This window comes from Cajanus cajan, chromosome 11 (assembly GCF_000230855.2).
Source record: "Cajanus cajan strain Asha chromosome 11, NIPB_CcT2T_4, whole genome shotgun sequence".
Taxonomy (NCBI): domain Eukaryota; kingdom Viridiplantae; phylum Streptophyta; class Magnoliopsida; order Fabales; family Fabaceae; genus Cajanus; species Cajanus cajan.
Window position 1 is genome coordinate 37,061,100 of NC_138527.1, and position 144,179 is coordinate 37,205,278.

The 144,179-nt window shown below is 32.8% G+C and overlaps 9 protein-coding genes, 1 non-coding gene and 3 pseudogenes across 15 annotated transcripts; 1 reads left to right on the plus strand and 12 right to left on the minus strand.

The window, feature by feature from the left end:
- Positions 1-1,185: 1,185 nt before the first annotated feature.
- On the minus strand, positions 1,186-8,472 carry LOC109800657 (protein EARLY-RESPONSIVE TO DEHYDRATION 7, chloroplastic). Its single transcript, XM_020361472.3, has 4 exons — positions 7,343-8,472; positions 6,090-6,256; positions 3,185-3,269; positions 1,186-2,070 (listed from the first exon to the last, which is right to left on the minus strand). Exons 1-4 carry the CDS (start codon positions 8,242-8,244, stop codon positions 1,881-1,883), a joined length of 1,344 nt encoding a protein of 447 aa, XP_020217061.1. The 5' UTR covers positions 8,245-8,472; the 3' UTR covers positions 1,186-1,880.
- A 1,492-nt stretch (positions 8,473-9,964) lies between these two features.
- On the minus strand, positions 9,965-11,794 carry LOC109800656 (UDP-glycosyltransferase 74B1). The gene is made up of 2 exons (XM_020361471.3): positions 11,144-11,794; positions 9,965-10,918 (listed from the first exon to the last, which is right to left on the minus strand). Exons 1-2 carry the CDS (start codon positions 11,792-11,794, stop codon positions 10,196-10,198), a joined length of 1,374 nt encoding a protein of 457 aa, XP_020217060.1. The 3' UTR covers positions 9,965-10,195.
- Positions 11,795-20,939: 9,145 nt separating this feature from the next.
- LOC109800655 (alpha-mannosidase) lies at positions 20,940-31,018 on the minus strand. 3 transcript variants are annotated; one of them, XM_020361466.3, is made up of 29 exons: positions 30,545-31,007; positions 30,380-30,463; positions 30,124-30,212; positions 29,571-29,745; positions 29,249-29,368; positions 29,088-29,171; positions 28,917-28,988; positions 28,723-28,836; positions 28,524-28,624; positions 28,331-28,424; positions 28,043-28,210; positions 27,872-27,961; positions 27,511-27,576; positions 27,381-27,437; positions 27,082-27,301; positions 25,299-25,435; positions 24,626-24,682; positions 24,479-24,535; positions 23,997-24,068; positions 23,471-23,518; positions 23,149-23,268; positions 22,992-23,057; positions 22,653-22,765; positions 22,500-22,584; positions 21,900-22,010; positions 21,723-21,818; positions 21,596-21,643; positions 21,406-21,474; positions 20,940-21,283 (listed from the first exon to the last, which is right to left on the minus strand). In XM_020361466.3, exons 1-29 carry the CDS (start codon positions 30,755-30,757, stop codon positions 21,095-21,097), a joined length of 3,015 nt encoding a protein of 1,004 aa, XP_020217055.1. In that variant the 5' UTR covers positions 30,758-31,007; the 3' UTR covers positions 20,940-21,094. The 3 variants fall into 3 exon arrangements, 2 of the variants coding, with proteins under 2 accessions (XP_020217055.1, XP_082923081.1); XM_083066955.1 differs by lacking the exons at positions 22,500-22,584; positions 22,653-22,765 and having other exon boundaries at positions 30,545-31,013; XR_014430725.1 differs by lacking the exons at positions 20,940-21,283; positions 21,406-21,474; positions 21,596-21,643; positions 22,500-22,584 and having other exon boundaries at positions 21,800-21,818; positions 30,545-31,018.
- A 3,290-nt stretch (positions 31,019-34,308) lies between these two features.
- On the minus strand, positions 34,309-38,811 carry LOC109801642 (26S proteasome non-ATPase regulatory subunit 4 homolog). The gene is made up of 10 exons (XM_020362757.3): positions 38,661-38,811; positions 38,419-38,532; positions 38,035-38,140; positions 37,362-37,476; positions 37,066-37,275; positions 36,642-36,954; positions 36,143-36,266; positions 35,513-35,616; positions 35,335-35,403; positions 34,309-34,678 (listed from the first exon to the last, which is right to left on the minus strand). Exons 1-10 carry the CDS (start codon positions 38,670-38,672, stop codon positions 34,628-34,630), a joined length of 1,218 nt encoding a protein of 405 aa, XP_020218346.1. The 5' UTR covers positions 38,673-38,811; the 3' UTR covers positions 34,309-34,627.
- Positions 38,812-40,485: 1,674 nt separating this feature from the next.
- LOC109801082 (MLO-like protein 4) lies at positions 40,486-46,277 on the minus strand. Of its 4 annotated transcripts, none has more exons than XM_020362068.3 (15): positions 45,215-46,277; positions 45,071-45,128; positions 44,742-44,959; positions 44,434-44,550; positions 44,285-44,345; positions 44,058-44,161; positions 43,501-43,575; positions 43,058-43,143; positions 42,783-42,832; positions 42,160-42,200; positions 41,904-42,074; positions 41,789-41,824; positions 41,529-41,596; positions 41,260-41,320; positions 40,486-40,856 (listed from the first exon to the last, which is right to left on the minus strand). In XM_020362068.3, the coding sequence occupies exons 1-15, from the start codon at positions 45,338-45,340 to the stop codon at positions 40,545-40,547; spliced, it is 1,584 nt and encodes a 527-aa protein (XP_020217657.1). In that variant the 5' UTR covers positions 45,341-46,277; the 3' UTR covers positions 40,486-40,544. The 4 variants fall into 4 exon arrangements, with proteins under 4 accessions (XP_020217657.1, XP_029127568.1, XP_082922574.1 ...); XM_029271735.2 differs by having other exon boundaries at positions 41,200-41,320; XM_083066448.1 differs by having other exon boundaries at positions 40,667-40,856; positions 41,207-41,320.
- Positions 46,278-46,431: 154 nt separating this feature from the next.
- On the minus strand, positions 46,432-47,676 carry LOC109801428 (thiosulfate sulfurtransferase 18). Its single transcript, XM_020362491.3, has 5 exons — positions 47,474-47,676; positions 47,301-47,380; positions 47,131-47,201; positions 46,940-46,993; positions 46,432-46,729 (listed from the first exon to the last, which is right to left on the minus strand). The coding sequence occupies exons 1-5, from the start codon at positions 47,617-47,619 to the stop codon at positions 46,634-46,636; spliced, it is 447 nt and encodes a 148-aa protein (XP_020218080.1). The 5' UTR covers positions 47,620-47,676; the 3' UTR covers positions 46,432-46,633.
- A 9,733-nt stretch (positions 47,677-57,409) lies between these two features.
- Positions 57,410-59,259, minus strand: LOC109800283 (thaumatin-like protein 1). The gene is made up of 3 exons (XM_083066463.1): positions 58,761-59,259; positions 57,905-58,565; positions 57,410-57,812 (listed from the first exon to the last, which is right to left on the minus strand). Exons 1-3 carry the CDS (start codon positions 58,831-58,833, stop codon positions 57,602-57,604), a joined length of 945 nt encoding a protein of 314 aa, XP_082922589.1. The 5' UTR covers positions 58,834-59,259; the 3' UTR covers positions 57,410-57,601.
- A 16,289-nt stretch (positions 59,260-75,548) lies between these two features.
- Positions 75,549-77,585, minus strand: LOC109800087 (pathogenesis-related thaumatin-like protein 3.5). The gene is made up of 3 exons (XM_020360779.3): positions 77,423-77,585; positions 76,611-77,301; positions 75,549-76,296 (listed from the first exon to the last, which is right to left on the minus strand). The coding sequence occupies exons 1-3, from the start codon at positions 77,490-77,492 to the stop codon at positions 76,137-76,139; spliced, it is 921 nt and encodes a 306-aa protein (XP_020216368.2). The 5' UTR covers positions 77,493-77,585; the 3' UTR covers positions 75,549-76,136.
- A 3,523-nt stretch (positions 77,586-81,108) lies between these two features.
- Positions 81,109-81,897, minus strand: LOC145953526 (secreted RxLR effector protein 161 pseudogene; annotated as a pseudogene).
- Positions 81,898-85,463: 3,566 nt separating this feature from the next.
- Positions 85,464-89,053, minus strand: LOC109800089 (ferredoxin--NADP reductase, leaf isozyme, chloroplastic). Its single transcript, XM_020360780.3, has 9 exons — positions 88,893-89,053; positions 88,568-88,802; positions 88,204-88,337; positions 87,824-87,902; positions 86,857-86,948; positions 86,661-86,738; positions 86,220-86,282; positions 85,862-86,096; positions 85,464-85,765 (listed from the first exon to the last, which is right to left on the minus strand). Exons 1-9 carry the CDS (start codon positions 88,995-88,997, stop codon positions 85,698-85,700), a joined length of 1,089 nt encoding a protein of 362 aa, XP_020216369.1. The 5' UTR covers positions 88,998-89,053; the 3' UTR covers positions 85,464-85,697.
- A 14,487-nt stretch (positions 89,054-103,540) lies between these two features.
- On the plus strand, positions 103,541-104,345 carry LOC109800477 (pathogenesis-related thaumatin-like protein 3.5; annotated as a pseudogene).
- A 9,502-nt stretch (positions 104,346-113,847) lies between these two features.
- LOC109800476 (thaumatin-like protein 1 pseudogene) lies at positions 113,848-115,294 on the minus strand (annotated as a pseudogene).
- A 14,209-nt stretch (positions 115,295-129,503) lies between these two features.
- Positions 129,504-129,609, minus strand: LOC114915499 (small nucleolar RNA R71). The gene has a single exon (XR_003803547.1). It is a non-coding gene; the product is annotated as a small nucleolar RNA R71 (small nucleolar RNA).
- Positions 129,610-144,179: the final 14,570 nt, after the last annotated feature.

Consider the following 144,179-nt stretch of genomic DNA (forward strand, 5'->3'; position numbering starts at 1 on the left):
TTTGAGAGCTTGCAATACACATTTGAAATAAAACATCGCTATCCTAACTTAGGTTGGTGCTCCAACGATGCCTTACCCTCCCAATCCCATGCCACCAAATAAAAAATATTAAGCTTATGCAACAGCTCATGATTCCATAAGCCACTACTGAGAAGGTGACAAATGAATCTTGTTAAATGTAAATAAACAATTGAAAGATAAGATATAAAACCAGAAACAATTAAATCCCTTGATTTTGATCTTCAAGGTTAAAATCGTGATTTTTAATATAAAATAGACTATATTAAAAAAAAAATATTCATTACTTTCAATAATGAATATTTCATACCAATATTATAATTATCTAAAATAAAAAAAATATTTTACACTCACATAATATATAATAATAATAATAATAATAATAATAATAATGTTGGCAAAGTTTCAAGTTAATATTAAAAATTTATATCTACTTCAATATCGTTTTTTCAAACAAAACAAACAAACAAACAAATTGTTACTAAAATTAATATCTCAAACATCTCTAATATCCTGATATTAATCCTTTAAACTCGTTATTACCAAATTCATCCACTCAAAAATAATTTACAATCAAAATTATCTTGTTATTAAATTAATCGTCGTGTTGTAATTTAACCTTTAATAAAAAAGAATATACATAACACTTATATTTTCTAAAAGAACAAATAGTGACAATATATATATATATATATATATATATATATATATATATATATATATATAAATAACACATGTAATCTAAAATAACTAATTTAAGATTATCAAAAACAGAATACAGATCATTTTCACTCACCTTTAAACAAAAGAACCTTTTTTATTCATTTACACCCTTTATCTTGCACACGAGTAAAAATTAAGATATTTTATCTCCCTTTATTTTCACCTTTTCATTTTCTATCATTTATTTCCATCCAACTTCACAAAAAAGAAGAAAAAGTTAGGTTGTTGGCCCAATCAAAATCGTCAGCCCGTAGAACTAATGGTTTAACAATTAATATGATCTCATTCCTACCTCCGACGAATGCTGATTCTTAAGTTTATTTAATTTTCACTAAGCCGACCGTATTAGGAAAGAGCCAGTGAGCAGCTAGTGAGTAGCAAGTAAAGAAATAAAGCTCTATATTCCAGAAAATATCATAATACAAGTGTTAAGATGAAATCAAGTTAGGTGAAAATATCTAATTTATATCGCATCTATTATCATTAATCCAAAAGTAATATCTCAAGAAAATTATGTATAACTAACTAAAGTGACAATAAATAGTATACAACCTTATCGGGGCAGCTTTTCCTCCAGCACTGATTTTGCAAAACTTCCAATCGTCCACCCACACATTCAAATTTTCACTGTACCTGAAAGTGGCACAACACTAAACTACCTCGTTCCATAAAGAGTAAAAGTGATATGTGATTACAAACGCACTTCGGAAACAACTGATGCCAACAAAGAACACACTTCATGGAGACCAGAACCACAAGTGAGTTTAATTTCCAACATCCATCACCATTCATTTGTGAACCTCTTGCTGCCCAAGCAATAAGCATGGTTGCTACACACAGGCATATATATATACATAAATACACACATTTGGTTCCTATCATGTTCTCCAATATCTAGATAAGGTCTCACGACCAAACATGGTGGGTTCTCACATGATAAGCGGATTACTCTGACCAATTATGGAAAGACAGGAGGATCCAAATCACACACACTGAAAACGGAAAGGATAACATCAACAAATCATGCGCTGATGTTACCATGCCATTTCCTAGAGAAAAAATGGGTAATGAAAAGCCAAAAGCAGCAGTTTTCGATTGTAGGATGGACAAGACCTAAATAGAAGAACTCCTGGCATAAATTACTTGGATTTTTTACCCTTAAATTCAGAAGCTGCAGCTTTAGCACCAGCTTTGGCAAGGGCGGTAGGTTTAAGAACACTTTTAGGGTTGATAGCCTTCCTAATCTTAAAAGCAGCCCACGCGGTACCCAAAGCATGACCAGCAGCACTAAACCCTTCACTTGTTGCTTCAGCTGCTTGTTCTCCATATCTGTAGATACAGAATGTCAAATTCAATTCTGAACTGTTAAGAAGCGAAATGGCATTCCACTCGTCCTATATTTTATGCTTTAATTCTCAAAGCATGTCATGGAAAATGAACTATAGTTTCCTAAAGGCAATGGTTAAGGGATCAAAATGAAAAGTTTTATAAGTGTAATCACCATTTATTGTTACCAATACATCCTCAACTTGATACTATATATCTCTATCTCTATAGATATAAGAAACAAATAAGAACACAACAATAGTTAATTTAGTTAACTTTAAATTTAATCAATAATGTTATAAATTCAAATTTTACTCTAGAAACACCTGTAGAATTAAAATGGTTTAAATAAGAATTATATTTAATGATACTACCTAATTGAAGGGATAATTTTTTTCATTAACTTAAATTATTAATAGGTCAATAAATATATCCACTTGCATAGAACACGATTGTCTCATTAACAAATTTTACAATAAACTAAGGACATAAAAATAAAATTTGCAATTAATAAATTTTAAAAAAGGTATATGTTTCTTATAATTATAACTAAAAAATGTATCCATTTGTTTCTTACATAGAGGACCAGAGATAGAATCAAATAAAAACAGTGTCCGTAGGGCAATAGTTAGCAAAATCATTCAAATAAATTACAATTTAGTTGACTTGCCCTAACTACTAAAAAAATGAAGTATCGGATGCTTTAGAAGATATTAAATGTTTATACTTCCAAGTTCCAATTTAATAATTATAACTCTCTTACTGGAGTCCGTAGTTTGGATGGCATCATTGGGATTTATATCGTTGTAACTTATGAGATCAAGATCTCCGCATTCTTGGTGATCACACACAGAATAAATTTTAAATTCCAACTCTATGCATGTAGATCTAGAACTCTGGGTATTTGAAGTTGGCATTTTACGGCCAGTGCGAAATTACTTGTGTGCGTGTGCTCCCATAATCTCACCAGTTAATCACGGCAGTAAAGCAAGGGAGCAAAGCAAGAACTTTTAATCACTTGTTTAGGAAAGGCAAATATCATACTATCACCATATTCAATCCCTAATATATAGGTATTTTATACTCTAGACTTGACAATGCATATATCAAGCTTTACCTGTGATCAACAAGCTCGGTTGTGACAGTGGATGATGTGGACATGACATTTTTTCCAGCTACCTCAACAGCATCGCACACTTTACCTATTTACAAGAAATTTGAAACATATAAGATTATGTAAACTTAAAAATTTAAACTTTTCCAGGACAGACTTATCAAGTAATATCTAGCTTGGTAAACGATAAAGAACCAACAAAATCATGATTGGCTACTCTTAACAGTCCAAATATATGAGTTCTTGATCAAATGAATATAAATGACTAAGATTGATTACGGACAAGAATGGAGGGAATAACTTGTTTTCCATTTAAGACGCTTCCAGACTGATCAGTTTGAGAAAACATTTTCTATTTCCATTTCTTGTTTTCATAAATAATTTAAAAAAAGTTACATTTCACTCTAATTCCGATTTACAAATATTAGTACAAAAAACAATAAAACATCATCTTGTTTTCATTATTTCATGTAAAAAAATTTAAAAACAAGAAACAAAGTGAAAACAACATAATATTTTTGTAATTATTTGGGAAAATGAAAACACAATGTTTTCTCAAACCAAACAATTTCATATATTGCGCACATTGAAAGACAAAATCAAACAAACTAATTAAACAAGGCAATTCCAACCCGAAATAACTCTCATATAAGCATGCATCCCATTTTACCAAATCACCATTTTATTTGGCCGAAATTATAGCTATATAACACATGTTTATTGAAAGATGGATAAGATTAGATTCATACATGACATTGATTGTATTGAAACCTGACATAAATTTTATTTATTAATTCCAAATGGAAACATTGTAATGAAAATTTAATATATCCACAAATATCAAATTATTAAATATGCCAAAGTGAATCTGATAGAATACTGGCATCAAAAGCAGCAGGATCAAACTTTATTGAATTGAATGGGCAATAGGAAAAATCTCCCTAAAATACAATACACTGCTCCAGCTATTTTGAGAGGCCAGGATCCACTCCTTACACTGCTTTCTCAATCACAAAAGTCCCCTAAAACAGTTTACAGTTATTCCCATTTATACGAGGTTACTGGTCTACAGCTTATAACCAAAACACACCCTTAATGGGCCTAATAGTTGCAGGCCTAGTCCCTTGCTTTCTTACATGACTAACACTATGGGTTATCAAACAGAATCCCACTATGTTCTCTATCAGAACAAATATCCACTGATGCGTGTAATGCCAAGCCAACTGCAATGCATTACATTTCTATCTATCTAGAAAAGCATACTCGATATGAAAATAGATACTAAAAGAGAGAACACTGGCAGAACATACTAGAGGCAGGCAGGGGGTCCAGCTATCCCCTACCCAAAAATAAAAAAATAAAAACTGATGTATTGAATAATAGTACTAGTATCAGAATAAGCTCTTCAAATCTTTCATTTGAAAAAATGGAAACCCTTATTATTGGATGACCAAGATACTTCCCAAAAATCAAAATTCTTGATCCATGGAGGAACAATATCACCACTTTTGTTCAATAAGATACAAGAGTGGATGATAGACAAATATTCATATCCTCTATTCAGACAAATCAGACACATAACCTGCATAATTGTGTCTCATTCCTCGTACAGAAGCGGAGGCCATAAAGCTGCATGCCAATTTAACTAGCTGACGAATACATGCCAACCTGGGATCTCAGAAAGACCGAGATTAAAAGAGTTGAACTTGTTTCCGTATTTGAATAGGGAATAATCGCCCAAGGTTATTCTTATATTTTGAATTTAGAATCTAATTCAATCCCACAAAATCAACTTAAAAGGTGAGAAGACTACTGTGCAAGCCTTATTAGCACCACTTAAGTCATATTACTAGGCAATGTGGGACTAAACCCCTTCGCACCCAGCATAATTTAGGTGTTAAACGCTGCAATGAAGGCAGATCAAAGAGCCCACGATCGAGCCACCTTACCAACAGTTGTCAAAATCAAATCATGATTCAAATTGTGAATCACATCGTATTACATTTAAACATCATGAAAAAGAGCTTTAAATCTATCATATATACACACTGCTTAATGTTATAATGTTAAACCAGAAATTGACAAAACAACTTAAACCATAAGTCTCATGAAACAAACTCATACGTCACAAATGAGTGCATGAAGCCAATCTTTCAGAAGAATGAAACCAAAGCAATGGAACATCCACATAGAGTGCATACAAATGAGTAAGAGATGGTGTGAAACCCTTGTTTCAAAAGAATAAAAGCAAAGCAGTGGAATAATCAAATAGGAGCCATTCAGTAGCATTCCTTTAGTTTTTTTTTCATTAGACGCTTGAATCATATCTGACTTTTTGATTTCTTGAGAATTGATGTAAGTAAAAAAGTAAAAATAACAAATAGTTGAATCATATAATTCATGCTAATGATATGAAATCACACCGACTCATTCATGCATCACACAATTCAAAGTCAGGCAAAATTCATCAAATGGTACAAACAACTGGCTAATCTAATTGCGCAACTTGAATCACAAAACATAAGATTCTGACATAATCAGTTTCAATTTGCCCGCTCCTAAATTTTCTTCCATGTTCCATGATTCGGAGAAAAGACTTGGTATACTAGTAACTAATGGAGCATTGGCCAAAGGATGGAAAAATAATTGCACCGTTGTATACAAAAGTGCATCTGAAGCCACCATGAAGAAAGCAAAACTAAATTTATCAAAAGAAAAATCTTAAGAAGCTAAAATCTATTCTTTTCTTTTTTTATCCTTTGCTAATTAATAAATATCATATTTTGTTTTTGTCTAAAGAAGACAAAGGGTTATCTACTTCCTTCTTTCTATAAGAAATATATTTCAGATTTGGCTGCCGGTTATAACTAGGAACTCAAACATCTCAGCATTAATATAACTAACATACTGAATCCATCCAATGATGCAAGCAGAACTTCCCCCGGTAGAAGGCTGAAAAATTTCTTTCCGGCTTTTGAGTTTATCACAGAACTGGTGAAAAATCCAGACACTTTCACGACCCCAGAGAGGAAACCATTTGCTACTTTTTCTGTCATTTTAGTAACTCTCTTAACCCTACATATCAAACCAAATGTCCAAATTGTAAATTAAATAGTCACTCGAACTGAAAAACAAAATAGATAACTATAACTTTAAAAAGTAGCAGACTCTAACTTCCTCATCTAATAAACATTGAACATAGACATGACATAGTAATATACCAGGCAAAGGTACGGTAAAAAAAATAAGAAAATTTTATTTAGGTTGATAAATCTTTACAATTTTTTTAGGAGGATATTGCCTTTAAAGACACATAGGCACGTCCCCTAATCATTACCACTGCTAGCGAAAACATTTAACATTTAGCACTATTCTCGAATCATATGACTATGAGTAAATAATGTATAGACTCACATCGTAAATAGTTTTAACAGTTATTCAATCATAATCTGTCGTACATGATAAGTTTGTTGCCTTTTACATTGCATAGAAATTAATCCCATAATACGTTATCATACTTATTTTGGTACATATATATAATATTAACATACTACTTGAAATTTAATTACAAAACCAAGTACTTAAAATAAGATGTCTTAACAAATTAAGTGACATGGCAGATGATACTATAATCAAATTTTGCACTAACTCTAGGTAAAAATATAATTTAATTAGAATACATTGATAGTGTAAAGATGTTTGAGGTCATCCAACCAAATATGGTCATATGTCATATATGATACAATCATAATTGAAAATTGTTAGCTTTGTTAATAATTATTTTAAAAGTTGTATAAATAATATTCTAATTACTAGATGCGTAAATAGCATATGAAAAAAAAGAAAAAAAAAAGTTTACACTGTGATCCAATCACAAACAAACATACATGATAAGTTTGTTAACTTCTACCAGAACTAATTAAATAAATACCAATTATAATTTCTTTTTTTTCTTTTAGAAGACCAATTATAATTTCTAATTAGTTGACCATGTAAAATTTTTTGCATTGATAGTGCAAAAAAATTATATCCTAATAATATTTTTAATCGAACTCTGAAATTTTAAAGGTAAACTATCAATTTCTCAACATGATTAACCCGAAAAGACTTGGGCACAACGACATTAACCAAATAACAAGATTAAAATAGCTGATAACCCACCTTCTAATCCGCTTCAAGGTCTGAGGACTAACCTCAGCATGTGAACCAGGAGCCATCCTCTTCTTCATAATCTGATTCCCCCACTTCAACCTGTCCACAGTCACATCCCCACACCACAATATCCCCTTAACCAATTGTCCAGACCCCGCAGCGATCATCCTCGCCGCAGTTCCACTATAATCCTCTACATTAGGCGCCAGCGTGGTCCAATACGCTGCGCACCGCTCCTCCATCATCTCCTTCTTCTTCCCCGACTCCAAATCCTTCGGCGAAACCTCCCTCGCCACCGACCCATCCAGAGCCTCCCCTTTCTTCTTCGCACTCTCCGAAACCCTCTGCACGGAGAAGCAGCTGCAGCTCTGCAAAACCGCGTCGAGCTCCTTCAGCAGCGCCTCTTGCCCCTTCGACGCGATCGTTAACCCGTAGCTCAGAAGATCCTCTTCGTCCTCATCGGGATCGGAACCCTTGGGGACGCGGAACGAGAAGAAGTAGTGCGAGTCGTCGACTTTGACGGCGGTCTCGTCCTTCGCCAGCGGCCACTGGATCTCGTCGGCGACGCGCGCGTACACCGCGACGGCGTTGTCGCCCTGCCGGAGACGGATGACGGAGAAGTCGCCGCACGCGAGCTCGACGCTGTAGTCCTTGTCGACGAGGTTGAGGATCGCGCCGGGGATCCGGAGGAGGAGCTCCTCCGTGGCCTCCGGCGGCGCGGTGGGGGAAGCGGCGGTGGCGTGGTCGGGGAAGAGGTTTTCGACGAGGTCGTTGTAGTCGACGGAAGGGTAGAGGTTGGGCTGCGAAGAGGGTGGGTGATTGGGGTGGAGGAGGGGCGAGGGAGCATCGGGGTTCGAATTGATTACTTCGGGGTACAGAGAATTTCTCTGATTAGGGTTTTGTGAAGCCATTGGTGAAGGAAGAGTGGTCTGCAATGGAGTGTGGGATTTTTGAGGGCGCGAGAGGGAAAGGGATCGCGCCAATCAACACGTGACGCGTGGCGAAGGGAACAGGTTTTAACTTCCGCGTAAAGATTCCCGCGCGAATACCCGTAAGAACTTAATATTTAAATTACTTTTTCTCTTTCTGATGTTGAGTCAGAGGGTGCTCATCGTAATTCTGAAGATTGAAGATTGAAGAATGAGTTGTTTTGTATTTTTAACTCGCAACGTATTTTTAGAAGGATGAGAGAACACGGACTTGATTGTTTGATCTTGACTGGCAGTCAACTTGGTGTTTGTTTAGGAATAAGTTATGGTCTTTAAGGTGGTTGGGTTCGAGTCCATTTCAAAAGAAAATGGTTTGGATTAATTGAAGTTATGCTATTACGAGAATAATAGTAAAAAAAATGTTTTAAATGGGTGAAAAATGTTGTAAATAAGAAAAAGTTATAATATATATATGAATAAATATTTTTCAAATGTAAAATTTGTATTGATAGTTTTGAAATCCAAGTCAAATGATCTTCTTTTCCTATATTTACTTTATTATTTATTTTATTATATACTAGTGAGATTGAGGTACTTCGTACCTCTATTAAAAATAAAATAAAAATAAAATAATAAAAATATATTAATCTAATTAATATTATGATTAATCTATTAATTTTAAATTCTTAAATTTGATTAAAAAATATTTTTTTTTAAATTTTTTAAAATTAAAAAGATATAATGATAAAAAAAAAAGTAGAGACCAAGGTGGTTAGTGAAAAGGGTATCTTTTTTATATATTAGTATAGATTAAAAATACTAACTCACTCTACCAACTTCATTATCCCTATTTTCCATTATATGATAGATGAATTTTATACATATATTTTTCTTTTCTAAATTATCAATTTAATCTTCTATTTTAATAGAAATATTTAGTCTTTCTATATAAAAATATAATATTTTAATTTTAATATCTATTAATCATTAAATTTTATTTATATAAAAGATTTGTATTTGTATTGATTTTATCAAATTATTGATATTTAATTTATTATTAAACCCATACATATATATATATATATATATATATATATATATATATATATATATATATATATATATATATATATAGCATCATCACCCACAAAAGAAAATATAATAAATCTAATCAACATAGGCATGTCTGAATATAAGCTTGAAGGGGTTACCCTAATCTTTTTTCCTATAGATAAAGTAAATAAGTTATTTTACCATATGATTAACTAGGTATATATTTATACAAAGTTTTATATTTGATAATTAGTTTTAACATTGGAAGATGGTAACAATTGCTTCTTATTTATGCAAAGTTTTTAATGCCACGATTTGTGATTTCACAGATATTTTATAATGGTCATGCTTTGAATTGATACCACTATCTATTTTATAGCACGAGTTACTATAAAGTTTATTATTATTTTTATTATAAGGTTATTTATAGGTTAAATGAATATGTTTCTCTTTTTATTTCTTTTCTTAAAAGGCTAAAAACAATATATTCCACAACCAAATGTAATGAAACTAATTTTCAAAAAATGAAGTATCAGTTAAGGGACAATCCGTCGCACAGATAGAAATCAATATTTTTTATTCTAGAAAGTCATATTTATGAACCGATATAATTTTTAAGTAAAAACTTATAATAAATACACACAATAAATAAGAAAAGAAAGATATTATTATTGGCTAATTAGCTAGAATGAAACTAACAAAAGATGCATACACTTGCATAATTTTTCATATTGAAATAGTTCACACAACTGGACCAATTATACATGCATTCACTAACAAGTAACAAGTAATAACTGATGATGAGAATGGGCCTTAGTATGCATTCAAAATTCCATTCTTAACTGCATTCATCAAAGGATTCACGAAGTGATTGATATGATTATGCACTCATCAAATGATTCACAAAGTCATTGATATGATTATCAGAGCTGCCTCCTTCACTAACTGCTTCCCTAGACAACTTTTTCCATTTATTAGCATTCCTTCTAATCTCTAAGCTTCTCTCACCCTCCATTACAACCTTCAAACTAGTGACAAAGTCTTGCTTCCTTACAATTCCATTCTCATCCTCCTTAGGCCACACTCCCACTTCCCAAACATCCTCCAAAAACTTGGCATTGGACGATTGGTCAGTCCACTGTGGCAAACACACCACAGGAACACCAAGGCTAAGGCTTTCAAGGGTGGAATTAAAGCCACAGTGGGTCACAAAACAACCAATGGCTTGGTGAGTCAGCAATTCAAGTTGGTTGCACCATGACACAATTAGACCCATGTCTTTTACCAAGTCTTTATACCCACCAGGTAATTTACTCAGCTCAGAATCTCTTAAAACCCACAAGAAACTCACCCCACTTTCTTTCAAACCCCAAGCTACCTCTTCTATCTGTTCTGCTTTCACAGATGCCAAGCTTCCGAAAGAAACATACACCACAGACTGAGGGGGCTTTGTTTGTAACCATTTGTTGCATTCTTCATTTAGTGGCTTCCATAGACTTGCTCCATACCCGTTGTCCCCTTTAATCCTCCCATCCAAGTAGCTAGAAGGAATCATTGGTCCTATCATCTTTGCTGGAAAGAGATCGGTTAAGCCTGCCACTGCCTTTTAAAACCAAATCATCACCAACCACATCATAAACTCAATAAATTATACACAGGAAAATACTAAACAGCAAACACAAGAAATGGAAAAATAGTTAAACAACAACGATTTAATCTAGAAACTTTCAAGCTTTAGGTAAATTTCATAATTGGTTCACACTCTAATTAATTATAACTCATAATTTCTGCTTTATGTTCTAATTGTTTGAACTAGGTAAAACTGTACCTCTCCTTCTAAGGCTTCAAAGGTGTTTACAAATACCCAATCAGCTTTGTCCAAGTCAGAGAATTGGCTGAGCTTCATTGCCATGTAAGCAGGGTAGCTTTGTGGGAACTTCAGGAGACTAGGGAGAGCCCGGAAATCCAAGGGAGGAAGACCAGGAACAAGCAGGGGCAAGTCTTCCTTTTTGATAGGGAGTTCAATCAAACCATAGTGTATGCGACAGAATATGCTGCACTCTGCAGCTGAATTTGTAAAGAAAGTTGCACCATAAATGCCATGTTGCTTGGCCACATCAAGAGCCCATGGGAAAAACGCATCATTGACTATGCATGTGACGGGGTGGGGAGTTTGTTGGTACTTTTGTATGAGCTGAGACAAGGTTCTTGACCCGTTTGTTCTGAACGAGGTGAGGAAGAGTTCAACATTGTTGTTGGTTTGGGCGATGCCAGCCTCATCGAAGCCATCGGAGATTGGTTCCACGTTGATGTTTGGTGCGGTGATGGAGTTGACAGTGTAATGGGTGGTCGCAACTGTGGCCTTCACACCTTTTGAGGCTAACCTTTTTGCAAATTGTACAAGAGGGTTAATGTGCCCTTGTGCTGGGTATGGCAGAACAACCACATGGACCTTGTTGCTTTGTCTCTGTTGTGCCATCTCTGTTCTTGTGGGCCTGTGTAAGCCTCCTCCACCTCAAGAATCTAATTTATAGGCAAAAACAAATTTGAGGTGGTTTATTCCTTTATTTCATTCCTAGACTAGATTCACGAAATTGGAAGTTGACTGGTTTTACTCTTACTTCATTCAAGACCAAAAATAAATATAATTCCATAATAAGTGACTGTAAAAGTATAGACTCTTCTAGTCGGCTGGTTTTGAAAACTCTTACTTCATTATTTTATTTTATTTTTCGTTTTCTTTGAAAAGGTAGACTCTTCTAGTAATAAATAGAATATGAGGGAAAAAAATAGCATATTAAAATGGTTTGCATTTTTTTTTTGTACGAGACAGTTAAATTTAAACCATTGTTTTAATTATGAAAAGTTTTCAGAAGGTAAATTGCAAGTCTGCCGAGGACTTTTTTTTTTAGCATGTTCGATCAGTGTTCCAGAAGATACGAAACATGCAACTCAATACATAGGTTCATAGGTTGTTTCAAACAATCACAAGAGTGCAGCAGTATGATACCATCAGAAGGGTGCATTAAAATGACACTATCAGAAATACATCAGAATAACGCCAAAAAAAAAAAAAAGGTGTACCAAATTGAATGACACCAATCAAAATACTACGTTAATACAACATCACCAGCATTTGAATCGGAAGGGTATACATTAGTACGTTGCATCAGAATGGAACTTCAGAATAGTGAAGTCACTTAACAGATCGACTATCACAAAGGCAGTGAAAAAGTTATGTTGACAACTGCAATTATACAGAGCGGAAACGACCCTTCTCCAATAATTAATTTTTCATGCCTTTAAAAGGTGTTAGTCATCCAACCTTATGTAAGCTTTCAAGAGGAGAAAAATTCAAGTGATAAAAGAATACTTTTTTTGGGGTAGTTTACTGAATCTATGAGATTCTAAACACAGAGAAAGTTTCTTAAGTACATGAATCTCTTTGGGGGAGAGAAAACACTTATATATAGATTAGGCAATAGTTGAAGAAAGTGAATTGGAAGTGGGTAAAAAATCAGTTTTTGATGAGTTAGAGAGGAGCAAATAGATAAGAGCTAACGAGAAAGAGAAAGAGGAGTAGAATGTACCGCGTATGTAAGTGAAGGAGCTTGAGGTGTGTGTGATGCGTCACCAGTGGAGAAGTGGCAGAGAAGAGGTTGAGGTGTGTAGCATCTATCATGCATATGACAGTGTCCTTTTCTCTTTTTTTTCTTTCCATTTTTTAAATGGAAACGAAACTTCTGTTGCGTTGTGCGAGAGCTGACCTGACTATTTACTTTTTATTTATATAATTTTATATTTTATTATTTATAATTAAAATATATTTTTATTTTTTAAATTTTATAGTTATATAAATTAATTTTTAAATTGATGGATAATCATAAAATTATTTATATATTGATTTGAATTAATAAAATAAAATATTAAATAGTTTTTAAATTTTTTTAAAAATTTAAAAATTCGATCTATAAAAACTTTAAATTTAATAATTGAATTGTTAAAATTTGATGTAAAACATAAGATATTAAACAAAATAAATCTAAGTCTAGGTATCTAAACTTACTCCTAGATTACTCTAGGATCTCCCTCCTAAACTTATTGTTAAGAGTTAAGTTACTAAAACAACTGTAATTCATAAATTACTTTCGGTGGTGGAAGATAAATATTGTTTAAAGTAGTAAATTTTAAATCCTAAATTTATATTTTTGAAAAAATTGAAAGTTAAACTTTACCATTTTATATTTTCGAATGACTTTGTTACGAGAAACGAAACTGGTGTTGGCAACACGAGAATCAGCCCACTCCTTTGGGTCTTACAACTGCCTCAGTTCTACTTGCAACCTAACTATCTTTTCCAAAACAGTTATCAAGGGCACACCTGAAGATTCAGGCTTACAAATCCCAGGTTTTCATAAACCAAAATTTTCTTTTCAATAAAGCTCCAGTATTCTAAATTATATTTGCATGTGTTAAAAGAAATAACTACGGCATTCTAAAAACTACCAAAGAGATAATTTAGCCAGCCATGGTATAAGAAATACTTACAAATATTACTTATGAGAGGAAAAACAGTACAGACACAAAGAACACACTTAGAGAAACACTCTTAGCACACTCTAGATATTCTTGGATTATTTTTCTCGTCTTGTTCTACAAGTGAACTAAGGGGGTTCTTTTATAGGAAAACTAAATACTAAAAGACAAATCAAAGAACAAAGACACTATTGCCCCTTCAGTCAAGTGGGGTAATTACTACCACACATTTACTCTTTCGCAGGGCGACAGACTCTGAGAAAAGATAAAAATTACAACACGCCTTATCTAAAGTAGATTCTTTTTAGATAAGGGTTTTGTCAAGACAGCTGTCTTTGTATTGATGCTGTCCTTTTGTCTAGGTCTTAGTCTTCTATTTTGAGACTAATATTTCTTCATCTTCTCCGGCATCTTGCATTTCTGATGATCCGGCCATAGACTGTGTGTCTGTGGGTGTTTGTTGTCCAAAACATCCACCATCTTCGTAGATTTCTTTGTGTCTTTTTTCCCTTTGGAAAAATTGCACAAGTTTGTTGTTGTTCTCTGTCGGGAAGGGGATAAAGAACTTTCCGTTTTCTCCAGGGAGGAACAACTTTGTGTTGTGAGACTCTTTAATCAGGTTGAAATCTTCTTCATCAGTGGTTGAGAAGAACCCAAAGGAGATATGTTCACTTAGGACTTATCACTATAGGGATTAGAACTCTAACTAGATCCTTTGTAGGAGCTAAAGCCTTCCTTGTCCTTTTTGATCGAAGGTTTAGGGATAACAATTCTCAGGCCATAATAGGGATAGTTGAAGTTGACCTCAACCAACCTGTTTCCCTTATATACATAGCTCCTAACTTTACAATGAATCTTGCAAATTTTATTCAAAATATAAATCTGGAAGTACAAACTAGAGGTTTTGGAGAAAATTTTGAAGGAAATAATCTCCACTTAGATATAACCTTTATAGGAAGAATAAGTGATCATATATCTCCCAGATATAGGATCAATACAAATCCACTGATTAGTTCTCTAGGATCAAATGGAATACAATTTCTTCCACCACAAATCTTTGAATCTAGAAGAAACCAAGGAATTGAATGGCAAACCCATCTTAATTCCGGATCCACTAGAACTGCTATTACAGCACCACAAACAGCCATCATGACAAACCGAAGAAACAACCTTTCTATTAGGTTTGCAGATTATGATGACATAGTTGAACACAATCCCGAAGAAGAAGAAGAACCGCCTAGAAATTCTTTCATGAATTTATGGACAGGATATTCTTATATTCCGGATTACACCCAAAACAAAGAAGAAAGTTCCTTAGGAAGAAGCCGTCTCTCAAAAGAACTGCTCATTGCAGTAGAAAAATGGGAAAAACAAAAGGAAGTTGTTTCCCAAAGTTATAAAAATGAAATCTCTGACTCTGAAGATGAGGAAGATGATTTTATTTTTAGACAAAAACTTTTCTCACAACTTAGTGAAGAATGTGAGGAAGAACAAATTATCCTCAAAGAAATCGAGGAAGATTTTGATTTAGAAAACTGGTTGGAAAACGATAAAAATTTCAAAAATAAATTAGTTTTTGAAAAAGAAGAAACTAATTCTGTAGTTTCTGAACCAGTTTCCGAAATCCAATCTTACAAAGGTTTAATGGGAGATAGTTACAATGGTAGTAGCGTTACAAACCAAATCCACCATTTTGACTATAGCACCGAAGACTACAATCTAGGATTTATCCCTAGAGAACAAGTAGTTACTCCTACAGATTTCTCCATAGGAGATAACATAAAATCAAAAGGGAAAAGATTGCCTATAGAACCCAATTTCATTATGCCATCTCTTCTCTTGAACATAGGAAGTGTTGACCCCCAACTCTTACCTAATTACATAGAACAGTGGACTTCAGCTGTTATAAGAGACTATAGGATTCATCATGAAAATCATGTTTCCAATAGTCAAGATATGATTGCCTGAGCAGAAACCTATCTTGGAGATATAGCTAGAGCTTGTTGGGAATCATTCAAAAAAAAACTTTTCCTGACCAGGTCAAAACCAATTTGATCGACCCAGGACCAAACATTTACAATTTTTGTAGTGTTATACAAAGAATCTTTACAGCCCAGTCCGTAAACGATGGTAACACAATTAGACAAAGAATTTATTTAGGAAATCTAGAAAGACTTTCCATAAGTTACTTTGGAAAAATAAAAGAATTTACCCAATATTATCTAATGTATGCTTCTATAGCTGGAGGTTTTACAGATAAAAATTTAGGAGAAAAACTTTTCCTAAAACTTCCGGGTAAATTAGGTCAAAAAATTAGAGATAGCTGGAATGATGATCAGGTAGATCCTGTTATGAATAATTTAGCTATTAGAATACAACACATCATGAAAGTAATGGAAGATACCTTCACAAATATCGCCATTAACAAACAGATAAAAATGGCAGACACCGATATCTGCAAGCAGATATACACACCCCAACAATACCACAAAGAGGTTAGAAGAAAGAAACCTCAACAAAGGTATTCTCCTACCCCTAGAATAAACAACTCTAGGAAGAAACAACAAACTCGTAGGTACTCCATTAGGGCATCTAATGCTAGAAAACCCACCTTGAATAAAGACAGACATGTTAGAAAAATTAAAAACAACAAGACATACACCAAGCAATTGGAATGTTTTGCTTGTCACCAGGCTGGTCATTATTCTCGTGACTGTCCTAACAAAGCCAATCTCTTCACTAGAGATGCTGAACCAAAAACTCTGAATTTTCTGAAGAAATTGATAATTCTTATGAGTTGGTTTTAACAAATCTAGATGTTGATTGTTATAACTGTATTAGAATTAATAAGGTTATAACATTTGATAACATATAACAAATTATTGATAGGTTAAATAAATCCAGTATAATAGGAGAAGATCCTACAAAGTATTGGGAAAAAGACCCTGTTATTTGCAAGCTTGATATAATAAATCCTGATCTTATCATCAAAACAAAAGATATTCTTTATGGGAATTTCGAACAAGATGAATGTAGATCCCACATAAAAGCACTTCTAGATCTGAAAGTTATTGTACCCAGTACAAGCCCTCATAGGAGTCCGGCTTTTATAGTAAATAAACACTCCGAACAAAAAAGAGGTAAGACTAGAATGGTATACAACTATAAACGTCTAAATGATAATACTCATATAGATGGTTATACTATACCCTCAAAAGAAGTCTTGATAAATAGAATTCAGAAAGCAAAATGGTTTTCTAAGTTCGACTTAAAATCAGGATTTCATCAAGTCAAGATGCATTCTGACTCTATAAAATGGACTGCATTTTCTTGCTCTGAAGGACTTTTCGAATGGAAAGTCATGCCTTTCGGACTAAAAAAATGCACCACAAATTTTCCAAAGAAAAATGGATAATATTTTTGGAGAATATAAAAGTTTTACTTGTACATATATAGATGATGTACTAGTATTTTCAAAAACAAAAGAAGAACATTTTCTTCACTTGAAACAAGTATTACACCTTTTTGAAAAATTTGGTTTAATTGTTTCAAAATCTAAAATGGAAATATGTAAGACTCATATCTCCTTTTTAGGAACAGAAATTGGGAATGGTAAAATAAAACTCCAACCCCACATCTCACAAAAAATTCTTGCTTTTCCCAATAAAATGGAAGATGTGAAAACTCTCCGAGCATTTTTGGGATTACTTAACTATGCAAGAAATTTTATAAAGGACCTAGGAAAATTTACTGCCCCTTTATATAATAAAACAAGTTTAATCGGACAAAGGAATTTTAATTCTGAAGACATAAAGTTGGTTAAGCAGATAAAAGAAATGGTAAAAACCCTCCCTTCTTTATCATTACCCCTCGATTCAGACTACCTAGTAGTTGAATGTGATGGTTGCGAAATGGGATGGGGTGGTATCCTCAAAAAGAAAAAGAACAAATTTGAAAATATTTCCGAAGAACAAATATGTAGATATGCTTCTGGGAAATATCATACAAAACCACAAATATATTCTACCTCAACAGATTACGAGGTGAATGCTGTCATCAATAGTCTAAAATCTTTTGAACTATTTTTGATAAACAAAAAAGAAATTACCATTAGAACTGACTGTGAAACAATTGTGGCTTATGGTAATTCACAAATAAATTCTGATAAAAAACCGCATAAAAGATGGCTTTTATTCCAAGAGTTTATCTATCATAATGGGGTAAAAATAAATTTTGAACACATAAAAGGAATAAAAAACATTGCTGCTGACATTCTCTCCCGTTTTGCAGGAATGGTAGACAATGAAACCATCTAAGGTTTCATACCCTGGCATGCGACAAAAAATGAAGTTTGGTAACCAAGAGTTGCCAATACTAACAAATGAATTTCTCTACCTTGGTAGAGAAAATACAAATGAAAAATTCAATTGCATAATTGATAACATTTGGAATATCCCCAGATGTACTGAAACAAACGAACAACTAATTTGTTCAATTAAAAAAGGTATTATTTGTGCCCTGTATAAATTTTGTATAACAGACAACCAAGGAGTTCCACTCCTAAACAAAGCCTCTCCGTCAGGAAAAGGATATACATATTTTGTCTTGTTATCTGGCCCCTACAAGGGTGTTTATAAAAATTTTACCGACTTGTGCACTGCCAAGGAAGGTTTACAAAATCCTCGTTACAAAGGCTTTTACTCTCAAGAAGAAGCAGAAAAGGCTTTGGAACTAGACACCATTGATTTGACAAAAATAAAAAAGGCTCTGAATCCAGAACCTGAAATAAATGTCATTCATGCAAGTTTACGAAAACCTCAGCCAAATTCGTTTAAGGAGGCTGTGAGACAAAACCCAAATTCTCCTCAGGAATTGAACCTGAAGAAGTTTTTGGTTCTACAAAAGTTTTTATCAAAAGCACACAGAGATCCTCATTCTGTTACAGGTTTATATGTAGCCGTTAAAAATTACTTCAACCAAAGGTTTGCCTGTATAGAAGAATCTCATATATGCAAGGAAATCAAAAATGGAAGATGCCCTTGCAAAATCAAGTTTTTGTTCAGAAAGGCAAAACTTGATCTAGAAAATTTCAGGCCTGTCATCTTCGAAGACTTGCCTATAAACATTAAAACATTACTGGACTATGGATGTTTGGATTCTGTTCTCATCCATCCTACCGAAAAGTTTGATGGTTTCGACCCTTCAATCAATGAAGCCATTAACTCAATACAAGCAATCTTCATGTGCCACTTTACTGTGAAGATTGTTACCTGTCCAAGTAATTTTTCAACAAATCAGTATCCAACTCATGTAATGAAGCTGCTTACTGAAGGACACAAAGATTATCCAGGAGTTTTATACCATGATGGGTATGAATCATGGGACGTCCAAGGAAATTCACATTATCAGTATTGCCTATACAGAGCTCAAATAATGGGATACAATTGGTTCTTCTCAACCACTGATGAAGAAGATTTCAACCTGATTAAAGAGTCTCACAACACAAAGTTGTTCCTCCCTGGAGAAAACGGAAAGTTCTTTATCCCCTTCCCGACAGAGAACAACAACAAACTTGTGCAATTTTTCCAAAGGGAAAAAAGACACAAAGAAATCTACGAAGATGGTGGATGTTTTGGACAACAAACACCCACAGACACACAGTCTATGGCCGGATCATCAGAAATGCAAGATGCCGGAGAAGATGAAGAAATATTAGTCTCAAAATAGAAGACTAAGACCTAGACAAAAGGACATCATCAATACAAAGACAGCTGTCTTGACAAAACCCTTATCTAAAAAGAATCTACTTTAGATAAGGCGTGTTGTAATTTTTATCTTTTGTCAGAGTCTGTCGCCCTGTGAAAGAGTAAATGTGTGGTAGTAATTACCTCACTTGACTGAAGGGGCAATAGTGTCTTTGTTCTTTGATTTGTCTTTTAGTATTTAGTTTTCCTATAAAAGAACCCCCTTGGTTCACTTGTAGAAAAAGACGAGAAAAATAATCCAAGAATATCTAGAGTGTGCTAAGAGTGTTTCTCTAAGTGTGTTCTTTGTGTCTGTACTGTTTTTCCTCTCATAAGTAATATTTGTAAGTATTTCTTATACCATGGCTGGCTAAATTATCTCTTTGGTAGTTTTTAGAATGTCGTAGTTATTTCTTTTAACACATGCAAATATAATTTAGAATACTGGAGCTTTATTGAAAAGAAAATTTTGGTTTATGAAAACCTGGGATTTGTAAGCCTGAATCTTCAGGTGTGCCCTTGATAACTGTTTTGGAAAAGATAGTTAGGTTGCAGGTAGAACTGAGGTAGTTGTAAGACCCAAAGGAGTGGGCTGAAGTAAGACCTCTAAGTTGCCAGAAGATGCAAGTAAACTATTTTTCCTTATCACAAAATCCACGTTATCTTTTCAAATAAAAGGTCCAGGTTTTTCATTATATTTTATATTGTGTTAAAGATTATAACTCATTGTGTATTTCTAAAAACTATCATACTTATCTCTCTGACTTCCGCTTCAGCATTATCTACTCTGATTTTACCTATTTTGTTTAAAAATCCCTAACTAGGAGGCCCTGCCACCTTTCCTGGAGTATTTTATGATATTTTATTTTCGTAACGGTCATTTACATATAATATCATATAATCTTCCTTTTCCCCATCTTTATATTGCAATTTATTTTTATAACTAATATAGTAGTATAGTTACTATTCCTTTTCCTAGATTATAAATATAAAAAAAAAAAAAAAAAAAAAAAAGGACACTCCTTTTTTTTTATAACAAATTTACACTGGTACCAGTTTTTGCTGGTATAACTGGTGTTGGCAACACGAGAGAATGAGAAACCAGTGAGAGGGATTGAGGGAATGTGAAAGCGTAAGCGGGAAGACACGAATTTCACAGATAGTTCGAGGCAACTCCGCGTTTACCATTTTATCCTTCTCTTTCAAAACCATTATCTCAAATGGAAGATTGCAATTACCAGATAAACAAGTTGGTTACTTGATTTCTTATGATAAAATCTTCAAATTGAGTGCTTGGAGATTATAAAAAAAATGCTAATTAGTGTCTTAGCCGGTGAATAGCGATGGTCAAGGAATTAAAAACAGAATTTCTTAATTAAAAACTGTATCAACATTCAACACATTCTTTTGTGTTACTTTATTGTAATTTGTAATGAAAAGTTATACATATTGATTTGTTTTTTTTTTAAGTGTTCTAAGGATACTAGTTATCAAAACTCTTAGAATTTCAAAAGGAAAGTACGTATTTCCATGGGACCAAGCTCAATTACAAGGTTGACATTGCTGACAGGGCCACCCCTAATTCCTTCAGATTCATGCCCCTTGTCCCCTGCAACATTCCATGTTTTCTTCTTCATTTTTGACTTCTCTTGATTAGCTGATAAACTAACCTCGATCAACTGCTTTATCTGCATAATAAAGCACCAATCGTCCATAACTATTCACACGGATAGTAAAATTTATAAAAACTTGATCCAAATGCAAATGTTTTCTTTAGTGGGGTTGGAGCTAGGGAGAGAGCCTTGTGTACCGTTTTTGTGGCAAACATTTTCTTCAATTCAACTTTGGTCAAAGTTGAAAGGTGAGCATCTTCACCAGACTAATCAAATTGAAAGCATGAAAGAAATTGATGAGTAGATTTTCAGATGAAATAGCCACAACAGCAGAGTCAATACAAAACAAAATATTAAGAGGATAATGATATTACATTATTTTTATACCTCATATAGATGTGCTAAACGGAGAAGCACCATTCCATTATCCAACTCCTGCAAAACTCCCCAAGTTAGATAGAAAGAAAGATAGGTTCAAGTGTGTTATAGCAAGTCTTGCTGTAATTTAGTCTACCTCAAGAGTTATCAGAGCAACATTGAGAGGTAAGCTGTAATTAGGGTCAATTACAGTTCCTCTGGTCACATGAAAGGCCTTCCAATTTCCCATGTTCTGATAAATAAATCCCTTAGAATATGTAATATGTGGAAGATCAATCCCTGAATACATGAAGTAACTGTAGCTAAGTCATACCTCATGTGCAAAAGCCAACAATAGTGGTGAATAAATTTCCTGACCAGTTGTACGGCGCCAACGTGAACCAGCTCCGAGGTTGTGGATGCCCATATAATAATTTCCTCTTACCTTAATACAAAGAACAAAATATTACAGAAAGGGGATAGATATGGGAATTTCATACACTGTATTGTATATATGGAGAACATTGTAAGTTTGATTTGGCTTCCTTTTAATTAGGTACCATTTCCCCAGAACTAGGAGATATAGTATTTTATCTAACAAGCACTTAAAAGCACAAGTTCTTGCACCGTAAATTGTTGCAGAAACCCATGTTTGATTGAACTATACAAGATGTAAGCTTCTGAAATTTCATAATAGCTTTATACTTATATTCACTCTATTTTCTCTATAATTCCGGTCAACATGTACTGATGTACATCTTGGAAAACGGAAGAACATAGTTAATTTACAGTTTTTCTGCGATGGCCAGTGGAAATGAGTGTTTCAATTCATATTTTTAGCTTCAGCCAAAATAATAACATAAAACTAAATTCCTCATTCAATCAATTATTGAATATACGTTTGAATATCAGCTAATTAGAAGGGTTGTCATACTGTTAGTCCTTGACATTGATCATGTTGGCAAACTTGTTCATTAAGAGGTTCTTCTACTCCTCTGCCATCATCATAGAGTGTGCGCCTATGGTAGTAAAAAACAATTACTAGTTTATATACAAAATGAAAATATAATTCAGTTTAGTTTTGTACCTATGAAGCATCAGTTCCACTTGACCATCTTTGATACTACCTCCTCCAGTGGCCCGATCAACTAAGACTGATAATTCAGATTTCTTATCCTTAATATAAATTCCAAGATTGAGCTGAACGGGATAAAATAAGTTAGAAGTGTTTTACATCAATCAAAAAACATTTTCTAAATTCAACAACCTAGAATTAGCATTCCTCTATCTGTAATTCCAATGACTTGTTACCCATTATTGGATGGCAAAGAAAAGTGTAGGTTAGATTTCTTTTCTTCAATTGGATATTGGTTATTAGCAACAAAAGCCAAATTCCCGAAGAAATTAATTGAGTAAAGAAGTTTACTGGATAATAGTTGCCTGCAACTGGTTCATTAACTTGAAGGGGCCAATCATCCCTATGATCTCGAACCTGCAAATTTTTTCTATTAAAGTCATTTATTTTATTTTATGTTTTTTATCCATGGATGACTAAACCGAAGAAAAATGTAGAAAAGACTTACCCGTTTCAAAAAATCTCTTCCATTGGAATCAGTATAAAACTCTTTGTTTGTAACCATATTTGCTGTCATTTGCGTGATCACCTCTTTCCCAATTCCATCCTCTATAGGAATTGGACCAATCTTTAAATTTTTAAATAAAAAAAAAATACTGTCAGAACCTCATTTGTTGTACTTCTTTTTATAACTTCACAATCCATATTAGGCCAATTAACGTACGCGATATTTTATTTAGAAGCTATACCTATATATATATATATATATGTCTGTATGTATAATAAATAAATAAAAAGTGGTTTTCCACAAGGTAGACAACGTAACTTACAGTGTATTCAATCTCAGCATGCTCTTTGTCTTTGTAAACCCTAGTAACCTAAAATTAAACAAACAAGAAACCAATAGGTTATACATGGTTTAAACAAAACCATGTAGAGTACCTCCTTATAAATGGATTTTATGTGCTTTTTATGTTAAACTTTAAAATTTCCCCCACCCAATGCTTTTTATGTGCTTATCTTGAATTTTAAATCCTTTGTTATTCTAATCTTATTGTAATGCTAAGTGAAGACTACAAAAATGATCATCTCGTGATATCCTATAGAATCTAATATGGCTCACTGTTTTATCCACGTGTACACGTCCAATTCATTTTCAATATTTAGTTGCATATATGATTATGTATATCACGTTTTCACTTACTGTACATTAAGAAAAAGGTTTTAAGTTCACCTCCTCTAAACACAGACATGCAACACCCATGATAATGTGTCACAAAATCCGTACTTATATGGCAAGTAAGAATATATAGGTTTTACTAACCTGGCAAGTAAGAATGTATAGGTTTTACTAACCTGGTAAATCCAAGAACTAAACTTCTGATGAACCTCATCAACTAATGGTCCCCGGATTATCTTGACGGGCACCTGTATTATAGCAAACAGATCAAAATGCATCTAAGCAGACAGAATATAAAGGTATCAAGTACGGACATATCTTCTCTTTCAACTTGTTGGTGTTAGACAAGTTTTCAACATCAATATCTTCATGACTCGTATCAGACACTTTTAGTTAGGTGCTTAATTCAAAAATTACTATTTTTGTTGGTTCAAATACTTGAACTTACACCTCACAGATTCCTAGAGATAAACACACACTTGAGGCGTTTCAGCTTAAAATTCAACTTAAGTTCCGTATACTTTATATGTCCAAAATTTGCCTTTTTGTCCATGTAAAAGTCCATACTTTATGCATATAAACTATAAGGAACTTATAAACTACGATAAATAAAACATTGAAATATTGGTGAGTTAACCGATTAGAAGAAGAAACTTACTGATCTGGAAACGATATTTGGAGGAGCTTTAGGCCGAAATATATATGCACCAGAAACCTGGAGAGATACCAAAGTTGATATTGCATCATACTCTGCTGTTTTAATTTGTTACTAGAATGAGTGTGTGTAGAAAACAAAATCACATACCTGACGTTCGTCTGAACTATTATACCATAGATAACTTTGTTTAATTGGTACATCTACCTGGAAAATATTTGAAAAGTAATGAAATTTTTTCACTAAACGCTTCAAAATATATCTTGATAAAACCAATAGTGACAAATATTGAAATGTATTGCTTCCTTAATTTGTAAGTTGAACTAAAGATGATTCTATGCATAAATTTTTTTATATACATAAAATATTGACCTTAAAATAAATATGAATAATATGTGTAATATTAGATTTATCATTTGTGATTTTATACTAAGATTCACATGAATTTCATCTAATAATTGAGAGTATATAAGGAGAGTGTAAGAGTGTCTTACTAGATTTCTCATGTATATTTTTCCTTTGGATAATGAAGGAATCATTATTCTAACTAGGTTATAACATTTTTTTATTTAAGTTGTTGATTATGATTAGACTTTTTTTTTATTACATTGAAGACCACTAATAATTAATATATTAAGTAAGAAAATAAATCAATATAAATATAAACTATATTATATTTTGTTTAGTACATGTTCTCTTATAGTATTTTTTTTATAAAAAATTATCATATTTACACATCTTATGCTATAATCGTATTTATATATTAAATTAACACTAACTGTGAACATTCTACTGTGCTGAATGAGCTTTAAAAATTACTTACACCAGTTCTGGAATTATGCAACCGTATGAGTTGTCCAGACTCCGGAGAAAATGAGAGTTTTAAATTTCCCGGTCCTACTTCAATGATATCATTTTTCTGAATGTTGAGGTGTGAGGGAAGTCCATTTCTGCTTTTGCCTAATTAAATTGAAACAAGTAAAGCATATGAAAAATGCTGAAAATTCACATGTTTCTTCAATACCCGCAAACTTGATTTTACATAATCCTGATATTAGAAAATTGAATCTAGTTTGCAAAAAAAAAAAATTAAATTGTAAAATCAAGTTGAGTTTTTTACTCAAATAATACTATTTAAAAAAAAAAATTACCCAAATAGCAATTGTACAAATTTATTTCTCCAATTATCACCATTTAGTATTCACGTTCAGAACGGGCCGTTCCAGATTAAAAAATAACACATAACGAATGGATCAGAACGGACTATTCTGGATTCAAAATTAACACATAAAAAGTGAAACCAGAACGGGCCGTTCTGAATCCGGAACGGGCCGTTCTGACCTATAAATAAAAAAAATTTGGTTCGATTTTCATTTATCAAATACCAAAATTCAGAAACTAACATCAAATAATTAAATTTATTGAATATTAACATTATAAATATAACTAAATAAATTTATTAAAATTCAACACAACAATAAAGATCAATGGTGGCAGAAACTGATTATGTTGTTCTCTAATGTCCATCTCTGTTTTAATCCTACTAGACTTTAGCCAACCCTTGAAAGTTCTTTTGAGTTCTGGATTTGGCCACAAAGTTGGACCAGTGTAAGTAGGCCAATAATCTTTATGTCAGAGCTGTCCAAACTGTCCTTTGTATACCTTTGCAACTTATTATAAGGTATATATGAGAGATATGTAGGTTTGATAGTCGTAATGTGCATGTAAGCATGAAGCGAGTACATGCGAGCAAGGGATAAACTTTCTGGAACTTGCCGCAATCACACCACATTACATTTAGTTTTACTGTAAATCTCCTAGCGGGTCATGCGAGCAAGAGATATGAACTTTCTGGAACTTGTCGCAATCATATCACATTTCATTTAGCCTTATTGTAAATCTCTCAGCGAGTCAAACTTCTCTCGGATGTTGCAGTTCTTTCAATTTTGTGGCCAAGTCCAGAACTCAAGAAAACTTTCAAGGGTCGACCAAACCAGGATTAGAACAGAGATGGACATTAGAGAACAATATAATCATGTAAAAAATTGTTCCTATTGTCACACCCCTGGTCACACTAGGAAGACATATCCAAATATTGGTCATGAATTTAGTTTCCACCACTATTGTTCTTTATTGTTGTAATGAATTTTAATAAATTTATTTAATTATATTTATAATGTTAATATTCAATAAATTTAATAACTTGATGGTAATCTCTGAATTCTGGTATTTGATAAGTGAAAATCGAGAAAAAAAATGGTCTGAATTTATAGGCCAAAACGATCCGTTCCGGATTCAGAACGGCCCGTTCTGGTTCTACTTTTTATGTGTTAATTTTGAATTTGGAACGACTCATTCTCATCCATTCGCCATGTGTTATTTTTTAATCTGAAACGGTCCGTACTGAAATCAGAACGGCCCGTTCTAAACATGAACAGTAAATAGTGCTAGTTGGGGAAATAAATTTACCACACTTGCTATTTGGGTAAAAAAAAATTAAAATAGTATTATTTGAGTAAAAAATTCAATCAAGTTTGTGCTAATCAAATGTAGGTGTTGAGTACATTTTAAACATATAACTGTGCTTAGAAAATGAGGGTACTTACCTTTTTTTGCTGTATCCGAAATGAAATACGTATTCCATCCAAGTGGAGGTACCGAAGCCTGAAATTGAAGCCAGTACTTCGGAGCTTGTTTGGGTGACAACCCAACATAGGCTTTGACGTAGAATTCTCTTAAATTTGCTGTAACATTATCCACTTTTGTATATTGTGTTTGAATGTTATTGCCCGATGAATCTTCCACAATGAAATTAGCATCATTAACCTAGTGCAAAAGGTCCCCCTCAGACATAAGAATGTGGCAGTTCTAATCACACAACAAAGTGAAACAAATAGATACCAACCGGTATTCTGACAATGTCAGTACGATTCCATCCAAGTGGATTATACACCAACAATACCTGGCATCAAATCATTAACAAATGATAAATAAAATATTAACCAAAATTTCTAAACAAAATATGGTAACATTACCAAACTCTTCCTTTGTGGAATACTGTCTTCTGTTGGTGGGCAATAACTGATATTGAGTAATTGACACTGTCAAAATTAAATAATGAGTGAAAAATTAAAAAAATAAATAAATAAAAAAGATTAAGAAGTAAGGATGGTAGGATTAAAATTCATAATCTACAGAGACAATGTTTACATAAGATGGGAGAAGAAAGTCCTAAAATTATATATCTCAGTGGCTTCCATAACGACAGAACATACTTTAACATGTTCATATGATTTTGTTCGTTACATGGACAAAGGTATTTGAATCAAATGTTTAAAGCATTCAATTAAGAAGAGACATTATAGAGGAATATTTTGTTTTATAAATATTTATTACCTGGGAAAATGCCGATGCATGTGCTGAGCATTGAACCCCTAATCTCTTGCTAGTAAGACAATTCAAAGAAGAACTAACAACAGCCTCAGCCTACAAAAAAATCATTAGTTTTAGAAAATTGTCCTTGCATACAAGTACCTAAGTTAAATTGGAAGAGATGAATCTCCATACCCTTGAGGCTCCAATAGCAAGTCGTTTTGCATAGTCATTAGTTGTATGTTGCATGGCAGTGCCAGAGACAGCATCATGATGTTGTGCAACGCCTAGAGCATCTCCTAGGTCTAAAGTGTGGCCTAAAGTGGATTTCTTTCCAGCAAAAACTTCAAGTTGACGTGCTGCCTATATACAAAAATTAGCAAGGTTTTAGGTTTGTTGAAGAGAATCACACAAGATATAAGTTTAATCTACCCAAGTTCATTTTGATTAGAAAATCAAAGAAATGTGAAGCCAATGTTATACCAAATAGTATCCACTTAGGATCCTAACATATCGCTTAAAGGCAGGGCGACTAGTGAAATATCCTGTCCAATAAGCATTAACTCCATCCGCATACCTATGATAAAAATCATCAATAATCAATCTTGTTCTTGTGCATTAGCATATATCAGAGTATAATCTACTTCATTGGCAAAAAATTTTAATAGATCCATACGGGAAGTAATCATCAGTTTTCAGTGGCCACAGTTGATTTGCAGCATTTTTTGCATCGGTGTAAATAGATGGAGTAGAATATAAAGCATTCACTCTGCCATCCTGACAAGATTAAAACACAAACATGTATTTATGGCCTAATCATTATACAAAAAACAAAGTTAAAAATGGATTGTTTTGTATGCATCATGAATACAAACCTTATTAACATGGTGAATTAGTTTATCCATTTGCTTGAACCAAGTCTCTGCATATTGGTACTGGAAATCATCACCCATTGTCCACATGATATGGTTGGTCCTGGTCACATTTGCCTATTATAGGTTCATGACAATTATAAATATGCACATATTTTGTTTTTTTACTAAGAAAACTACAGAGTGAATGAGCCTACTTGTGTAATGGCAGCAGCAATGAAATCCTTGACTCGTTGTTCAACATTGTAATCAAACAGAAGAGGATCATCCTGCAGTTGTTAATTGCAACATACAAATGTGCTTTAACCAAATAAATATGTCAGCACAACATTTGCAATGTTCAGGTTTTAATAGTAAAATGCAAGAACCTGTACAGCGACAAAGTTATCATTGACTTCAAAATGAAAACCTCTTGGTGGACTATAGTGAACAGGAAAAGTGTTGGCAAAAATCTGCAAAGTAAAAAAGGTAAACTAATAAAGAAAAATATATTCAAAAAAAAAAAAAAAACAGAACACAGAAACCAAACCTGAGCTGAAGAGCCGAATGTCTTGGAGCCACGCCACACAACTTCAAGAGTCTTATCAACTTTGCGCTTAGCTCTGTCCTGATAATCAATCCTAGCGAAATGCAGAGAGTCAAAGCCAAGCTGTAGAAACAGTATGTAAAAAGATTACTCATTTGCTGTTAACCACAATTATTATTATGAGTTCAAAAGTAGGGTATGTAATTCAGTAATTCATACACAGAAAAAAGGAAAATTGACATGACATTGATAAGTGATATATGATGTACAAAAGTGTTAACATTTTATTCTGGGAAATAAAGTGACAGAAAGAGAAGAGAGGAACCTCAGCACCGAGCAAGTAAGCTTGAACAGCAGAGTGTCCAAAGGGGTCAATCTGCCAACCTGCACGAGGGACCTTGTTGAATTGGTTTTTGATGAAGCGGTGACCAAGAGTGGTTTGATCAATCATGTCTATGTAGTGGGTTGTGGCTTCATCATGCATGCACCAACCACCATTTCTACACCACACAAACACATCTCACTCACATCCTCGACTCTATATATAGTTAAATGATTGTAGTTTAAGAACTGTTAGCAATACAATGTCTGAAAAATTCTTTTGAACACTCTTTTTGATTGACTGAATTTTTTCTAACACTCACACCCTTTTTGAATATACTGTTCTGATTGAGTGAAATTTATTGAAAATCATAAAAGTTATGGATTTCACACCTTATTAATATGTCGTTATTTTGTAATTTTCAAAAAAAAAAAAAAAAACCAATTAAAGGGTGTATTACCAATATCTCTCTTATAATTTTTGTAAATACGAGTTTTCATTTGATACAGATAGATAAATAGACAGATACATAAATGTCACACTCACAACTACTTACATAAATTCTAGCTGGCTAGCATCCACAAGCTTTCTCACTTGTGCCTGTGTTTGTGGAGTTTGTTCCATCCACCATCTATGGAAAAACGCCTGCCATTCACGGAAACTCTTTCAATCCAATAAGATATCATAAGGTTTTCATATAGATTATGATCTTGACATCATTTAAACATGATTATGTTAGTAAGTGGTAACTAAAATAAAACTCCACAAACTGAACTGAAAAAAACACTAGACACTGAGCTCCCACATCATACCATCTCAGCGAACACAAACTTTCTATTTTGGTTACGCTGCAGGGCCGTAACCACCGAGTCCAACACATTCTCCACACATGCACTCTGCAAAAGCAAAACAATTAACCATGAAAAACACACACACATGCTTCAACAAAAATCAGTGCGCAAAATTATAAGACTAACTATAATACTGTTGTTGGACCCAACATAGTATTGATCAACGGTTTTTAGCCAACCAACATCATCATGGGAATGAGCAACTAAATGAACATTCAATTTTCCTGGCATTACACTTGCACCTGTATTGTACTTAACACATATTACTGTGCCACATAAATAAAGCAGAAGGATAACACAGAAACACTCAGATGAAACTATGACCACTCTCTTTGCCATTTCCAACCCCCTTAGTAGATCTGCTTATTGTTTAGGAGTGTAGGCTTGAGAAGGTTTAAATTGAAGATCATGAAACTTCACCCTTGGAATAATAATTAGAAAGAGTCTCTTGCAACCACAGGAGTCCAAGTTAGGAATAAAGACTCCTCTCTTACAACTCGGTGAACAAAGCTCAAATTTCTACGGTAAAAATATTTATATATGAGAAATGCTATTTTGTTTGAAAACACAATTTAATGCATCTTGCACCCAATCCTTATTTAATGACTCTCTTTTATTTTTAATGATTTTTAATAAGTTTTAGTAAATAAAAATAATATATTTATGAAAAATGTGTCAAAAAATAATCATCTTTCGTATATAATGTTAAATAACATACATCAATCTTCATTGTGATTATCTTTGTAATTTTTTATATCTTTATAAAAAAATATATAATATTAAATAATGTAAAAAGTATAATTACTTTAAAAGATACACTTGCCAAGAAAAGAAAAAGTTTCTTGCAAATTACATGTTATAAGTGTACTTATTGGTCTTCTTATTTGCAATTTTGTTAACCTCTAATTTATTTATATTATTATTTATTTCTAAACGTATAAATGTATCATTTTTAGTGTAGTTTTGAGATTTTTTAAAACATTAACACTACGGTTATTTCAAGATAGAGATAGTACCATAAACAAACAAATTACTCCCTCCATTAAATGCTTTTAAAGAATAATCTTAAATGCTCTTAAATAATCCTACCGTTAATTATTAAAAATGAAGCAGTATTAAATGAAATTGATTAGTTTTTGACTAGTTCTTTTTTCTTGTTCAAATGAATTTGAATTCAAGAACACGTACTTTCTACCTCAATCCTTTCTCTCCCTCGTCAAGTTTTACTATTTTAAAAATGAATTAATACTTTATCCATTCTATTTTCTTTGACCTTTGAGTTTATGCATAAATATTAAAAAAAATAGATTTGATAAAAGTTATTATGCAGTTTCTTAATATACTGGTTATCTTTTATATTAGTAAAATATTTTTATTTGTTATACCCTTTTATATTTTCAAACTCTATAATAAATAGTTAAAGATTTAATAAATAAAAAAAACTATATTTTTTGTTGATATTGTAAAATGGCAATCAAAATGAAACATTATTTTTTTCAAAAATATCAAACAAAATGAAACAGAAGGAATGACATATTTATGAATAATTTAATCTTGAGACTATAATATTTTCTCAAAAGTTATTCGCTCAAAACGTATTTTGGTCTCAACATAAGAAAATTTAAACTTGTATTTTGGAAAAGTAATCATATTTCAAATTTCTTTCTTTAAACTAAAAAAATGGGCCAACTTGAAAAGTTTGTAACTTGAATAGGACCAGACATGAACATTAATTTAAAAGACCGGATTCAATTTGAACCTTTTTGATCTATTCCATTATAATTTGTAGTTTGCATTGTGTCAACAAGTAATGAGTTGAATAACTTCTTTTGCCAATTCTAACTATAAGATATTAAAATGCTAATAAATTTATTATTATAATTTATTAATAATATTATGAATACTAATATATTTGTATAATTTATATATATATATATATATATATATATATATATATATAATCTTTTATTCAGTAATAGTAAATATATGTGCAATATTAATCCTTGTTTAAGATCTATAATATCACTTACCTTTATTCATAAAAGAAATTTATTGATTTAAAGTCTATTTAAATATAAGTTACAAGTATTTTTTAGAATTTCTCTATTGAAAATAAGGGGTATTTTCTAGTAGAGAAATTCTCAAAAATATCTATAAACTTATATCCAATCATATTCTTAAGGATTAATGTTGCCTCTGGTGACAAGGATAAGAGGTTAAAATTTCATTTTAAACATTTTTTGACAATTTTTCTCATTTTGATATGGCACATCATCCAGTCACCTTTTCATTTAAGGCAAAATAAAACTAATACAATATATTAAATATTTTTATTTTAAGTTAATTATTTATTTTGAATTTATTAATGAATAAAAATGTCTTTTAATAAAAAAGTTTAATAGCATCTTTAATCTTTCAAGTATCGCAATTATACTATTTTTTTCAAATTTTAATTGAAAATTTTAATATTTCAAGTATCACAATTATACGATTTTAGTCTTTTAAGTATTACAATTACATAATTTTTGACCTATTTAAATTGTAAATATTATAATTTTCATTCATGTTTTAGATAATACATATTTATTATTATTAAAATTAATAATATATGTAATTTAAATAGATAAAATATCATATAATTTTGATACTTGAGTAACTAAAATACTCAATTGCAATACTTAAACAACTAAAAATATTTAATTAAAATTTGATAGACCAAAAATTGTACAAATGTGATATTTGAAAGACTAAAATTACTCAATTAAAATTTGAGGAACTAAAATTACATAGACATGTACTTAAAGGATCATTAATGTATTTAAGTCTAAAAATAATTTAAAAATACAATTATATCAACTCCTATAAATGAAATATCAACAATTATTTTGTACAAAAACAATTTTAGAAACTTTGTTTTTCAACAAGAGAATTTTTAATTTTTTTTAATTTTTATTTAATTCAATTTTTATTTATCATAATTAATAAGTTAAATTTTAATATTTTAAAAACAAATAAAAATAATATTATTCTATAATATATTATTTCTAATAAATCAAAATATATTTACATGTTTAAAAATGTTTATTTATACATATTTTAACTATAATTTATAAATTCAAACATTATATTCCCTCGCACAAGTTTAATTCTGACTTATTTAACTGAGTTTAACTGCTATTTGTAAAAAGTCTCGCTGTCAGTTTAAAAAAAATTACCATCGGTAAGACTTCTGTAGTTTTATTGTAATTATTACTGAAAAAATCGACCAACTAGTTATATATGGCTAATTGTAATCGGATGTGCATACACTATTTACTCTATCTGATTTAAAGAATATTTTAAAACTATAAAATATTAACAGTTAAAAAGAAAAAACACTTAAACCTAATAGAATTTTAAAATATCTTTTTAAGTAAGAAAAATGATACCATGTGTTTCAAAATTGAAGCAACAGCCACTGGTTATCCTCTTTCAAAAATTGAAAACCAAAATTTATTAAAAGGCTTCATACATCAATAAAACATTAAGGTAATATTTAAACCAACTTTTTCGGAACAAACTTTCAAAATTAACTTCTAAAATTCATGCATCTGAGGAAGAAAAAAAAACTAGCTTTTCTGGAAGAAAAAATTTATCTTCTTTCTCTTCCCAATTCACACTCCTCTCTCTAGTCATCTATTAAACTAAATTAAGAAAACTGTCATTTTTATAGAAGAATAAGAAATAAATTCAAATCATACAATCATACAATCATACATTCATACATAAAATTTCTATTTATGATAAGATCGACTAATCAATATTTATTCCTCGGTATTAAAAAGCTCACACCCCGGCAAAACATAACCTAAGCATCCATCTATATTATTAAAATTGAAAAAGTAACAAACTGAATTAAAAGGGATTACCATAAATATCGAGATGAGATCAAAATACATTTAATAGTCGGAACATTCTTCAGTATAGAAACAGTCCTTTAAAAGCCCTCGTCACATGATAAGCACCAATCAGACATGACAATCAAGAGAATTTTTTATGTTAAAAATCTTCCAATATTCAATCGAGAGACATGCATTGGATTCCAATTAGCTGCTGGGAGGCACAAAGGTTGGAACATGAGATAATAGGTCCCCCGATTAGTAACAGCCACGAAAAATGCTACCATCAAAGTAAAACCGTACAGGGCAAAGTGGCTCTTATTTCTAAACATTACTTCTTCTCCTCCTCGTTTGATGGCTTGTCGTCATTCTTCTGTTGAGGCTGTATAAACAATGCAATCAGAAACGCATAGCAGCACAGGAAATCGAGCAAAAATACCATTTATCCCCACTCCCGAATGAAAAAAAAAAAATTGAAATTTGAGGTAGAGCACTAAGCATAAAAGATCGAAAGCTTGGTAGCAACTAAAGTGTTTGTATGAAAATCTTTTGATCCGTTAAAAAGAAATATATACGTCGGACCAAATTTCTGCAAGCACATAAAAAAATATACTATCCCGGCGATTGTTTGTTATAGCACTTCAAGTACAATACTAACCCTGACAATACATTCGGAAGAGGAAAAACAAAAGCAGAGAATCACTAATGAGAGTGACAAATACTTCACAAAGGTTGTGCTTTCTGATTATGTTTTCATAATAAAAAACAAAGCCAACTACTGTCCTCAGAAGCCATTCAATGGGCAGGCATCATAAAAACTTCACAAAGGATTTCCAATATCAGCCAGATAACACCAAGCAAATTCAACTATTGCCAATTAAGGAAAAAAATAAATATTAATTAAAGAGGGGGGGAAGGTGTTCAGGGTTAACGAAAACCAAGTACTCCAACTATATGAAGTATGAACTATGAATGCACCGACTTTTTCTAAGAAATTCCTTTCAAAGGCAATGTATGCTTTTCCATAGAAAGACTAACCTCAGACTGATTTTGCATGGAGGCCAGCAAATCCTTGACAGAAGGGTCATTCGGGTCAACCCCAGGAAGCTGCAGAAGCAATGAATTATTACTTGGAGCAACAAATACAGCACAACAATCTAGCGCATCTACTATGTTAAAAGAACAAAACAAATCATCACAGGATTATTAGACATACTGATGCAAGGATAGAAGATACAAAGGATTGATCAGCCAACAATTTGCTCATGTCCGACTGGCTTGCTTGATCCTTTGTACTATCTGCTATTGACATTTGGAGAGCTGCAAGCAATAAATGATCAAAAACCAATAACATCATAGCCACCACTAAGATATAAATTAATTTAACCCCATGTCAGGTAAATGTAAATGCAGACAAAATAAACCCTATGCATTGAAATCATTCTGTTTACCATAAAGTAAAAAGAATTATCTACTTCATTAAAGTGCAAACACATGAAGAAATCCTCTCTGCACCATGTTGAAATTTGAAAAGAAGATTAAATGCCCTACATTTGATAACTAGTTCAATCATCAAGATGTATAAACAAGGCATTTCTCATATAAAAGATGGGATGAAAAAAGAACGACTTTCAATTTTTGGCCATGTTTTAATGGAAGAACTATGATGCAAACAGTTGGACATTCAAAAGGGCTGTGTCCATGTTTCCATGTTGAACACAAATCAGATACCATGTGACACTTCAATGCCTCATGAGACACTTAAATTGTACCGTGTTGCAGTGTCTAAGCATGCATCATGATCATGTCAATATCTGTGTTTCTTAGAAACAACATAAAAACTTACCTAGAGCCAACTCAGGGTCACTTGCAGATGCTTCTGACATATCTGTATCTTTTACATCATGGCTAATGGCAGGATCATCCATTGACATTGCTAGTGCCTGCTGTAGTAGGGCATTCTCATCATCCTGTTTCCATTTGAAGGTGAATAAAAATACAAACAAAAATACTACAATATCTAAAAGGAACAAATAGAATAAAATAATACATGAGAACAAATTTGAAACCAAAACAAGCAGGAAGAAGCAAAATATTTTAGTGATGAATATAATGCCTTACATATCCTATCTTTTAAGGGAAGATACATTGAAGTTAGGTTGCACTTAGAAAAGCAAAAAGTTGTTTTTCCAAACTGCCTGTAACCCTTAAGGCCATAACTTCTTGACATCTCTCACAGACAACACACACACAGAGGTTAAAATGCAGAGCATAATTATGGAAAAAGGGGAAAATAATATAGTTGTAAAACATTACACATAGATAAATGCAACAAAAATACCAACCATCAAATCAGTTGTCTTATTCTCAGCTTCAGATGTTGCTGCACTGGCACGCTCAGTCATTGTTGCGTCTTGTGAGCTGGCTGGCTGCTCACCTCCCTTCTCTTGTTTGGCAGCATCCTCTGCAGCCTTTTTCGCAGCTGCTTCTTGCCTGGCTCTCTCCTCTTCCATTGAAACTCTTAGAGCAAGAGCCAATTCGGGATCCAAGTTTGGATCCACACCAAACTCAAATCCAGATACACCACCAGCTGCTGCTGCAGCAGCAGCAGCAGCAAAACCACTTCCACCTTCCCCGTCACCAGTAAAAATAGGTGTACTGTCACAAAACAACATCACATGAATATCTTAAAAGTTGGATAACAAAATAGTGTACATTGAAAAAAGGGATGAAAAAGAAAAAGTACAAGATGAAATTGAGCCCACACACCTTATAAGTACATCAGAAAGAGCATTTGGACCAGATGGAACATGAACAATGTGGCTGGTATCATTATTGTTAACAGCTGCAAGGAGTGCTTCCAGCTTCTCTGTCTTCCCCTCATCTTCTTCACCAAAATTAACAATATCAAGTGCAACACTATTCTTTTTCAACTTTCTCCCAATCATCTCCAACATCTTCTTTTCATGCTTGACAGGACTGAAAAACATCAATTGAGATAATCAAGAAAGAAAATAACTACAACTAATACAACTTTATAAGGTACGAAATATAGATAAGCATACCTTCCAGCAAAGACAATAATCCTCTGCTGTTGCTTTTTATTTTGCCGATGCTTAAGAGCTAATTGTGCCACCTGAATCCCAGCAGCTAGGTTCATCTCACCACCTATTTCTAGTCCTAAATTAGAAAAATAAAATGAAATCACTTTTCAAAAAGGAAGAATCCACCATGACACAATGTGGTAGAAGAATGTGCAACAAACATGTTTGATTCTGCTTTATCATTTTAGAAATGACATTAGAAAAAGTTCAACTTAACCAATAGACATGCCCTATAAGAAGCAACCTTACACAGCTGCAAGTAACATCCAAAAAGAAAAGAGGCTCAACAAAATTGACGTCAATGTCTTAGGGCACACATTATGCAATAAAAAATAAACACGTCTATCACTCGTCTATATTATTTGTAGAAAAAGTGTTCAATGATTTTTGGATTTTCATGATATTTAATGCTTGTAATTTTCATTTTAGTTACCACTATTATTTTTTAACCTAAGTCCCAGGGGCACATGCTAACAAAACAGTAATTTCAATAATAATATGTGGTTAGATTCAATTATAACCCATATCAAATACTACTTTTTCCAATAGGATGTGGTTCAAATTATAAATCTAGAACAGCAAGCCATAAAAACAAAGGTAAAAAAATTCAAAAAAAAATATACAAAGTACTGACCATGCATGCAAGCTAAGATCTTGCCCAGATCACTGGTAGGGGTGACCAAAACACGAACGCCTTTCCCTGCCATTGTGAGAACTCCCACTGTATTTTCTGGATTAGACTGTATGTATTATTAAAATCAAAACGATTCGTCAGCACAAGTGAACCCTACACAATTAACTGAACCTCAAATTTAAAAACCTAATCCGAAACGCAACATCAACAACAAAACCATTAGTTTACCCTATCTCAAGCCAGCTATAATATTGCTAGTATTCTCTAACTCTGACTAATTTTCCAAAAAAAAACTAAAATAATTTAATGAAACGATAACAAATATAAAATAAATTGGAAATAAATTGAAAAAGCGGAATATTGTACGGTTTGGCTTAACCTAACCTGGGTTTTAGCACCGCAAATGAGATTGACAGCGTCTGCTTGAGCTTGAAATCGAGCAGGAGAGTAATCCCCGTTACGCATCCATTCAGAATTGTCGATACAGATCATCGTCGCCTGTTGAATAAAGCAATACGATGAAAAAAGTGTTCCCGTAACATCAAGAAAAACCCTAGAAAATAGAAATTGGCATGCTGTGGTTGGTTGAAATCACGCATGTGTATTAGAGGGAAATTGGGGATTACCTCGAGCACCATTGTTGAAGATTCGGAAGCGAAAGAGTGAAAAAAAAACCTTTGTTCTGTGACCGAAAGCTTAATTTTCCAAAACCAATGATGTAGTGCAGCGTCATACAGAGGAAGATGAAACTTATTGGGCCTACCCAAGCGGGCCTGTTTCGGACCTATTAAAGCCTGTTATCCCTTAGTCTTGGCAAAAAAAAAAATTTTAAAAAATTGCACTCACTACACTTTATATATTTATTTATTATTTAGTGATCTTTTATGTTGATCTTGTCAAGTAAATTTTGCCTACTTTATCAATGGGGTTAGCATGAAATTTAGTTCGATAAATAAATCTTATTCTCCAAAATAAGAGAATATTATTTTGTACTTGACCTTCAAATTATGACCGAAAAGTTTGGAAATCAGTTTTATGATAAATTTTATCTATTAATTTTCATTTAATTTATGCTTAGTTGAGATAAAAATTTTTTGATGAAATAATAGTTTATTTTTCTAAAATTGTCTCAAAAAAACTAATAAGAAAACGTATATTTACATGAATCACATGAATAACAAGACAAAAAGTGATCACAGGCATGAGAATAATCTTTATTATACTAGTCACAATAATATCACATGCCTTGGGAGATTAAAGTCCTTTATGAATCCATAAATACCAAGACTGCATGAAGTAAAATTATTTACGATGGATACGCTATTCATCATAGAAACACAAATTTCTTCATTTTTTTTCTTGTTTCCTTAGCCTCAATAACATGTCTTCCTATGTTACAATGGGCCAAAATTGAAGCTTAATTCTATAAGCATCAATGCAATTTTCAACCTCAAAAAACAATTAAATAATTTAGTAGATAATTATTTATTTTATCATTATCTTTTATTTATTTATTACATCGTAAACAATATATAAACATACAAATATTTTACCTTATATTTCTATCATATTATTAGATGTTGTTGACCTATTTATTACAAGGACAAATTTTACGTACCATTATTTCAATGACAAAAAATTGAAACATCTTTTAATGAAAATAATAAACAAAACATATGTCTTAGATTCACAATTTTTCTTCTATGAACCAACTTGACCCGTGAGTATGCATGGGTAATTAACTAGTTTACATTTTAAAATTTTCACAAGTGTTTTTTTTAACATAGAATTGAACCTACAGGTATCTCTACAGCCAAAAGTAAAGTTATGTCATTATTATCCCCAAAAAAAGTATAAGAGTTAATTACTTATACACTGTCAGTATAAAATTTTTTTACATTGACAACCAATCAGATATTTTAATAGTGTTTTTTTATTTTAATTTAATTAAATAAGTAAATGAAATGACACTATTAAAAGATCTTATTAGTTATCAGTGTAAAAAAACTTTACACTGACAGTGTATAAGTGATTAACTCAAAGTATAATATCAATTAAGGAGAAACTTCTCATTTTATTTACGACATATAATTTTATTTATAGTTAACTTTTTTGTTTTTCAGTTTTTATAAACCTATTTTATTTCCATCTTACAAATTTTAAATTAGTTTTAGTTGATGTTTTAGATTGAGAAAACACAGAAAAGTAGAGAACGTATTTTGTGCCAAGACATGACATAATAAAATAAGAGTGTTTCTCGACACCGGCACGATGTGTGTCTCTTCATAGTTAAAAATTATTGTTGGATGTCTCTTTGTCCTTTAAAGTTTAAAGTTTCATGCCATGACATATGAATTTTTATATATTAACAATGTTAGATTTTCATATGTATGATTTAATATGTGAAAGAAAGAATTAAACAATATACCACCAAATAAAAATGAGATGGAGTTACAAATAAATATTCCAATTAAATTCATCATACTGTCCACAGCACAAGAAAAGCAATCTCAAGATGGAGGAGGGGAAGATGAATCATCGTTTACATTATGATTATGATCATGATGATCTCCATAACTTTGAAATGGTGCATTTTCTTGGGTGTTTGACACATTATCAAGACAAATATCTTTAATCCCTGAGCAGCTTCCTTCCTCACTATTTGAGGCACGGGAATTAGACACAGTTCCATATGACGATGCTGATATTGCGGTAAGGACTGCATAAGAGGAACTTTGTCTGTCCTTCACTCTTCTCTGCCATTTAGAGAGTGATTTTCTTACATTTTCAGTGACCACAGTCTTCTTGAACCTTGACCCCATCTGCATTCACATAGCCAAGATTTTTAAGACGGTTTAAATGTGTGATTCAGTGCAATTGCACATGTGCTGTGTAAAACAAGAATAGAGGAAGATGTGTCAATGGCCTAAGCATCATCAATCATCATACACAACTCCCAAAGGCCTATGAAGGTACTTTGGTATTAAAGGTATTGATGTTATCTTAAAAATCAAGATGCCATAACGACTTGTGAAGATCGGTAGTGATACACTATTATTAAAGGCTAGATAAATAAAGAATGAGACCAATACAATTTTCAGTTAATAATAAAGAGTGTTTAAATGAGTGTTTCAAGTAATGTGTTGGATAACATTCTCAACTGACTATTAACTGTTTGGCGCAGCAGTGCAGGCTCCAAAATATTTTTAGTAGCAAGAACTTGACCTGTGTGATGATGACATAGAGAGGAAACGTTATAAAGCTGCACCAGACTTGGGAGATGACCCTGTGGTAACAAAAGAGCCAAAGTACATATGATTTTGATGAAATTGTAATTCAATTTAATATGCGAAAAGAGTAAAAATCTGTTTGCATACAAGTTTAAAAAAAATAATTGAGAATTTTCTATTAAAAATAAAAAAGGTTTTTCCGATATAGAAATATTTGTTGTATCTAAACAGACTCTAAAAACATTGACAAGAAGTATTGTATACCCGAATGACAAGCGGATCACGATAAATGTGTGGTTGCTCATGAAGCAAGAAGGATCTTTAATTTCCCACTGAAAACAAAATAAAGGCAACATAGATTAAGCAAGTATCCGATTTTTGTGAAGTCCTCACTTTAGCCAAAACCAAAAAAGTTAGGGTAATATGGCAGCATGGAATGGTGTTGGAGAGCTAACATACTTATGGTACAACACCAACTACCTAGAGTTACGTACTGCAATATGCAAACAATCTCAGTTTCTTACCAGGGACCATAAGAATGTTGCCATTTCAAATGCATTCTGAAAGATAACAAAAGGGAAAAGGTATTAAGAAGTGTATCAGCAATGAAAAGCAAAATGGAAACACAAAATTACGTACCAAGAAGGATATCAATTGTATTAACCGTAACAGAAACCTAGGCTTTCCAAACCAAAATAGCTCATCTCTTAAGTTAAACCGGTGAGGTTTGATAACTGGGCAACGATCTACAATTTCAACAGCCAACTTTACCACCACTCGATGCAATTTAGTACCAATTATGAGGATCAACTATAATGCAAGTCAATACAGGAAAAATAGTTAGTGAAATGTAACTACCAGTGAAAAAGCCATAGCAAGCATTATCAAGACTTACAATTGCTGGAACGAAGGAAAGCCAAAAGTAAAAGTTGCTTCCTGAATAAAAATTATGGAGTTTAGTGTCATACAGTCACACTAGGTCCATGAGTAAAACTACCATCATATTTCAGAAATAGAACACTATGCCAGTGTTATGAGAGACCATACACATGATTACTAGTCCAAAATGGACTTTTTATTTACATCATTGCAAAATCTCCACAATAAATGGTTGTAGTCATCACTTATCACCACATTATTAGAAAATTGCACTGGTATCGTTATAAAGGAGTAGCTACAAAGATATGATTCTGGTAATAGCTCTCGCTGAGTTTTTTTGTCCTAATTAATTCAAGGAAGAAAATGTTTATCAAAGTAGATGAAAAACTTTATGTTGCATTTGGTTTCTGCATGTCATGCTTCCCATAATAAAAGAATACCTACTACAACAGTTTTACTCAGAAGGGTTGTACATGTCAGCTACACATATATGCAGTTACCAAAGCAGTACTGTTCACACACCACACATTTTGAATTTTTTATAGCTGAAGTCACCAAGTTAAAACATATTACCTGCTCAAGTTGCTTAAGATCACATCTGACCAACATACTTTTAAGCTAGAACTTACTTAAACTTACCGTGAAAATTTAGAAAAATACAGCAGATGGCATATACCCAGAGAAGCACACTGCAAAACAAGTCCAAATGAAGCCATCAAATTTATTTTTTAGAGCCAGATCAGAATAAAAAACTCAAAAATGAAAGAAGTTGAAAAATATAGATAATCATAAATATATTTCCCAATTCAATAATGCTAGAAAACTTAAAAGTCTAATTAGTATTACAAAATTACAGTAAAAAATTTAATATGATAAACAAAGCCACCAAATTTATCTGAATAAAGAAACAATACCTAACACCAACTATGTCACGAAATTCCTCGTCCATGCTTCGAAGCATATAGTTGTGGAAATCGTATGTTAGGGGAAGCTCATGATTCTATAAACACCAGAACAAAGAAGAAAACGCAGAAATATTAGCTAGCAAACTTAATTTGTCATCTTCAGTTCTTCAGTCTTCACTTTTGAACAATGAGAAAGAAGGGGGAAAAGGTAATACAGATCCGCTCATATCTCATGAATCATGAGCTTTCCTTTCTTTGTTTTTAGTTAGATGAGATTGTACAAATAGATATCATATGTACTACTACCATAAGGAAATCCAATGTATCCACTAATTTCCTCCATGAACTTGGTGCCGTAAGATATTTAGTTGAAAACTATAGGCTTAGTGCTTATCTATACTTTTTTTACTTGATGGAAGTTACTGTTATGTTATGACAAAAAATTTACTCACGGTAATGAAGCCTAAGCGCAATGCCATGTAATCAGCTCGGTGAATGGAACTCCAAAATTGGCGGCTGAAACATAGCTGCAATACAGATTCGTCAGCAATCTCAAAAGCCAAGGAAAATGTTACTACAGTGTCAAAAACCTTTACATGAAGGAAAAAAAATTCCATTTTACTTCCAGCAACATGCTGCTTTTAGCCTTTTAACAAGCTTATGCAAGAGATAAATTATGGCAACTAGCAAGTACACAGTACATTTGCATATGCTTCTCTTGTTGGAAACAATCTTTACAGAACATGTTGAGGGGGAAGGAATTTTAATTGAGCAGTTACCGTATTTGATGAACTATAGTTTAATCTAAAACAGAAGTGATTTGAATTGATTTTTTCCTATTGGAATTAAGATATTATTAATGAGATCAATCCATTCCATGATTAGTTCAAACAATGAAATAAGAACAACATGCAGTAATAAACCATGAGTAGATACAATATTTCATGCATTGTCAAAGATCTTATGCTTAAAGAGAGAAAAACAGAACAAAAATGACTGCGTAGAGTACCAGCCAAACTAGAATTTTGTGATTACTCCAAGGATGGGATGTACGGTGAAAGATGAATGTACTAAGCCGCCTCAATCTTATGCTTGATGTACTTTGTGGAGTATCTAAACTAAGACAATTTGATAAAAACGGATTATTATTTAAAGAAGAGATCAAGCTTGATGTATCGCAAAATAATTATCGACTCGATGAAAGTATGCAATTATCAGATACTTAGAAGTCAGAACCTTGTATGCTTTGTATAGCAGTAGTCTTTGCTTCATTTTCCCATGTTCTCCAGCTATATATCTGAATAAACTCTAAAATAAGAAAATCAGTTCCTAACCAATTAAAATAGAACAGAAAGAAAGTTTAATTAAATCAGGACCATTTTAACCTTGATCATGGCCAGGGCAACAGCAATAAAGCTATAGGTAATATGGGTGACCCCAAGAACAAACACAAAGCGATGAAGCTGTTCAAGACTTTCATAAGAAGCCAATGATTCATGACCCTGTAAAGTGATGAGTTTTCAGTGAAAGTGTTCCTGTGAAGTCTACTTTAGAATTGAACTATTGATCAGATTAGAATTACTGAGAAGGACTAGTTTTCTTGCATTACCAACAGAAGGCAAAAGCATACCAAATTTACGATTGAAACATCCTAATTCCTAGGATGTGAACTGAAAGGAATAGGAAAGTTTACCTCAGGACAATAATTATGCCGGCCAGAGATCTCTAGTCCTTTGAAATCTGTTTTATTTATAGATTCTGAACTTGGCCAAACAATACGTTTCGCAGAATTCTTGTCCATTGCACATGGAAAAAATCTGCTGCTCAATACCGATGACTTAACACAAATCTTTGCCACAAAAATAATCCAATGACCCATCAGCAATGACAGAAGTCCAAAAAGCATTAATTCTGCTCAAAAAAGACTCCACATATTTATAGTTGTAAGTTCTACTAGTCCAAACATAAACATAACAAAATAAAAACATATTAATGGAACCATTTGGGTATACAATTTTCTACCTTCTTTGATCTTTTCCAGAGCAGAAAGCAGAGATTTTCTCTTGGTTTTGTCTAACCACTGTGACATTACTCAATGAATAAGAAACCATAAAAGTGAGAAATTAGAAGGAGAGAAAAACCAAGGATGATGATATACTTATGTACCTTTACTAATTTTTTTAACGTGCCTTGAAACAAGAAACTGAGAGAAACCAAGACAGTGATGACAGTTGCCACAGCATATGTGGGGGTTTCAGCTAAGGATCTTCCTTCTTCATTTTCTTCCCCCATGTCTTGTATCCGTCCTCAAAACAAAACATGAAAATTGTGTCCTTCAATGGGACTTATAAAGAAAAAACCTCCATCACAGGAACAGACAACCCTATTGTGTGTGTGGTCTCTTCATTACATAACATAGTTAGGGTCATTTATGTGGAGATGGAGTTGGTGGTGGCTTTGGTGAGGCAAAATGTTGAGACTGTGTCCTAAGGAAATTAATAATAAGCACATGCATGTGCTGCCACGAACCAGTTGGGAATAATGGTCCCATTCACTGATCTCCCAACTATCTATCTAGGTTCGGTTAACTAGTCACTTCATGTTGGATCTGTCGCATGGCCACGCTTCAACAACGACACAACACAACGTTATGGTCACTTGTTCACCAATGAGAATTCGCAGATGCAACATTCCAAGGTAAAGTTTTCGGCTTAAACAATCTCGTTCCTCATGTAGATCAGGATCTTTAATGAGGAAAAGAAAGCGGAAAAATATGTATATATAAATAATTATTCCTAACAAACCATAATGCATGATACATATCTACGTGCGTGTTAAACCCATTTATTGTGTTTCATATTAATTGATGAAAGATTAGGTCCATTGACCCAATGTCACTAATCTTGCCCCTGCTTTTCATCACGCAGTAGTGGTTGGTGTGAATATTGATATTTCAATAATTGAACTCGTCAACTATGTTATTTTATGTCATTCTAATCCCCAAATAGTGCCAAAAAAACCTTTACTAAATCACTTCAATATTATGGGTCCTTTTTTCCCATTAGAAACGGTGATTAATAAAAGCAGAATTTATGATAAGCCTAATACGTTGAGTTACTGATATATTTCACGATTGATCAGGACTTAACTACCAGTAAATGTGCTCACGTATTTATTTTAGAAAGGAAAAAAATTGCAATCTTTGAGGAAAAAGTACAGGCATCGGCTGTTTTTGCGTTAGGTCTGAATCAATATATTAAAAAATTATTCCAAAAAAAAATTGTGAGCGAGGCAATCAAGAAAACTGAAAAATTTTAGCCACGACACAGATTAGAATGGACACAACACTTTGTAAACAATAAATGAAAACGACCTTGACATCATGACATGAAACCAGTTTCGTTCTTCTCGTATAAAATAACAAAATGAAGTATAATTGGAAACATAACCGCACAGTTTGAAATAAAGTATTTCGTAAGTAGAACTCATGAACACTCTGAAATTGTACATATACATATAGATGGATGTGGTATCTCCGGATGAAACCATTTAGAAAGAAATATGAATAGTCCTAACGATTCCTTATTATAGCTCCTCCTTGGCTAGTGGTATATTCACTGGAAACTTGTTTTTAATCCAGTCCACATACCCTCCTCCCATGTCGTTCACATTCTTAAAACCCTACCAATTCAAATCAAACCAATTCAAGTTAGTATTTTCATCCATAGTCAAAAGAAGAAAATAAAAGAAAGCAGAATAAGCTACATTGCACGAATTATATACCTAGAGTGATGTTCAGATATTTAGTAGTCACTGCTATATATATATGCATCTGTATTCAAGACTAAATTGAGACAATAAGTATACCAAAGATGACATGCATTAACTTACATGAGACAGAAGATCAGTAGTTGCATACAGAGATCTCACCCCACTTTGACAACCCTGAAATACAGATTCATACAAGAGATAAACATTATTATGTTGACTTTAACTAGCATTAACCAGTTGAAATTGCAGTTTATATTTTTAATATGGGAAAAAAATAAAGAGCAAGAACAAAAAGATATATAGTTAATTACCACAATGAGATGATCTTCTTTGTTACAAGCCGATGAAACCTCCTTCAGAAAGTCTGGATTCTTTACCTTGCCTACTCTCCAAAATCACAAAGGTAGAAAATTTGTTATCTTGGCACACTAAAAATAAACTAGTCTGAGTTATCTTTTTTAGTAATTAAAAAGATTCTTACCCTTGGGTGTATTCAACATGTATGGAACGTTAACGATATTAGCCGCAGCCACATGCCCTTTCAGGAACTCTTCCACCGTCCTATTATTTATTTACCAAAAGATTTAGGCTGAAACGGTTAATCAGATATGATGTCAGATTTTGACACATAAAAAATATATTAATATGTCTTACCTAACATCAAGATAAATGGAGCCAGTTTGGATGAGACTCTTGGCTGCATGTACATCAACAGTGACAACCTTTGCTCCTGAGCTACACAAGACAAAGAGAAAAAGAAACAGCGACCAACGAGGTAACAGGGCCACAGGAACAGCCATATGGTGTGGTAAGCGAGCTAAGCCAGAAAGATTATAGGTTCTTCACTCAAACGTTCAAGTTCAATAGAAGGATGTTATTTATGTGTACGCAGCACGTGGATTTGATTGGTCAAATCTCTGTATCTGGGTGCTCTGTTGCTTGGTTTAAGCTTTGAAGTTAATTTCAAACGCCGTTGAATAAAGATACGAGGAAACATACTATGATACTGCTGCATGCAGCAGTTTCGAGAGAAATGTTTTCCCATTCGGTGGGCGTGCGTCAAAATGCATCACTTGGATAAACTCCATCACCATGAATCAAATTAAAACAGATCTTTTACGCTGACAATGCAAAATTTTAATTTTAATTAAAAAGTAACACTAACAATATCTTTGGTAATATATTTAAGTTTTGCCATATTTAATTTTTACTAATTCATTCAATTATCACATACCATATTTAAGTTTTGTCATATTTAATTTTTACTAATTCGTTCAATTATCACATCTATTATCTTCTCATTTATGGATTAAAAAATGTTTTATAAGATACGGGGCGTGTGTCTCGCGTCTTAGAGCATAAATTTTGTTTTATTATTAATTAAAATATTTAATTAGTTTGTTTTTCATTTAGCAGTGAAATTTATAAAAATAAATAAATAAATTGTAGTTTTCAATAAGAAGAAAGTACTAGAAAATGTGTATAATTTCTCATATTTCTTTCTGTAATTTAAGAAATTTTTTAACACGTATATTTTAGTTAATTAAAAACTTAAAGGTTACTATTGATTTTTTTTTAATGTACTTTTATAATTATATTTAAATATTTTTAAATTAGAATTCTAATAATATCTATAAGTTATCAACTTGATTCGTAACATCTCGCTTTTATTATGTTAGTTTCTTTTAGGTTTATTGAAGAAGAAAAAATTGCATTCAAACTAAATTGATAAAATTTGATTTATATTTTATTTTTCTTTTAAGAATTACATGGAGAGAAATCTGCATTTTTTGATTTAAATTTTAAACTTTATTTCTCTCAGTCTAACTCTCAATTAACATTGACTTCTATAAAATTATGCTAATGTTTGTACCCCTGATTTGGGCCATCCGTTAGAGTTGGATCAGACACTAGTTATAGTTCATGTCTGGTCTTAAACACGTTGGGCTGGAAGAGGATGTCAATCTTTGCGATTATTGTACTTTTTAACATCAACAAGATTATAAGAGAAGTTGTGAATTTTTGAATGCCTAATTTTAAAATGTATTATTTCTTGATTTTATGATGAATAATCAAACAGAAATAATATTATTTTTTTAATTATTATCAGAATTGTGTTGTGTAGTTTTTAAAATAAACTTTTAAAAATACTTTTCAAAACAATATATTTACTTTCAAAAATTACGTTAGTTTGAACTTAAAAGGACTTAACCTTTATAGTGTGTTTGGATGAAAAATTTAAATAGAGTAATTCATTTATTTGAAGAATTTCAAATTCTTTGAGGTAAAATACCTTGTTTGGATAGAGAATTTATAAGGAATTTAAAATTCAAGCATTTGTGAAATTTCTTGAAATAGTAGAATTTCAAATTCTCTCAAAAAAGTAAGAATTTGAAATTCCTCATTTTTTTTTCTTATTTCACTTATATATTTTTATCTTATCTTTTATCTCTTCATGTTTTTAATTATTGAATATTCAAAAATATTTTTAAAATTATTAAATATTATCTAATATTAATTTTAAAATTATTAAATATTTAAAAATTAGCTAATATTTATTTTTATAAAATTTAATTTAAAAATATCAACATAAATATATTTTAAATTAAATTTTACCATGGTAGAATCAAATTATCATATTCAACCCAACAATTTAAAATTTGAGAAATTTAAATTAACTTATCCAAACAAAATATTTTAAGAATGATAGAAATTGAAATTAAAGTAATTCAAATATCAAGAATTTAAAATTTTTTAAATTTATAAAATTTTTCATCCAAACACATCATTAGAATTATCCCTATTTAAATCAGAATTTCATTTGAATCTATCTATGCAGGAGGCCACTTACCCTTGTTGGTTGACTCTTATTACTTATTAGACAGCAGATCACATAACATATGCATTAATTTCCATATAGAGAGGTCCAAGTACAAACATTTGCAAACTATATACAAACCATCCTTACATATTCTATTTATTGTTTGGGGTCACATAGTGGGCAGCACTGTTCTCATGTTACGTACGTCGTACAAGTTGCTCAAAAGAATATGAACCACATTTTAAGGTTCACCTTAATTGAATGAATTTGACTCCGAAAGCACTCTAGGAGTTTAAGAAAACTTTTTCTATCCACTTGGTCATTGCATTCAAGAAAAAAAAAAAAAAAAAAAAAAAAAAAAAAAAAAAAAGGTAAAGTAAAAGTTCATTTTCTGATAGATATCTTTGTTTTAATTGTATTGTAGAATAGAATGGTCAAGGAATGGCAACTTTAGATTAATCATTTACGTATATCTTTGTTAATGTTTACTTGATACGGTTTTAACTTTTAGATTTGCTCATGTTTTCTACATTCAAACTTTGACATATATAAAAGGTTTACTTATCTTGAAGCTTCAAAGTAACAATTAGGAAGCTTTTAGATAGCTGTCCACAAGTAATTAAATAAAGCAAAACTATTAGTGGGATTGAAGCTAAACGGGGTCAAAAGCTAAGAACCTATCCCATTGGCTCGTTATTGCAGTGAGCTTATGTATATATGTACTTGGGATTCTTAACCATTACGGAAGCAAATATGTATGTTAACTTACATTTATCGCATGCTATGATAATTTTCTTGTTTATTTCTAAACTAATATCATCTCCTGATCAATCCTGACCAATAGCGTATCTGCCAGGGTGCAGAAGAATGGCAGAAGATTTTTCATGCTTGAATATCATACCTATACATAGCATGTAATAAGGTACTACTTGAATGCAAGAATTGCTTTCATTTCTAAGGGGCTATCATAAATTAATGCTAGCTTATCCATACCATAATTAAGTATAAAAAAATTATTTATCAAATATATCATTAAAAAAATTAAATTTTATATCGCCTAATAATACAATTATAATAACATATAAGAATTAGGTGTAATTTTATTTTATGTTACAAACTTGTTTTATAAAATTATGTTAAATTTTAATCCACCTTTTTATATAATAAAAAAATGTAGTGCAATGTCTAAAACTGTAATTTTCTTTTTTATTTGAGAAAGAAGAAAAGTGGGGAGGGGTGTAAAAACTGCAAGGTAAAGCAAACTGTAAACTACCACGTACCTATGTCAGTTATGAACTATGAGTTGAAAATAAAGTTTCCTTTGTTACTACAAAAGAGAAATGGAAAGTAAACAATCATAATGGGAACTGAATGGCGTGTTGGAGATTCTGCTGTTGGAAATGGGTAGTTGAGCATAGTGGTTACACACAAACCATAGCCTAAAATAAGTTTTTGTCATCTCATTCTATTATAAAAAAAATTGTTTATATTAAGAAAATTAGTTATTTATATTAAATTTTACTAATTTCGTAATATTTTTCTTAATTTATTTATATTATAAATGTAAAAAAAATACAATTAAAAAATTACACATTAAAAAAATATTATTAAATAAGGTAAAAGTAGTTAAAAATTACTTATATTTAAAAGCAGAAGAAGTATATTTTAAAAGTTAAAATTATTATCTATGTTGAGGATTTTCTTCATACTAACTCAACCTTTATGCTCGCAACGAAAACTTTCTTGATAATGGTATGTATACATTGGTGTGAATATGATGTGTATATGTTGAAAATATTTTGTTTATGTTTTATATATTTTTTATGCATCTTTTGTGTGTAACTAGTTATCATTTGCCTTTGGCGTGAAGAAACATTTGGGAAAAAGTTGAAATTGGAAAGAAAACGAGCAGCGAGAGGAATGGATATAACATAAGTCATGTTCATATCTTGGGCCAAAAGAGGATTTGTTTTTCTTTGTAGTACTATACTAGTCATGTGGGTTTTTATCTGAAAGGCCAAAAGATCCAATTTGGTGAAAGAATCATGACTAGCACTCACAACTCTTCTATTCGTAAAACATGAAATGGAATCTAATATGGGCACAGGGGTGGCAATTTGGATCCCCCTAGTTTTGGCGTCTCTGTAGCTTTATTTCATTTTCCGATAACAAGTGGTGTCTGAAATGTGCCTACAGAGATCATAAAAAGAAAAAGCTTTTTTCAACCATCTCATGCATATTTCACCTTTGGAATGCGATAAGAAAAGCCTTGGATTTTCTCCACTTTTAGCATGAGCAGAGTATGTGCAATAATTTATGAGTGAAGTACGATTTTGCTAAAGTGGGACGATGGCTCCAAAACAAAACACCCTTTATACATGCTCATTGCTTAAGAGGTTTTAAGTTCTTGCCCAGTTTCAAGGCAAAATTACAGACTCAGTTGCCAATACACAAAGTATTACATTTTCCTTTGTATCTACACGACTCACCTCAACAAGTTCCATGAACTCAAGTTCAACGTTGTGAATGTCACATTTCTTTCTCAACAAAGTTTTTCCTTCTTCAAAGTGACCATGCTTGATAAGATTGTTTGGGGTGTCTACCACCAAAAAACTCCGATCTCATTAAGCGTGTATTCGTATTAGTGTGAAGACGTAATTTTTCATATTTAACTAAAAGTAAAGAATAATAACTTCTCTTTAAATTCACAATTAGACGTGGAAAGAGAAGAAAAACTTGTGTTTAAAAATCAAAACTAAACACGCACTAAATTTAATCGCTTTAAATTAAAGCCCAATTTGTAATTAGGCCTACTAATGTGTATGACATAAGATTTACATAATCAACAAGTAAAAATGTAAATATTAAAATTACTATCTAAGTAAGTATATTTGATAAGTTCTTTTTCATCCCTTGCCCACTCAAACATTTTCATATAAACCCATATTTCACTCTTCTATATGGTGAGCTTTTGGTGTACATATTTTGGTATCATTTTTTTATTTTATTTTAATAACTACCTATCTACACTACAATTTATTTCCTAGTATCTTATTTATTTATTTATTTTATTTATGTTTTTTTTATCTTTTCTTGTTTTTGTTCTCTCTTGCTCTCATTTTTTTTTTATAATTATTGTATATGATTTACTTTTATAAATATATTATGATAATTATTCTAAATTTAGTATACTTTTGAAATTTCCTGAAACCAATTTCCATGAATTTACAATAAATATTTCTTGCTGAGATAAATTTTTTTCATTTAATTTTTCTTAGTTTTCAGATAAGTTTATAGAAAAAAAAGATTTAGAAAGAACCAAAGTTTTGAATATTCACTCTTGTTTAAGTGAACCAATTTATTTGTTTAGGCAAAATTGTTCCGGCCAAAGGGTGGACTAGGGTTTCTTCCTAGGTCAAGCTTCAAAGCCCGAACATTCAAAAGTGTAATCTATCGTCTTAACTCTAGGGTTTTAGTTTTATACTTTTCTATTCATGGGCCACTTGGGCCTTGTGAGTGCAAGGATTTCCATAACGGTTTTCCTTGGGAATATTTGATTATCAAAGATAGGCTTTTCATCCTTGATTCTCGGACTAGTCCAAAGGGTGAGACCCACTCGAACTTTGGACGAGCGCACCTTGGCCGATCTCACCATGGCCGAGTGCAGCCTCACATCAGCCGAGCACATCCTAGCCGATCTCACCATGACCGAGCACAACCTGACCGATCTCACCATGGCCGAGTGCAGCCTGGCTGATCTCACCATGGCCGAGTGCAGCCTGGTCGACCTCATCATGGCCGAGCACACCCTGGCCGATCTCACCATGGTCGAGCACAGCCTGGCCGATCTCACCATGGTCGAGCACAGCCTGACCAATCTCACATCAACCGAGCACATCTTGGCCAATCTCACCATGGTCGAGCACACCCTGGCCGACCAAACCCAGGCCGGGATAACTCACTTGGTTGGATAAGGTCGGTCTTTTCATCAAGACAACTCCTGTAAGGGTGGTCGGGTTATATTCTAATCGGGCTCACCCGTATTACAAAATAGGATCGGTCCTTTACCGAGTGACCCCTCGTGGCAGGGTGACGTGGGTCTCGGTCCTTTTTCCCACACCCATATCGGAAATAGGCCGAGACGGTACACTTGCCTTCCAGCCCTGAGTCTAAAAGGCGAAAGGGCTTAAACAACCGCTCCTATGAATCGTATCAGAAATAGGCCGAGACGGTACAAAAATCAAAGAGAACTTTTGAGCAACAAGTTTTGTTTAAATGTTAAAGTACATCTAAACTTAAAATATATATATATATATATATATATATATATATATATATATATATATATATATATATATATATATCATCAAGTCTCATATAAGTGACGATTTATCATATTTAAATAATGAGATTTTTAAAAGTTTGTATTTCACATATTCTTGTTTAAGCGAAATTTGAAACTAACTTAAGCAAGCTAAGCTCGACTTATAAGTAAGCAACATTATTTATACACTCAAGTGTTTTTATGATGTAACCTCATTATTATTTGTTTTATGGGCCCAATTAATAAATAAATTATACCTAATTTAGTATTCTGAATTGATCATTATTTTATTAATTCAAACTTAGATTTTCTACATTTTAATCAATTAGGAAATCTTAAAAACATCAATTTATTGTTTTCCTTTAAACTGAAGTTATTACTTCAAAATTTCACAACAAATCAAACAATCCTTTTATAACCTGGATAATATAGAATTAAATTTAATTAAATATTGCATAAATTTCTTTAAAAAAAACAGTATTTAATCTTATCAAGTTTACTAATTGTGCAATTTGATATGTTTGCGAAAATCACTAACAATCTCTCATAAATTACACTCAAAGTACTAGCTAATTAATCGCTTATTATTATTTAACCTTCATTATCTCTTTTTCTTTATTATTTTTTAAAAAAATTATAGATGTTTTCCCCTAATGACATGTAACTATCATTCCAATGTCTTCCAACTTTAACAATCCCCTAATATGTATCTGAAATTGTCATTTGAAGCTTTCAGATTATATTTTTCTCACTTTCTCCTTTTCGTATCTTTCTTTTTGATTGCAATAAAAAGAAGGCACACTAGCTTCCTTCAACATGACATTTGAAAAAGGGTTTGAAAACACTAGTTTCTGAGCTGTTTGTGTGTAATGATCTACTTATGATATTCTTCTCTCTGCCAATTAAATCCTGATTTATAGATACCCTTTTTGTGGACGAGAACGCAACTTTCATCCCAAAGTTGCAAGCATTATCCTTTATATCAGCCCAGCCTTTAATTCACCACAAATATCTGCCTAAAATATCCTCCTCTGTTCTTGCCTCTTGTCTCTTAATTCTTTACATTCATTCCAATAATTGAGTTTAATAGTTCTTTCTCAGCTCTTGCCTCTTGTCGCCATTTTCTGCTCATCAGTCATAAATTACACAAGGGTTTCAATTTTTATTTTTATTTTTATAGTCAAGCGTAGTTTTAAATAATAAGTATTTCAAATATATGCAAATTCACATAATAAATGTTATTTCATAGGCTAGAAAACTGGTGAAGCACTCCACCTAACGGTTGATTTTCAGGATGATAATATAACATAGTGCACATTAAGTATGTGTTTGAATTATAGCAGATAAAGTTAAGTTAGATTAAATTTAATTTTGTAAACTTAATTTTAGCTAGTTTAAAGTAAATTTAGTATAACTTAATTTATATTTGAATACTTTTATTCTAAAGTAAATTATACTTACACTTCATGTAATTTTTTAAGATTGTACTTAATACTCTTTTATAATTTAAATCTATAATAAGATTTCTTAAATATTGAATAGATATTACAACAACTCTCTTAATTTCAAACAACATCCATTTTGATAACACGTGTGACATTGACATGTATATAATTTTTAATAAATTTTTTTCTCCTAAAATGCTATGCTCTTCTCCAACTATTTCACTCATTTTTTTCTCTCCTTGCTTTCCTCAACATCTTTCACTTCCTTAACTACAACATCACCACCCACAGTCCCACCCTTGCACATGTCCTCCTCGCCAACATGCAATTAAGGAAGTGGAGGGTGCAGGAGTGAAAAGGAAGTTGAGGAAGGTCAAGGAAAAGGAGATATAGGTTAAGGATCTTTTAGGGAGAAAAAAGTCCATTTTAGAAAGAGGGACAGTAGAGAATATAAAAACATTTTAAGAAGAAAAAAAAATATTAAAAATTATGTGCATATTACATTATAACTCTTATTTAAGGAATGAATATATTTAAAACTTTAATATTACTTTATTTTTCTTATATAATTAAGGTTTATTCCTCTTACACTTACTTTTATATATATATATATATATAGTAGGGTTCAAACGACACCGGTGTAACTTTTACTAAGTGTTACACCGCTCAATAACTTTATATTAAATGTGAATTTTAAAAATTCAACCGTTAGATTGAAAGTTCATATCTCTTAAATCATATATGTCAAATTTTGTTAAAATCGAACAACAACTTGAAGGTAATCAAAATGTTCATATTTTAGTATATTTTGAAATGTATATATTACGTCAATTTTGTTTTATGAGAATGAAGTATCAAATCATTTTAGATTAATATAAATTTTGACATATATGATCTAAGAGATATGAACTTTCAATCTAACGGTTGGATTTTCAAAATTCACGTTTACTATAAAGTTATTAAGCGGTGTTACACTTAGTAAAAGTTACACCGGTGTCGTTTGATCCCTCCTCATATATATATATATATATATATATATATATATATATATATATATATATATATATATATATATATATATATATATATTATAATGCTATAATACATAATTTCAATATAATTTATTTATTTATATAATATTATATAATCATAATAATTTATATATTATTATTTAAATTAAATTACTATGATATTATTTAATGCGATAAAAATGAAATTATTTCAATACTATATTCTGTTATTATTTATAAAAATACTTATTATGATTATTTTATCATTGTTTATGCAAAATAAAAAAAATGTTTTCTTATAATTAATTGACCGTTATTAACTTATTATCTACATAAATTTAAAGCACATAGCATGAAATATTTTTTATATATATAGAAAAGCATATAAATTTAATATTTACTTTCAAAAATAAAAGTAACATATCAAAGATAATTTTTAAAAATGTTAAATTTTTATATAGTAATTTATTTTCTCAGGAAACTAAATTACAATATTTTTTAAAAAATTCAATCGTTTTATTAGTTAACTTTTCAATAAAAATAACATTCATTCTAATAATTTCTTTGATCTTCAACAAGCACTGACTTATTAAAAAAATATTAATAAATTATTATGTATATATATGCACTATTTTTATTTCCCGCAAATCATTAAAATCTGCCAACGGTGAATCTGTGAAAATAATGGATGCCTGAGAAGTGAGAAGTGGTGCCATTCGGAATTAATGTCCCATTTTATTTATTTATTTATTTTGAGTTGGTGTGGTTGGTCATTGGTTACAATCCTTTTGTCAATTTTGTAGCTAAGGGCTAGTAGTAGTGAGAAAAAAGGTGATGGGCCTCATAACCCACTAACTTAAACGACAACTTGGTTCTTATTTGTTCCCATTTTAATCAAGAGCATTTACGTCATTCCACACCCTACCCTACCCTACCCTACCCTCCAATTCCAAAGGCTCACAATTAAAGAACTCACCTCAACCAACAGAATAACCCGCAACAAATGATTGAAACGCTTAATTATTAGTACTTTATAATTCACATATTACATAATTTAGCAATCTTAAAAATATTACTTATTTTCATCACTACATATCAATGTTATCATCGTGTTTGTGTCTGTGTGAAAGGAGAGGAAGATAAGGATGCCGCTGAGAGGTCACTACGAGAGGGACCCACAAACTAATCGACCAAAAGAGAAACAATGAAAACAACCACCATCCATAAGGAAACCTTTGATGTACCATAAGGCCGTGTTTGGGTCGCACCCCCTGTAGCCGTAGCCGTAGCCGTAGCCATGTCCGCTAGCCACGAAGTAGAAGCTAATTCAGATTGCTCGACCGAAGAACCCGAATCTGTTCCCATTGGACTCGAATCCGTGGAAGACTTTAAACTGCAAAAAATATATCTCAATCACTTAGCATCTTATATTAATAAGAATCACAAAACATTGTACTAAACCAAAGTTTTTAAATAGTAATATACCTGGGTGAAGAGGTACAAAATGTGATGGTGTAGTCAGCGCCGGAACACGTGAAGGTGCTGGTGGCATCATCGTAGGCATAACTATAGGCTTTGGGACATGCGGACTTGAAAATTTGCGAGTACACAGAAGGCTTACACGTGGAAGGGTTACTAAACGCACCGTTGCAGCAATACTCAGCTTTCCCAAACGCGCCGCACGCGCTCTGGCAGGCGCCGCCGCCCTCCACTCTCAACTCCGACGGACACCGCCGGTTCAGATCCGCGCCGCACCCGGTGGCGGCGCAGGACCCGGAACCGCCGCTGGCCACCACCGTCATCGGCAGGTTGTACCCGTCGACGAGGCTGACGTCGTAGTAGTCCATGGAGCCCGTGCCGAGGGTGAACTCGGCGAGGGTGGCCGGCGGGGAGGCTCCGGCGCCGTTGCAGCTGACCTTCCCGGAGCCGCAGTCCGCGGTGGCGCAGGTTCCGTTGCCGGAAGCGTCGAATTGGCAACCGGTTCTGCCCCAGAATCTACCGGACCAGCCGGTCGGAGCCTGGAAGCTTCTGGAACTTCCTTTGGTGAGTTCGAAGCCTGTGGCTCCGATTTCTGGTGTTCCTAAAATCCCTGGCCACACCGTGTAATCGCACTTGTTCACGAAAGTAAATGTTGCCCCTGAAACCCCTGCATTCGAACATTTGGTTATTCCTCGGTATAGGTTGGAAAAATTATTAGATTGTTTCATATTACACATGCTTATAATCAAGTGTTTCAATTTGACTAGAAATTAGTTGGAACCAAAGTCGAATTGCATAATTAATATATTTTTTTTAATCAATTCAACCCCATTTTCTTAATTCCATTAGAATCTAAATTTACCTCTGGATACGAGGAAGAGAAGGAAGGCGAAGAGAGCTTGAGAAGGGTATCGGTGATGTGAGAATTGAGGCATTGTTTGTTAGTTGGAGTGTGTTAGTGTGCAGGTGATAACAGGGGATAAAGAATGGGGATGATAGTTGAAGCAGAATCTTTGCTTTATGTAGTGGTAGTACTATAGTATAGTATATAATTATAGTTGTAACACTCTCTTTCTAAGGAGAAAAAGAGTGAAGAGATGGGGGAGAGTGGTGGGGGGAATCTGAATGCTAAGCTCTGCATCGCTACTTATAAAGAGGGTATAAACAAAAGCATAGATAGATAGAGGCACACTTGGGTTTACTGTGACTGAGTAAGTGAGAGAGACAAAGTCGGTGAGAACGGGGTGAACCCAAGTTTCCACCCCCCAAAGCTTTTTAGTTTTGGGTTAGTGAGTGGCTCGGTGCAATGGAAACAAAAAAGAAAAGCAGGGGAGAGATATTGGTGTGTCGGTCAAAAAATCTGGTGCAGCCAAATGACTTTGTCCTGTGCCAAATGCTTGATGTGTCGTAATAATGCTGGTTCTTCGTTGCCGTGTATATCCTTATTTTTCACGAGTGCAACGTAAACCCACCTTTACCATGTTCATGTTGCATATAATTTTTTAATCGAAACCCTAATTGCATATTTTTAACAATATAATATGATAAGTGCAATTTAGTAATTCAAGAAAAAGATCATGCACTCCCATTTTCATTTTCTTTCCCAAAATGGACAGAAACTGAATGACACGCTTATTGTAATCCTACACCTACTCTCCTCTGTCCCTCATCACCAAACTGGGGAGGGATTATTTTTTTTAACTTTTCCTTCTTTTTCATTCTATCCTTCCGCTTTCATTGTAGCAAATAAGGCCTAAATGTTTGAACTACAAGACTTAATTATCATATTGATAATTCTTGTAGATAAATTATCACTATGATGGTGATAAGTGTTTGCTCTAATGTGGAGGGTCGAAAAAACTTGAAAGGGTTTGATCAAAGATAGCTTTCCGCAGCTTTAAGAGGGAGGAGTTCCGTGGTTGTCCGCAAGTGGTGCGGGAGCACATGCAAGCACTCTTTTTTGGTTGGTTCCTGGAGTATCCACCGCCATTCACGGTGACTAATCTCCTCGAGATTTAACGTGGCTAGATACACAAAGCAGGATTCGAACCCCTGACCTTGCTTAAGCGTGGATCAGCCCCTACCACTGAACCACACGTTTGAGGTTACATGCAAGCACTCTTTAACACTTAAAGTTATACTTTTTTTAACCATAATATTAACATAATGTATCCATTATTAGAAATAGTAACTATTTTTTATTGGAATCCTTAAATGTATATAATGTAAATATTTTTTTAAAACATAATTTATCATATACTTAATGTTAAGTGTTAGAGGTAAAACTGATAATACAAGTGTTGGTTAAGTTGTTATATATATATAGTGTAGCGTTTCTATTGTAAATACAAGGTTCAGCTTTTACTTCAGCAATAACAAAAGAAACACCTATCTCTCTGTTCTCTCTGTTCTCTTAGTTCTCTCAAACGGAGACACACCTTACATGGTATCAGTTACGCCACGATCCTAGGTCTCTCCTATGGCTTCCGCAGACACTCCGTTTCACCCTCATGTCTTCTCCAATGCGATCTCGTCCAAACTAACGGATGATAATTTCCTCACCTGGATGCAACATGCAGAAGCGACGATCAAGGGTTTTCGCTTACAACGACATATCGATGGAGCCACATCAATCCCTGCAAAATTCTTGACTACGGATGATGAACGGAAGGGTTCCGTAAATGCTGCATTTGAAAATTATGAGCAACAAGACAACCTATTGAAATCTTGGTTGCTTGAATCTATGGATTCCCAATTTAAGATACGCATGGTTGGGTGCGAATGGTCGCATCAAATCTGGCATGCCTTGAAAGTGTATTTCGCCTCTCAAACGCGAGCGCGTGTCAAGCAATTAAAGGTTCAACTTCGCAACATTAAGAAAACTGGATCGATCGCTGAGTACCTTGTCCAGGTGAAACAAATCGTTGAAACCCTAGCTGCAATCGGGTCGCCGCTATCAGTTGAAGATCACATCGACGCAATCTTTGATGGTCTTGACGAAAACTATGATGGATTCATCACTTCGTGTATCACACGGACTGAAGCATACACTGTTGCTGAAATTGAAGCTCTACTGATGCATCAAGAAGAACGTCTTGAGAGGCATAAGAAACGTGAGACGCTCACTCCTCAGGCAAATATTGCTCAGTCTCAACCCAAGAAAGGTAATCTTGTGACCAATCGCTGGCGTGGACGTGGTCAGAATCGTGGAAGAGGCAGGTCTGGCCGCTCGAATCAACATAGCTTTGGTGGAGGTCGAGGGCAACGCATTCAATGTCAACTGTGTGGCAAATTGGGACATTCTGCCTATCATTGTTGGTCCCGTTTTGATGAAAATCTCCCAGACCCCAAGACCACTCAGCATAACACATCTGATGCTGTTATACAAGAACCTCTCCATCAAGCTATGACAGCAACCTCTGCAACTCAATCTTCTTTGGATGAAACTTGGTACCCGGATACAGGTGCATCAAATCATTTTACTAGTAACCTCTCGAATCTAATGATCAAAACTCCTTTTGTAGGAACAGAAAAGGTAGTAGTTGGTAATGGTAATTGCCTGCCTATCCACAATATTGGCACTTCTAAACTCAAAAATCCTTCCAACAATATTGCTTTTACTCTTAATAAGCTGTTGCATGTACCTGATATAACTAAAAATCTATTAAGTGTTGCTCAATTTGCCAAAGAAAACTCATGTTTCTTTGAATTTCATTCCACTGATTGTTTTGTTAAATCTCAGGGTTCTCGGAAGATTCTGCTACAAGGGAAACTTAAAAATGGTCTATATGCTTTTGAGAATCTACAAATTGTTCATCCTAATAATGATTTTCCTGTTTCAGCCTTATATTCATCTACCACATGTAATAGTTTACCCATATGGCACTCTAGGCTAGGCCATTGTGCAAACAAAATTGTCAAACATGTCTTAAAACAGTGTAATATCTCTGTACCACTACATGACAATGCTACAGTGTGTGGTTCTTGTTGCTTAGGCAAAATGCATAAATCTTCATTTTCTATTTCTGAATCTGTCTATACTGAGCCTTTGCAATTAGTCTATTCTGATATTTGGGGACCATCACCCATACCTTCAAAAGAAGGATATAGATATTATATTGTGTTTCTTGATGCATATTCGAAATTCTCTTGGGTTTACTTCTTAAAATACAGGTCTCAAGCACTAAATTCTTTTCTTGAATTTAAAAAGATGGTAGTTACAATTTCAAAAGAAATTGAAAATTCTCCAAACTGATGTTGCAAAAGAATATCAGAGTTTTAGTTCTGTCCTCAAAGAGAGTGGCATCGTTCACAGGTTTAGTTGTCCTCACACGCATGAGCAGAATGGTTCTCCTGAGAGGAAGCATCGTCACATTACTGAAACCGGTCTCACTTTACTAGCTTAATCTGGTTTGTCATTTGAGTATTGGTACCATGCGTTTGCTTGTGCTATCTTTGTTATAAATCGCATTCCTACTCCTGTTTTGAAATTAAAATCTCCGTTTGAAATTCTATTTCATAAGAAACCAGATTACAACATCTTTAGACGTTTTGGCTGCAGGTGTTACCCATATCTTCGACCTTATAATCAATATAAAATGGATTACAGGTCCAAACCGTGTATCTTTTTAGGCTATAGTTGTAATCATAAGGGTTATAAATGTCTTGATGCAACAGGAAGAATTTATATTGTTAAGCATGTTGTATTTGATGAATTTGATTTTCCTATGCTTAGTAACAGGCACGAAAATCTGAGTTCTCTTCCTACTACTAGTAATACTCGTTCTCCAATTATACCTGTTGTTTCTACTTATAGAGCACCTCAATTTGAGGATACTCCTCCACCTACGGGTCCTTTAACAAATGTCCCTGCAGTCCTGCCTTCTCATACTGATGAACCTATCTTAACTGATAATATTGCTGACCCCTCTGTTGAGACTGTTTTTGATACAGGTCCTAGTAGTGGAGCTACACCCTTAGTCATCAATAATCATCCTATGGTCACAAGAGGCAAGGTTGGCATTTTTAAACCAAAGGCCATGGTGGCTGAAATGGAACCAACTACAGTTAGAGAAGCTTTTCAATCTCCTCAGTGGGTTCAAGCTATGCATGAGGAACTCAATGCCTTAGTCAAAAACCAAACGTGGGACCTTGTTCCTTTACCTCCGCATAGAAAACCAGTGGGCTCCAAGTGGATTTTTAGGCTCAAACACAATCCTGATGGAAGTATTTCTAAATATAAAGCTCGGGTAGTGGCAAGAGGATATACCCAACAACATGGTTTGGATTATCAAGAAACGTTTAGCCCTGTAGTTAAACATGTGACTATCAGAGTCATACTTTCCATTGCATTGTCTAAAGGTTGGTCTATTAGACAAGTGGATATTAATAATGCTTTTTTGAATGGAACTCTTCAAGAAGTGGTCTACATGAAACCACCAGAAGGGTTTCACACTAGCAATCCCAATCTGGTGTGCAGATTAAAGAAGGCGCTCTATGGGTTAAAACAAGCGCCAAGAGCTTGGTTTGGCAAACTAGCCTCTACACTTGTATCCTTTGGATTTGTTTCAGCTAAATGTGATCATTGATTATTTATACATAGTACTGCTAACAGTATTACATATATGCTTGTGTATGTTGATGACATTCTTATCACAGGAAACAATGCTGATTTTGTGCAACATGTTATCTCCGCCTTAAATAAAATTTTTCCCTTAAAGGATCTTGGAGAATTGCATTATTTTCTTGGAATAGAAGCCAAAAGTCTTAGTGATGGTAAGTTACTTTTAAGTCAGTCCAAATATGCTTCTGACTTGTTGCATAAATTAAATATGCAGGATGCCAAATCTGTGAAGACTCCTCTTGCCCCTGGATGCAAGTTTCAATCTGCAGGAACAGAAGTAGCTGAAGATCCACGTCTGTATCGTTCTGTTGTTGGTGCTCTTCAGTATCTAACTATTACCAGACCAGATCTTGCCTTTACAGTCAACAAACTGTGTCAATATATGCACCGGCCGTTACAAAGTCACTGGAAGATTGTTAAGAGGGTTTTACGGTACATAAATGGGACGCGTGATCATGGTCTGCTCTTTGAAAAGTCACATAATTTGCATCTAATTGGCTACTGTGATAGTGATTGGGCCTCTGATCAAGATGATATGCGGTCCACCTCTGGTTACTGTTTGTTCCTTGGCAGCAACATGATATCCTGGATGGCCAAGAAGCAGCAAGTTGTGTCCAGAAGCAGCACAGAGGCAGAGTACAGAAGCCTTGCAGCTTTGGTAGCAGAAACTCAGTGGCTCAAATCTCTTCTAACAGAGCTCAGATTAAAAGTAACCACTCCTCCTCTGGTTTGGTGTGACAATTTGGGAGCTGTTATGCTTACTACTAACCCAGTTATGCACTCCAAAACAAAGCATTTTGAGTTAGATTTATGGTTTGTTCGTGAGAAGGTTGCTAAAGGAGAAATAGTTGTCAAACATGTCCCCACTCAGTTTCAGATTGCAGATCTCTTAACTAAAGCTCCTTCTAGTAATCAGTTTCTTACTCTTAGGACCAAACTAAATGTGCACTCTCTTAGCACACTTAGTTTGAGAGGGGGTGTTAGAGGTAAAACTGATAATACAAGTGTTGGTTAAGTTGTTATATATATATATATATATAGTGTAGCGTTTTTATTGTAAATACAAGGTTCAGCTTTTACTTCAGCAATAACAAAAGAAACACCTATCTCTCTGTTCTCTTAGTTCTCTCAAACGGAGACTTACACCTTACATTAAGTTTTAAATTCTGAACAACTAAACCAAGGAATACAAATTCCTTTTATTTGTATCATAAATGTTGTTACTTAAATGATTTATATTTTCAATTAAAAACTTGTGGAAGAAATCCTACATTCAAGGAGAGGTTATTTGATGTTAAAAATAGATTAGGAGGTAGCGTGAGTGATTGGTTTTTCTCCTGTGAAACATGTCTTTTACATCTCAAAAGGGACACGTGGAATTTTGCATTTAAATGATGTACGAGAAAAGAAAAAAAAAAAAAAAAAAAGAGAGAGAGATAAAGGGTTGTGATGCATCTGGAAACAGTAACAAACTAACAATGAACAACACAAATGAATGTCTACTTTCTAATTTGAGTAAACTAAAGCCTTGAAATTAGATGAAATCAAAATAAAGGGACCTAAGTGTAAATATATGAAAGTGTCCCTTCCAATCAGTTATAGAATGACCTCGAAATGATAATGATTTTTGCTTTTGAATTACTCGTCCAATTCTGACTTTCCCCACGATTTGTTTTCAGTCTTCCTTCTGTTTCCAGCATTTAGTGTTTGCCTACAAAACATGTTTCGATGATAAAGTTATTTTTTTTTCTTCTATTTTTCATATTTTTTTTATCTAATGATCGATGGTTATCTCGAAAATATCGGTAACTAACCTTCACAATCTTTTTATATTTTATTGTCTTTTTCATCTTTAAATATACAATACTTGATTATGACTTATAATTAATAATATTCAGTCAAATATATAAAAGATAAATGTTAATAACACACTATTTAACATACTCTTTGATTATTAAATTTTATTGAAAAATAAAATTTGATGGATATAATTACATCCTATTTTCTCTCTTTTTAATTATGTAGTTTTCAAAAAATTAATATCAATAGATATATGTATTAAAAAAGTGTATTAAAGAGTATGTTATTAAATTCTTTCACATATAAAAACATTATATATATATATATATATGAACTTCTATTAACATATAATTAAAAGTTGAGAAATCAAAATCACACATTTGTGAGCTAGAAGAGTTAAATTGTTAAATATATGAAAATAAGTAAAAATAAAATAATAGTAGTTTAAAATAATTGAAGATATTTTTTTGGTTTCTATTAAATTTATGTAAAATGAAAAAATATATATATATATATTTTTTTTTTTTATGTGTAAGTAAAATGAGCATTTAAATAAAAGCAAAGAAAGAATATTAAAAAAAATTCAATGAGAAAGTGAAAAGAGTGAAAATGTATTATTTTCAATTATATTTATAATATACCAATAGAATTTTTATATTTCAAATTGTAAAACGAAGTGGATTTGTTATCCTCCAATTATTATAACCCTATGAGAATCGTTCCGGATATGATCCCAGTCCAAATTGATGAAACAAGTAACAATTAGCGCAAAATAGGGGTGAGCATCAAACCGACACCCGAACCGAACCTGAAAAATCCGGAAAAAAATATTGCTTTTGGGTGGGTTCGGGCAGGTCTTATGGGTAAATCGGGTTAAAATTTTAATTTTATACGGGTTATATTGGGCGGGTTCAGTTTTGAATTTTTAAATCCGCTAAAAATCGAACCCAACCGAAAATGAGATAAGTTTAAATTTTTATTACTTTTGTATAACTAAACAACAATGGTCCAAATTTAAAAGTCTTTATTTCAAGTATAATATAGCCATGAATTTGTAACTTATTTTTTTCCTTTTTCTCATAACTTAGATATTTATTTTGTCTTCTCCTTCCTCATTCAACTTCTCAATACACTAGTCCATTTTTAGAGTTATCTTTTTGCTTCTTTCTTTGTCTTTCTTTTCCATCTTCTTATCTCCATTTTGAGTACATTTTGTGTGACTGTGATTTCTTATGGTTTTGTAATCTAACTTTATATTTCTTTTCCATGTAACAACTATGAATTTTGTTTTCTTTTATTTTTGCTTCTTTAGTTTGTAAATGTTTCAACTACGAATCTATTTACATCATCTATTGTCACCTTCATTCTATTTTTATACACTATTTTAAAAATATTTTTTATCGTTTTAAGCTTCATCTTCGTTAAGATAAATTGGTCTACAAAAAAATTCAAACCCGATTATACCCACCCGCTTAAATCCGAATCCGTTTCAACCCGAACCGCCTCAAATCGAAAGCTCAGTCGGTCGGATATGGATCACATTTTTTCAAAGTTGGTTTACAACGGGTTGGACATTTTTCACCCGAACCCGATCAAACCCACCTGTTACTCACCCCTAGTGCAAAATATGAAAGCGGTGTTGCTTGTCGTTGTCGGAACTAAATTTGCGCTCGTTGCTGGGATATAAAGTTTTCTTACACACGTCCAACATTTTTCTTCCTGCTGTTACAAATTTACAATCATATCACTTTGTAGTTTCTTTCCAATTTTCATTACTTTGAAAATAACAATATAGAGTACTTATTTCAAAGGCAAAATATATTGTAAATATTAAAGTATTATTTAAAACCTACAAGGTAGTAAATATTATAATCAAAATATATATATATAGAGAGAGATAATCATCAAAGTTTTTTACACTGACAACCAATCATATTTTTTAAAATTACAAATTTTATTATTATTTCACTAAATAAGCAACTGACATGTCACTATTAAAATATATGATTGGTTGTCAGTGTAAAAAAACTTTACACTGACAATATATAAGTGATTAACTCATATATATATATATATATATATATATATATATAGTCTAATTTTTAAAAAGCTTTTAATTTAACTCTTTAAAGTGTAGGAAATAATAGTGCGTAAATAATTATAGAAAATGACTTTTTTTTTGTAACGAAACACGCTAACACTCAAACTTAATAAAAAAATATATTGAGTAAAGAATTTTCCCAAACAATGTTCAGAAGACAAAAATGAGAGGAGAAAAACAAATATTATATACAAAGAATTGACATAGAAAAAATAGAAAATCTGTTTTTCTGTTTCATTTTTTGAATTTTTAATCCTTAGATTAGTTTTTTATAAGCATGCTACAATTTTTATAATTAATTTTAATATACTAATAATTTAGAAAATTAAGTCCAAATAATCAATTAATACTAATTAACAAATAAATTAAATAATCTAACATAGAGAGTCCATGCACAACGGCCCAAGTTCGGAGATAGTTGAGGTCCTGGGCCTTAATGAAAGCCTAGACTGGAATACGTAACTTATCCAAAATCTTAAAATAATAACGAGTAATTAATTTTACATCATTTAATTCTTAATCTTTTCAATATTTTATTTAGAAGTATTAAATAAAAAAATTAAATGTATTTAAAATTTTGAAAACATAAAATTAAAGATATTTTATACTTTTTTATTTAGTAAGTAAAAAATCATATAAGAAGATAATATAGGGGGATTTACAATAATATAAACAATATTAGAAAAGCTAGCTCTTTTGTAGGATTCCATTTACATCAGGTAATTATAGAATTCTCAAATTCATATATCTACTACTAGACATGTGATCTGAACTTGAAAAATGTGAGAGTCCCTTTCTGTCTGAAACATATCATAGGTGGACAAGACAAGTGAATGAATGGGAGTTGTGTTTAAAGGGCAACAATGTCACATGGTTGATGCTTAGTCATTAGTTGAGGTTATATATGTTAGGCTAAGGTTTATAGTTTCTGCATGAAACTTGAGACCACTTTAGTGATGCTAGTTCAGCTAGCCCATCCTTTTTTCTTTGGTACGGATCCCCTTTCACGAATAGAGAATCTTCAATTCCTTCGTTTTCCCAGCGACGTGGAACTGCCATGTGAAGCTTTGCTGGTGAAAGTGCCATGTTATGGACTTGAAACTTCAAAAGGATGGCATGCATGTGTGGAATTGATCCATTTTCCTAACTTTGCGTTGGCAAATGGATAATGCTGTACCCTTCTAGCCGCCTATTCTGTTTGGCTATAAATTTTGTTTTTCGGAGACCTACTTCACTTAAGCTATATGCAAGTGCTTATTAATCCTTTGCCTTGTGTCTCTTTGTGAATGATTTCAACGACCAAAAGCAAACTTTGACCCTTTTAAGGATACTAACACCAGATTTTACCTGCAGTCGGCACCATAAAGTGGTCAATAAACACGTGAAAGTCAGTGGGTTGATGTGTGCAAAACGACGAAACTGACGTGGTTAATTTGAAAAATGCGTGGATGATGATTGAGACGTGTACCTGCCTGAGGGTACACTCGTAATCTTCAGGGGAATATGAGGACCGAACGAGAGCTTTAGGTGGATTCTTCGGAGGGGGAGGTACCTGCAAAAGATACTCCGATGCTTAAGTCAGTGTGGGCACGATTTTCTAGGGTAATGAATGAACAGTGACATACCTTGTTGTGTGTGACCTATTTATAGCATCTGACATGGGCCTGAGCGTGATGGGCCCTCTCAGATATTTACCAAATTAGGTAATACGGTACTAATTGGTTGTTAGGCTTTAATCATGTACTTACCTTTCTTAATTGTAATTACCGTTATGACTTGTTTAACTCTTCAGCAAGAGGCCGAGCCGACTACTCAATACTAGTCGGAACGGCAAATGACCGAGCCGTCTAGTCCGTATACGGCAGCTTGTATACTTTCCGGTACGATCTATGTCGGAACGGTACTTGACCGAGCCGACTCGATGAGTGATGATGGTCCATATTGGCGTTAACCAGACTGATGTCGGTTCTCGACCTCATGCCGAGCCGACGTTGATGGTGATGCTTGTACGTGGCTTACTATGCATGAGTGTCTGACGAAATGGCACGTGTTGGCCCACGTGACCGATACGGTCTCTCCGGTACAAGACGTGAGTAACCTAACATGCACTGTTAGATAATGAAACTATGACCTAGCTATACCACTATTTCTAACTACTACTCCATTTCTTTTTAACTACTATAAAATAGTTTTGAACAATATTATCCCTTTAGTCACTTTTATTTTTATTTTTTAAAAATAAATTAGTAAGAAATAAAGATATAATTGATCATAAAAAAATATTAATTTTATAAACTTTAAAAAATGACAGATAAATAGAAATAAAACCCTCCTAAAAAAACTTAATAAATAAAAAGAACGTAGAGTATAATATACACCACCAACATTAATAGTTAAAGCACTTGACCGGAATCAATAACATCTTCCGCTAGCACCTAATTGTCTGATTCAACATAAAACCATGTTCTCTATTTTATTTTATACGTATTATGTGGTTGAAAATTAATCTATACTGGAAACATATTAATTGTTTTAATCCAACTCTTTCTTATAATGCGGTCCACATTGTTTGGGTTAAAAGTCATCTGAAAAGTGGAATATATATCACGTGTGAAAGAATAAAATTTTAGAATTTTATTTTCCACTGTCAATGCTTTATTTTCAAAGTTGATAATTAAAAAATTAAAATAAATCTAATAATGATTATATAAATGTGATAACTTCATAAAGCTTATCAAGAAATTAAATGTAAGATGACTTCATCAGTGCTTTTTCTAGCTTCCTCCATAGTTGAATATAATTAACATTGCAACTGTTATCAACGTCGTGGTTCTTTAATATCGTTTACATGCGGTGTAAAGTATATGGATAAGATTTCTTTCTTTTAAACTTTTTTCCTTTTCATGCACCCTTCATTCTATGATAAAGATTTGAATCAGCATCCGATCAGCAAGTTTGATGGGAAAAGTGATTAATGTATAATGCATTATATATAAGATATAAAATAACGGTTCTGTTTTATATTTATATATATTTAATTATGAGAAAGGAACTCCGACAATGAGGATGGTGTCATGGAGACGATACTAAGAAGAATATATAAGAAAATGGTGCATGAAAAATAAATGAAAAAAGATCAAGATAAAAGCATATATAACCAACGAAGAAAATGAAAGATCAAAAAGCAAACGACGTGGAAAAAGTAGCATCGTCGATCGAATGGTTTTTATAAACCTTGAAAAAAAATAAAAAAGAAGAATGCATGATATATATCACCGATTCTTTAAAGTGCCTTTTGATGTCATTTTTTTGTTGAAGTTGTTATAACTTTTTTTTTTATATAAATAAACTTTTGATTTTTATAATTTTCAAACTAGGTTTATTTATAAATAAACATTCTTTTAATTGTTTTTTCTGCGTGACACACAAATCCCACATCCAATTTCGAATATTATACACTCCAACACATTAGCCCGAGTTAATTTTGATTTATTTCAATTCTACATAAAATTATTTGTAAGCGAATTACGTTTTAATTCAAGTAATACCTTGAGTAGAAAAATTAGCTATAAACAAAATAATTCCTTTCATTTTAAATATGCCAGACAAATTGATATATATATTTGACGGAAAAGTGAAGTCTTCCATAAAATGTACGCTTTGCTGATACAATTAATATATACGTACCGATCGAGTGCATGCATTATAAACTTTAATAATCAGTACTTCCATTTATATATATGGAAAATCTGGCAATAAAGCAATGAACGACAAAAGCTTAAAATCGAGGGGGAAAAAAGCTGAGTTCAGATTAGCATTGTCGAAGCTTTTGACTTGGGGTACGTGTGATTAATCTTAGCTTCTGGGGTGCATGGTCATGGTGGATGATATATATCATGATAAGATAGAGATTGACATATTGTGGTGGTGAGAAACTTCGGACTGGACTGTTAATAGCAAGTTGTACATAAAATTAGATATATTATTCTTCGTGAGTTGGTAAAATATTAGAGAAAGAAAGAAGACATAGATTTCAGGCAGTGACATAGGCACTTTAACGTACAGCAATAAGCTTTTATTATTATTATTATTATTATTTTATGAAAATGAAGTGCATGCCTAGGGAAACAAGTTGGCGATGACCCTAAGTAGTTGGAATTAGAACAGAACACTGTCAACTACGTGGATGAAATTGAGGATATACGAGGTGGTGGGGCTGATACCGCTCACATTTTAGGCAAAGTTGTGGGCTTACTACATTTCAAAACTTGTTTTGGTGACCAAGTGGATGTGGCACTACACACTTTTTCATTGAGCCCATTAATTATATGCTAAAAGCCCACACATGGAAAACAACATAGAAAGTTGATGAATAAATCATCTGCCTAATGATCTTATCCATTTATAAATAATCACTGTCAAATTTTGATTTAACCTCTTCGAAGTGGATAATATGCTAAGTCAAACGTGGAAAGTGTTTGTTAGAAAATGTTTGGGCCGTTCGGTGGACCAAAGAAATACTTGGATAGAACAAGAACTTTTTACAACGTCACAACTAGCAAATATAGCTAAAAAGTGCACAAAATACTAATTTTCTTTTCACTTCATGATTTAGTTATTTCATTCTATAAGACTATATATAAGCGACTTATTTTAACTCATCGATATTAATATTTATAAAATTACATAGAAAATTTCCCAAAGAATATATATTTTTTATATAAGTATGGATCTTAAATTCTTGATGAAAATATCAATCTATATATGCTTCTTAATTGAGTGTCACATTGTATTGAATTTTTTTTTAATTAAAGTTCTAATGTCTAAAACTTTCAATCCAGGTGTCAAAAAAAAAAAAATTCAATCCAAACTATAAATTGTTTGGTTCGACATTTAAAAGAAATAACTTTTAAATTTTATTATTGTTATAGCTTTAACTAGTAAATATCCATATATTACATGTTTATTTTAAATGAGGCAAAACGTGAAGAAGAAAAAAAGAGTTAAATATATAAATAAGATATAAATAATTAAGTTAAGAAAAAGAAATTTAATCTATAAATTAAAAAGAGAAAAATTAAAATTACTATAAAGTATGTATACTTGATTAAAAGTTTCCTGTATTTTGAAATTCTCTGTCTCCTTTCCTGTTTCTTGCCCTACACATGACATGCATGCATGTGTGTGCCTGATGTTAAGCTAAAAAATTGAGAACATGGTAATTGGTAAAAATTTAAAGTGTAACAGATTAAATAACTGGTTAAAGAAATTTAGTAGTTAACTCTATTTTAATAAATATTTTAAATTATTTAAAAAGTTAAGTATTAAAGATCTTTTATATCCTTAATATAAAAGAAAAAATGATGAAATATTTATGACTTATGTTTTTAAACCTGAACCATGCCATTTCCCCCAACATACTAAAGACTGAACATATTCTCCTTTTGGCAAAAGATCGATGTAAGAATGAGAAGAGTGAAAATAACATATATCATATGGTCTTAAAGGGACGATGCTTGAATGAAAAGTAGACGTAGATGCTGACACTGAAGGAACACTTTCTTATGGAGAGGCCAATAAAGCTCTAGCAGTCGCAATTCTCATCATTCTATAATTTCTATTACATATCATCATATAATTAAATTAATAATTGTAGTTCAACTTTAACTCATAGGTAACGCGCAATTTGGGGGGACGAATATCTAACCCTGTTAATTATAATCTTATCCACTGTAATTCATTATTGCCTTGCATTGTTCTTTTCATTTCCTTAGGCCAAATCAATCACTTCAATTAAATCTAATTAAGCCCTATATACGATGCCAGAAAAGGATACTTTAACATGCGGTTCGATGCATTGAACGAGTGTAAAAGCCATGATTGTTGTAATTGTTTCAAGTTTTCTTCATTCAATGTTCACTTAAATTTGTATGTTTGGCTAAGTAAATAAATTTCAATTCAAAATTTGGCTCCATCATTTAAATAAAAAATTGTAAAATTTGTAGATTTGGTATTAATAATTAATAATATATAGAGATATTAAATTATACCAATATAGTTTTCATTAACTATTTTATATTAATAAATTTTAATTAAATGATTTTAATCCAAAACTCATCATTAAATTAAATGTTCATTCGTAGATATCATATTAATTTAAAATTATTTGATATCTCAAAATATATATATATATATAAAGCCTTTTCAGTATTCAGTGTTATTCAATTTTGATACAAATAATCAATACTATATAGTTATAACTAAATATATTGAAAATGGATCAAAATCACATTCTATATGAAATTATCAACACTTTAATTTCAAGAATTTTGTTGCAAGATAATTACTTCCTTCAGGCATATCAGCAATTAGTATTTTACCTTCAGACATATTATCAATTAGTTAAATAATCATATCTATTTATTTATATGCCAAAGAAAACTCAACCTTAAAAATTTAATGATGCCCTTAAAAATTTAATGATGCCGATTTATTTTTTTTTTAATATAAGTGTTCTTCGTATTATTTTTCATAAAAGGGAATTTTTAAGTATCTCAATAATTAATGTAAAATCTTTAAATCCATTATGCATTACACGAGTTATTAAAACAAAATTCTATTTTTTTGTTGAACGCGAAAAATACCTTAACTTCCTATCCTTTAACTTTGTTTAAATATTTCTGCCATGTACACACCACTTATAGATAAAGTAATTTATAACAACCATTGGTAGGTGGGAACAGAGTTTCCAAATTGGGAAGAGAGAAGAATTGGCTGAATTTGTGTTTATTACAAAATCCGTGATTAGTGTGAATGGTTAATGGAAGAATTGGATATGGCTTAGAAATGACTAATTGTAATTCACTTTTCTTTACCGCACAAAAGGGCGTCTCCCGTGGCACTATCTATTATCTAACTTTGCAATCAGCAGATCAGCGTAAAAGCTTGAAAGTGCAATTTCATCATCATAACAAAAGCAACTTTTTCTTATAATCGCATACTTATACACCCATGTTGAAGTTAATCCATATACAAGAAAATTACTTTTTCTTTTTCACCTTGCAACTTGCATTTGTATTGTATATTTATATTTAAATTTATGACCAGAAGGTAATAGGATGATAACAAACATGGCAGCTGATGCAATAAAGTTTTGTAGATGAATGGGAAGGGGAAAGTGCCCACCCCGGAAGTGATAGGTATATTGAGATACAATCAAGCGAAATAGATGTTTTTGTTTATTTATTTTTATAATGTATTGTTGAAATGAAGTATCTACAAATCTTATTTTTAGAAAACATTAAAAGTAACTAATAATTGTTTTCTCTGATTCACTTCCAAAAATGGACGCGAAGTGAAAGCAAACACGTGCTAAATAATAGAATGTAATTATGATCAAAGGGGGAAATTCATTATTGTTCAGATGCAATAATGCAAATATAGCTATCGAAATACACGAAAAAAACAACATAGCTATCGACAAGATATCTTCAACCTCCTCAATATCACGACGAAAGGAGTAGCTCATTCGGGTGGTCTCCGATTGATAATGTCAAAGGGAAACGGCCAAAATGGGGAGTGAGATAATACTATCCGTAAATCTTTCGTTAGTGTTATAAAATATGTTTGAACAGGTAAATTAATGGTCTTATTCGTTTCAAAATTATTAGCAAATAACTTGTGGTGGCATCAGACCTGAACATTACATCAAAAACATCATGGGTTATCGCTTTTGTTGTTTTGCATTATTTTATCCTCTATTATTCTGTAATAGTAAAGCAACGATCCATATTTATACATTATTTTTTATATTACTTTCTTTTAAATAGTTAAATTAAAAGTATGTTTAATTAGTATACAATTTCTCTATTTTAAATAAGCAAACTGTAAAAATAATGGTGAGAATTTGATGACGAGGAAGTATTAACTATGAATAATATTCTTATTTTGTTTTTATCTTTAATAATAAAAAATTAACTTAGTTTTGTTTAATTATTTATTGTACAAAGTTTTAAAATACTTAAAAAAAATGACATACAAAGCAACCCAACCGCCATTTAACTGAAAGCCAAACAAAACTCAAATTAAATACTTTCAAAAAAAGAAAAATAGGAAAAAAGATGATAGATGTTGAAGATATCTGAATTCTAAATTAGTCAATTTCCAATTGAAAATCTCAAAAAATGAAAATTAACAATTGAAAAGTAGGTAACCGCACAAAGATCTATCTGGCGCCATGAGGCGGCAGTTGCGAGAAAATAACACACTGACAAATCAAAATTGCTATACTCCTTATTCTCCTCAATAAACCTGATGTTGATATTTACAATTGGAGAAAATTCAATGTATTGATATTTTATTCATAAAATGTCAAACTCTTCCCAAAATGCCCTCCTTCTTGTGTCTCTGAAGATAGAGGACTAATCTAACACATGAATGGCGCGAGAGTCGTGATCTGATGTATAATGCTACCTGCCTAATTCTGTCTCTGCTTCTGAAGCTTCCTAAGTGCTCAGTGAAGACATGACCAATTAATGTTGAGTTGTAGTACAACTTGAGAAGAGGCAAACTTTGCACAAGTGCTCATTGCATCTCTTCAATCACAAGTTGCCAAACTTGATTCCTCAGCATAGGATGCAAGTGGCCATGGCATCATGCGCAGTATATTTAATATAAAAAATACATAATCATAGCCCACCCAATTCACCACCCATTTAATGCGACATTGGCAGTGAACTAGCACCTAATTGAGTTGCCACAAATGCCACCAAAACACCAACAATCACCGCCATAACATTGTTCGCTCTCACGTCCACGTTACCACCCGAAGTCTCCACCGCCGTTGGATATTTCTCGTTCCCCGATTTAATCGAACTGCATCAGAATTCAAACACGCAAATTGAATCGCAAAATTTGACAACCTAAGATATTATACGCGGACGGTGCAATAAAATTAAAACACGACATTAAAAAAAAAACGTGACAAGACAACCATGTATAATGGTCCCCTAATTGACATTCAGCCAAACTTTCTTTTTCTCAAAAAATAAAAAAAAATCATCACAGCAATCAATATTCCTCTGTTCTAAAACACGTTTTAACAGCTATTATTAGATATTTGAAAACATAAAAACTAGGTTAGCTAAAGTGATGAAGGAATAAATCATAAATGAATAAAAAAGAAGTACCTTGTGGAGGGTGCGGGACAGAAGGTGATGGTGTAATCAGCAGAGGCGCAAGTGAAGGTGCTGGAGCCATCGTCGTAGGCGTAACTATAAGCGCGTGGACAGGCGCTCTTGAAGAACTGCGAGTAGGAGCTGGGTTTGCATGTGTCAGGCGTCGCGTAAGCGCCACTGCAGCAATATTGTGGATCATCGAAAGCCTCGCACGCGCTTTTGCACGCCACGCCCTCTCCGCTGCTCATCACCTTTAGCTCCGTCGGACACGGCGTGTTCAGGTCCACCACGCACCCCGTCGCGCTGCAGTTTCCGCCGCCGCTTCCGCCCTGCGGCTCCACCACCATCGGGAGGTTGTACCCGTCCACCAGGCTCACGTCGAAGAAATCAAGCCCTCCGGCGCCGTTCAGAGTGAACTCCGCAAGCGTGGCCGGCGGGGCAGCTCCTCTGCCGTTGCATTCTATGGCGGAGGAGCCGCAGTCTCCGGTGACGCAAGTGAATTTTCCGGTTGCGTCCTGCGAGCAGAACGTCCGCCCCCAGAGGCGGCCGGACCAGGCTGGCGGCACGGCCACGACGTTGGACTCGCCGGGCTGAAGAGCGAAGCCGGTGGTGGAGAGCGGCGAGGTCCCGGCGCCGGATAGAATGCCGGGCCAAACTGTGTAGCTACACTTGTTCACTATTGTAAATGTCGTTGAATAGGAACCTGTCCAACGTTAAACAAAACAAAACACAACACACGAGACACGACCGTTAATATAAGTTAACGACAGTTAATATAAGTAAAAGACCGTTAACATGAAAATGTTATGAATGGTTTACTTTACCTGCTAGGAATTGGAAGAAGCATAGTGTGAGGAAAGTGGGGGAGAAATGAGTTGAAGATGAAGCAGGCATGGTTGAAAAATGGGGAATGAATGTGGGAAAGGAAAAAGAGAAAAATGGAATAATATTTGGTTTCCCTTGTTGGATGGTTTTGGAGAAAAGTGTTAAGATGAAGGGAGTATATATAGAGAGGTTTTGATGTGGGCCATGTGGGATGGTGGAGGCACGGCCCATAGGGTGTGGGTCCCAGCGGAGCAGTGCACATGCATGCAAAAACCGCCAATATGAGAGGTCGGCAATGTCTGGTTTATTGGTAACGATATGATATTGCATACGCCCTAGATCAAAGGAACCTAAATATTAAATGATAAAAATAATGGAGATTGGGGTTTTCTGAAGGAATCAATAACAGTAGCCGAGGCATGGCTGAAAAAGGACGGCTACGAATTTACATACAAGGAAATATATGAATAATGTTGGAAAGGACCTTTGATACTCGTACCCTTGAAGGGATCATCATTTTTAAGTAACGTAGGAACTAATAGAGATTGGTTGAGGTCAAGTGAGGACTGAATGGTCAAATATGGGGCAGCACAAGTACTAATTCCATGTGATTTTTGTCGCTCTTTATGAATCTTGCTAATTCACATGCACCATTCATCGTTCATCACATGCATTCTGCCTTCAAATTTTATTTAACCATTATAAGTAGTACGTTTCATTGTTCAATAATTCAGTCTTTCCCTATTGCTACATAATTGATTCCTTGTTTCTTATGACACCATAATTATTGGTTACATAGCTCAAGTTATTTTAAGAGAAATGATATTGTTTCTAATCCCAAGGACCAAAGAGACAATTCATAAAAAAAATAAAAAAAAATAGTGTACGAATCAATCTATTCTTAAATCTTGAATAAAAAAATATATTTTTAAATCAAACCGTCATTTTTGAATAATTGTGATATAGGACTTTTTTATTCTGGTATTGTCTTTCCGCAATGGATTTTCATTGATTGGAATGCGGCCCAAAAAGACATAAGCCCATAACCATTAAACCATCGCAACGTGGCATTGGATCGGATCTAGAGCCCCGGTTCATTTAAATGGAAAGAGTTTGTTAGATGCAGTTATAAGTAGCTCGACCAAATATATTTAAGAAAAGGGAGTAGCTCGGTGCCCCAACAAATTTTAGAGGTTTTGATACTTTCATCAATACCATGCTGCCATGTTATTATTTTATTTATCTAGTTTGGTCTAATATCAATTTCACGTGAATTCCTCTTTTTTTTTTTTTTTTTTTTACTTTCTAAATTTATTAATACATTTTTTTGGTGGTTATTAAGAGACTTTAAATCCGTTCTCTAAAAAACAAAGAATCTTCCAATCTTATTTTTGCTTTTATTTTTCGTTTATTAATTATTTATATAATAATATAAAATTGTGTATTGTTTTAAAATTTTTATTTATTCTATATCTATAATTCATAACCTCGTTTAATTTAAAAAAATTCATATTCTATTTGTTTTGGTATATTTTATTTTCTTGCATCTAATTATTTTCTTCTTCAATTATTTTTAATTGTTCTAATAATTATTAAATTTCTTCATATTTCATTTTATTTTTTCAACATATATATATTCGCCTATTATCCCCTCCCTGGAATCACATGCATTAATAATTTTTTAGGTTCATGCAAAATTTATTATTTTATTACAATTTTTTTTAAAAAATTTATTAATTCATTCAACTATTTTTTTTGTTATGCATTTATTATTTTTTTAGACTAATTAAATTATATTTTTATCCTTTATCTTATTTTTTAAAATTTATTTTGATCTTTTATCTATTAAAATATTTATATTTTTTCTTTATTTTTTTATATTTAAATCAATTTGATCATTATAAAATAATGATCTTTTACAATTTTACTACACAATTTTGAATCAATTTTTAACTGATTTAAGATGTGAAATTTGTAATATTAAATTTATCCTAGTAAAAATTATGAAATATAATTGACATTTGAATTTAAAAGAACAATAAATATAATAAAAATCATGTGAAAATATATGTTATGAATAAGAAAAAATAATATAAAATTATTTTATTTTCTTTTTAGGGTATCATTACCCTTCATTTTTCATGGATAGCATAAAATATTCCAAGTTCCAAGTTATAAGTAGCTTGACCAAATATATTTAAGAAAAAGCTGGTTTCCAGAAAACTAAAATAGTGAAAATAATTTTTTTATAAATAATCATAAAGTTTGTACGATGCTAACAACTTGTTCCAAGTTGCTTTCAAATTTGTGTCTCAACCAATGGTATGAGTGTGTCAGAGGAATTCAAGAAGGGGAGACTGACAGTACAAAAAAGATGGAGTTTGATTATGGTTTCGTGTTGAGAGTTGAGACTGAATTAAAAACATTCCCAAAGATGCAAGTAACCAAGTTGGTTGTATGTTGATACATAGTGGGCCGACAGTAATGAATTCAAGTAGCTACTTCACATATCAATGCCCTGTCAATTCACCAAAGGTCAACAACATGATCCAATAGCCCAATATTTACGGCCCTTCACTTTCTGACAATTAAAACCCTAAGACCATAACCTTATACATGACAAAAACATATACAATATATAATCTCATCTTCAATTACTTGTTTATTTCAAGTTGCTTGACTTCATCTGATCATCTAAATACTCCATAAGCTGACAACACTTCACTCTACTTGCACATTTACATTCATATCATTCTACATAGTGTTGGGATAAAATTTTTTAAGCTAAATAGAAATTTTTCATTAATCAAATTAAGAACCGTTATCTCAGATTATAGAGTTAATGTTAATAACACGTACCTGTATCTATTGGTGTTGATCAAATAGTTGCAGCGGAATAGTCTTTTGGTGCAATGATCTTCCTCAGCCAAATCACTGGATTCCTATATGAGACTTGATGTTACTCTTCTGATGGGGAGACAGAGAGACGTGTGTTTCTGATTTGGCATATTGGGGACCATGGCCATCTTTATGATTTTAAACCTATTAGCGTTCCCATTAACCCCTAACGGGCCAAATCTGGTTTCCACTTATATGGACTCATATTAGTTTTTCTTGTTGGCAGTCTAAAGGCTCACTAAAATTATATCACTTTTATTGAGCCCAACTAAATGTAAATAACTAATATAAATACTACAAATAATATATGTAGCCCACAATATTTATTAGAAATAAAATTTCTAACAATCTCCCACTTGGGCTTCATATTCATTTAAGTATTTATATCACAAAATTCTTTAGGCGCGCAACCGTATGCTATTTACTTTTAGACTCCCCTTAAACAATCTGGTCCATCTCATACAACGACAGGGAACCACTGCAGCTTTCATCATTATCTAATGTGACTAAACCACAATGATCACCACAATTGTATGCACTCAATGACATAGATCAAATATGGATAAGTGGCATGGAAATTACATGCAACGTGATCTTAATCATGTCTATTTCCAACTGGTCCAAACTTTATCTTTATAGAGATCCATTCAAAACGCAACATATATATATTGCACAAAATAAGCTCAGAATAGAATTATGAACATCTTTATTTACGTAGAAAATCCAAATAATGCAAACATTTTGAAAAATTAAAAATAAAGAAGACACAACATAAATGAGACTCCCACTAAACTAAGGTACTATAAGGAATTACACCCATATGAGCAGTGTGCTCATGAAAGACTTTAGGCACCAAACCCTTAGTAAGTGGATCAACTAGCATAAAATTAGTCCCTATATGTTCTATAGAAATTTGCTTATTCTTAACTCTTTCCTTAACAACAAAAAACTTTATATCAATGAATTTTGACTTGGTTGTACTCCTATTGTTATTGGAATAAAGAACTGCAGAGTTATTATCACAATAGATTTTCAATGGCCTTTCAATGCCATTAACTACATGTAAATTAGTGATAAAATTTCGCAGCCATATCCCATGGTTGGATACCTCAAAACAAGCAATGAACTCCGCAACCATGGTTGATGAAGCTATAATAGTCTGTTTAACAGACTTCCAAGAGATAGCTCCTCCAGCCAACATAAAGATGTATCCAGATGTGGAGTGTTTACTGTCTTGACATCCGGCAAAATCAGAGTCTGAGTATCCAATGATCTTTAAACTGTCAGACTTCTGATAAGTGAGCATATATCCTTTTGTTCTCTTCAAATAGCGCATTACACGCTTTACTGCTTTCCAATGCTGCATCCCAGGATTACTTAAGTATCTGCCCAAAACTCCCACTATAAATGCAATATCGGGACAAGTACAAACTTGAGCATACATTAGACTTCCCACAGCTGAAGCATAGGGAATCTTTTGCATCTCATTTCTTTCAAGGTAATTATTAGGGCATTGTTTGAGGCTAAATTTGTCTCCCTTGGCTATAGGGGTATCTCCTGGTTTACTATTTTTCATGCCGAATCTATCTAAAACTTTATCGATATAGTTCTCTTGTGATAACCTTATGATACCATGAGAACGATCTCTTAGTATCTTACCTAATACAAAAGAGGCTTCACCAAGATTTCATTTCAAAATTCTGTTAAAAATCTCTTGGTTTCGTGCAATAAGCCTATATCGCTGCTGGCAAGCAGTATATCATCGACATATAACACCAAGAATATATATTTACTCCCACTAAACTTATGATAAACACAATCATCAACTATATTTGCCTCAAAACCATATGAGGTAATAACTTGATGAAACTTGTGATACCATTGATGGGAAGCTTGTTTGAGACTATAGATGGATTTCTTTAGTTTGCATACCATGGACTTTGAGTCACCAGACACAAAATTTTCTGGTTGCATCATATAAATCGTTTCTTCAATGTCACCATTTGGAAACGCAGTTTTAACATCCATCTGATGGAGCTCTAAATTATAATGAGCTACGAGTGCCATTATTATTCTAAAAGAATCCTTTGAAAAAACCGGAGAAAAGGTTTCTTTGTAATCAATGCCTTCCTTTTGAGTAAAACCTTTAGCAACTAAACAAGCCTTATATCTCTCGATATTACCTTCTGAATCCTTCTTGGTTTTAAATATCCATTTACAACCAATAGGTTTCACACCTTCAGGTAATTCAACGAGATTCCAAACATCGTTGTCTTGCATAGATTTCATCTCATCCTTCATGGCATCAATCCACTTTTGAGAGCTAGAACTTTGCATAGCTTGACAGAAGTTGATTGGATCATCCTCTGTTAAACCAATGCCATCCTCATGTTCTTGAAGAAATACAATGTAATCATCTGGAATTGTACTTTTCCTTTCTCTAGTGGATCTCCTTAATGACACTTCTTGAGATTGTTGAGCTTGCTCTATAGGTATTTGAGGGAGAACCTCAATATTGTCTGGTGTAGGGACAATGTCAGGAATAACTCCATGATTGTCACCTATTACTGGGGTAGGTACTGGAATAGTAATAGGCACGAGGACTTGATCACTGTCAATGACAAGTTCTTCCTCAAAGACAACATTTCTTATGTTCTCTTCCTTCTCAAACTCAACATCCTCAAGGAATCTCGCATTCCCCGTCTCAAAGAATGATCTAGTAGTGGGATTGTAAAATTTATAGCCCCGAGAGCGTTCAGGATAACCAACAAAATAACAGCTAACAGTCCTTGACTTCAGCTTACTTTCATGCGGCCTATAAGGACGCGCTTCAGCCGGACAACCCCAAATGTGTAAATATTTTAGACTTGACCTTTTACCCGTCCATAGCTCATAAGGAGTTTTGTTAACTGCTTTACTTGGTACCCTATTTAGGATGTAGACTGCAGTCTTAAGCGCTTCTCCCCACAATGACTTTTGTAAGGAAGAATGACTAATCATACTTCTCACCATATCCTTAAGAGTCCTGTTTCTACGTTCTGCAACATCGTTCATGCTTGGTTTCCCAGGCATAGTATACTGAGGAACGATGCCACATTCCCTTAGGAAAAGCACAAAAGGCCCTGGACGTTGTTCACCTGATTCGTCATATCTACCGTAATATTCACCACCACGATCAGATTTGACGGCCTTAATTTTCTTTCCAATTTGAAGCTCAACTTCAGCTTTAAAAGATTTGAAAACATCTAGGAATTGAGACTTCTCATAAATTAAAAATAGGTAGCCGTACCTTGAATAATCATCTATGAACGTAATGAAATATTGTTGCCCATTCCAAGATGGCGTAGGGAATGGTCCACAAATATCTGTGTGAATTAATTCCAAAACTTCCTTAGTGCAAAGTCCTTACATTTTTTGGCCAATATATTATAAAAAGAAAAAGTGACACTTCTTTATGTTTCTACTTTCAAGATTCGTCAAACTCTGAAATGCATGTGGAAGGAATGATTCGGTGGCAAAAAACTACGATCGTTACTTTTTATCTTCTCTATGCTTTAGTGCTTTCCCCAACGCTCATTCTCTGTTACCTTTTGTTGCAATCCTCAATCCAATTTCTATAAACATAAATAAATTCATTACCAATAATAATAACCTTTCAATATGAAATTTAATTTAACATGTCTGACACAAGAAAAGCATATTTCAATTAGGAATTTTGGTCCCCCAAACATACCAATAATGTGTTAATACGCAAATTAAATTGTTTCTGAAACAGTAACAGAGTCTTCATTATAGTCTTTTCCATAGCATCATCCCATATATAATAAAAAGACGAGAAAAACAGATATGGGCCGACACATTCGATATGGAAAAGAATTTATATATAATTCGAAACATTCGTGATGAATTTGATTAAATTTAAGAAATTATATATATATATATATATATATATATATATATATATATTAATTAGCGAGTTTAAATTTTTATTTTCCTAAATTTGATATTTGTAATAATTTTTTTTATATTTACATTGATTTGTATATTAAATTTTAGAAATTATATACAATATAAACAATATTATAATTTTAAAGAATAAAACAAATTGATATTTTATTTTAAGTGACATATAGTACTTAACTTCTCTATGTTGACTGTTGAGAGTAGAAAACAAGCATATCTGTAACAAAAAAAGAACCAAGCTTATCTTATAAGAGATTTATCAGAGAAAAAGTTTCAGAAAAATTATATTAAAGAAAATTAAAAGAATTAAAAAAAATTAAACCATAGTCAAAAAAATTAATGGACCAAACGTGTTATTAGAATTTTGAATAAAATAAACAGATTAAAAATTAAAAATTATGCTAAAAGTAATCTTTTTTATTTATTTTGCTATGTAAGTAATTTTTTTTTTTTTGGCTATTTATTTTGTAAGTATTATTATTCAACAACAGAGAAATACATGCTCCGTGTTCTTTTTTTTTCTTTGTGAAGATTATGCTTCGTATCTTTAATACCAGTTTATAAAGTGGAATATTTTCGGCCCAAATGGATATCACCAAAGCCCGAAGGTCTCCCAACTCATTGTCAGTAGTCACTAGTCAATACCCAACAAACCTAGATTCGGTAGATTGTAGTTGTGTTTGTTTTGGGCTTTCAAGCACTCCCTAATACCAAAAAACAAATAAAAAATTAAAGTCAATACCCCTCGCCCAGCTCACAACAAATCATAGTATAAAAACTTTACATCATTAATCAAGCAAATAAAATTTTAAATGTAATTTTAAAAAATAATTAACATACAAACCGGTGATTTCAATATATGAAAATTTATGATTTATTAATAATATAAATGTAGTTGTAAGTAGGATGTTGTTAGTAAGGTTGTAATTTTCTTTTCTTTGTTATTGATCTCCATTTATTAAAAGAAAAACTAATTCATTTAAATGTAAAAAAAAAAAATCTAATTCAATTTTCAAAAGCAAAAGAAAGATAATTATTCATCGTCGGAAACTCAAATCCAAAATTACACTCAACATAGAACCATATGAGCAGATTGACATATTCCATAATTAAATATTAAGGGGTTACTTCATTCAACACTACCTTCAACTAAATCTTTATATGGAAAAATTTAGGAAATTTGTAAAATGAAGTTGATTTCATCTTTATTGCATGAAGCATGATCCTCACAATTATTTCATGCAAGGTTGTTGCAAGTTGCAACGAAGCTTATTCACAAGCAAGGTGAAAATTCCCATAGTAGAAAAATTACTGGGTCATACATTCATACGTAATCTATCTACAAAAAGCATGACAGCAAAATAGATTTCCTGCAGCACAAAGTGAGACTCGATGATATCAGTGAAAGTATTATTAGTAGACTTCCACATTCCATTGTTCTGCCTTCTTCAATCGCCTCTTGTACTCAATCCAATCGATACCTACAGCACAAAAACAAATTCATAACATAAGATGAATGAAATTTCTATGATTGTGATCTACGGCTAAAGGAAAGTGTTATTATTAAATATTGCTACCATCTTTTGCAGCCAATGACACCATTATGTCATCAATTCCCTTTTCCATCCCTTTGAGTCCACACATGTAGACATAGGTGTTATCTTTCTTCAGCAACTCCCAAAGTTCTTCGGCATATTGAGCCATTCGTGTTTGGATGTACATCTTCTCTCCTTTTTCGTTTGTTTGCTCTCTGCTCACAGCAAAGTCTAGCCTAAAGTTCTCAGGTGCTTTCTCCTTCATCTTTTCAAATTCCTGTCCCACACACATGACATCACCATATGTGCTATAAGCCTTCCCATCTCAGACACCAAATGGTAGTAGATGCATGATGCATATCATCTTCCTGAATAAAAAGAAAAGCTTCATTTATCTCACCTCCTTATAAAGTAGTGAGCTGCTTGTGGGTACACCCAAGAAGAGCCATGCCAAACCATTGAACTACATGTATCATATGTGCCAAAACTCCGTTAATCATCAAATATGGCCGTGTACAAATACAACTCGCACAGTTTCTTTGTGGGTCAATATTTACAAGTTTTCAACTTTTAGTGATAGTTTTATCTATTAGAAGTTAATTTTCTTGTAACGTGTATTTCTAAGATGTGTATTGTCATGAAGGGTGTTATCGTGTTATTTTTTACATTCAATTAATAAAATTGTATACTATACACCGTTTCCACTGTCCTCCTGGCATCAACTTCATTAAATTGTAGATTAATTTAGAACTTTATACATTACGACACTTATATTCTTATATATAATGGTTTCTGGTTCAAGATAGATAACTAGGGTTAAGAATTTCTTGGTTACACTAACCTTGTAATCATCATGCTTCTCGAAGAACATTTTCCATAAAAATGAGCGGAATGGGGCAATTCCAGTTCCAGTTGCCAACTATGGAATTTTATTGCAATGATCAATGGTAATGGCGAAAATCAAAACAACAATTATGAGTAATAAAGGGTTCAAATATCCCTTTCACAATTAAGATGAAGATGATTAGGTAATGTACCATGATCATGGTGGCATTAGGATCTTTTGGCATAAGCATTTCTTTACCAACAGGTCCAGTAATCTTTACTTCAGCCCCTGGCTTCAAGTCGCCTGAATAAACATGCCCACAAGTGATTGCCATAAAAGATAAATATCATTTGAACTAAAAAAGAAAAAAATAAATCAGACATTTTCTTGATTCAATATCTCGGATGAGAAATATAACTAAGTTTATTCTAATTTAACATTCATGATCATTTTTTTATTAAGTAGATACAAATTAAGCATATATTTTAATTATATTTATTTTAACGTGTTAGGGGATTTGTTGTTGTTTTATTAGTTTGAAATAATATTTACATGCACTTCTTACAATTTAAAAGTAAAAGAAAACATTACCATTATAATTTATTTCAACATACAGAGTGAAATCTTATAAATATTTTTAAATATTTAAAATTAATAGTAAGTGATGCAATAGATCCATCCCCACTTGATGATCGTAAACTATAAATAGATATATTATACAAAACTATTTTTTTAAAATTTTAAATTTTACTATGTTTATAACACATTTGGTTTGAGCATTCATTATATTCAATAGTTTTTATATAAGTTAATCTTATGAAATGAATTTTAAGTTTTAAATTTGTCAAAATAAGATTCAAAAGGACTAAAATTAACTTAAATTTAAGAAATAAATGATTAAAAAAAAATTTAAAAGATAAAGAACTAAATAAATCTAAAAAATAATATAAAAGATAAAAAACACAATTTATTCTATATTATATAAAAAAAATGTTATTTAAACACCTAAACACTTCAAATAGTTGAATGATATCCCTTCTTTCTAACTCTACTCCCATCACTTTATACACCTATTGCATCTATAACTTCTCTGTTTTTCTTTTCCTGGATGTATTTTTAGCACATTATGTGTCCTGGTAATATTTTCCTATGCAAAAACTAAAATTATCAATCCTTACACAAGAAATTCGAGCAAACTCCCTTGACAAGTTCTCCGTTTTCATTTGTGTACACAAGACGTTTCACGCATAAAGAAACCTGTTTGAAGGCATAGATGGCAAGTAAGTTGGAAGTCCTAGGTAAGAGATAGATTCAGCAAGTTTAACTGCTATCCTTACAGATGATATACGTTGGCATATAATTTAGATTCTAATCTCAATTTCATTTGGGTGGAAAATAGACAAGAGTTTGAGACACGGGTCAACAACATTCAACAACCAGTGGCACAAAGTTAATGAAAACTCTGAAAGTTTAAACTATTAAATCCAAATTCCCAGCAACAATAATGCATAGAAAGAGCACAATTGATTAGTTATCCAAATTAAGAGTTAAGACTCACAGTTTTGGAGTCTCCAAAATCACCAAGGGCACTGCTAGCAATAGAATACAATCTCAGCTTGTGAGGCTTGCCATCCTTGTCAACCCCATCAGGAATTACCCCAATTGATTGTCCTTCTCTGTAAGGAACTTCTCCTGAAATAATACAAATATATACTTTTATTTATTAACCCAAAATCTATGAGTTCATTAAAGCATTTCAGAGTACTTGTGCATTTTGCGGATAAATTCTCCAATATAGAATTATCACAAGTTTTTATAATATTTATGATTATACAAGTTCAAAGATTAAAGATGGATCATGGTTTGTAATTGATCGTAAAGATAGACATGTAGAACAAAACTTATGACTCAAGATCACGTACCCTCAGTGCTGAAGACCATGTGCCAAGTTTCTCCAGGTGCATCATCCCCAGTGATCTTAGTGTTGAGAAGACACCTAGCAGTATAAGGGTTCTTGGGTTTGAACTTGTTCACAATCACACCTTCCTCCTGTTTCTTGGATTCCTTTTCAACCTTAGCAGGTGCTTCTGTGGTCACTTGTGCTCTGATAGAAACTATCCTTCCACTGATTGAAACATCTCTGTATTGCAACGAAACCTGAGAAACAAAACAACCCAGATCATACTCCAATGGATCAATTACATTGTAGTGCTGAATCTGATGCTTCAATACGTGTTTGGAGTGTACCTTCTTGAAGACTATTCTATCTGGGGCAGCGATTGAGGTTCTGCTTGGAAGAGAGGTGGACTTGGAGGATGGAAAGGAAACTGCAGCAGTTACTACAGCAGCCATGTTGTAAAAACTAGAAAGAGAAAGAGTAATGTTAAATGAATTGATTATATAAAAGAGAGTGAGGGAAGGATCGTTTTTCTGGTTATACAGAAGATTTTATGATTGAGTGGATGAGATTTATCAGCCAATGCAGAGACAATGAGTGGACAAGTTTATTTTTGGGTTCTGTATTTTTAACACCTAACTTCCACAAAATACTCTCCATCAACACCTCATTTTTTTATTTATTATTTTTTACTTCAATTATTTTCAAATAGAATACCAAAGGAAATCGAAAATAATTTTTTAACAGTGTTGATTGGATATTTTAGTCTTATATAAATGTCTAAAAAAACATTTTTTTTTCAAAAAAAAAAAAGGAAAATGAGATTATGTTTGAGTGTTTTGTGAAAATTAAGTGTTTTAAAATTAGAGTTCTTTTAATGTATGATACCCGATCTCCAAGGACCATTTTAGCTTGTGTTATGTATTTTGAATATTAAATAAATCTCTTACAATTAATTTAGAACTCTCCTAAAGCAAAAGTTGTTGATTTTTCTAAATCAAAAGTTATTAACAATTTTATAAATAAATTAGTGAAAAGTTTTTAGAATTTGTAAAATTTATTTTGTAGGGAATCAGGTAGGGACGTGTCTAATAAATTTTAGGCTTAATGAAAATTTTTTTAATTTAATTTTACTTATATAATTAATTATTTTTTAATTTCAAACACTAAAATTTTTAATTAAATTTAATAATTAAAATTTTTCAAAATTTCACTTAATTAAGAATTTTAACAATATTTAGCCCTAATGTAAGTTTTTTATTTAAGTTTACTTATATAATTAATTATTTTTATTTTATTTTTAAATTTTTAAACAATGAATTGTTAATTAAATTTAATGATTAATAATTTTCAACATTTAAATTCGGTATTTAAATTTTATCTATTGTAACTAGTCTTACCATTTAAGCGCATCTTGTAGGCATAGTATTTATATTTCTGGCATACCTCCTTCTCATTGGTGCATTTGGGAAGAGTCAACCTGCGGTCTTTCCCCCTTTCCACCGCAAGCCAGCTCCGCTCACGTTAACGTAATGCTTATTTCGGGTGATTTATTGTTTACGAGCAACGAAAGACGAGGAAAGTTGACGTTTGTTTCCACCGATTTACGACGATGGAAAGGCGAAGAAAAGCGAGACTGTTGCTCTCCTCGCACGAGAGGGAAGAAAAGAGGTGAAAGACACGTAGGATTTGTGAAAATCCGAAAATGCCCCTCCCATGCATATGCCATGCAGCAGAGGATTCACGTTCAACAAAGGAGCATAATCGATTATGGCCTTGCATAATCGATTATGGGTGATGCATAATCAATTATGCAAGGCCATAATCGATTATGGTTGGCCACATAATCGATTATGGTCTTGCATAATCGATCATGGGTGAGGCATAATCGATTATGCAAGGCTATAATCGATTATGTGGCAACCATAATCGATTATGCAGGGTATTTTCGCTGTCAGTGGAAATCGGAACGGCCCCGGAACGACTCGTTCCAAAAATGCATGTTATGAGAAAAATAAGAAAGCAGAACGGGTCGTTCCACTTTTAGAACGGATCGTTCCACTTTTGGCCTTTGCGTAGTACTTTATAACCCCAAAACGGCCGTTCCACTTTCGGAACGGGCCGTTCTGGACACATTAATTTGTTTTTAATACGTATATATATATATATATATATATATATATAATATTAATATTTAATTTATAATACCTTAAATTAAATATAATTATTTAATATTAATATTTAATTTATATATATATATTAAATATTAATATTAAATAATTATATTTAATTTAAGGTAATATATATTAAATATTAACATGGAAATATAAAAAAAATAAAGTAAAACATGTTTATAAAATTATAATAATAACACTTTCATAAACATTAATAAAATAATGTTACAAAATATAATTATCATAATATATTTTGTTATTATTATTTATTATTATAAATATTATTGTTTTTATTTTTATTAATATTAATATTATTATTTATTATAATTAGTATCATTATTATTTATTATGATTCTTAATATTTTTCTAATATTTATTATTATTCTTATCATTATTTATTATTTTTTTAGTAGATAAATCCTATTAATATAATTTTATTGTAATTATTATTAATTACAATAAATAATATTATACTCATTTTTAATCCAAGAGTAAAAGTGTAAATTATATATTCATCTCTTAAATTTTTATTTTTTATCTATCATTAAATTTAAAGCAAATATTTAAATTAATTTATTTTTAAATTAATTTTTTATAATTTTTTTAGTTAAAATTTATATATTTATCTTTTAATTATAATAATTATAAAAAAAAATTTAACCTAAGGGTAAAATAGTAATCTTTCACAACTATTAATTAAAAAATCTATTTTTATCTATTACATCAATCAATTCATTCACAAACTTTCACAAACTTTCTCTACATTTTCCACTCACTTTCCCTTAATCCAATCAACCTCACTTTCCACTCACTTTCTCTTCAAATCCCTCCTTTTCCACTCTCCCTTTTCCATCCTCAAATCCAATCAAAGCCTAAGTCTCCGCCACTCACGGTAAGTCATGACATCTTTCTTATGGATCTCACTATTAATTAAAAAATCTATTTTTATCTATCACATCAATTAATTCATTCACAAACTTTCTCTACATTTTCCACTCACTTTCCCTTAATCCAATCAACCTCACTTTCCACTCACTTTCTCTTTAAATCCCTCCTTTTCCACTCTCCCTTTTCCATTCTCAAATCCAATCAAAGCCTAAGTCTCCGCCACTCACGGTAAGTCATGACATCTTTCTTATGGATCTCACTCTCCCTCCATTTTATTACTTTAGCATGAAATAGATCCACCCAAAATTTGCAGATTTACCCAAATTGTATTCAGGATACATCTGTGCCAAGATAATTTCTATTTTTTTTTTTTTTGCTAGGCGTGCCAAGATAATTTCTATGTCTGAGCCTTTTGTCTTTTAATTAAATTTACCCATGTCTTTGTTAAAATTTGGCTAATATGCAACATGTAAGATCTCACCCAAACAAGTCATTGTTTTCAAAGAATTTTCCTTTATACATTTCTTTTAACGCTCTACAATTAATGCACTGGTAAAGCAAGTGAATTTACATAACTTATTCACTGACTTCAGCTTGCGCCTCACAGTAGTTCCATTATGATTACGCTCTATTTCTTTTGCCATATGCATCTATTTTATAGACAACCATCCTGTTTCAATATATTGGAAATATTTGATGCAAAACTTGATCTGTGGTCTCATTTATTAGCTTTTGTATGTCACATTTGCTATAAAAAAAAACCATGAATGTACATTACATGATGTTTTTGTAATATTTTTTTTTATAATTATTATTTTAGTTTGTATAATACTAAATATTTATTATTTATAATAAATTATATATAAATATATATTATATTTAAATATATAAGTTAAATCAAAATTTTATATAAATAGATATTTAAAACATATAAATTATATATATTTTGGATTTATAATAAATAATTTATATTATAGTATAATATTATTTTTATTTATTGATAGTTTATTTTTAAAATATTAAAATTTAATTCATAAATAATTATGATAAATAAAAATCGAAATAGATAAAAAACTTTAAAAAAAATGCTAACAACTTTCATCGAAAATAGTTCTTGAAAACACTTTCATGTAAAATAAAAATTTATATTTAATATATAGAAATTAATTTTCAATTAATTAATTGTATTTCCACTTTATTATTAATTCTTAAGAAGAAAGAGAAATAAAAATAGTAAGAGAGAATGAGAGAGAAGCAAAAAGGCAAGAGAAAAAAAAATTGAAGGGAAAAAAATAATGTGAAATCTAAAAAATTTTGGGTATATAATTGATATGTAAATTATACTAAAAATTTTCACAAAATCTAGTATTCAAAATAATTCATTAAAATTTTTATATTTTTTAATACCAACAATTTTTTCGTGTAAAATTTTTTTAATTGAATACTATCAAATTGACAGACTATTAAAAAAATTGTTTATCTTATTTAAATATCAATTTTTGATGGACTCTTAAAAATATATAGATTGCTTTTATTGAATATTACTTGAATTTTTATATTAAAAAAAATCTTAATTAAATATAACAAATTTTTTATTAAAAAAATCTTAATTAAATACTATAAATCCTTTTTTTATTAATAATTTTTTTTAAATCTATTAAAATTTTAATCTAATACATTTTTCTAATATATATCACATCTTAAGTTCAAATTTTGTTCTTTCAAAAATAAAATAAAAAATTGTTATCATTTCTATAATTAAAAAATAAATCACAGTTACTGCTAAGGGGTACGGAGTTTGAAGAAATATTGCCTTATCATGAGGTATGACCCTAATACCGTGATTACCTGGAGATTGGCAGTTGTGTGTGTGAGAGAGAAACATATTAAGCCCTTCACAACCATAACAAAAAATATATTATATTTTTTAAGTCACAATTATGTTATGAATGGTGCGGGCAGTGACACCTGGCACAAGGAGGAAAACAAATGCAACCGTAAAAGTGGAAGGAAAAGAATAGTTAATTTTGTACTAAATAATTTCGTATGGGAACCACGTGACTATAAAAGGGGGACACGTGATTATAAAAGGGAAATTGATTTCGTTTGGGCCCACGTGACTATTTCCTGGTTGTTTCATTGTTTATCTACGATGAAGTTGTGTTCTCTCCATGTTTCTGCCATGAAGAGAACTGTGTAACTAAACTGGAATCAGAAAGAGAGACCCAGAAGTGAAAGGTCAAAGAAATGAAAGTCGTACAATATTGTTAAGAACTTGAGAGTTGAAAACCTTCCTAGAAAATACAATGGTTTAAAACTATTGTAGCTCATGCCCCTTCGAAATATATTAAAAAAGTCATTCATTATTACAAGGCAGCAATAACTTTGAATGAACAAATTAAGGCTACAGAACGATAGTAACAACAATTAAAAAAAATAATTATCATAGCTAAATGTTTTGCTAATTACAGGTTACTGAGGGCATTAATTCCAGTAAGGTTTGGAGGCACAGTATATTAATGTCAAGAACAGAAAAAAAAAATGCATTAACTTGTTTGAGGATTAATGTGACACTTACACCACCTCCAGACTCTGAACTAGTCCAAGCATAGGAATGTTTCCATTTTCCAATGAGTCGATTGCTTTCCAAAAGCCTGACCAAGAAAATAAATAAATTCTTTTAATATCTGATAATATTAAATATATTTATTTCATCATTAAAAGGATCATCAAGAGAATAATATGGTCAAAGGATTTATAAGGATTTTCTATCTCGTTACTTAATTATGGACAATAACTCCTCATAAGAACCCTTCCATGGTATATTTTAGAAACGCAATTCAAAGTATAAATCATGTAATCAGTTCAAATGATAGTAGAGCTGGTTCAGGCGAAGGAAAAAAAATTGCAAGAATGAAAAGTATCGGCACTCAACTCAGGTTTTCAAATATATGAAATCAAAGTGTCAATTCATCTTCTTATTCTTATTGCCGTGCCTGTGTTTTTCCGCGCAAACGGTAACAGTAATATGTTACATGGGCTTTAAACTTAGAAAATCTTTTCTTTTTTATGGCAAATTTTGGTAATTATGTTCGTGTTGATTACTCTGAGTATTTTTTTTTTTATAATTTTTATAACATAAGTGGATGACAGTGAAATATTTGTATTTCTAGTGTCAAGGAGTGTAATTTATTCCAAGTAATTTTTAGAATTTTTATAAAATTTGCTTATGCAATAACAGTATCTAATTAAGTTTGCTTAATTGTTGAAAAAACAAAATTTCAAATAAAAATGTGGTTCTTGTGCTCTTAAGATGGTACCCAGTGAAATTAAGTTATGAAAAATAGTGAATGTTCTTAAATTTTATGTGTAGATGAGAAACCCACTAAAAAAAGTTGAGAGGCCAAATGAAGATCCTTAGATATGCTCTTAGAATACATCTAACTTAGCTCATGGGCTGTGCGCTCGGACATATATAAGGAAAACGAAGTAAAGCCCAGATAAATAGACCGCCAGCACTTCGTTGAACAAAAAGGAAGTGAGAAAAAAATTATAGGGTGAATTAACGAAGAGAGAAAAGTCCACCCATCAGGGAAGTAAGCATATTAACTTGGATTTTGGAGAGAGAAGCCCTTGGGAAGACAGAGTTAACATACTCATCACCAGACTAAATCTCCATAGAATATTCAGTTTTTAAAACAATAATTTTTACTGCATCTTAAGACTATCGATTCGATTATGGCCGGCTTGGAGACATAAGAGGAAGACCGTCATTTCTATCCGGGTACGATCATAGCTTCATTCATTCGTTGAACCTTGGGGTTGGGGATAACCATTAGCATTGAGGTTAATCACCACACCACCCCTATCATACGACATTACATGACGCGAGAGTGCATGGTCAACACACACCTACCTAAAGCGCCTACGTTCCGCGCGCTTGCAGCCAATACAAGCACAACCTAACTTGCACGAGATTCAACAACCGAATTTTATAATTAATAGGTTATATAGAATTCAATTAAGGTTTTAAAATATTATGAATAAGAATTATTATGTGCATCATCAAATAAAGAAATCCAAATTTTAGCAGTGTTCAATCAAAACATTTTATAAGTGATAAAAAAAGTCCTTTCGTGCACAAAAAAAAATAATAATAAATCACTTACTAATTTTGACATTGTTTTTGAAAGTTGAATTATGTAACTTTTTACTGGAAAATATAAATATTAATCTCAGCCAAACTCACGTAGCTTTTGTAACTCTCTTTTTCTCTCTTTATATATCTAAACGCATCTCTTTGTATTTTTTTTTTATATCTTTTCTTCTCTTTTTCTCTCCCATCTCTTGCTCTTACTTTCAATAAGATTTGTAGCTTCAATGAATCATCTCTGTCGACAAAGCTATATTATTGTAGACAACTTATTGATGTTTAACTTTGTGCTAGGTATTCTTTAGTTTATTGTCTTCGTGTCTAATTTTGTTAAAAAAATTAATATGGCTTTCTATTTGATTTATATTTCAAGTAAAACATTATGAAATTGATATTCTGGAAAATTATAAATTTTTATTTGATTATTTTTCAAAATATTCAAAGTAATTTTTATGATTATTTTCAATAATTGATGATGTGGAGGTTTTAGGTGATTTTAACAGTTGTTTTAATTAGGTTAAAAATTGAAGAAGAAATTTGGTGACGGTTCGTTAAAAAAAAGTGTAAATGGTAAAACTATATAAATTGTTCTAAAATCATGAATTTCATAAATTCATTTATTAGAGTTTTAGAGAAAAGCTTTTAGGGAGATATATTTTAGAGTTGAAGGATTTTTCTTTTCTTCTGACTTATTTGGAATGATCAGATTCTTTTCCTGAGTTGCTTGTGTAGTAGTTGAGTTGATAATTGAAACTGAGGAGTTAAGGATCGGAGGTCGAAGTTGACATACGATGAGTTCTCGTAGAATTATATTCTTCATCGTTCTTCCTCTCTTTCCTTGTTTATGGAAGATTAAAGGCAAGACAAGTTTGTAGATTAAATATTTTTTGATGTACATATTAAATTGTGTGTTGTTTAGTCCTTTTGCCTTTAATGTCAATTAAAGAAGTGAAAACCTTCATGTTTAGGTTTTTAGTTGTCCATGGTGATTGTAGTAGAAATTATAATCTAGAATCATGTTGATGCATGAATGTTTTCTTGTAAATTTTGAGTTGTTTAAGATATGATGATTTAATGATTTCATGTTGAGTTGGTGGTGCATGATGGTTGAATTTTTAGTGAGCAATTGTAACTCCTTGGGTGGAATTATTCTCTTCTCGCCAAGCAAGATTACGTGGCACCCAACATATGTTCATGTTCTAATGAATACCTACCCAAAATCATGATCCCCCTCAATGATAGATGTGTTGCCTAGCGAAAGAAATTTTTGTGGCTAAGCTTGCCAAATGATACATATCGTGCCCAATGAGTGGACCCATAGAGGATCCTTATCGACCAATAATATATGGTTGTCCAATAAGGGAACCCATATAGTGTTAATTGCTCAACAAAGTTTTAATCGTCTAACGACAAGCTCCAAAAGAGTTTGGCTGTCCAACGAGCCAAAAACTGGCTTAGCGAGGAAAGTCACCAAAACTTTCTTCGCTAACAGGAGTAGTGTGGCTCAGCAAGGAGCTCCAAAGATCTCAGCTTACCCAATGAGAATATCCTCATTCAACAAGGATTCTATTTTCATGAAATCCTTATATTTTATATTGTATATCCATGATGAAGTTGTAATTTATAATGTTATGAAGTTGTGTCGTATTTTGTTGCTATGATCGATGAATCATGTTGTAGAAAGTTGAAAGTGAAGTATGTTAAGTTGTTTAAGTGTAATTATGTGATGTTCCCAATGTTGTAAGTTGTGTGTTAAGTTAAATTGTATTGATAAGATGCGTGATGCATGTTCTTAAGTTGTGTTGTGAACTTAAAATTAGAGGAGAGAGTGTTGTTTTCAAAAGTTGAAATATCCCATTGTGTGGATATGTGTTGTAGTGTTCTAAGAGATCAATGTTGAAAAATCTTTCTTGAGTAAGTTCCCTTTTAAAGTAAAGTATTGAATTTCCTTTAGGTCCTTAATTGATATTATATGGGGATAAGTTTGAGGCAGACTAGTTTAGAAGCGATCAATTTGGGTAAGATATGAAGTTGAGAGGCAAAATCCCCTACCAATTGCTGAAAAGGTATGTAGCATTTGGAAGATAGTCGACGAATTAATTTCATATAAGCTTAACTAATGCATATTAATGTCGTGGTAATTGACATGTTAATTTATTTGGACTTTCTTAGTTTAAGTGACGAAATTCAACAAATCATTCTTAGGCTGATATTGAATTGGTATCCAAAATTGTGTTATATGACCTAGATACTATGAGTTCTTAATTTTTGTGTTATTCATTTAGTTGGACTAAACTACTTAAATTGCTCACATGTATTGTAAAAGATCTGTTGATTAAGATATGTTTGATATGTTGTATGGAAAAGTTGTTAAGATTTTGAATTGTATTCATATTGTGAAGTTACTTATATAGGTAGTTTATAACTTCTATATATTGTGTTGCTTGCTTTGCATAAAACTTACCTTTACTTTTTTATGTTATTAAGCTGAAACGATCATATTATTATGGGAGCAGGAAAATATTAGGTCAGACAATTAGTAGGATTATAGAAGATGACATTTTTTGATAAATGTTATTATGATACAGTCAGTTGTTACTTGATCAACAATTTATGATTTTATTGTTTTCTAGTTCTATAACTTGTAAATATATGTAAAAGATTATGTTATAATTTTACAAAAAGATTTTATATTTTAAATTGTTATAAGCAAAGTTTGTATCAAATCTTCTACTCTTTACCTACATTGTTACATGAATATCTAAGTATTACTTATATGAAAATCCTAAATTAAATGATATTATGTTTATTGTTGCCTAGTCATTAAGTTATAATAAGTGCATAGGTCTATTAAGACGTTACAGAAATAATCGAATTACATTAATACAATTTTTATCAACTTTAATATAGTATTTAATATATTAAAGTTTTAATTAATAAATTAAAAATATATTAATAATAACTTCTAATTAGTTGACTGTTATTAAATAATCATTAAACTTGGTCGGTTAATTTCAAATGAAAAGATATTTATGGGTTGTTTCTAATCTTAGGGGGGTGTATTGGATTAGGATTTTAAAGGACTTTTTTAGTGAAAAAAAATCTTGCGGATTTTAAAAGACTTTGCAGGATTTTCATGACTTTTAAGATTTTGCAGGATTCTACAAGATTTAAAATCAGGATTTTAATGGATTCTACAAGACTTTTAAATCAGGATTTTAATGGATTCTGTGGGATTTTGTGGAGTTTTGACATTTGATAAGATTTAAAAAAAAAATCATACATTCAAATTTAAAAAGAGTCAAAGATAAAATAATTAAAAAAAACAATAATGTCTAGATAAATAATAATAATAATTCTCCATAATATTCTATCATCTTTTTATAGCATCCACTATCAATTGTAACAATTCATCGGAATCCTCCTTGGTCTAAGCTTCATAGTTTTCTTTCTCTTTTCCTTTTTCTTTATTATTTTCATGTGAATCTCCCATTTAAATTACTAAAATAATATATGTTGAAAACCAGTTATATAAATAATTATGGATAAGAGACAAAATCAATAAAATTATATTATTATTTTTAGAAGCACACCAATTATACAAGATCGAATATATCTTGGCTATCCAAATGGATCAAATATCTCAATCATTATAAAAAGAAATGTAAAAACGAAAATATAGAAACAAAAGATAATTTTTTATATAAAAAAAATTAGTATATTCGATACTGAGAAAATATTTAGATATATAATCTTTTTATATAAATGGGAGTATTTAGATATAGAGAATATATATATATATATATATATATTTATATTTATTTTAGTTATATATTATATGATAATTTTTAACGATATTTATAAATGTAAATTATTCTAACAAATATTTTAACAATATTTTATTTTTAAAAAAATAAGCTAATGAAGGCATAAATCCTATCCTAAAAAATTAGATATTGCAATGTCTTATGTTAATTTTCTTTTTTAAAAATATAAAAAAATCTTAAATTCACAATATAAAAATAAAAAGAAAAATTCATAGTAAAAAAAATAAAATAATTGTTGAGTCATAAAAGGAGGGATAAGAGTAACAAATTCAAGGGAATGAGAGAGTTCGCAGTTTTTATGCTGAGAGGGTTCTTCCCCCAACTAAGATCCATTTTCATCTCATTCTACTCACAGAAACCCTAACAAATTCATCTTATATATATATATATATATATATTTAGAGATTATGATATCAATTTCATCTTTCACCTTTTTTTTCTTCTTGACGTATGTTATAAAAAAAATTACCACTTAAAAGTTGAAATTTCAAGCATTTTTTTTGTTATATAAAGGAACAAATTCAACTACATAGAATAAAATAAAGCAAGTCAATTAAAGAGAACGAACAGAAAAATAGAGCAAGTCAATGACACTATCATTTACATATCAGAGTTTCACAAAATAGGAGAATGAGATGAGAACAGTACTACAATATTATATATGAGCAATGAATAATAGTATATTATTATTAGTAGAGAAAAAATGGAGAAGACAGGAGCATAGAAAAAAAAAGATGAAAAACCCACTTGAAAATTATTGTAACACTTGAAAAATCACTTCAAACAATCCTTCAAAATCCGTTGGGTTTGGATGGGATTGTTTTATGAATCTGGTATTTATAGATAACACTAGAAAGTCCTTCAAAATCCCTCTCACACAACAATCCTTTAAAATCCTTATATTTTTGAATACCAATGGATTGTTTTTAAGTTGTAAAAAATCTCAAATGAATACCAGTGGATTTTAATGGACTCTTTAAAAAATCTTGAAAATCCAGATTGAATACCACTGGATTGTTTTTAAGTGACATAAAATCCTGATTGAATACCAATGGACTTTTTTACTCAAAAAAAATCTTTTAAAATCCTACGAAATCCTAAACCAATACACCCCCCTTAATTTTAATTATTAAAAAATAATTTGTAAAGTGTAAAATGTTGACCAAACATTAAGGAACTTACCGTGAAGTTTCCTCGTGACTAAGGATTAAGCTCACGCAGGCTGTCTATGCACACGGTCTACGTGCTTTTCTTCGTCGTCGTATTTTGGGTGAGAAGCGAATGTGCTATATACAATACGTGCACGGTGCACGCGTGGGGCCGTCACGCGTCAGCGAGAGTTATTTCCACTACTTATGTGTTCCACCAAAACTTTCTCGTTTTCCTTTGATTAGATGCGACAAATTAATTATATGTGCGTTTTTATGTCAATAATTTTTTTCTAAACATTTATAAATAAAATTTCAGCATTTGGAAAAGGTAAATGAGAATTTTTGTGCAAAAATTAAAATATATAAACTGACTGTCACTTCTAATGAAAATTTAATTCATTATTTTTTTTTATTTTGAGAAAATAAATTTCAAAAAAGTAAATTTATTATTATATAATGTATAAGTTTGTACAAGATAACTACACAATCCCTTCTAATTTAAAGATCACTAAATACTAAAGTTATCATAAATTTTCTTAATCAAAATTTTTGAATATTTCTTAGATTTCTTTTTGTAAAAAAAAAAAGAGATGTACCTATATATATATATATATTGAGAGAGAGAGAGATGTATCCTTATTTTTTTTAATTGAAGGGACAAATTGTCGATATATGCTTTGATCAGTGTTAAATACATCTTAGTCTCCATTTAGATAAATGATTTATTTAAAATTATATTTAATAAATTCTTAGATAATAAAAACTTATGTTATACGTGTTTAAATTTTAATAAGTTGTTATATTTGATTATACATATTAAAAAATATTTATATAATTTTAAAAAATTTGGATGCATAATTATTCAAAATATTTATAAAATTTTATACCATTTTAAAGCTTAAAAAATTAAATTTTAATTAAAAATAAAATAAAATATAAAAAATAATTATATAATTTTTAAGCATAAATTATACATCACAATAATATTTTAAAAAATATAAGCCATCATTCACCTAATTTTAATTTACAAAAAGATAAAAAATTATGATAAAATAAGACAAATCAATTATATATAACCATGATTAAAAATTAAGAATCATAAATTTAAAAATTAATAATTAATTCTATATGTTTTATAAAACATAATTAAAAAATATTGTATAAATATCAACAACAAAATTATTTTAACTGTGCTATTTTAAAGAAAAAAAATAATTATGAGTTATTTATGGAACTGTGCATTCGCAACCTTAATTTTATTACATAATACTTATTATTTCTTTATTACTTATTTGTCATATTCCTTTTCATTTTAAAGGTGCATAATATATATATATATATATATATATATATATATATATATATATATATATATATATATATATATATATATATATATATATATATATATATATATATATAACTGTTGATTCAAGTGTGTGGGGCCGTATATGCGTAAAGACTTTTCTCTGCTAGTATGTCTGGACCTGTGGTATATTATTATATGTGTGTATGGGTTGGTTATTGAATGTTTAAACACATGCACTACGAAACTCCAAAAGGGAGTGACAAATTGTAGGCATCAAGATTTTGGTTTTGTCTTTTGAAACTGGTGGCAGTATTGATGATATCAGGTGATCGTCTTGTTTGCCTCTCATAAATAAATCGTATAGAGCAAAAGTCAGCGTCGAACAGAACATGCGGCAAAATTTTTTATCTTTATCAAGGCATTGCTGGTGAATCAGGTGTGGAATAACGATTAATGAGAGCTAAAATAATTTTTTTTTTTACTTTTAAATGAGAAAGTTATATTTGGAGTATTTTTTTATCTACATATATGGTGTTTTTATTTTATAAAATTAATAATAACTTTTTATGAACCTAAAATTTGAATTTTAGTAATTTTATTCTTGGATTGACCATATGATCGTTTATAAACTATAGCCCAAAATTTGATTTAAGATGCACTTTGGTATAATTAATTTTAAAAATATTAAAAATATTTAAATTAAAATTTATATTTAAAATAATTTAATTTTGATACATTACTAAAATAGTTTTTTAGTATTAAATAATTAAAAATTGTTTTAAATAAGACTTTTAAAACAATTATTAAAAATATAACAATTTTTTCATACATAATAACCTTTAATTAGATAATTATGTAAAAGTATTAATATTAATAGTACATTCTATAAAATTAAAAATATAAATTAATTCACACTTGGAGAGAAGGAATTGACACTGATGATTCCTTGCAAAAATGGGGGCATCACTTAATTATTGTCTTTATCGTGGCAAGTATTCACGCTAGTTTTTATTTGTTTGTGATTTTATCTCCGATATTTCTCAGACCAATTCGACCGTCCATTGCAAACCGGTTCTTGTCCGGTGAGCCGCGCTCAATTTCTATATAGAAAATAAAAGATATTAGAAATTTAAGAATTTTGGTATGTTTATTTTTTTTATCAATAAATAATTAAGTTTGTATGTAATTTAATGTAATAATGGACCCAATAATATGACGGTAATAATTTCTGACCACCTAATAATTTCATTCTTCACCAAAAATAAGATTTTATGTAATAGAGTCATGCCATTTCATTAATATTTATAAAATTTAACCGGTAGCTTTCCAAAATCCTGAAGTTCATTAAAAATAATGAGAGGTTTGCAATTGGGCATCACTCTCTGCCTCAGCACCCTTTCCCACACCACACCACACTTTTAATTTGTCTATATTCACTTTCCTCCAAAGTGTGTGCTATCACATTATTTCTCAATCTTTCTTCCACGGCAGTTTGCATGGATACTTGGAAAAAAATTTCATTCATCATGTTGATCGGTCTACTTTCTAGTCTTTCCTACCAATTCCTGTCAGGTGACTATTTGATACTTGCATGTTATTATTGTTGGTCCAAAAATGGTTAAGGTCTTGAGAAGTTGAGTGTCTGTGTGGTGCTATTGAACAGGTTCGTGTTCGGCCACATTCACCATCACCAACAAGCTAGTGCCCCTACACTGTTTGGCCAGGCATTTTATCCAGAGCAGGACCCTCGCCGCTCTCCACCACCGGCTTCGCTCTACAATCCGGTGAGTCAACCGCTGTTGCGGTGCCAGCCGACTGGTCCAGCCGCCTGTGGGGGCGGACCCTCTGCTCCGAGGATTCCGCTGGAAAATTCTCCTGCGCCACTGCCGACTGCGGCTCCTCCACTGTAGAGTGCCTCGGCGGCAAGGCCACCCCGCCGGTTACTCTGTTGGAGTTCCGCCTCAATGGCACCGGTGAAGCGGATTTGTACGAGGTGAGCCTGGTGGATGGTTTCAACCTCCCCATGAAGGTGAAACCGCGGGGCGGAATAACAGGAACCGGGAGCTGCAAGGCCACCGGTTGCGTCATGGACTTGAACGTAGCGTGTCCGACGGAGCTCAAGGTGACGAGAGACGGAGAGAGCGTGGCCTGCAACAGCTCATGCAAGACTCGGGCTCTACCATGCTTGAGTTCAGAATTTTTCAAGAGTGCATGCCCTAACGATCGTGCCTCCTTCACAGCTTCACTTGTGTTTCTGCTGATTATATCATCACTTTCTGCCCCACGTCCTCCAAGAGATAACTTGATAAGAAATTTTCGTAAAATTTTGAATAGAATGTAAGCGTTAGAAATTGTTAGAAATTAATGGTGGATATCACTGTTGTCAAAGTTGGGTTAAGATATGCAAGATTTGCATGTGGGGTTTAGAGTTTCCTCAAGACACATAGTGGTCTAGTTCTAGAGTTGGCATGATTTGTTGATAATTAAAAGTAATTTCATGCAGAAGGGTGAAGGCCGGGAATGAGAAAAGTCCGGCGGCGGTGGGCAACAACAACATGATAGCCGTGGTAGCAGCAAGTGTTGCCTTACTCTGTGGCGTGATGGTATGCAAAATAACAATCTTTTTATCAAGAAGAGGTTGGAGCATCCGGGTGGTCGCGGGAATTACTAGAGCTCAAACAATCGACCCCAACAACTCCCAACCTGAACCTGTCGTTGCTTAAATACTATGTCTTGTTATCATATACATCTTTTGGGGTGGGCATGGATCGGATCCAAACCGATCCGATCCGCTTTTAAATGGATTGGTTCAATAGATTCCTATCCGATCCGGTTTACTGATCCGATTTTGAACCGAACCTAATTAATGGATCAGTTTCGAGCCAATTTCAATCCAGGTTTATGAATTAATTCATTTTCAAAATGGATCGGATAAAAAACCGGTTTTTTGAAACCAGATTTTTGAAGCAGATTTTTCTAACCAATTTTTTTAATCATATTTTTTAACCAGTTTTTTAAAACAGATTTTTGAACCAGATTTTTTAAACAATTTTTTGAACCAAATTTTTTAACCAGTTTTTTAAAACAGATTTTTGAACCAATTTTTTTAAACTAATTTTTTGAACCAGGTTTATTAACCAGTTTTAAACTATAATAATAAGCAATTTATATTGTATATAACTGCTGAAATCTTCTTATAAGTGCTAGCTAAAAAGGTTTAAATATTTCGTCTTGCATTTTCGATTTACTATTTTTCTCTTTCAGGAATTTAGTTTGAAAAAAAAAATTCAAACAAACTCTTGGTCTCAATATTTATAGTTGAATAATGGCCTTATAATTTCCTTACAACATAACTTGTTGGAAAATCTAAAAATGCAACTTGCAGAAGATACTGATTCCAAAGAGAAGATAGTGGTTTCGAATATTGACACAGAGGAGACAGTGATTTTGTTGAATTTTTTGTACCAGATTTATTAACTAGATTTCCACTGATTGCGTAGCCACTAGCCGCATACTCGTAGAAGGGTAGAAGACGTCTAGGAGCTGGAGCACTGGACTGGAGTCTGGAGCAGTAAACAAAATGGTTTGGTTAAAATGGATTTTTTCAAAGGTGATCCAAACCGTTTTAAATAAAATGGTTTGGTTAATTGGTTTTTCTAAATCGGTTCAATTTGGATATTTTATATTTGGATCGTTATTTTCTGGATCGGTTAGGTTTAATTTTAAATGGTTCGGTTCGGTTCAGTTTTTTTCACACCCCTATACATCTTGCTGTTTTCCCCATTCAGATATATTTTGAACTTGTTATGCTATTGTATGTACTTCGTTTCATAGAGAAGGAAGTATTGTTCCTTGAATGTTGATAATTAAGTGATAAGTAAGAGAGAGAAAGAGAAAGGTAAATCTTATGTAAATTATAAGGTTAAAACTTTTATTTGGTCCTTTATAATATTTTTTTGTTTCAATTTAGTCACATTTTAAATTTTAGTTTCAATTTGGTCCCCAATAATTTAAATTATTGCAATTTGGGACTTCCGTCCAAATGATTTAAACGGAGTTAACTGTTGGTCACGTGAATGTCTGATGAATGTCACGTAGATGTATAAGTGGATGCCAAATTTCATGAATACACTTGAAACCAGAACGACTCATTCAAAAACCAGAACGACTCGTTCTGCATGCACATGTTATGTGTTAATTTTGCAATTGGAAGGGCCGTTCCAAATGCAAATTTAACATACCATGAATGCATCAGAACGGGCTGTTTTGAAACCAGAACGACCCGTTCTGGTGTTAGAACGGGCCGTTCTGGATTCAGAATGATCCGTTCCAGAACGCTAACTTCATGCATGCATTGACCAAAATGTCGCATTGTGGTTCAAAAATTGAAAATAAAAATTCATAACATATTGAAGGAAATTGATTCCGTGTCATTGCATTACAAATCAGAGTAATATATACAAGATACAAGCGCCAAGATAGGCTATAAAATAGCTAACTAATGGCTGAAATTATGGTAACAAATATTGACTAGCTAAATAAAGATATATACAAGTAATAAGAGAATATATGCTAAATATATTCTAACACACCCCCTCAGTCGAAGCGGGAGGCTCTCGTATGCTTAGACTGTCCCTGAAATCATTAAATAGAACGCGCGGAAGCCCTTTTGTGAAAATATCAGCAATTTGGTAACGGGACGGCACATGAAGCACACGGACTTCGCCACGAGCCACTTTCTCACGAACGAAGTGAATATCCATCTCAATGTGTTTGGTGCGTTGATGTTGAACAGGATTGCCGGATAAGTATATCGCACTCACATTGTCACAGTAAACTAGAGTAGCCTTTTGAATGGGACAATGCAACTCTAGAAGCAGGTTTCTGATCCAGCAAGAATCAGAAACAACATTAGCCACACCCTTGTATTCCGCCTCGGCACTACTGCGGGAGAGAGTATGCTGCCGTTTGGAAGACCAAGATATCAGATTATCCCCGAGGAAAACACAATACCCAGAAGTGGAACGACGGGTGTCAGGACACCCACCCCAATCAGCATCTGTATAAGAGATTAGTCTATCAATGGTGGATTTGTACAAATGCAAACCATGGGATAAAGTACCCTGAAGGTAGCGTATGATACGCTTGAGAGCACGCATATGCTCATTTGTCGGAGCATGCATATGAAGACAAATCTGCTGCACGGCATAAGATATATCAGGCCGAGTGAAAGTAAGATATTGAAGAGCCCCTGCAAGACTGCGATATTTGGTTGGATCATTAAAAGGAGCATCGCCGGTGGCACTAAGCTTGGACTTAGTGTCAACGGGAGTAGGACATGAACTGCAGTTAGACATGCCGGCACGTTCAATAATTTTTGCAGCATATTGTTTCTGAGATAAAAAAAGACCATGGGCATGACGAGTAACAGTAATACCCAGAAAAAAACTCAGAGGGCCTAAGTCCTTCATAGCAAACTCAGAACCCAAAAGAGTCATAAAATACTTACGAAGACGATCAGATGAAGCCGTAAGTATTATGTCATCCACATACAACAGAATATAAGCAGTGTCAGAACCATTCTTGTAAATAAATAAAGAGTGATCTGACTTACTGTGAGAGAACCCAATGGTAGCAACAAAATCAGCAAATCGTTGATACCAAGCGCGAGGAGCCTGTTTCAAACCATATAAAGATTTCTTTAAGAGGCAAACATGATTTGGATGATCTTTGTCTCGAAAACCCATGGGCTGATGCATATAAACTGTTTCATTAAGATGACCATGTAAAAAGGCATTCTTGACATCCATTTGATGGATAGGCCAAGATTTAGAGACAGCAATACTGAGAACTGCTCTTATGGTAGCAGGTTTAACCACGGGGCTAAACGTCTCATCACAATCAACACCTTGCTCCTGTGTTTTTCCATCTCCTACAAGATGAGCCTTATAACGCTCAAAAGAACCATCAGATTTATATTTATGGCGCAAAATCCACATAGAACGAATAACATTCACATTCGGTGGCCTAGGCACTAATACCCAAGTCTTATTATCAATTAAAGCAGTAAATTCATCTAACAAATATTGACTAGCTAAATAAAGATATATACAAGTAATAAGAGAATATATGCTAAATATATTCTAACACATATCATAAATTGAAAGACAGAAACATGGTTCAGAAACTGAAAACAAAAATTCAGAACATAACATATATTAAAAAAGTTCAAAGAAATTACTGAAAAAGGAAATCATCTAGATAACGCTGAAGGGAAACCCTAACCCACAAAAATTCAGGTTGTACCTCCTTAAGAACAGTTATTGTTGGGGTACATCGTGAATGACTTCAAAGAGAAACATCGTTTCGTTTCATCCTTAATTGTGTAGTGTCAATTTGGTATTTGATAGTATCAAATTAATGTGGTATCAATTTTTTAAGTTATAGCACAAACTTATTTGTAACATTTTAAAAGTATAAAATTAGTTTCATATAAATAATATTTTGACATTAGCCAATTAAAATTCATTCTAAACATAAGTTTTAAAGTAATATTAAGTTAACAACTTATCAAACATACCGTAAGCAAAACGTGAAAACTACATTGTACATAAATATTTTTAATTAATAATTAAAATTTGTAATAAATAAATAATTTTAAACATATAAATTATATTTTATATTTATAATAAATAATTTATATTATGATACAAAATTATTTTAAATTATTGATATTTAAAAATAAAATAAAATAAATAAGAAAATAACATATTAAAAAACATAAGAGGTTAAAAATATATTGACAAGAAAACATTAAAAAAAATTATATACTTAATGAGATATGAGGTTAAAAGCATATTGAAAAATCAGAAAAATTATATATTCAATAGATAAGTGATTAAAAAATATTGAAATAAATATAAAAATAATTAAGAATAATATTTAAATTTTGGATATAAAATATATATTTTATTTTGATATTTACTTACTATACATACATACATATATATAAAGAGAGAAAGTGAAATTTTACCAACAATTCCATAATTGACTAATTAGATCATACTTTTAATCATTTATCTATTAAAATATTTACTTTTATCTTTTATCTTTTATATTTGAATCTATTTAATTATTTTAAAATAATAATTATTTTTAATTTAATGATATAATTTTAAATCATTTTTTCCTGATTCAAGATGTGAAACATATAATATTATATTCACTTATATAAAATTAAATTGACGTTTTCAATAAAAATAAAAATAAAAAATATAAGCATAATGAAAATTATGTAGGGGAGAAATCCCCTTCTCACACAATGAAGATCAAAGGCATGGACACACACAAATATGACATAAATATAAAATAGTGAAGATATAAGTTTTATATAGTTCGACACTTCTTGTTCACATCCATGAAAACATCTCAATAGATATTTATTCATCCAAACAAATTACAAGGTCTTTTTTTTGGAGAAACTTGAGAAACTCTCCTATTACATAAATTCCCCCTTTTACATTGGATGGTGATCCCCTCTCTCAATCAATGGTGACCCTCTCTTTCTCTCTCTTAATTGGTGATGACCTCCTCTCTAGGTGGTGTCTACTCTCCTCATAAGTCTCTCTATTTATAAGGGATGATATGACCATTCGACTCTTCATTTATGACTCTTTGTGCACGACTCTTCATTTATGGCTCTTTGTTCATGATTCTTTGTTTAAGACTTTTTATTCATGACTCTTCACTAATGAATGAAAATTTTGGATTGATTTCTCAATGAATTGTTGGGTAAACTTTTGATTTTCATTATGTATTGATAATTTTGGATTTTACTTAGTTTAAGTGACAAAATTCAACAAATCATTATTGAGTTGATATTAAATTGGTATCTAAAATTGTGTTGTATGAGTTATATACTATGAGTCTTTTTGTGTTGTTAATTCAGTAGGGTCAGACTACTTAAATTGTTTACATGTGTTGTAAGAAATCTCTTGATTAAAATGTGCGACAACACATAAAGATATTGTATTATTAAGTTGTTGTGTTATTAAGCTATTATGTTGATATATTGTTGAGTTGGTATGTTGTATGACAAAGTTAAGATTTTAAATTGTATTCATGTTGTGAAATTGCTTATATAGGTAGCTTATAAGTTATATATATATATATATATATATATATTGTGTTGTTTTCTTTGCATAAAACTTACCTTTACTTTTAAATTGTTATAAGCAATTTGTTTCAACTCTTCCGTCCCGTACCTATATTGTTACATGAATATCTAGGTATTACATGAAAATTTTAAATTAGATGATATTATATTTTTCATTGTTTAGTTACTATGTTGTAATAAGTTTAGAAGTTTGTCAATTAGGGATAATCAAATAACATTACTATAATTTTTATCAACTTTTATAGTATTTAACATATTAAAAGTTTTTAATTAATAAATAAAAAACATATTAATAATAAATTCTGATTAGTTGACTGTAAGTCTATAATCATTAAATTTGATCAGTTAATTTGAAATGAAAAGATATTTATGTTTAGTTTCTAATCTTAATTTTAATTATTAAAAAGTAATTTGCAAAATGTAAAATGTTGACCAAACATTAAGGAACTTACCGTGAAATTTCTGTGACCCAGGATTAAGCTCACGCAGGCTGTCTAGGCACATGCTAGGCGAATATGTACGATGAAAAATGTTTCGGCCTTCCAAACGAATGCCAAATTATCCTCCGAATTGTAATGAAATTGACAACTGTTAATTTTTTAATTTAATTTAAAATTTATGAAAGGTAATTTTTTTTTTCGGAGGATAATTCGGGTGATTGTTTTGAATGCTAAAGCATTCCTCATATACGATACGTGCACGCCTTAATGCCACGTTGCAAATATTTCAGGGTATTTCGTCTTTAGTTCCACTTCAAGATGCATTCCACCGAATTCTCTCTTTAGTTTCTACGTTTTTATTTAATTAGATGCAACAAATTAGTCATATATGCGTTTTTTATGTTAATAATTTTTTCTAAACATTTATAAATAAAATTTCAGCATTTAGAAAAGTTAAATCAGAATTTTTGTATAAAAATTAAAATATATAAATAGACTTTCACTTCTAATGAAAATTTAATTCATTGTTTTTTTTTTTTTAATTTTGAGAGAATAAATTTCAAAAAGTAAATTCATTATTATATAAGTTTGTACAAGATAACTAATCAATCTCTTATAATTTAAAGATCACTAAATACTAAAGTTACCATAAGTTTTCTTAATCAAAATTACTGAATATTGCATATATTTCTTTAAAAAAAAATGAATACAAGTCATCATATGATCTTATATGCATTTTAAAAATTAAAAAATCAAAAGTGATTTATGCAATTTTAAAGTGTTTGAATGTATCATTATTTAAACTTTTATATGATCTAATATCATTTTAAAAATTAAAAAAATTAAATTTTGATTAAGATGCACTTTCGTATAATTAATTTTAAAAATATTATAAATATTTAAATTACAATTTATATTTAAAAGAATTTAATAGTACATCCTATAAAATTCAAAATATAAATTAATTCACACTTGCTGAGAAGGAACATTTTTGTGATGATTCCTTGCAAAACTGGGAGCCTCTTTACCGATTGCTTGGTTGATGAAACTTTTAGGTGTATATTATATACTGTGAAATATAAAAAAAAATATTATTATAAATGTAATATATATAAGTATAAATTTATATGATATGTAGTTATATATAATTTTAAATAAAATTTAATAATTTATATTATATATCACTATAATTTATATTTTTAATAATATATTAATATATATTGTATTTATATTATAGATAAAAAGTAATTTTTAATAATAAATATTGTCATTATAGAATATGTATTATTATATGACAATTCTCGAATGAGTATAATTTTTTTTTTTGTTATATTTTTTTCCTTTGTAATAAAAAAATATAAATATATTCATTAGTTTAATCATTAATATTTCACACTTGATCAATTTTTATTAAAGAAAAGATTAAAGGTTTGGCATTTTGTTAAAGTTTGGTTTTACTTTTTTTTTTTAACGCAAAATGCTGAGCATAAGTCATTATTGTGGAGGTGTGAAACATAATTCTTTAACAAAAAAAAATAAAAATATAAAAGGTAATTATATAATTTTTACGAATAATATTATACATCACAATAATATTAAAATAAGAAAATACAAGTCATCATTCACCTAATTTTAATTTATAAAAAAGATAAAACTTATAGTAGAATATGAAAATTAATTATATATGACCATGATTAAAAATTAAGAACCATAAATCTTAAAAATTAAAAATTAGTTCTATATATTTTATAAAATCATGATTAAAAATATTGTATCAATATATCAGCAACAAAATTATTTCAAGTGTGCTATTTTTGAGAAAAAAACAATTATGAAGATTTTAATAATAGGAAAATGTGAGTTTTGGAAGAAGAGATATAATTTTTTTTGGAGAAGAAAATAAAAACAAAAAGAAGCAAAAACTTTTGAAAAAAGAGGCAAAAACCTATGGAGAAAGTAATGGAGAAAATATAAACTAATTTTTAGTAAAAAAAAAGTTATTTACATAAAATTCAAACGTATGCATTTTCTAATAAATTCACGCATAAATTAAATAACAAGTTATATTGAACAACTAATTAAAATAAATTAAAAAATATTTTATGAATTACTTATAAAATATTTTATAAAATTATCTAAATATTGAAAAACTTATGATTCAAGTGTGGTGCGATATATGCGTAGAGACTTTTCTCTGCGAGATTTTTTTTTTTTTCCTGGAACTGTGGTATATTATTATTATATGTGTTTGAACAGGGTGACAGTATGGGTGATAGAGGATAAGAGGAATGCTTCAGCTTTCAAAACAATCACCGAATTATCCTCCGAAAAAAATACCTTTTACAAATTTTAAATTAAATTAATATTTAAATTAAAAAATTAACAGCTGTCAATTTCATTACAATTCGGAGGATAATTCGACATTCATTTGGGAAGTAATTTTCTGGATGATATCAAGCGTGAATAAAATGCGGCAAAATTTTATTTTTTAAATTTTAAATGAAAAAGTTATACTTGGAGTATTTTTTATCGATATATATGCTGTTTTTAATTTATAAAATTAATAATAACTTTTTTTATAAACCTAAAATTTGAATTTTTAATTTTAGTAATTTTATTCTTAGTTTGACCATATAATCATTTATAAATTATAGCCCAAATTTTGATTTAACATGTACTTTCGTATAATTAATTTTAAAAATATTATAAATATTTAAATTAAAATTTATATTTAAAAGAATTTAATAGTACTTTCTATAAAATTCAAATATAAATCAATTCACACTGAGAAGGAACATTTTTGTGATGATTCCTTGCAAAAATGGGAGCTCTTTACCGATTGCCTGTTTGATGAAACTTTTGGGTGTATATTATATACAGTAAAATATAAAAAAAAATATTATTATAAATATAATATATAAAAAGTGAAATTAATATTATCAAAATATTATCAAAAGTCATCATAAAAAATGAAATTAATATTATCAACATATTATCAAAAGTGATCATAAAAAGTGAAATTAATATTATCACAATATATTATCAAAAGTGATCATAAAAAATGGAATTAATATTATCACAATATTATCATAAGTGATCATAAAAAGTGAAATTAATATTATCACAATATTATCAAAAGTGATCATAAAATGATGATATAATCACTTTACGAAAATTTCTTATCAAGTTACCTCTTGGAGGACATGGGGCAGAAAGTGATGATATAATCAGCAGAAACACAAGTGAAGGAGGCACGATCCTTAGGGCATGCACTGTTGAAAAACTCTGAACTCAAGCATGGTAGAGCCCGAGTCTTGCACGAGCTGTTGCAGGCCACGCTCTCTCCGTCTCTCGTCACCTTGAGCTCCGTCGGCTACGTTCAAGTCCATGACGCAACCGGTGGCCTTGCAGCTCCCGGTTCCTGTTGTTCTGCCTCGCGGTTTCACCTTCATGGGGAGGTTGAAACCATCCACCAGGCTCACCTCGTACAAATCCGCTCCACCGGTGCCATTCAGGCGGAACTCCGCCAGAGTAACCGGCGGGGTGGCCTTGCCGCCGAGGCACTCTACGGTGGAGGAGCCGCAGTCGGCGGTGGTGCAGGAGAATTTTCCAGCGGAGTCCTCGGAGCAGAGGGTCCGCACCCACAGGCGGCCGGACCAGTCGGCTGGCACCGCAACGGCGGTTGACTCACCGGATTGTAGAGCGAAACTGGTGGTGGAGAGCGGCGAGGGTCCTGCGCTGGATAAAATGCCTGGCCAAACAGTGTAGGGGCACTTGTTGGTGATGGTGAATGTGGCCGAATACGAACCTGTTCAATACACCAAGAAATATAGCAAAATTATGAAATTGATATTTTGGAAAATTGGAAGTTTTTATTTGATTATGTTTCAAAATATTCAAAGTAATTTTTGTGATTATTTTCAATAATCGATGATGCGGAGGTTTTAGGTGATTTTAACGGTTGTTTTAGTAGGTTAACAATTGAAGAAAAAATTTGGTGATGGGTTGTTAAAAAAAGTGTAAAAGAATGGTAAATGGGAAAAGTATATAAATTTTTTAAAAAACATGAACTTCATAAATTCATTTGTCAGAGTTTTAGAGAAAAGTTTTTAAAGAAATACATTATAAAGTCGTACATAGAAAAGTAATTATTATTATTTTTATAGATACATGTATGTATGGGTTTATCCAGTTTAATATTTTTTCTTGATTCACTAGCATATTAGTGTGATTCTAATGAGTGTGGCGGGTCGTTACAATACATATATATATATATAACTAATTAGATCATACTTTTAATCATTTATCTTATTTTTTTATATTTATTTTAATCATTTATTTATTAAAATATTCACTTTTATCTTTTATATTTGAATATATTTAATTATTTTAAAATATAATTATTTTCAATTTAATGACATGATTTTAAATCATTTTTTTTAGTGATTCAAGATGTGAAACATATAATATTAGATTCATGTATATAAAATTCAATTGACGTTTTTAATAACAATAATAAAAAAAACTATAAGCATAATGAAAATTATGTTGGGGAGAAATCCCCTTCTCACAAAATGAAGATCAAAGGCATGGACACACACAAATATGACATAAATATAAAATAATGATGACATGAGTTTCACATGGTTCGACACTTCTTGTCCACGTCCACGAAAACATCTTAATAGATATTTATTCATCCAAACAAATTACAAGGTTTTTTTTGGAGAAACTTGAGAAACTCTCGTATTACATAAACTCCCCCCTTTTACATTGGATGGTGATCCCCTCTCTCTCAATCAATGGTGACCCTCTCTTTCTCTCTCTTAATTGGTGGTGACCTCCTCTCTAGGTGGTGTCTACTCTCCTCCTAAGTCTCTCTATTTATAAGGGATGATATGACCATTCAACTCTTCATTTATGACTCTTTGTGCACAACTCTTCATTTATGGCTCTTTGTTCATGATTCTTTGTTTAAGACTTTTTATTCATGACTCTTCATTTATGATTCGACTTTTCACTCATGGCTCTTCATTAATGAATGAAAATTTTGGATTGATTTCTCAACAAATTGTTGGGTAAACTTTTGATTTTCATTATGTATTGATAATTGCGGATTTTACTTAGTTTAAGTGACAAAATTCAACAAATCATTATTGAGTTGATATTAAATTGGTATCCAAAATTGTGTTGTATGAGCTATATCTATGAGTCTTTTTGTGTTGTTAATTCAGTAGGGTCAGACTACTTAAATTGTTTACACATGTGTTGTAAGAAATCTCTTGATTAAAATGTGTGACAACACATAAAGATATTGTATTATTAAGTTGTTATGTTATTAAGCTGTTATGTTGATATATTGTTGAGTTGGTATGTTGTATGGCAAAGTTAAGATTTTAAATTGTATTCATGTTGTGAAATTGCTTATATAGTTAGTTTATAAGTTATATATATATATATATATATATTGTGTTGTTTTCTTTGCATAAAGCTTACTTTTATTTTTTCATGTTATTAAGTTGAGATGATCATATTATTATTGGAGTAGGGAAAGATTAGGTGGGGTAACTAACAAGATTGTAGGAGATGACATTTTGTGATAGATGTTGTTTTGATACGGTTAGTTTATTACTTGATCAACAATTTATGATTTGATTGTTCTAGTTCTATAATTTGTAAATATATATAAAGGATTACGTTGTAATCTCACAAAATGATTTTTTGTTTTAAATTATTATAAGCAGTTTGTTTCAACTCTTCTGTCCTGTACCTATATTGTTGCATGAATATCTAGGTATTACTTACATGAAAATCTTAAATTAGATGATATTATATTTTTCATTGCTTAATCACTATGTTGTAATAAGTTTAGAAGTTTATCAATTAGGAGTAATCAAATAAAATTAGTATAATTTTTATCAACTTTTATAGTATTTAACATATTAAAAGTTTTTAATTAATAAATAAAAAACATATTAATAATAAATTCTGATTAGTTGACTGTAAGTCTATAATCATTAAATTTGATCAGTTAATTTGAAATGAAAAAATATTTATGCGTAGTTTCTAATCTTAATTTTAATTATTAAAAAATAATGTGTAAAATGTAAAATGTTGACCAAACATTAAGGAAATTACCGTGAAATCAGGGTGCAATGGTATGCATGCATCTATGCGGCAAACTAAATTTTAAATATGATTTTTAATCAATGTTTATTTTAACAAATGATATTTATCCACGTGTTCGTTCCGTGCGTGGATTGTTCTTAGTTACTATATGCGTAGTCGACTCTTCCTGGATGACATTTTCGTCTTATATTTTTCTACGTAAATTCATAAAAAAATTTGAAAAAATTAATTTAATTATAAAATAAATAATCTAAATTATACTTATAAAATAAAATTATAAAAATTAAAATTATAAAATTTTAATATTATAAAATATTAGAAAAATAAAAAAATTAATAAATAGTAGAAATAAAAAATTATTAAAATTATAATATAAAAATTCAAAAATTTAAGATAAAAGACAAAAATATATTTAAAAAATTATTAAAATTAAAATATAGAAATTCAAAAATTTTAAATGAAAATATAAAAATATACTTAAAAATATTAAAATTAAACTATTTAAATATATAATAATATTATTACAAATAAATTAAAATATATAAAATAAAAATAAAATAACTAAATAATTTAAAAATTAAAAGAATAAAATATTATAAATATTATTTAAATAAATTTTTAAAAATATAAAATATAAAATATTATACCAGTATCTGATGAGCATCATAAAATTTCTCTTTTTATTATTAATTAATTAATCGCAAGTGAATTTGTGAGAGGCTAGATCAATAAGAAAGTAAGTTCTGCAAGAGTTGCAGAAGGTACTGGACTATTGGTGGTCTGAGAAAGATCCTGTCAGAGTGTCAGGCAACAAACCTTTTCAACTAGTTCAAGCAGGACACAAATATGAATCAGTACTATGTTTCACACAACATAATAATTTAATAACATTCACCACACTCTCTCTTTTATTTATCACTTAATTATCGGCATTTATTAGTGAAAAAAAACTTTTAAAATTAATCATTTTTATTTTTAAAATCAGTTTTTTAACTAATTTTAAAAGAATTAATTTTAAAAAGTGAGACTTTTAACGTTTTAACGTATTACTGACTGATATGAAAAGTAAAACTTTTAAAATTGAGACCGATGTTAAAAGTGAACGTTTAACATCAGTAATGCGATGGCAGATGTTAAAAGTAACAACATGAGAAAACTACGTTTTTCAGAACAAAAACATCATTTAAAGGGAGGTGGCAGTTGTGAGAACGAAAAAATTCCCCATTTAAGTCCACTGGGTGTTTGGAAAACATCATTTATCTATTTTTAGGTCAGTCTCAAGTATCGGGTCTACAACACTAAACACTTTTGCAAGAACAAAAATGGAAAGCCAGATGCAAAGTCCCATGTTCATCAAACTGGAAATTCACTGACGTGATGGATGCATAAAGAAAATAAAAGTAAACAAAGCGCGTGAGAAAAGAACAACTCCAACCAAGAGACAGGTCCATACATCCTAGCAATTAATTCAAAAACTCATATAAAGATGAAACTGAGAAGAACAAGCAGAAGGGCAATAAAAAAATAAAAAATAAAAAAACAAAGCTAAAGATCTAAACACATGGCAGCCCATGAATGACCACAACAATTCAAACCTTCTTTCTCCAACAACAAAAGAAGCGTGCGTGGTTGCAATCTCACGTTGAAAGCACCCACAAACAAGGGGTTTATAAAGTTACACCACATTAACTGCAGAAACCAGTGCTGCAGTTTTGCATAAACCAATGGAAAATAGAGAGAGAATCCCAATGGGTTTATTAGGGTTTTCATTTCCCTTACCTATCTTCCAAAGCTGCACCTCGCGTATTATTTTCAAGCATATATTACGATTATCATACGAGTTCTAGTTCTATTCATGCTCTCAAGTCTCAACCAATCAAGGGTCTAGTAAACCTCGCTTTTAGTTTTCTCCCTGCACAAATTAATGCTAAAGCGAAAGAGTGGCACAGATATCAACAAACAAAAAACAGAAACCAACTAGTAACTAATACTAACCAGAAAGGGTTGGAAGTGAAGAACCAGTGCAGAGATCGCTAAGCTGCGTTTCGATCTTGCTGAGGAAGGTGGTGGCTTCGTCAAAAGGCCGCGTCAGATCAGATTTGTATTTCACCAGCATGTCACAGTAGGTTTCCTGAAACATAAATGAATAAATAAATAAACAAATCAGCGACAAAAGTTGCATTATTATGTAAATGTGAAAACAAACCATATATTAATTAATATATTAAAAAAAACGTGCGTACGCAGAAGGGAAGAGAAAGGGGACCATGAACTCGTCGAGTTCGGGATCGGCTCCAACGCACGTGGAAACAACGTCCATCTTGCAAACGTCGTTTTCTCGTCGGATTTCCTCTAACAAACACGCCATTTCTGGAGGCGCTCCCACCGGAAAACCGTTTCTCATAACGGCATTTCTTACCAACAGTTACAATTTCAAATAAATAAATAAATGATGACCTTTTTGCAGAACAGTTTGTTTTGCAAGAAGAACAGGCGGTACTACAAGATTGATATTCATTCCTTATGACTGATTTTAAAATTATAATTTTAAAAGTTATTTTTGTAGTAGTGATTAACGTACAATTCTACTTAAGGAAGTACAATAATTCTACTGAACTATTGATGGTCTGAAACAAATCTTGTCGGAGTATCAGACAACAAGCCTTTTCAACTAGTTCAAGCAGGACATAAATATGAACTAGTACTATATTTCACACAACATAATAATTTACATAACATTCACCACACACTCTCTCTTACTTATCACTTAATTATACAATTCTATGTAAGGAAATACAACAGCATAACGAGTCCACAATATATATATATATATATATGAATGTGGAAATAGCAAGATTTATATGATAACAAACAAGACATAGTATTTAAGTAGTAGAGACTGGTTCAGGTTGGGGGTTGTTGGGGTCGATTGTTTGAGCTCTAGTTCCCGCGACCACCCGGATGCTCCAACCTCTTCTTGATAACAAGATTGTTATTCTGCATACCATCACGCCACAGAGTAAGGAAACACTTGCTGCCACCACGGCTATCATGTTGTTGTTGTCCACCGCCGGACTTTTCTCATTCCCGGCCTTCACCCTTCTGCATGAAATTACTTTTAATTATCAACAAATCATGCCAACTCTAGAACTAGACCACTATGTGTCTTGAGGAAACTCTAAACCCCACATGCAAATCTTGCATATCTTAAACCCAACTTTGACAACAGTGATCCACCATTAATTTCTAACGCTTACATTCTATTCAAAACTTTACGAAAATTTCTTATCAAGTTACCTCTTGGAGGACGTGGGGCAGAAAGTGATGATATAGTCAGCAGAAACACAAGTGAAGGAGGCACGATCGTTAGGGCATGCACTCTTGAAAAACTCTGAACTCAAGCATGGTAGAGCCCGAGTCTTGCACGAGCTGTTGCAGGCGACACTCTCTCCGTCTCTCGCCACCTTGAGCTCCGTCGGACACGCTACGTTCAAGTCCATGACGCAACCGGTGGCCTTGCAGCTCCCGGCTCCTGTTGTTCCGCCTCGCGGTTTCACCTTCATGGGGAGGTTGAAACCATCCACCAGGCTCACCTCGTACAAATCCGCTCCACCGGTGCCATTCAGGCGGAACTCCGCCAGAGTAACCGGCGGGGTGGCCTTGCCGCCGAGGCACTCTACGGTGGAGGAGCCGCAGTCGGCGGTGGCGCAGGAGAATTTTCCAGCGGAGTCCTCGGAGCAGAGGGTCCGCCCCCACAGGCGGCCGGACCAGTCGGCTGGCACCGCAACGGCGGTTGACTCACCAGATTGTAGAGCGAAACCGGTGGTGGAGAGTGGCGAGGGTCCTGCTCTGGATAAAATGCCTGGCCAAACAGTATAGGGGCACTTGTTGGTGATGGTGAATGTGGCCGAACACGAACCTGTTCAATAGCACCACACAGACACTCCACTTCTTAAGACCTTAACCTTTTTTGGAACAAAAATAATAACATGCAAGTATCAAATAGTCACCTGACAGGAATTGGAAGGTCAACATGATGAATGAAATTTGTTTCCAGACATCCATGGAAACTGCAGTGCAAGAAGGATTGAGAAATAATGTGTTAGCACACACACTTTGAGGAAAGTGAATATATATATAGAGAGGGCTCAAATGGAAAGTGAATATATATATAGAGAGGGCTCAAATGTGTTACCCATAAGGGTTTTAGTACTGTTATATTTGTCGGCTTCACAACTTAAACATATATGTCCAATTTATTATTTATAATAAAAAAACTTTTACTTATTTCAATCTATTCTAAAATAGATTATATTTTAGAGCTATTAATATAAAATAATGATTATTTGAAATGAGAAAATATATATGATTTTTGTTTTTTTATTTTAAATGCCATCGTACTAAGTTTGAAAAATTTACCTCTTTTGGATTTCAGTTCCATCCAACCGATGAAGAAGTTATGAAGCGAAGTTTGATCCAACTGACCATGAACTTCAGGATTTTGGAAAGCTACTGGTTAAATTTTATAATATTACTAAATGAAATGGCATGACTCTATTACATAAAGTCTTATTTTTGGCGAAAAATGAAATTATTAGGTGGTCAGAAATTATTAGCTTCGTATCAATTTCTACATGACAGCCAGCTGAGATATTATCATAAGCTTTTGGTGTATTTTGGTCGATTATTGCATTAAACTACATACAAACTTAATTATCTATTGATAAAAAAAATGAACATACCAAAATTCTTAAATTTCTAATATCTTTTATTTACTATATAAAAATTGAACGCAGGTCACCAGGCAATTCAAGATATTAGGCATGTGTGTCGGCCATACATAGCGGTGATAAAAGAACCGGTTTGCAATTAATTCCCGATAGAGATATTATCGTTAAACTTGTACTCTATTCGTGTCCCACCAATAGTTTGAATAAAACACTAACAGAGTTATTAAAATCCAAAAAATGATCCAAAAAGAAAAAGTAAAGGGTGTACAAACTGTGGAGTGAGCAATTAGCACCGCAATTTAAGCGCCCAGTGCAGAATTGGATAGTAAGCAGCACCAGCCAATGGAAACTGCCGTGCAAGAAGGATTGAAAAATAATGTGTTAGCACACACACTTTGGAGGAAAGTGAATATATAGACAGAGCTCAATTATGTATACCAAGAATAAATTTGTCTATAGGAGAATAAATTTGTAACATGAATAGTATTTTTACAACCTGATAATAAACTTTATATAAAAAAGTTATATAAAGTTATACACAATTCGGCTCTGACTATATAACGTTTACCAATGTAATTATGTTTACCAATGTAATTATGTCACACTTTGGAGGATATGATTACTTTTGAAATTGTGATCACACTACGTTAGCAGAATATTATCACATTTTTATCAAAAGTGAAAAGTGAAATCATAGTGCTAAAATATTTTTATAATCACAATTTCACTTTTGATCATAAAGTTTTCGGTACGGTATAGGAGAATGAATAGTATTTTTACTATTCATGTTAGAAATAAGAAACTATTCATGAATAAAAAAAGTAGAATTCTATACTGAAAGTTTACAACCTGATACTTTTTTATATAGACAGAGCTGAATTGAGAGCTGAATTCTAACACTAAGTTAGCACAATATTATCACAATATTATCACTTTCCTCCAAAGTGTGACATAATTACATTGGTAAACTTTCTCCAAGAGGTAACTTTTACTTATTTCAATCTATTTTAAAATAGATTATTTTTTAGAGCTATTAATATAAAATAATGATTATTTGAAATGAAAAAAAATATATGATTTTTGTTTTTTTTATTTTAAATATCATCACACTAAGTTTGAAAAATTTACTTCTTTCGGGTTTCAGTTCCATCCAACTGATGAAGAAGTTATGAAGTGAAGTTTGATCCAACTGACCATGAACTTCAGGATTTTGGAAAGCTGCTGGTTAAATTTTATAAATATTACTGAATGAAATGGCATGACTCTATTACATAAAATCTTATTTTTGGTGAAGAATGAAATTATTAGGTGGTCAGAAATTATTACCCTCGTATTAATTTCTACGTCCCAGCTGAGATATTACCATGGAAATGAATCATCTGATTTTTGGTCCATTATTACATTAAATTACATACAAACTTAATTATTTATTGATAAAAAAATAAACATACCAAAATTCTTAAATTTCTAATATCTTTTATTTTTTATATAGAAATTGAACGCGGGTCACCAGGCAAGAACCGGTTTGCAATGGACGGTCGAATTGGTCTTAGAAATATCGGAGATAAAATCAGTTTAAATTAGTTATTAGATTAGAAGTGTTATGAAAGTAGCGTGACTTGTCTAATACACAAATAAATAAAGTTAAAAACCTATTTTTGTCTCTTATAATAATTGTTTATTTCAATTTAATTTCATTTTTATTTTTTGTCTTAATTTGGTCCCTAATAAAATAATTAGTTGCAATGTCGGACTTCCGTCCAAGTTATTTAGATGGAGTTAACTGTTGGTCACGTGGATGCCACGTAAATGCATAGGTGGATGTCATGTAGATGCCAAATTTCTGGAAAACACCTAGAACCAGAACGGGCCGTTCTAAAGGCCCATTCTGGGTGTACTATTGTGTGTTAATTTTGCATTTGAAACTGACCGTTCTGGTTTCAGAATGGGCCGTTCTGGTTTCAAAATAGGCCGTTCTGGATTCAGAATGACTCGTTCCAGAACGCCAACTTGTTAAGTGAAGACAATAGAATATTCTATATTAATTTTATTAAAAAATATAATAATTTTGAAAAATATTTTTTATGGTAAAAATTTTAAAATTACTTATTTTTATAAAATACAATTGTCTTATAAATAGAGTGATAACTTTTCCTTTTTCTCTTTCTGTCTGAAGAAATATTTAAGTGTCACTTTATAATTTTTTGCAACTTATTTAAAATTAGAGGAATAAAATGATAAAAATTAATAGGATAAACATAATAAAATTATTAATTTGTTTTCTTTTAGTGTCCTCTAAATTTTTACACTCATTTAAAACAAAAATATTTTATATGTTAATTTGAATTAATTTAATGAAGTATCATATGATTTTTAATTTTTTAAAATTTTTTATAAATTTCATCTATACATGAAAAGCTTTTTAATTTAACAATTAAATTTTTAAAAATTTGATATAGAACATTAATTATTAAGTAGAATAAATCTATCAAGACTTACTCTTGAAGTAAGTAAATTTTTTTTCATTAAAAATGAAGATAATTTTACCACAAAATAAAAAACAATTAAACAATAAAATAAAATATAAAAAAATATTAATATATTTATTATATTAGATATAACAACATAATTAAAATATAATTAATTACATATTTTATAAAATTATTATTTTATATATAAAAAGAGAATGAAAAAAATTTTAGTGGGGGCAAGTGCCTCCACTATGATTAACTTAGATCCGTCCCTGCATGTGGTTGTGTGGTGAAATGTTAGCCCTGTGTATCCTCTTCCTTTACTTCAGGTTCTACCTCTTTAAGAACATGTTATTGTTGGGGTATGTAATGACCCGCCTGGCCGTCACACACACAGCTCACAACCCCCACAGCACCACACAGAAAAGAACAAGTATATATATATAAGCAACTAGAATATATACACAAGGTCTAATCTGGGGCTTAAAGAAAATCAGAGTACGAATATACATCCATCAATGCTACACTAGGTAGCTAAAACAACAAAACATCAAAAGAATAGCTCCATTTGCCAGTTGCAGACCTGCCTCTAGACACCAACCTAACCATGCACTACTCCCATATAACGTATGATCATCGCAGTCTAAACCACATGGAAACAACAAAGGGTAAGCTAGTGAAAAGAATCAACATACATATATATAAATACATGAATGGTAAATAACTACAACTATCAGCACATCATCAGCATACAACTCATCACTTATACAACATAAACAGCAGTAAACACACAATGCGTCGTCACGCATATCAGCTAGATTTGGTTGCTTGTAAGCAGTATAGCTCGACCTTGCCCCTATACCGTGGTCGCTTTATAATCGGTATAGCTCGACCTTGCCCCTATACCGTGGTCGCTTTATAATCGGTATAGCTCGACCTTACCCCTATACCGTGGTCGCTTCATACATGTGTGCCTCGACCTTGCCCACACACGGGACTAACTAAGTACTTAGAGGAGAACAACACAGTGACCACTCCAAAGGGATAGCTTCCCAGGGAGGGTTTTCAACAAATTGGGTTCTAAGAGCACCACAGCTATCTCAATCCACACAATGGGATGAGCACTTTCGAAAAAAACATCTCCTCTAGTCTTAGTGATCAACAACTCAGTCTTATGACCTACAACAACTCAGCCTTACGGCCTACAACAGCTCAGCCTTACGGCCTACAACAGCTTATATCAGCATGCAGCACAACACAGCAAATCAGCAATATCAGCATACAACACAACTCAATAAAATACATCACAACTTAATGATATACAACACAACTTAAACAACTCACAGCTTAGCTTAAATAGCTCACAGCACAGCAATATCAAAATTTAGCATTATCATCTAACAGCACAACAATATTCATCACTTACAGTTCAACTCAACATATATAAACATTTATCAGCATTTCACACCCTATATCAACATATAACAACATATAAACCAACCAGAGAGCATCAGGGCTCAAACGTGCCCGGCGCAATTCCCATTGCGCCCGGCATGCCTCGAGGCAGAGACCTCAAAAGGTCTCACACGCCCGGCGTGCCAAACCCGCGCTCGGCGCAAGGTAGACAGAGACCTCCCCAAGGTCTCACGCCCAGCGCAATACCAATTGCGCCCTACACCACCTCTGGCAGAGACTCCCAAGGAGTCTCCACGCCCGGCGAGACGTGGTCACACTCGGCGCCACACCAGAAATCCCAAAAATATGTTACATATTGATATCGCGCCCAGAGCGGTCCAACCATGCCCGACGTGAGCTATCTAGAGGCTCACATTCTCAAGCTTGCCCGACGCACACACCCTTGCGCTTGGTGGACTTACCCAATGGAGCCCTCTGATGGTCACGCGCCCGGTGCCTAGAACTGCGTCCGGCGTGATACTCAGCAGCAACTCACCAAGTTTGAAAATATTGCCCAAAAACTGCAAAAATCAACATTTCTAGCACATGCAATCGGCCCAAAACATCATATTTTCATCAAACAACCCAAAAATCCCAGCTTTTTCAACATGCATCCATTAAACAAGAAAAACCCAAATTTTCACCCAAAACCCCGAAAATGAGTTTTCTTCAATCTCAGCCAAAATCATCAAACATCAAACAACTAATGAGCTTCTAGAACTCATTTACAGCCAAAATCAGCAAAACCTAGCTTCCCCTCCCTTGGTGGAGAAATTCGAGCTCCGGGAAGAGAAGAATGGAAGAAGAACTTGAACGGAGAAGAGAATGGACGTCTGCGCCTCAGCAAGCCCCAACACTAAGAATCAGCACCTAAGATCACCAAGAAGAATCAGCAAGTGAGCAGAGGATTTGGGGGAGAAAAGAGTGTGAGAGTGAGAGTAAGGTTTGTAAGTGAGGGAGAAGAGAATGGATCAGCAGAAAAGAGAGAAAGGGGTGGGTCTCACAACCTCCCCAATAACAGGAATTTTCGTCCCCAAAAACCGACTTACTTGGAAAAAGAAAAGGATATCGCTCCCTGCACTGCTGCTCAACCTCCCAAGTAGCCTTACTAGTAGCTACATCCCACAACACCTTCACCAGAGCAATGGGCTTGCCCCTCAACTCCTTCAGCTTGTGATCAACCACAACTATCGGCAACTTCTCAAACGTCAGATTCTCCTTCACCCGCACATCATCCAGCTCCACCATATGACCATGGTCATGAACATACTTCCTCAGCTGGGATACATGAAATACATCGTGTAGGTTTGAGAGAGACGGTGGCAAGGCCAACCGATAAGCAACCGGACCCACACACTGTATGATCTGATAGGGACCAACAAACCTCGGTGTCAACTTTCTTGCCTTCAGCGCTCTACCCACACTAGAGGTTGGGGTCACCTTCAGAAACACATGCTCCCCTTCAGCAAACTCCAAAGGCTTTCACCTTTTATCAGCATATGATTTCTGCCTACTCTGAGTAGTCTTCATCCTCTCCTAAATCAGCTTCACCTTCTTAGTAGTCTGTAGGATTAGCTCTGGTCTCACAACCACTGACTCACCATCTTGATACCAGCACAGAGGAGTCCTACATCTCCTGCCATACAAGGCTTCAAACGGCGCCATCCCAATACTAACATGAAAGTTATTATTGTACGTAAACTCCACCAGTGGTAGGACCTCCTCCCAGCTTCCCAAGAGGTCTAACACACAAGCCCACAGGAAATTCTCCAAGGACTGGATTGTCCTCTCTGACTGACCATCCGTTTGCGGATGATAAGCAGAACTCAACTTCAGCTTCGTGCCTAAGGCTTGGTGTAGACTCTGCCAAAATCTAGAAGTGAACCTCGGATCTCTGTCTGAAATAATACTGGAAGGCACCCCGTGCAATCGTACTATTTCCCTCACATACAATTATGTCATCTTCTCCAAGGACCACTTGATGTTGACAGGCAAGAAATGCACACACTTGGTCAACCAATGAACAATCACCCAGATAGCATCACTATTCCTAGCCGACCTAGGCAAACCCACAATGAAGTCCATAGTGATACTATCCCACTTCCATTCCGGAATCTCCATCTACTGCATCAAACCACTCAGCTTCTGATGCTCCACCTTCGCCGTCTGACAGGTCAGACAGGCCGCCACATATTCAGCTATCTCCCTCTTCATACCAGACCACCAGAAAGTCTTCTTGAGGTCTTGGTACATCTTAGTCATACCAGGATGTATGCTAAGTCTACTCTTGTGACCTTCCTCCATAACAGCTCTCTTCAGCTCAGTATCATGAGGTAGACAAATTATGCCCTTAAATCTCAAGATTCCATCTTCGCCCAACTCAAAACCAACAGCCTTCTCGGTACTCAATAAACCAAGAAGCTTTAACAACTCCATATCTTGCAACTGCTTCTGTCCAACCTGCCTCAAGAACTCACTAGTTATGGTAATCATCCCACAACTAATGTGATCCTGAGCTAACTCCACATAGAGGTTCAAATTTCTGAATTCTTCCACCAGCTCCAGCTCTTTTGATGTATCTTGCTATTCTCATGGACATGGATTGCTAAAACCCCTTTGTTGGGATTAGATGTAGCCAACTTGACTCTCATGTAACTTGTTGAATATATATATATCTATCTTCTTCATTCAAATGTTAGTATCATGTTCTTTTGCTTAATGCCTGTATGGAATGATCAACCATTACATGATTTGTGATTACTTTTGGTGTGGGAATATCATTGGTAATCTTGATTGAGAATGTGGTACCTAGTAAACTTGTGTCTAGGAATGGAACATGAGTTACTTGTTCTTTGGAGCCCTTAATCTTAATGCAAGTGGATTTATTGAAGTATTCAAGGGATTGATATTTTGTAATGAAACTTAGGCTCTTTTAACCAAGGAATTGGTATTTGAGAAAATTAGTGGGCTAGCATTAATGTTTGAATGAGAAGGAATGTTTCTTATGCATGAGGTTTAAGTTGGTGAAGTCTAACCCTAACAGTTCATTCATATAAGTTAATATCCAAAAGCGCATTTCAAGTGTTTGATGAAAGTTCACTTTGAATCATTTTGCTCTTTTTAGCTTAAAAATTACACCCACCAAATATGAAATCATTCTTTAGTCTGTATTAGCTTAAATTCCACATATTGCCATTGTATTACTCAAGTCCCTTGGGAAGATAGACTATTACTTCTACTTACTACTTGTGCGATTGGTTCGCTTGCCATATTGTAAGAAATCGTCTAACAAGTTTTTGGCGCCGTTGCCGGGGACTTGTGTCTCAATACAAGGCAATTGTGTAATTATAGTTATACTAGACTCCATTCTTTATTTTTGAATTTTCTTTCTTGAATTTTATTTTATTTTATTTGTGGGCTAACTTGTTGCTCTAGTATTTGGTGTGTCTTGTGTATGCAGGGTACTATCCGAACAAGACAGGTCATTTCTTCGGAACCTTTGCTTAGTGATCCAGAGATTGAGAAAACAGCCAGGAGAAACAATAGCAACACAAGAAGACAGAGGCTACTAAATCAACAAGTCAACCATCAAACTTCATCCTCCCAAACTAACACTACTCAACATTTCAATCTAGCTGCAGAAGGAGAAACGGCTGAAGAAGAGCATCATAATCCATTTAATCAACCTCCAAGGAGAACTATTGGGGATTCCATTCTATACACCAGCCCCCGAAATTTCTCTAGCATGGTGAGGCCTACTATGAATGAGAAGATTGCTGAAATGAAGCCATCCCTCTTGCAACTTATAAGCTCTCATCAGTTTGCCGGGTTGGATCATGAAGACCCACATACTCATTTGTACACCTTCTATGAGTTGTGTGGCTCAGTTGGAATTTCTGGAGATGACGAGGAGGCTTTGTTCATGAGGCTATTTCCATTCTCTCTCACTGGGAAGGCCAAGGCTTGGCTACAATCACAGCCTAACCAAAGTCTAACCAGTTGGAGGGATGTGGAGACAAAATTTTTGGCTCGTTTCTTCCCACCATCCAAGAACACAGAGGCCAAGGCCGCTATTGCTACATTTGTGCAAGGAGTTGATGAACCCTTATGTGAGGCATGGGAGAGATATAAAGCTTTGCTTAGGAAGTGCCCCAATCATGGTTTTGATATAGAGATGCAAGTTCAGATTTTTTGCAATGGTTTACAACCACAAACAAAGATGATCTTGGATGCTTCTTTTGGTGACTCTGTTTTGTTCAAGACTGCCGATGAAGCTATCACAATTATTGAGTCTATGGCATCTACTGACTTGCGAAGCCAACATGGGAGGGGTCAAGCACAAAGGATGGGAGTATTAGAATTAAGCACTCAAGATGCCCTCTTAGCTCAGCATAAGCTTCTCACTCAACAAATCGAAGCTCTCAATCAACAAATGGCTAAATTACCTCAACAACTCCAAGCCATGCATGTTAATCCTTGCCAAACTCAACAAGTTATGCGGTGTGATTTTTGTGGAGGCGATCATTCCAATGGCAATTGTCAAGCTCCTAGTGGCTCCCAAGGTGAAGAAGTTAACTATATGGGGAACCAAGGACGCCAAAATTTCTCTAGCAACCCTTATCCTAGCTCTTACAACCAAGGGTGGAGAAACAATAATGCTCAATTTGGAGAGAAACAAGACATGGGTGCATCAAGTAGTAGACTTCAACCTCCACAACAACAACCCCACCGTTGTATGAAAGAACTACCAAGCTAGAAGATACCTTGCAACAATTTATGCAATTTTCCCTCCAAAACCAAAAGAATACAGATGCTTCAATTAAAAATTTGGAGGTGCAAGTGGGATAATTGGCCAAGCAGTTAGCAGACCAGCAGAGTGGATCGTTCTCCGCTAATACACAAACAAATCCCAAGGAGCATTGTAAGGTTGTGTCTACAAGAAGTGGGAAGAAGTTTGGGGAGAATAATCAAAATGACAGACAAGAAGATGTAATGAAAGAAAATAGCGGAGCAGAAAACAATGATGAGAGTGTAGTGGAAGAGGTGGAGAATAAGAGAGTGAGTGGAGAAATAGAGAAAAAGAAAAAAAAAGATTAAGAAGGAAGTTGGGAAAGCACCACCTTCAAAGAATCTTCCATACCCACATGCCCCTTCAAGAAAAGACAAAGAGAGACAATTTGCAAGGTTTCTAGACATTTTCAAGAGGTTGCAAATTAATATTCCTTTTTCGGAAGCCTTAGAGCAAATGCCAACTTATGCTAAATTTATGAAGGAGTTATTATCAAAGAAAAGAAGATTCATTGAAGAAGAAACTATTGAGTTGGAGGCTGGTTGTAGTGCAATCATTTAGAAGTCCCTACCTCAAAAATCTAAGGATCCAGGCAGTTTCACAATCCCTGTAACCATAGGTACTCTACCTGTGGGTAAAGCTTTGTTGGACTTAGGGGCCAGCATTAATTTGATGCCCTTGTCTATGATGAGAAGGATAGGATATTTGGAGGCTAGACCCACTCGGATGACATTACAGTTGGCTGACAGATCAATTAAGTATCCTCATGGAGTGGTGGAGGATGTTTTGGTCAAGGTGGACAAGTTCATGTTCCCGGTAGATTTTGTGGTGATGGACATGGAAGAGGACATAAAGTTCCTATAATACTTGGTAGGTAGGCCTTTCATGAAAACCGCCAAGGTTATTATTGATGTGGACGATGGAAAGTTAAAAGTGAGAGTCCAAGATGAGGAAGTGAATTTCAATGTCTTTGAAGCCATGCAATATCCCAATGATAAAAATGATTGTATGAGGGTGGATATACTTGATGATGTGATCTTTGCCGCTTCAAGTCAAATGCATAGTCAAAGCTCTTTGGAGAAAGCCCTCATTGAAGCTTCTGAGTTCTTAAATGATGAAGAAGAGAAAGAAATTGAGGCTTGCTTAAGGAACTTGAACTCAACCAAAGATGTTCTTGAAAGAAATATAAAATTTGAAGAATTGCATGAGAGTTTGAGGTCTGAAGAGCAAAAGTTAGAATTGAAAATTTTGCCTTCACATCTTAAATATGTTTTTCTTGAAGAGGGTAACAACAAGCCAGTCATCATCAGTAGCTCCCTTTCTGACAATGAGGAGAAGAGGTTGATTGAGGTGCTACAGCTGAACCGAGAAGCTATAGGCTGGACATTATCTGATTTGAAAGGCATTAGCCCCTCTTATTGCATGCACAAAATTCACATGGAGCAAGACTATAAGCCTGTGGCTCAACCTCAGAGGCGTTTGAACCCAACCATGAAAGAAGTTGTAAAGAAGGAGGTTCAAAAATTATTGGAGGCAGGGATGATCTATCCTATCTCAGACAGTGCGTGGGTTAGTCCGGTGCAAGTAGTTCCCAAGAAGGGTGGAATGACTGTAATCCACAATGAGAAGAATGAATTGATCCCCACAAGGACTGTCACAGGTTGGAGGATGTGTATAGACTACAGGAAATTGAACAAGGCCACAAGAAAAGATCACTTCCCTTTGCCCTTCATGGATCAAATGTTGGAACGGTTAGCGGGGCAAGCATACTATTGTTTTCTGGACGGATATTCAGGTTATAATCAGATTGCAGTGGATCCAGAAGATCAAGAGAAAACAGCCTTCACATGCCCTTTTGGTGTTTTTGCTTACAGAAAAATGCCATTTGGGTTGTGTAATGCTCCAACTACGTTTCAACGGTGCTTGCTTGCCATCTTCTCCGACTTGGTAGAAAAATGCATTGAAGTTTTCATGGATGACTTCTCAGTTTTTGGGTCTTCTTTTGATACCTGCTTGGGCAATTTAGACACCGTACTGAAGCGGTGTGTGGAAACCAATTTGGTGCTCAATTGGGAGAAATGTCACTTCATGGTGACTGAAGGCATTGTCTTAGGCTACAAGATTTCTTGCAGGGGGATTGAGGTGGAAAAAGCCAAAATTGAAGTCATTGGGAAATTACCCCCACCAGTCAACGTGAAGGGAATCAGAAGCTTCTTAGGACATGCTGGGTTCTACAGGAGATTCATCAAGGAATTCTCCAAGATTGCAAAACCATTGAGCAACTTGCTAATAAGGATACCCCGTTTAAATTTGATGCAAATTGTTTATCTGCTTTTGAGACCTTGAAAAACAAACTCATTTCTGCACCAGTGATCACTGCTCCTAACTGGAAATTTGGTTTTGAACTTATGTGTGATGCCAGCGATTATGCTATAGGAGCAGTGCTAGGTCAAAGAAAAGAGAAAGTTTTCCATGTGATACACTATGCAAGTAAAGTTCTAAATGACACTCAAGCTAATTATGCTACAACTGAAAAAGAACTTCTTGCCATAGTATATGCACTGGAAAAATTCAGAGCATATCTGATTGGTTCAAAAATTATTATTTTCACTGATCATGCTGCAATTAAGTATTTGTTAACTAAATCTGACTCCAAACCTAGGCTAATAAGGTGGATATTGTTGTTGCAGGAGTTCGATTTAGAAATCAAGGACAAGAAAGGTTGTGAAAACAATGTAGCAGACCATCTCTCTCGACTAGTGAACAATGAGGTGACTACACTAGAACCAGAGCTATCAGAGGAATTCCTGGATGAAAAACTCTTGTCAAAGACCATGGTTTGCAGACATGGCTAATTTTAAAGCTGCTGGAGTCATCCCTGAAGATCTAAATTGGCACCAAAGAAAAAAAATGATTAATGATGCCAAGTTGTATGTGTGGGATGATCCTCATTTGTTCAAGATTGGAGCTGAAAATCTGTTGAGACGGTGTGTTACAAAAGAGGAGGCCAAAGACATTCTATGGCATTGCCACAACTTACCATACGGAGGTCATTTTAATGGGGAAAGGACAGCAGCTAAGGTCCTCCAGTCTGGGTTCTTTTGGCCTACCTTATTCAAGGATGCCCATGGATATGTACAGAGATGTGATAGCTGTCAAAGGAGTGGAACTATCTCCAAGAGACATGAGATGCCATTGCAGAACATTCAAGAAGTGGAAGTTTTTGATTGCTGGGGGATTGACTTTATAGGCCCTTTACCAACTTCATTTTCCAATGAGTACATCCTTCTAATAGTGGAATATGTATCTAGATGGGTAGAGGCTATCCCAACACAAAAAGCGGATGCTAAAACAGTAATCAAATTCCTTAAGAAGAATATTTTCTACAGGTTTGGTACGCCCAGAGTTCTGATCAGTGATGGAGGATCTCACTTTTGCAATGTTCAGCTCAAGAAGGCCTTAGAACATTATGGGGTGAGACATAAGGTGGCAACAGCTTACCACCCTCAAACCAATGGACAAGCAGAAGTGTCTAATAGAGAAATCAAGAGAATTCTAGAAAAGACAGTTGCCACTTCTAGAAAAGATTGGGCTAGCAAACTTGACGAGGCTTTATGGGCATATAGAACAGCTTTCAAGACACCAACATCACTATCACCATTCCAGTTGGTGTATGGAAAGGCATGTCACCTCCCGGTGGAGCTGGAACACAAAGCCTTCTGGGCATTGAAACTGCTAAATTTTGACCCGAAGTCTTGTGGGGAGAAGAGAAAGTCACAACTTCATGAATTAGAAGAAATGAGACTCAATGCTTATCAGTCTTCAAGGCAGTACAAAGAACGGGTGAAGGCTTATCATGATAAGAAAATCTTGAAGAGGGATTTCCGACCAGGCCAATCTGTGTTATTATTTAACTCCAGGTTGAAGTTGTTCCCTGGAAAACTTCGATCGAAGTGGTCCGGACCCCTTGTTATCAAGGAGGTTAAGCCCTATGGAGCAGTTGAAATTGAAGACCCTGCTTCCAAAAGAAGTTGGATGGTTATTGGGCAGCGATTGAAGCCTTATCTTGGTGGAGATTTTGAAAGGCTGATTGCTAAGCTTGAGCTTAGCGACCCGTAGTGAACCAAAAAGGTCGTCAAGCTAGTGACATTAAACAAGCGCTTCCTAGAAGGCAATCCAGATGATCTGAACTTTTATGTGTTTAAGTTTTCTTTTAAGTGCATGTCTAATAGTGTGTATGTTTATGTTTTGATTGGTGTTTTGCATTGCTAGGATGGTAGTTGTTAGTTAGACTGAGAAACTAGTTATAGATAGTTTTGAGAGTAGGATTCAAATTTTTGCATTGGGAAAGGATGAGAAACTTAGTTTTTGGAGATATAGGGAAATTAGGCTAAACCATAACTCGCGCCCAGCGCGCAGGTGACCGCACCCAGCGTGGAAATCACTGGAACTCATTGTTTTCTTCGCGCTAAGCGCGCAACTGAGCGCGCTCAGTGAATAAAAGTGGGAAGCTTCTGTCTCCAAGGCGCCAAGCGCGCCACCCTGCTCGCCCAGCGAAATTGGTGAAGATTTTTACCAAAAGTCTCTATCAATACCGCGCTCAGCGCAACGTCTTCCTTGCCAAGCGCAATACTTCCAGTGATTAGAGCATCAAAAATGCGTCCAGCGCGCTCCCCCTCGCGCTCAGCGAATTTAAGTAGGCGAGTCTCTGTCTGCGAGGCGCTAAGCGCGTATCCAAGCGCCCTGAGCGGAATTCGTCAAGTTAGGGGCACAAGTCTCTGCCAAGCACGCGCAAAGCGCGTATTCTTGCTCGCCCAACGCGTATCAAGTTAGGGGCACTAGTCTCTGCCACACTTCGCATATTCTCCTCCTCTCCTCTCATCCCTCTCATTCACTCTCGCGCCAAACCCTAACCCTCACTTTCCTTCTTCTCTGCTCATATTCTACCTTGTCTTGCACTCCATTCAACCAACCAAGTAATGCTTCTCACCCATTTCTCTCCTATTTTGCTTTCTATGTTTGTTTTTCTGTGCATTTCTGTTGTTTTAGTGTTTTTGATTTTTGTTGCGTGAAGCGAGTGATTTTCGTTCACTCGCGCAAGTTCCCTCGTTTTAGTGTTGCTATGTTTCAATTTCCTTGACTTGAAAATTTGCAGCACGCTGAGCGGGATGAGTACGCGCTCAGCGCGTCTTTATCTTGATTGGGGAAGATAACTTGCAGAGCGCTCAGCGCGCTCCCCAGAGCGCTCAGCGCCCTACATTTTTGTGTATTTTGATGTTTGTTTATGCGCGCAGCGCGCTTGCCTATGCGCGCAGTGCGCTCTTGACAGAGATGCGTTGTCCCTTTTACGCTAAGCGCGCTGGCTTGTGCGCTAAGCGCGCATCTGGCAGAGAGGCAGTTTGCCTTCTGGGCTTAGCGCGCCTCTAAATGCGCTTAGCGCGACCATCCATTTTGCTTAATTGTTTTTGTATTATCCTCTACATTTTGGTTTTTAATCTCTTTTATCTGTAGGATGACAACCAAGAGGCAAAGAAACCCCACTGAAGGCCAAAGCAGCAGACCTTCGAAGAGAAAGGAGCGGGCGTACTCTAATCGCTTTCTCACAAAGCAACATGAAAAACAATTTTCTTCCATGGAGCGGAGGAAATTGTTGATGGAGAGGAAGGTGTCTCTCAAGCCAGAGGAGGCTTCAGACTTTGTTGCAGAGTACACCAGGAGAAGGTGGGAAAGGCTAGGTTCTTATGCCAAACCAGCCAACATTGCCATTGTTCGGGAGTTTTATGCGAATGCAGTGACTATTGATGATGATGCTCCCGCCACCTACACTAGCTATGTGAGGGGTCATCCAGTCTCCTTTACCCCTGCCACCATCAATGAGTTTCTCCGCACTACTCTTGAGCCTGGACAGAGTTATGAGTATTCTCAGTTCTTAACTACTCAGATGCCCTCTGATATCAGGCACACTCAGATTGAGGAGACAATATGCAGAGAGGGAGGCAGATTTCACCGGAGTACTCAGGGCCTACCAGTACATATAAAGAGGGCGAACCTCCTGCTAGTGGCCAAGATCTGGATGACTCTAATTCATTCCAACTTGGCCCCAGTTGACTATGCTTCTGACATCCATCTTAACAGGTCATACATTCGTTTCAGCATCCTCTCCGGGAAGAGGATAGATTTGGGAACCCTCATTGCGGAGGAAATTCAAAGTTGTGCTGATTCTACGATTGGCAATGCCAAATTAGGGCACCCTTCACTGATCACTCATCTATGCAGGAGAGCAGGGGTTGACACATCTGTGGGGCCATTTGAGCGACCGCGTCAGTCTATTGATGCCAGATATGTCAGCGCTCATTGTCAGTTATCTCATCCTGTTCATGAAGGGGAGATCCCAGCTGCTACACCAGAGGTCCCACCACAGGCAGAGGTCCCTGAGATACCTCCTCCTCAGCCCCAGGTTCCACAGGCCCCTGAGATACCTCCTCCTCAACACCAGGTTCCTGAGATCCCATCACAGTAGCCAACAGTGATTAGTCCTGTTGTTTTTGATACAGCTATGCAAATGCTTTTTCGGGCACAGCGGATGATTATGGATACTATTAGGGCCCATGCTGCTGTCACCGCTCCTAATTTGCAATTCCCCTACTCTATGGCAGAATTTGACACTGCCACCACTTGGCCTGGGGTCCAGGCTATTTCTGGCGGGGGAGGAGGAGAGCCAACAACTGCTGCTAGAGATGGAGCAGCTGCAGCTGATGCAGAAACAGAGGTGCAACCTGATGTGGAGGTTGAGAGAGAAGCTGCCAGAGATCCTATTCCTGCTGACACCGTAGGAGCAGATGTTGGAGTTGATGAAGAAGTGCCTACTGCTTCTGATATTGCAGCTGCTGATGCTATGATTGATGATGAGGCCGCGAGGTCTTCTGAGTCGGCGTCTGTTTGGCGATCGAGGCACTTGTGGAGAGGAACAGCCTGATATTTTAGGGATGGCCTGCTCACCTTTTGTTCTTGTTTATTTCTCTTATTATTGCGAGTACACTTTATTTTTTTGCACCATATTTTCTCCTATATTAGTTACTTTGGATACTTTGACAGTTTACTTGAGATTGGTGTTGCATTTCATAATGAATCAGTTGTGTTATTGCTGCTTCAAATCCTGACATCTTTTGAGTGAATGGCATATTTCTGTTGAACTGATAATTGTGGTTGTGCTTATGTTTTGAATGGCATGGTTGTAAGTGCTTGTTTTACTTGTGATTAAGGACTGTGGCAAAGTAGGACAACCTGTGAATTACATAAATTGAACCGGGTGAGATTAAGAGCTTCAGAGTTTATTCTTGTGAGAACCGATCTTTTGACATTCAATTGACTTTGCTTGAATTTCTGTGTTGAGAGCTTTGTTTGCATGTGTATAGATGATCAAAATCATATTCCTTTTTGTCCATAGTTTGTTAAGCCAAGAAAAAGCCAACCCTGTTGAAAATATTAACCATTGCAAACCTCCTTTGAGCTTACATAATACTAGCCTTCTTATAATCCTGAACCTTATGATGTAACCACCTTAACACCCTATGTTGAGCTTAAGAGCAAATGGTATGATCATTGGGATGTAATTCAAGTTTGGAGGAAGTCACTTTCAGGGTAAGCTTGAAAAAAAAAAAAAACTCTGGTTCATTATATATCTTCTTCATTCAAAAAAAAAAAAACAACAAAAACAACAAAAACAAAAACAAAGGAATATCAGAGTTGTACATTGATAGCTGGAATCATTCATTGGAAAGAAAGGGAGTGAAGTTGGGAATCAATGATCATTCATTTGCTCTCCTAACTCAATACAATTGTTTATACCCAAAGAACCTGAATTTTTCCCTTAGCCAGATCCCCTGCACAACCCCAAGAGAATCCTTGTGATGTATGCATGCTAATATAGTCTCTTGAACTTGTTGAAATGAAAAGCAAAGTTAAATTGGGTGGCATTAGAGTTGGTAGAGAGACAAACACATTCCCTAAACACCGATGTGCTTGAGTGAAACACTTTTCCTAGTGAGGTTGAATTTGTGGGTTGATCAATACATCTATTTGGCCATGGTGATTAGCCTTTTGTAAAACAATTAAGGGCATCCTTGTCATTCTTGCATTGTGAGCACCATAGTGGATGTTTGGCAGGGAATTTCATTTTCTTCAAGAGACTAAGTTTGAGAGGAAGCTTGCATATCTGATTTTTGAGTGAATTGCACCACATTCTCAAGTAGTCTGTCTTTGTTGATGAAGTGATTTTTTTTGTACTAACAAGTTACCTTTTGCTTGAGGATAAGCAAAGTTCTAAGTTTGGGGGAGTTGATAATGTTAATTTTTACATACATTCTAGTACCAAATTTGTGAACACATTCAACTCTTTTCTAACTTTTGACTTATGTAATCCTCAATTTAACTTCTCTTTTGTAAGTAAAGACACTTTGGTTACACACACAGGGTTATACATAATTAATCCTCATTTTTTGTGATTTTTTGGATAGGTAATCATGTTGGAAGAGGCCATGTCAAAGAGAAGAAGCTGGATTGAACTCCAATGAAGCTACCTGCCATTTTCAGTAGACTCGCGCTGAGCCCATAGCTCAACTCGCTCAGCGCACTAGATCAGGGAGTTGATGGAGAATTGGCACCGCGCTGGGCGTGCCAAATCATGCGCCCAGCGCGCCTTCCATCATGCGCCGGGCGCGTATCGTAGCGCGCTGAGCGCGTCACTTAAAGAGTTGCGTGGCTTGATATAATTTATGGTGGAGCGTGAAAGAAAAGGAGTCGGGAAGAAGGGGAAAAAAGGAGGAGCGAAGTGCAGACCAAAGGGAGAAGCTAGGGCTCACCTATTGATCATTTGTTTCTCATTGGTTTTCTTCCATTCTTACTCTTTTGATGTATCTTGCTATTCTCATGGACATGGATTGCTAAAACCCCTTTGTTGGGGTTAGATGTAGCCAACTTGACTCTCATGTAACTTGTTGAATATATATATATCTATCTTCTTCATTCAAATGTTAGTATCATGTTCTTTTGCTTAATGCTTGTATGGAATGATCAACCATTACATGATTTGTGATTACTTTTGGTGTGGGAATATCATTGGTAATCTTGATTGAGAATGTGGTACCTAGTAAACTTGTGTCTAGGAATGGAACATGAGTTACTTGTTGTTTGGAGCCCTTAATCTTAATGCAAGTGGATTTATTGAAGTATTCAAGGGATTGATATTTTGTAATGAAACTTAGGCTCTTTTAACCAAGGGATTGATGTTTTGTAATGAAACTTAGGCTCTTTTAACCAATCAGAGAGCATCAGGGCTCAAATGTGCCCGGCGCAATTCCCATTGCGCCCGGTGCCACCTCTAGCAGAGACTCCCAAGGAGTCTCCATGCCCGGCAAGACGTGGTCACGCCTGGTGCCACACCAGAAATCCCAAAAATATGTTACATACTGATATCACGCCCAGAACGGTCCAACCATGCCCGACGTGGGCCATCCAAAGGCTCACAATCTCAAGCTCGCCCGGTGGGCTTGCCCAATGGAGCCCTCTAATGGTCACGCGCCCAAAGCCAAGAACTGCGCCCGGTGAGATACTCAGCAACAACTCACCAAGTTCGAAAATATTGCCCAAAACCTGCAAAAATCAACATTTCCAGCACATGCAATCGGCCCAAAACATTACATTTTCATCAAACAACCCAAAAATCCCATCTTTTTCAACATGCATCCATCAAACTAGAAAAACCCAAATTTTCACCCAAAACCCCGAAAATGAGTTTTCTTCAATCTCAGCCAAAATCATCAAACATCAAATAATTAATGAGCTTCTAGAACTCATTTACAGCCAAAATTAGCAAAACCTAGCTTTCCTTACCTCGGTGGAGAAATCCGAGCTCCGGGAAGAGAAGAATGGAAGTAGAAGATGAAGAAGAACTTGAACGGAGAAGAGAATGGATGTCCACGCCTCAGCAAGCCCCAACACTAAGAATCAGCACCTAAGATCACCAAGAAGAGTCAGCAAGTGAGCAGAGGATTTGGGGGAGAAAAGAGTCTGAGAGTGAGAGTTTAAGGTTTGTAAGTGAGGGAGAAGAGAATGGCTCAGCAGAAAAGAGACAAAGGGGTGGGTCTCACAAGGTACATTGTTAATGACTTCTAGGAAAAATATCATGTCATTTCATCCTTTACTGTATAGTGTCAATTTGGTAGTAAGTGGTTCACTCCAGTTTGACTAACAATGAAATAAAATCTGCTACCATTGTCTTTAGTGATACACTGCATTGTCCTTAATGATACACTGTATAGCCTAACTGTTTAGCAATTGAAGTTATGAATTTTCATTGACAATATTACAAAATCCAGTGTTTGAAATGCTTTGTATCTTGGGTCTTTTTCCTTCCACGATTCACAACCATGAACTATAATCATTGACCGTTTGGGTTTAGCAGTCTGGAACCAGAACGGTCCGTTCTGGTTGCACTTTTAGTGTGTTAATTTTGTACCTGGAACGGGCCGTTCCGGATGCAAAATTAACACACCAAGAGTGCTCCCTGAACGGCCCGTTCTGGTTTTAGAATGGGTCGTTCTAGGTCCAGGTATTTTCAAAAAACTTGGCATCCACCTATGCATCTACGTGGCCTCCACGTGGCCAACAGTTACCTCCGTTTAAATAATTTGGACGGAAGTCCGACATTGCAACCAATTAATTTATGAGGGACCAAATTGAGACCAAAAATAAAAGTGGGATTAAATTGAAACAAACAATTATTATAAGAGACTAAAATACTATTTTAGCCAATAAATAAAAACTAGCGTGAATACTTGCCACGATATATATTGTGCTATAACTCATCAAACCGGCATTCACCAAATAATAATATAAAAAAATTATCAAACCGGTGACTCGACTCATTAAATTGGGCCAATAAAACCCATGACTGTGCTCTGTAGTAGATGCTTTATCAAATTAATGTGGTATCAATTTCTTAAGTTATAGCACAAACTTATTCGTAACATTTTAAAAGTATAAAGTTAGTTTCATATATATAATATTTTTACATTAGCCAATTAAAATTCATTCTAAACATAAGTTTTAAAGTAACATTAAGTTAACAACTTATCAAACATACTATAGGCAAAACTTGAAAACTACATTGTACATAAATATTTTTAATTAATAATTAAAATTTATAATAAATAATAATTTTTAACATATAAATTATATTTTATATTTATAATAAATAATTTATATTGTGATATAAAATTATTTTAAACTATTGATATTTTTTAAAAAAATTAAAATGAATAACAAAACAAAAAAAAATTATATACTAAATGAGATATGAGGTTAAAAGCATATTGAAAAATCAGAAAAATTATATATTCAATAGATAAGTGATTAAAAAATATTGAAATAAATATAAAAATGATATTTAAATTTTGGATATAAAATATATATTTTATTTTGATATTTACTTACTATATATACATGCATACATATATATATATATATATATATATATATATATATATATATAAAGAGAGAGAAAGTGAAATTTTACCAACAATTCCATAATTGACTAATTAGATCATACTTTTAATCATTTATCTATTAAAATATTTACTTTTATCTTTTATCTTTTATATTTGAATCTATTTAATTATTTTAAAATAATGATTTTTTTTAATTTAATGATATAATTTTTAATCATTTTTTTCCTAATTCAAGATGTGAAACATATAATATTAGATTCATTTATATAAAATTCAATTGACGTTTTCAATAAAAAAAAACTATAAGCATAATGAAAATTATGATGGGGAGAAATCCCCTTCTCACACAATGAAGATCAAAGGCATGGACACACACAAATATGACATAAATATAAAATAGTGAAGACATAAGTTTTACATGGTTCGACACTTCTTGTCCACATCCATTAAAACATCTCAATAGATATTTATTCATCCAAACAAATTACAAGGTTTTTTTTTGGATGGTGATCCCCTCTCTCTCAATCGGTGGTGACCCTCACTTTCTCTCTCTTAATTGGTGGTGAGCTCCTCTCTAGGTTGTGTCTACTCTCCTCATAAGTCTCTCTATTTATAAGGGATGATATGACCATTCAACTCTTCATTTATGACTCTTTGTGCATGACTCTTCGTTTATGGCTCTTTGTGCATAAATCTTTGTTCATGATTATTTGTTTAAGACTCTTTATTCATGACTCTTCATTTATGATTCTACTTTTCACTCATGACTCTTCGTGAATGAATGAAAATTTTGGATTGATTTCTCAACAAACTTTTGGGTAAACTTTTGATTTTCATTATGTATTGATAATTGTGGATTTTACTTGAGTTTCATGTGTAAGTTAACACTTATTCATCATGGTTTTAACAAGAAAAATCTTTAACTTATCCCTTACTTTTATTCATCTTGATGGTAACACTTATTGTTAGCAATTAAGTTATTTTGTTGAGAGTTAATGACTTTTATTAAAGATGTGTTGTTCCTTGTTTTGTAGGTCTTGAAAGCTAAGAATTTGAAGAACTCATGAACTAAACAACTCAGTCCTTTGAAAAGGGTTGAGCTCTTTCATAGTCGCAAAACATTGGAGTAGGGGAACCAAACGACTCAATCGTTTTCAGATGTGGGGACTCAAATGCTCAGCAATTTTAGAAGGGCTCAACTCTTGGAGTTACTTCACATTGAAGGATTCTCTCAGCTGCTCAAATGCTTTCAAGGGACTGAGCAGTTCCCTCTCTCTCTTCCATACTTTATTTTAAATGTTCAACACATATATAAGGATTTGGAATGGAAAACAGGGGGGCCGAACAGAGTAAAGGAGTTGAAGAACGAATCCAAGGTCCAAAAGTCAATTAGGAACAAGAGTTCTAAGAGTTTCCTTTCTTCTTCTACACTCATTCTCTACATTTTATAGACCGGTTTTCTTTATCATGAAGAAGTGATCTTCTTTTTATAGTTCAGATTAAATGTAATCATCAAGGGAGTGTAATTTATTCCAATTAATTTTCAGAATTTTTATAAAATTTGCTTATGTAATAACAGTATCTAATTAAGTTTGCTTAATTTTTGAAAAACCAAAATTTTAAATCAAAATGTGGTTCTTGTGCTCTTAAGATGATACCCAGTGAAATTAAGTTATGAAAAATAGTGAATGTTCTTAAATTTTATGAGTAGATGAGAAACCCACTAAAAAAGTTGAGAGCCCAAATGAAGTCCTTAGATATGCTCTTAGAATACATCTAACTTAGATCATGGACTGTGTGCTTGGACATATACAAGGAAAACGAAGGAAAGCCCAAATAAAAAGACTGCCAGCACTTAGTGAACAAAGAGAAAGTGAGAAAAAAAAATTATAGGGTGAATTAACGAAGAGAGCAAAGTCTGGCCATCAGGGAAGTAAGCATATTAACTTGGATTTATGAGAGAGAAGCCCAATTCACCAAAAAGAAAAAGGAGAGAAGCCTTTGAGAAGATAGAGTTAACATACTCATCACTAGACTAAATCTCCATAGAATATTCAGTTTTTAAAACAAGTTTTTACTGCATCTTAAGACTTTAAAAAAATATGTTATGATTAAAAGGTTATATAGAATTCAATTAAGGTTTTAACATATTATAAAAGGATTATTATGCGTCATTAAATAAAGAAATCCAAAATTTAGCAGTGTTCTATCAAAACATTTTATAAGTCCTTTCGTGTACATACACTCAAAAAAAAAAAAAACTTACTAATTTTCACATTGTTTTTGAAAGTTGAATTATGTGACATTTTACTGGAAGATATAAATATTAATCGCTGCCAAACTCATGTGGCTTTTGTAACTCTTTTTCTCTCTTTATATATCTAAACTCATCTCTTTGTATTTTTTTTATATCTTTTCTTCTCTTTTTCTCTCTCATC

Bases quoted from the DNA above. Each gene is read 5' to 3' on its own strand.
- LOC109800657 (XM_020361472.3), bottom strand. From the start codon at position 8,244: ATGGCTTCACAAAACCCTAATCAGAGAAATTCTCTGTACCCCGAAGTA. The intron at 6,257-7,342 runs GTGGGTTATCAG...TTTGATATGTAG, and splicing joins ACCTTGAAGCGGATTAGAAG to GGTTAAGAGAGTTACTAAAA. The intron at 3,270-6,089 runs GTATGTTAGTTA...TCTTGTAAATAG, and splicing joins TGCATCATTGGATGGATTCA to GTAAAGTGTGCGATGCTGTT.
- LOC109800656 (XM_020361471.3), bottom strand. From the start codon at position 11,794: ATGGCACAACAGAGACAAAGCAACAAGGTCCATGTGGTTGTTCTGCCA. The intron at 10,919-11,143 runs GTACAGTTTTAC...TGGTTTTAAAAG, and splicing joins TTGAAGCCTTAGAAGGAGAG to GCAGTGGCAGGCTTAACCGA.
- LOC109800655 (XM_020361466.3), bottom strand. From the start codon at position 30,757: ATGGCAAAGAGAGTGGTCATAGTTTCATCTGAGTGTTTCTGTGTTATC. The intron at 30,213-30,379 runs GTATGATGTGGG...CGTGAATGGCAG, and splicing joins AGTTTGTGTTCGCTGAGATG to GCGTTTTTCCATAGATGGTG. The intron at 28,989-29,087 runs GTTCTTGCATTT...TAACAACTGCAG, and splicing joins ATAACTTTGTCGCTGTACAG to GATGATCCTCTTCTGTTTGA.
- LOC109801642 (XM_020362757.3), bottom strand. The intron at 35,617-36,142 runs GTAAGTTTTTAT...TATTGCTTGCAG, and splicing joins TGACCCTGAGTTGGCTCTAG to CTCTCCAAATGTCAATAGCA. The intron at 34,679-35,334 runs GTTAGTCTTTCT...TTGTTTATACAG, and splicing joins CCATGCAAAATCAGTCTGAG to CCTCAACAGAAGAATGACGA.
- LOC109801082 (XM_029271735.2), bottom strand. From the start codon at position 45,340: ATGGGGGAAGAAAATGAAGAAGGAAGATCCTTAGCTGAAACCCCCACA. The intron at 45,129-45,214 runs GTACATAAGTAT...GTAATGTCACAG, and splicing joins CGTTAAAAAAATTAGTAAAG to TGGTTAGACAAAACCAAGAG. The intron at 42,201-42,782 runs GTAAGTTTAAGT...ATTTTTATTCAG, and splicing joins TATTTTTCTAAATTTTCACG to GAAGCAACTTTTACTTTTGG.
- LOC109801428 (XM_020362491.3), bottom strand. From the start codon at position 47,619: ATGGCTGTTCCTGTGGCCCTGTTACCTCGTTGGTCGCTGTTTCTTTTT. The intron at 47,381-47,473 runs GTAAGACATATT...AATAAATAATAG, and splicing joins TCCATTTATCTTGATGTTAG to GACGGTGGAAGAGTTCCTGA. The intron at 47,202-47,300 runs GTAAGAATCTTT...TTTGGAGAGTAG, and splicing joins CATGTTGAATACACCCAAGG to GCAAGGTAAAGAATCCAGAC.
- LOC109800283 (XM_083066463.1), bottom strand. From the start codon at position 58,833: ATGCCTCAATTCTCACATCACCGATACCCTTCTCAAGCTCTCTTCGCC. The intron at 58,566-58,760 runs GTAAATTTAGAT...GTTCGAATGCAG, and splicing joins TCTCTTCCTCGTATCCAGAG to GGGTTTCAGGGGCAACATTT. The intron at 57,813-57,904 runs GTATATTACTAT...TATTTTTTGCAG, and splicing joins TTTTGTACCTCTTCACCCAG to TTTAAAGTCTTCCACGGATT.
- LOC109800087 (XM_020360779.3), bottom strand. From the start codon at position 77,492: ATGCCTGCTTCATCTTCAACTCATTTCTCCCCCACTTTCCTCACACTA. The intron at 77,302-77,422 runs GTAAAGTAAACC...AACGTTGGACAG, and splicing joins CTTCTTCCAATTCCTAGCAG to GTTCCTATTCAACGACATTT. The intron at 76,297-76,610 runs GTACTTCTTTTT...ATTCTGATGCAG, and splicing joins TGTCCCGCACCCTCCACAAG to TTCGATTAAATCGGGGAACG.
- LOC109800089 (XM_020360780.3), bottom strand. From the start codon at position 88,997: ATGGCTGCTGTAGTAACTGCTGCAGTTTCCTTTCCATCCTCCAAGTCC. The intron at 88,803-88,892 runs GTACACTCCAAA...TTTGTTTCTCAG, and splicing joins ATAGAATAGTCTTCAAGAAG to GTTTCGTTGCAATACAGAGA. The intron at 87,903-88,203 runs GTGAGTCTTAAC...GCCTTCAAACAG, and splicing joins ATTTTGGAGACTCCAAAACT to GTTTCTTTATGCGTGAAACG.